General features: G+C 51.7%; 4 protein-coding genes and 2 long non-coding RNA genes across 31 annotated transcripts; 3 read left to right on the top strand and 3 right to left on the bottom strand.

The window, feature by feature from the left end:
• Positions 1-19,701: 19,701 nt before the first annotated feature.
• LOC131820362 (trehalase-like) lies at positions 19,702-20,815 on the bottom strand. Its single transcript, XM_059155932.1, has 4 exons — positions 20,457-20,815; positions 20,215-20,307; positions 19,979-20,095; positions 19,702-19,871 (listed from the first exon to the last, which is right to left on the bottom strand). Exons 1-4 carry the CDS (start codon positions 20,654-20,656, stop codon positions 19,745-19,747), a joined length of 537 nt encoding a protein of 178 aa, XP_059011915.1. The 5' UTR covers positions 20,657-20,815; the 3' UTR covers positions 19,702-19,744.
• A 1,639-nt stretch (positions 20,816-22,454) lies between these two features.
• On the top strand, positions 22,455-23,788 carry LOC131820360 (uncharacterized). The gene is made up of 4 exons (XR_009349605.1): positions 22,455-22,523; positions 22,907-23,019; positions 23,290-23,343; positions 23,587-23,788. It is a non-coding gene; the product is annotated as an uncharacterized LOC131820360 (long non-coding RNA).
• Positions 23,789-32,255: 8,467 nt separating this feature from the next.
• On the top strand, positions 32,256-50,985 carry TREH (trehalase). Of its 4 annotated transcripts, XR_009355779.1 has the most exons (17): positions 32,274-32,415; positions 37,741-37,795; positions 42,867-42,967; positions 43,099-43,243; positions 43,324-43,411; positions 44,183-44,283; positions 44,433-44,525; positions 44,645-44,761; positions 44,852-44,974; positions 45,184-45,233; positions 45,331-45,525; positions 46,078-46,295; positions 46,565-46,676; positions 47,057-47,169; positions 47,441-47,494; positions 47,738-49,473; positions 50,523-50,985. XR_009355779.1 is itself a non-coding variant. In XM_059182604.1 (16 exons), exons 3-16 carry the CDS (start codon positions 42,881-42,883, stop codon positions 47,876-47,878), a joined length of 1,575 nt encoding a protein of 524 aa, XP_059038587.1. In that variant the 5' UTR covers positions 32,274-32,415; positions 37,741-37,795; positions 42,867-42,880; the 3' UTR covers positions 47,879-47,927. The 4 variants fall into 4 exon arrangements, 2 of the variants coding, with proteins under 2 accessions (XP_059038573.1, XP_059038587.1); XR_009355782.1 differs by lacking the exon at positions 50,523-50,985 and having other exon boundaries at positions 32,273-32,415; positions 46,570-46,676; positions 47,738-47,820; XM_059182604.1 differs by lacking the exon at positions 50,523-50,985 and having other exon boundaries at positions 43,161-43,243; positions 47,738-47,927.
• On the bottom strand, positions 48,122-93,633 carry PHLDB1 (pleckstrin homology like domain family B member 1). Of its 23 annotated transcripts, XM_059182419.1 has the most exons (28): positions 92,429-92,559; positions 90,742-91,156; positions 87,422-87,502; positions 86,621-86,744; positions 85,512-85,682; positions 78,308-78,433; positions 75,505-76,853; positions 72,824-73,120; positions 72,261-72,401; positions 72,009-72,146; positions 69,278-69,406; positions 68,762-68,917; positions 65,071-65,181; positions 64,799-64,888; positions 64,081-64,224; positions 62,349-62,519; positions 61,829-61,969; positions 60,165-60,305; positions 59,908-60,010; positions 59,430-59,474; positions 58,560-58,854; positions 58,389-58,479; positions 56,650-56,796; positions 54,691-54,807; positions 54,327-54,429; positions 50,429-50,514; positions 50,207-50,239; positions 48,122-49,493 (listed from the first exon to the last, which is right to left on the bottom strand). In XM_059182419.1, the coding sequence occupies exons 1-28, from the start codon at positions 92,479-92,481 to the stop codon at positions 49,353-49,355; spliced, it is 5,139 nt and encodes a 1,712-aa protein (XP_059038402.1). In that variant the 5' UTR covers positions 92,482-92,559; the 3' UTR covers positions 48,122-49,352. The 23 variants fall into 23 exon arrangements, with proteins under 23 accessions (XP_059038402.1, XP_059038477.1, XP_059038443.1 ...); XM_059182494.1 differs by lacking the exons at positions 90,742-91,156; positions 92,429-92,559 and adding an exon at positions 93,570-93,633; XM_059182460.1 differs by lacking the exons at positions 90,742-91,156; positions 92,429-92,559 and adding an exon at positions 92,982-93,077.
• LOC131836799 (uncharacterized) lies at positions 81,382-89,276 on the top strand. Its single transcript, XR_009355797.1, has 3 exons — positions 81,382-81,485; positions 87,609-87,789; positions 88,547-89,276. It is a non-coding gene; the product is annotated as an uncharacterized LOC131836799 (long non-coding RNA).
• A 3,948-nt stretch (positions 93,634-97,581) lies between the features above and the next one.
• On the bottom strand, positions 97,582-127,792 carry ARCN1 (archain 1). The gene is made up of 10 exons (XM_059182617.1): positions 127,631-127,792; positions 116,371-116,634; positions 115,695-115,874; positions 115,359-115,564; positions 114,341-114,505; positions 109,052-109,217; positions 105,665-105,812; positions 104,827-104,935; positions 102,192-102,396; positions 97,582-99,361 (listed from the first exon to the last, which is right to left on the bottom strand). Exons 1-10 carry the CDS (start codon positions 127,631-127,633, stop codon positions 99,272-99,274), a joined length of 1,536 nt encoding a protein of 511 aa, XP_059038600.1. The 5' UTR covers positions 127,634-127,792; the 3' UTR covers positions 97,582-99,271.
• Between the last annotated feature and the right edge of the window lie 1,378 nt (positions 127,793-129,170).

The following is a 129,170-nucleotide window of genomic DNA, read 5'->3' as shown; positions in this document are numbered from 1 at the left end:
ACATGCAAGTGGGTTATAAGTAATCCCCTCCCAGAACTGTTCAGATGTTTCAGTAAACTGAACATGCCCACAAAGTTTGCTTAGGAATAACTCACAATACGAACAGAATTTGTGCGTGAAGTACAACAAAATACTGATGAAAGAAATTAAAAGACCCAGGTGAGAAATTCAGACACTTGAAACACAGCCCCTTTGTTCTAACCCCAAAAGAAATAGGTGTAACTAACAAGATGTACACAACATTTAAAGCTGCAAAATAACTGATGAAAGAAATTGAGAGGTGCCATGTTCATGGATTGCAATGCCATAACAATTTTGAAAAACTCGAAGGGATTATTAATCTGTTTTCAAGACTAGGCTACAGCAAAGTCGTAAACTGCTTTTACTACAGTACATTGTGTATGAAAAACGTAGGTGGACATGACCTCAACCTTTCCATCTAAAGAGCAGAGAAGAGATTGCAGAGATTGGTGCCACTGACAGACTTGAAAGATGAAACATTGGTTGTTCTTGCCTTCATTCAACACACACATGTTTGGTTTGTGCAGAAAACAAGTGGATTATAGAGAATGATAGTGGATTATCATAAATTTACCAGGTGATGACTTCCACTGCAACTGCTGTTCCGGGTATGTGTGTCTTCGCTGGGAAAAAGTCCTCTGTCACGTCTACTGATGTACTGATGCTTCCCCCACCAACCTCATAGTAATGACAAATCATTTGCTATTATCGGGACCAACAATATGTCATTTTATATCAAGGCTTTATTACTCTTCCAGCTGGTCCGGAGAGACTTTGATCACCTCTGAATTCTGCAGGATGTCCTGCTGGCCCACAATATTATAGACATGGTGAGCAGAATATAGCATCTACCAGGATGCTTCAGTAAAACTCAAGCATGCTAGAGGATAGGAAATTGATTTCACAAAAAATCACGGACCTGCCTCAATGAAATTCTAGGGATCTGAAGGACCAGAGCATGTTGTAATACCCCTTTCTAGGTGAAGGACAAATTGCTAAATCTGGCCACCTAGCATTAAGAAAAAGACAATGCCTAGGAGCCTGTTTGGAATTTGAAGGCAATATATACTTTGGGTGTGTCACTCTAACTCATTTGCTGAGAAATCCGAATTGTTGCCATTTATAAGGGTGGCCCAGAACAAGAGAAGTTTCTGCAACAGGCCCAAGCTCAGTACAGGTTGCTTTGTCACTTAGGCTTATGATCTAGCAGATCCAATGATGAAGTTACCTGTGGCAGGTAGGGATACTTGTATAGAGCCTCTAGCAGGCTTCTTTTGGTAAATGACAACAGAGTCCTTCAGGATTTTGAAGAAAAGCTATGCCATACCCTGAAGAAAAAGTATTTCACCTTTTGAGAAGGTTTCTAGCTTGGTATTGGGCTTAGGAAGGACTGAATGCTTGACCACCAAGCATTACCAAATTACCTGAATTGCCCATCATATATTGGATATTGCCTGGCTCATCAAGTCATAAGGCAGCTTTGGGTTCTGCTAGTCCAGTGGTCTTAATTGCCTGGAAAGGAATGCCTCTTCCAGAGAACTCAGCAGGCTAAGTTCCATTAGACTGGAAATTGAGATTGCCACATTGGGCTTAAGGTAATGAACAACAATGGACTGGTTTCTGGTGTTGATCCAGATTTGAAAGGGGGAATTAGGATGTGATCACAGGGTAAGGGAGAGTATGTCTGGAATGCTGCAGATCTCATGGGGCTGCTCTTAATTTTACAATAAAATGTGATAAAAGCTAGTGGAACACTACAACTTAGTGCAGGCTGGACTAGTAAGAACCCAGACCCTTCAGGAATGAAGGTTTAGGTCCTTCTACCAAGCAAGGAATCAGCATTATCCAAGGCACTTGCACAGGGCAAAGGAAATAGGAAATGGGTAGTGGAAGAAGGAAGAAGTTATAGATACCATTTATGACCACATGGCAAGTTGTAGAAATGAGTATAATAGTATTGAACATTCTTACAAATCTATTAGGTATGTATCAACTGATTCGTTTTCTCTCTTCTTGTTGACAATCTTAAAAAGTATTATTAGAGATCAGAGGGGTCTTGGCCTACTTTAGAAAAGGCTTGAACATCACTTAAAGATAATGCAAACTGAGAATTTTGTATTCTCTTTGGGGGAGAGGGTTACCATGTTCTGAATCTTCTTTTTTTTTTTTTCTCCTTCAAGTAGGCTCTATGCCCAATGTGGGGCTTGAGACCATTACTTCAATATTGAGAGTTGAATGCTTTATTGACTTAGCCAACCAGATGCCCCTGGTTTGATTTTTCGATGAACCATGAAGTATGTTAATCAGAAGCGTGACTTTGCTGTTTATTTGGAGTTAAATATGGTTAAAAGAGATGTGACCAAATGTCAGGTTCACATAGGATAGAACTTTATGGTTTTGTAATCTGTCTACATAGCTAATCTAGACATATATTTCCCAGAATCCCCTTCCCTGTTTGGGCAGGAGTCAGCGTTGGCCCAAAGAGAGGTGGGACTAAAACAACTTGGCATTAACCATCTGAAGGTCATCGTGGTCAGTGGTGACAGTTGCCAGAAACTTCCAGTATCCTCTTGCTGTTTTTCCTCGTTGTGCATCCTTGTTCTTGCTCCATGCCCAGCTCTTTTTCTTTATTGTTGTTCTGCTGAATGACACCAACCCTAAACCTATTGCCAGACCACTTGGCTATGAATTCACAGAGTGTAGTTATGAAGAGAAAACAGCCTTCAGTTATCTACTCTGGTCCATTCTATGATCGTATTCCAGCAGCTGATGTGCCTCACTCCCAGATTTCCCTGAAAGCACTAACTTGTTCACCCAGGGTAATGTTTAAGCGGGCTGATTAGTGATTCTTCCCCTGGTTTTCCAACACCCTCATTTGGACCATTACTTCCCCAGTCTCTCCTCCAATTATGTAAAGCAGTGATTCTCAAACTTCGACATGCATCTGAATCTCCTAGATAGCTTATTAACACCAGTTTGCTGAGTCTCACCTTCAGAGCTTCTGATTCAGTAGGTCTGTGTTGGGCCTAGATATTTACATTTATAACTCTCAGGTAATGCGGATAATTGATGTTGGTTTAGAGACACACTTTGAGAACCCCTGAAGTAAAAGAGAATTTCTATAATAAAATTTTCATAATATCCATTGTAGTTCTCCTTCCTTGATATAATTCTGACCAGTACAGAGTCCTAGAGGACATAGAAAAAATTTAAAACTATAAATGTACAATTAGGAACATACCAATGGTGGTTGAGGAGGAGGACTACTGCCTTCCACTTCCTGCCAAGATGGAGTAACGGTAACCAGATCTACTTTCATTCCTGAAACAACCAAGGATGGACAATATATGAAGCAGTAGTTTTCAAGACACGATATCAGCCAATGAAAGGCAGTGAAACCCGAAGATGAGAAAGATGAAATGAGCCCTATGGTTATGATCACCAAGCTTACTGCCCTGAAAGAGTTTCCCAGACATGATGCATGAGAGGAAACCCAAGTGAAGCCCAACAAACTGAACTGAGGGAAGAGCTGATTCTGAAAGGTTGATGAAGCAGATGGAGTTTGCAGGACAGAGTACCAGAGAGGAGGAGTACTGCACAGAAAAAGAACTCCAGAAATGTGCAGAGGGGCCCCTTGAGTATCTAGCTGAATACAGATCAGCTCAAGCATGCACAGAAACTACTTGAGGCAGAAGAAAGAACCACTCAAAAAAATTAAGGAGAAGAATGCCCAGTACTCACATGGGACTGGAATAGTGGCCTCTTCCCACCCGGAAGACTGGAAAACTTCATGATTCACAGGGCATGGGATAGGGTACTCAGAAAAGTCCTGCCTCAGTAGAAAATAGAATGAGCACAGATGGTTTCATTTAGCAAATCTTAAAAAGCAATACCTGAAAGAAACACTTTCCAAATAATTTATCCAAGAACAAAGTTCAAGAATATTTATGAGTATAAAAACTGCAGCACCCAACAAGGTAAAATTCATAATATCTGACAGCTGGTTTTTTAAAAAGCATGCAAAAAAGCAGGAAAGTATGATTCATTTTTTTTTAAAGATTTTATTTATTTATTTGTCAGAGAGAGAGAGGGAGAGAGAGCCAGCACAGGCAGACAGAATGGCAGGCAGAGGCAGAGGGAGAAGCAGGCTCCCTGCTGAGCAAGGGGCCCGATGTGGGACTCGATCCCAGGATGCTGGGACCATGACCTGAGCCGAAGGCAACTGCTTAACCAACTGAGCCACCCAGGCCTCCCCGGAAAGTATGATTCATAATAGAGAATAATCCATCAGTCAAAACTGACCCAGATATTAGAATTACCAGACAAGGGCATTAAAAAAAATTGTAACTGTTTCAGATAGTCCAAAAGTTAAGTGATAGAAGATGTTAAAACAAAACAACCCTCAAACTTCTAGAGATGAAATCTACACAATGTCTGAGATGAAAAATATACCAGAGCAGACTGACAGCAGATTAGACACTGCAGAAAAAAAGATGAGTAATCCTGAAGACATAGCAGTAGAAACTATCCAAAATGAAAAATAATTTTTTTTTGTTTGTTTAATGAACAGTATCAGTGAGTTACAGAACAATTTCAGTTGTGGCCTAATATCTGTGTCCTCAAAGGAGGGGAAAAAGAAAGGATTGAAAATTTTTTTGAAGAAATAATGGCCTGAATTTTAAAAATTTGATTAAAACTATAAACCCACAGATCCAAGAATCTCAATAAAACCTAAGCACAGGAAATATGAAAATAATAAGATATAATCAAATTGCTCAAAACTAATGATAAAGGAAAATCTTTCAAGCAGCCAAAAAACACACACACCTACATATACAGAGGAGCAAAGATAAAAATGAAAGTAGATTTTTATAAAAAATTCAAGAGAGAAGTCAGTAGAGCAACGTCATTAAATACTGAAAGAAAAAACCATTAATCTTGGATTTTTTTTTAAGATTTTATTTATTTATTTGACAAAGATCACAAGTAGGCAGAGAGGCAGGCAGAGAGAGAGGAGGAAGCAGACTCCCTGCTGAGCAGAGAACCTAATTCGGGGCTTGATCCCAGGACCCTGAGACCATGACCTGAGCCAAAGGCAGAGGCTTTAACCCCCGAGCCACCCAGGCGCCCCTAACCTTGGATTCTTTTTAAGATTTATTTATTTGACAAAGAGAGATCACAAGTAGACAGAGACAGGCAGAGAGAGCAGGGGGAAGCAGGCTCTCTGCCAAGCAGAGAACAGATATGGGACTTGATCCCAGGCCCCTGAGAGCATGACCTGAGCCGAAGGCAAAGGCTTAACCCACTGAGCCACCCAGGCGCCCCCACACAAAGGCTTTTTAATGGCCAGTTGCGATATCTAATTATCTCACAAGCAGGTAGGACTCTCTTCAGGCTTCACCTCTCATTGCCTCTAGGCCCATGATGGCTGACGACCATCAGACCCCAGCATAACTCAACGACAAGGCCTGGTTATACACCAAAGAATTACACAGTCTGCTAATCTGTATCAGCAAGAACCTGGGAGGATACACGTGAGAGGGACTTCTCAGTCTATCAGAGTAGGGGGGGCCGGAATATAAGACCCGATCCAGCCAGTTCCTTGATACGGGTGCAGTCCCCTAGAGGTTTGGCTGGAGCAGCCTGGAGGAGCATTTGCAATTTGCTAAATTGGCTAATGAAAGCCTAGACTTGTGAGTGGCCACAGCAGTGGCTCTTAAGGGCTTTGAAGTGGAGTTCCTGGACTAGCAGTACCAGCAGCACCTCAGAAGTTGTTAGAAACGCAGTTCACCGACCCCAACCCAGACCTCCCAGTCTGAAGCCCTTCAGGTGATTGCGATAGACACTGAGACACGGGCCTACAGTCAGTGAGGTGAAAACGCCAGGTCTTCCCCAGCATAAGTTCCTCAGGAAAGAATTCCTAAGGCTCCAGGTAACGAGGACGTTGGAATGGATCTGTTACAACGTCCCCTGCCTGTACTCTCTGGGAGAACTGAAAGACTCGCCCCTTTTTACGGTTTCAGTCAGTGACCAGCTCCCTGAAGAACTCCATCATAGCCACTGGAGTTGACAGCGAGATCCTAATTTCAGTGGATAATGGAGACTTTGAGTGGCAAAGGCCACGTGCTTAACCAGCAGAGACAGGTTAGTTACCACAGCAAGCCACGGAGCCTACGTGGTGGGATAGAGCCTCAGTCTGACAGAACTGGAGGAGGGCTCAGTTCCAGCGCAAGATGGCGACGTGGGAAGGCCCTGAACGTACCTTCTCCACAGATAACATGGAATCTACACTTGCTTAGAAAGCAAGTCCTCCTGAAGAAGACCTGAGCGGTGACTGAACGGCTTCAGCACAACAAAAGGTAGAGTGACCATACAGAGAAGGAGAAGAGAGCAGAAGGCAAGGTAAGTGTACCCTAGCCGGGAGCTGTGAACTGCGGCGGGGAGGGATAGGGCCGAGGGACCTGCTGTGGGGCATAAGAAAAACCTGCGGTTTAGAAGGACAACTAGATGAGGTGCCTGGGCAGCTCAGTCAGTTTAGTGTCTGCCTTGGGCTCAGTCGTAATCCCAGGGTTTTGGGATGGAGCCCCGCATCGAGCTCCCTGCTCAGCGGGAAGTCTGCTTCTCCCTCTGCCTGCTGTTCCCCCTGGTTGTGCTCACTCTGCCAAATAAATACAATCTTCAAAAAAATAAAAATGAATAAAAGAGCAACTGGAATATAAAAGAACTCGCCCTAGAACCCTGTCGAGAGATGGGGGAGCTGCTAGAACTTCCTTTCCATTGGAGGAGCTAGGCGAGTGCCACTGTCTACCTTGATTGCACAGGTGGAAGCAGGGTCTGGATGCCAAAGCTGGCTTGCCTCCTCAGTGAGCCCAGGGGGGCCCCTAGGCCACACCATCCCACCAAGGCATTCCTAGCTCAGTACACCAGGATACCCCTAGTCAGTAATCACTGTAGCTCCAGCCACCTCCCCAAGGTGACACAAGTGCAAAACATCCCAGAACACTCCAGGCTCACACCTCTTCAGCAACAGACCGCTTGCCATGGCACCCCCAGAGCAGAGCACCCCAGGACTCCCAGCCTATACCCACCTTGCTCCAGCTGCCCTGCCAGGGTACCCCTGCATGGAGAGCCCTGGGGGTCCCCCAGCTTCAACCCACGTTAGCTTCGGCTGTCCCACCAGGGTGTCCTCTGTGTGGAGAGCCCCAGAACTGCCCCAGCCTGCACCCACTTCAGCTCCAGCTATCCCACCAGCATGGCCCCAGGGCCTCCAGACCATGCCAGCCACAGCTCCAGCCAACCAGCCAAAGTCACAAGGCACATGGAGTCTACACAGGAGACAGGTGTACACAAGATTAAAGGTCTTTTTTTTTTTTTAAGATTTTATTTATTTATTTGACAGAGATCACAAGTAGGCAGAGAGGCAGGCAAAGAGAGGAGGAAGCAGGCTCCCTGCAAAGGAGAGAGCCCGACATGGGGCTCGATCCCAGGACCCTGGGATCATGATCTGAGCTGAAGGCAGAGGCTTTAATCCACTGAGCCACCCAGCTGCCCCAAGATTAAAGTCCTTACTTCAAGTTTAGAACTATCTGTACCCACCTAATTCATAGACACAAAGTCAAATGAGGAGTCGAGCCAAATTTGGAAGAATATGCGCTAAAGAAACAAGATGAAACTTCAGAAAAAGAAGTAAATGAAGCAGCTATAGGCAATCTACCTGATAAAGGGTTTAGAGGACCCATCATAAAGATGTGAGCAGACTAGAGAAAAGAGCAGATGAACTCAGTGAGAACTTCAACAACAAGATAGAAAATATGAAAAAGAACCGACCAGAGCTGAAGAACACAATAAATGCAAAATACACAAGAGGGAATCAACAGATGTGAGGGCACAAAAGAACAGATGGGTGATCTGGAAGATAGGGTTAGGGAAAGCACCCAAGCTGAACAGCAAAGAAGAAAAAAAGAATTTTTAAAAATGAGGGTAGGTTAAGGGATGTCTTGGACAGCCTCAAGGAAACATTTACTTTGTAGGGGTCCCAGAAGGAAGAGAGAGAGGAAGAAAGGGGCAGAAAACTTGTTTGAAGAAAAATAGCTGAAAACTTCTCCAACCTGGGGAAGGATACAGATATCCAGGTCCACAAGTATGGAGAGTCCCAAACAAGGTGAAGCCAAGGACGGCCACACCAAGGACGCATGAAATTAAAATGTCGAAGATTCAAGATAAACCGACACGCTGGTTCCTCACCTAGAACTAGGGAATTAAAAGCTCTGAGAGTGGGCATGAAAACCTGCCTCAAGCAACAAGTTCTCTGGGTGACTTCATGCTTACTGAAGTTTTTAAAGAGCTACTTGATATACAGAAGGGCAGATTTAAAATCCTTTCAGGTTGTTTGATGCATGTACCAATTTGTAACAAAGGATGTGTGGGTGGGAGTGGGGAGCAGTGGATGAGGCAGGAAGAGGGTTGAGGTTTGACAGACCCCATAGTCTGGGGAGTGGTTATGAAAATGACAATGTTCTTAAGGGTGGAAGAGTGTGGCGATCGGATGGGGCGACAGAGAGCCCGTGTGAGATCAAGCGTGGTGACGTGAGTGGTGCTCGACAATGGTTTCACTGGGTAAGTCCCTCTGTGAAAGAGACCCTGTAATGGTGGTAGTTTCCAAAAACTATAATGAGCAAAAAACGAGATAGACCGCAACAGAACATGTAAAACTTGTATTTAAATTTGATTGATTCCTAAAAGATAAGAATTGTTATTTTTAGGACTGTATTATCTTTTTAAAGCTCAAGTATGTCGTGACTTGTTATTTTGGATGATTTTTATCACCACCAATCACTCGCAAACCAACCTATAGCTTTAACGTCAGCCTGTAAACACCAGGTTAAACAATTTGAGTATACTAGCAGCTTGTCTTATAACTAAATGAATAGGGGCACCTGGGTGGCTCAGTCTGTTAAGCCTCTGCCTTTGGCTCGGGTCATGATCTTGGGGTCCTGGGATTGAGTCCCGCATGGGGCTCCTTGCTTAGTGGGAGCCTGCTTCCCCCTGCTTGTGCCCGCTCTCTCTCTCTGACAAATAAGTAAAATAAAATCTTCTTTAAAAAGTAAAACTAAATAAATCAAAATACAATAAAATAGAACTGGAGGATATAAAATGGAGAATCTCATGTGCCCTCAGAAAGACAAAACTTAGGGAATAAAGGATTGGTTTTCTATAAATGTCTGATGGGGGGGGGGCGTGGCTTGAACCCATGACCCTGAGGTGAAGACTTGAGCTGAGTTCAAGAGCTGGCTGCCTAACTGACTGAACCATCCAGGTGCCCCAGTAAATGTCTGATTTGAAGAAAATAGTCTTGGAATTTTCTCGGATTAGAGGTTGCAACCACCTCGGGAAGTTTCGCCAGAGGCATGAACAGGAGATGACCCAGGTGGGGTTGGTCTCACAAAGTGGGCTGAATTGAGGTTTGCTTGTGTGACTGCCTGACCGATGCTGTCTGCTCAGGAAAATTTTCAAGGCTGGTCTCCGTTCTTTTTTTATTTGAACTGACTCACACTGAGGTCACCCCTCTTTACATTCCCTGCCCATAAATACAACCTACCCCAAACCCTCAACAGACTCATCAGTAGCTTGCTACGGTTTGCTTGTCCTGAATTCCTCTGCTCGTCCAGAATAAACTTGTTTTTCCCGTGTACCTGTTTACCTCTTTACTGAGGTCAACAGTGGCCATGGAGTGTTTTGAAACATACAGATCAGTGGCAGTGGCTAGATGACTATATACTAAGACATCTGTGACCTCAGGTTATTCCTTGTGACCAGGTAATGGAGGAGACCTAGGATTGGCCCGAGCTGTTTGTTTAGCTAAAGCATCTGCAGGGTACCCCTTCTTGGCCGTGGTGTGAAAAATAATGATTAATAGTGTTGCTTTAAAACCATGGCTCTCATGACTTCCAGGGAGGTTTCTACTGGTGGCTAATATTGTTTATTGATTACAGTGAGATTCATTTTTTCACCCGGTCTCATTGAGACTCTTGGGAGACTCTGGCTTGATGGGGTGGTGGAATTTTCCACTGAGAGACAACATTCTGCAAGACTGGGGTGCTGTCCTACAAGACACAGTATGTGCCTTAAACCAGTGGCCAATATAAGGTCCAAGTGGCCATACGTGGGTCCAAGAACTATGTGATGGGGGTAAGAATGGTCTCTTTCACTACTATTCCTAATAACCCTCTAGAAAAATGTTTGCCTCCTATCTCTCTACTGCCTTGAGATCGCTGAGTTGGATGAGTTGATTGCTGGTGCCCTAAGAAGAAAAGTTGTTACCAGGGAACATGGTCACGATTCTGATGAATCAGAATTTGAAATGGTCCTAGCTCATTTGGGGTTCCGCATGCCACTGAGCCAACAGGCAAAGAGAGGGGTTCACAGTCCTGGGTGGAGGGACTGATCCTGGCCACAAGGGTGAAACTGAATGGCAGCATCGAGGACAGTGTCTGAAATGAGGGGGCATGACTGGAGCAATCCTGCATCTGATAGTCCTAGTAATGGAAAACTGGGGTAACCCTAAAAACAAGGCAACCAAGGACTAAGATCCTGCAAGAAGGAATGTTTGAGTCACACCACTCAGTAACAAAAAAAGTCCCAAAAAGTGCTGGCGGAAGTGAAAGAGACCAGAGAATGGGAGCTATAAGAAGACATTTAGGATTACCTTGACCTTGGGGCCAGCCGTAGGTGGAGACTGTCACAGCCATATTTCTTTCTTTCTTTCTTTTTTTAAGATTTTATTTATTTATTTGACAGAGAGAGAGAGAGATCACAAGTAGTCAGAGAGACAGGCAGACGGGGGGAGGGGGGAGCAGGGAAAGCAGGCCCCCTGCTGAGCAGAGAGCCAGATGCAGGGCTTGATCCCAGGACCCTGACATCATGACCTGAGCCGAAGGCAGAGGCTTAGGCAGGCACCTGAGCCATCCAGGTACCCCACGGCCATATTTCTTTGTCTCCCTTTCACCTTTTACTTTGAGGAACACCAGTGATTTCAGCTGGGAGTGTGTCCAGCTAACATTACCCTATGAGGACATGATAGCTGGTGGGACATTGCATGTCCCCTGTGTTGGAGAGACAAGATTTTCACCTGGAAGAAGGTCTGTGGTGGATGCTGAGGGTCCAAAGGGGTAGACTATGCCGCTGACCTTTTCTTTGCCCTTTAGATCCACCGCAGCCCCTGTCACCTTCTCCACTCCGCCCTCTGTCCCAGGAGGCCAACTGTGGGCCACATCCAATGTCTTCTGTGTCCTGGGAGAGCCCCACAGGAGATGAGAGAGAGAGGGGAGAGGTCCTCCCCATGCACGGGCTGTGTCCCTCAACCAAGGTCACGTCTTCTCTCAGTGGCCTTGTGGTGCCATTCTCTCCCTGTAGAGGCCAGTGGCCATCTCCTCCCTCATCCCTTCCAGCTTCACAGTGGCAGTGCTCGGCTGCTACTGAACTTGGGTGGCTGCCCTATCCGTGTGGTCCCCTGACACCCACATCATTTTTGCAAATAAACCCTCCTCATTATCCTATTTTGAACATGCTGTCTGTTTCCTGTTGGGAGACTGACTGATGCAGTGGGTTTGATGCCAAAATTACTCTGCTAACAGTTTCATATTTAAAGTTCAATTTGTGGTGTCCTGGCATTTCCCCCTGTCCCCTTATATGGGAGCTGTTTGAGGCCCCTAGGAGGGTCTGCCCCATGCCAGGCAAAAGGGTGCACTAAGACAATGCAGTCCCGAGCACAGTGCCTGTGCAGATGGTCTCAGTAAATGCTAGAAGAATCTCCCGCCTCCCACTCTCTCACTGTCCCATCACCATCCTCAGTGGACCAGGCTCCGCACTGCAGACAGGGCTGGGTGTGTGTGTGTGTGTGTGACATCTTTTATGAAAGATGCATGTTAGCAATTTGGGCAGAAAGGGTTAAACTAGAGAAATTTGCCCCCAAATGACTATTTTATCAAATAACTACTTTATTGCTCAATTCTTAAATTTTCATACACTTGCAAAAGGCAAGAAAGGAAAATACATAATTTAATACATTTGGAAACAAACAAAAGTGGGCTCCTAGGCAGGGTAGGCCCAGTCCCAGCAGAGGAACAGGGGCGGCTGTCCCATGAAGTTAGTTACACTTCAGTCCCAGGACCCCTCCTGCACACAGGGCCCCTCAACAGTCCCATACCTAACTGTGCATTCATAATTTGCTGCTTAAAGACAGAACCCCCACCCACACACAGAAACTGTTTAATCTTCAGGCCCCACAAAAGCTGTGGTTCCACCCCACAGGGAAGTAACTACATTTGGTGTCCTCTCCGGGACACAGTGAAATTTTTGCATTGGTGGCCTCTTTGTCTGCCAGCTCACACCACGAGAAGTCATGTGTGTTCTGGAGGAATCCAAACAAACTAGGGGCTTCCGGCAGCTGTGTGCCGTGCTGTACGACAGGCAAGGCCACAGCCAGCACACTAGTGCCCGCAACCTCTCCGCTTCCCCCACGATCAAGAACGTGTGGGATTATGGATGCAGACTCACGTCCAGGGGCAGCACATGGGGCCCCAGGCACACACCTCCCAGAGCACCTGCAGTGACCTGACCTCCCGGTGAGACCTCCCCATTGCCCGTGACCTCTGACCTGCTGCTTTACTTTATGGCTGGAGAGCTGTCCTCAGCCACACAATGCCAGGGCCAAAGGCCTCCGCTCTTTGTTATTCAAAAAGAGTGTCATCTAATTTATATCAAAAGCTTAACATCTGTGAACCCTTTGACCTTGTGATTCCAGGCCTAGGCATCTTAGCCATAAGAGAGCATGAAATCTTGCCGTTTGTGACAACCTGGGTGGACCTAGAGGGTGTTACGCTCAATGAAATAAGCCAGACACAAGAGGATAAATATTGTGTAATTCTGTTTATATAAAGAAGCATAGGGACACGTGGATGGCTCAGTCGGTTAAGCGTCTGACTCTTAGTTTTGGCTCAGGTCATGATCTCAAGGTCGTGAGATCGAGCCTAGTGTCGGGCTTCACGACGTGGAGTCTGCTTGAGATTCTCTTCCTCTCCCGCTGCCTTTCCCACCACTTGCATTCCCTTTCTCTCTAATAAATAAATCATTAAATATATATATATATATATATATATAAATTCCCAGAATCAGACTAGAGTGGTGGTTGCAGGGCTATGGGAGGAGGATTGGAGTTATTGATTAATGGGTACAGAGTTTCAGTTTTGGAAGATGAGAAAGTTCTGTGGATGGACGGTGGTGTGACGGTCACACGGTGCTCTGTTGATACCACTGAACTGTATGCGTACAAATGGGCGAAATGGTAAACTTTGTGTTATGTGTCTTTTACCACAATAAAAATAACATGCAAAGCAATACTATACACAGGTGTATCCAGCCAAAGCATAAAGACAGGCATGAGAATAGTGAACCGCAACATCAGGAGGGCAGTAACACGGAGTGGGGCAGGAATGCTGGTGGCACGAGTAGACAAGATGCTGTAATGGCCCCTGGGTGTTTCCACTCGATAAATTATGAAGAAAATAGGACAAAGCTAGGTGGGAGACATACGTGTTTCTCATCATTAGTTTTTTAATGGTTTTATAACTTTAAAATAAGATTTTATTTATTTGACAGATGGAGATCACAAGTAGGCAGAGAGGCAGGCAGAGAGAGCAGAGGGGAAGCAGGCTCCCCGCGGAGCAGAGAGCCCGATGTGGGGCTCGATCCCAGGACCCTGAGATCATGACCTGAGCCGAAGGCAGAGGCTTAACTTGAGCCACCCAGGTGCCCTGATTTTATAACATTCTTTAAAAGATTTATTTTATTTTTGAGAGGTGGGGGGAGGAGCAGAGGGAGAGGGAGAATCTTCAAGCAGACTCCCCGCTGAGCGCAGAACCCTACCTGGAGCTTAATCCCACCACCCTAAGAGCACAACCTGAGCTGAAACCAAGCGTTGGACACTCATCGGACAAAGCCACCCAGGGGCCCTAATATACTCTAAATTTTTTTAAAGATTTCATTAAAAAAAAAAAAGATTTCATTTATTTGACAGAGAGAGAGAGAGCACAAGCAGGAGGAGCAGCAGGCAGAGGGAGAAGCAGGCTCCCAGCTGAGCAAGGAGCCCGATATCAGATTCGATCCCAGGACCCTGGGATCACGACCTGAGCTGAAGGCAGACCTAACCAACTGAACCACCCCGGTACCCTTACTCTAAAATTTTTAATATGCTTTGAGGTTTTCTTCATCTGAAGGAAAAAGGTAGCACAAACACCTGCTAATTAGGATCACACCGAAGCTCTGCCTACCCTGTGCTCATCAATGGCCTCTTCAGAGACAGGACCCTAAGGATAAGCACCCACACTCCTCACGTCACCTGAGCTGCCTCCTTTATTTGGCGAGTCTGGAGCAGAGCCTGGGAGTTCAAGGCCCACCCTCCCCAGGCTGACCAAACCACATCCTTCTTGCACGAATCCCCAGCAGTGGGAGGACAGAGAAACCACCTGAAGAACCCAAGCTACCGGCCAGGCTTGTGTGTGAGCTCAGGGTGCCAGAGGCTGCCCCTGGTGGGGAAACGGGGAAGTGCAACTGCAGACTATGTGCTGCGTAGACTATGATGAACCCCCACGTTTCTGACAAGGGTCTCCCTGGCTGTGCTGAGCCGAGGCCTCTGTGGCTGGGCCTGCTCTGAGCAGTCTCTCTCGTCCTTCCTCACTGCCATGCAGATGGCAGAGGCAAGAGGCTCACCCGGCCTCCTGCCCAAGCGCAGTCTTATTTTGTGACTGTGAGGCCTGCCTTGACGCTGATCTTGGCTTCTCTGATCCCCCATTATCCTTGGAAGTAATGCTTGGGTGGCTGCCCGCTGTCAATCCTCCGGCCACAGATTCGTGTCACACAGGGTTCAAGCACGAAGGGTGACTGGCTGACGGGCAGCTCCTCCAGCCGAGGCCTGGCCTTAAGGGCACCTTCTTTGGAGCCCTCGGGCATGTTTGTGGGCTCTGCCCCATTGGCCTGCGTGGTGAAGTGAGGGACCGGCCCCTTGCCCGGCCTTGAGCTGCTGGGAGGGAGTGAACCAGACAGGCAGGACCCTGGGCAGGCTACTACCTGCATGCCTGAAACACATCACCGCCAATTCTTCCAACAGCCTCTCCAAGAGCTGCCGTCCCCACTCCACGAATGAAGAAACTGATACTCAAGGAGTTGGCACGAGTCGCCTGCCCTCCTGGACCCCAGATGTGGCAGAACCAGGCTCGGAGGCAGCGTCAGTTGGCGGGACCCAGACGACGGGCCGGGGGCCGGGTCTGGGGGTGGGGGCTCCCCTGCAGCACCAGGCTCTGGGCCGGGGCGCAGGTGCCTGAGGCCCTGGCTGGCAAGCTGCAGCCAGTGAGGCCCGGAGTGGGCGGTGTTCGAGGCGACAGAGTCGTGCACAGCTGGGAAGGGCTGTCCCCTCACAGACCAGCCTGCCCTTTTGTTTTCTTAACTCTTCGCCACAATAGAAACAGTTTATCTACAGGTGGGCCGCTATTCTGAGAGCTCCGAAGCCTCCGTGGCTGGCTGTGCCCCTCCCCTCTCTGGCCCCAGGCTGCGTTGCTGCTGCTATGGTCCCAGCACCCCTGCAGCTGCTGCCACAGGCCCTTGCCCCTCCTGGAGCCAAATGGGCCACACCACACAGGCTGATGGACTCTGGTTTAAGCTTCCAAATGATTTTATTATGAACTAATGCAGAATGGAGGAAACTGAGTAAAATGCATCCAGCAGTGCACAGATCGTTGTAAAGCAAACAGCTGGTCGTTGGGTCATGAAATGGAACCTCACCAGCACCGCAGAAGCTGGGTATTACTTTCCAGCCGGCAGGCACACCCCGTGCTGGCCTCCCGGCTCTCAGAGACTCCAGGAGGAGCCTGCATGCAGGCTGATGAGAAGTCCGGGGTGTGGGGCTGTTTCTGGGGAGAAAAGGCTGGGCAGGAGGTAGTTGATGAGCAAGCTTGCCATCACCTCGTATGTATGGATCCATGGATCCAGGGAGAGAGGGAGACAGACAGACAGAGAGCTGGATGAATCGGTCTGCTCCTCACACCTGGAATTAGGCCAGGCAGGCAGAGCTCCACAACATGGCTGGGACATCAGAACATGGTTGGACGTGTGATGGGAACAAAGGAATATGTCCTGACCAGAAGGCCTCAGCGGAAGGACCCGGCTGAGACTTTCCAGCCAGAAGTGGCAAAACACTGAAAGCCAGTGGCTTAAACAACTAAGGGGTTTGTTTTCCTCATATAACGGGGGCCCCGGGGGTTGTCATAACTCAGGTACTGCGGACACCCCAGTTAGTCCGTCTACAACTTTCCGCTCTGCCGTCTGAAGCATGTGGTACTCAGCTTCAGGTTCATTGCCTCATTGTTGCAAGGTGGTTTCCGCTGTTCCTAGGACTCCGGCTGTGCTCAAGGCGGGTGGGCTGGAAGGGGAAGTACAAAGGGCAAAGCCCGCTGAGACTTTCCCCTTTCAAGGAGCCTCTTCCAGTGACCTCTCATTTGTCAGAACTGCCGTCCTTGGCCATCCCTAACTGCAGGGGAGCCTGGAAAATCAACTTTAAAAAAGAGCTGGTCACACCACTACCCCAAGAATAGATACTGAGAAGGGAAATCGTAGTGTTCTTCCTCAAAGAAAAATTTTGGAGTCTGGGAAGTGAAAACCTACCCCAGACCGCTACCCTGCCCCCTGATGACCAATGCCTCCCAAGTTCGGTGGGTCCAGTAAGAAGTCCCCACGGCTCCTGTTCAGTGGGGCTGCGAGTCTGGGTCCAGAGCTGGATTACAAAGGACTAGGGGAAGGGTAAGCCATCTCTCGGGACCCCTTCTCACACACAGCCTGCAGCCTCACTGCAAAATCAAAGCCGAATAAATGTTTTAAAGTGTTGTCTCCCACCAATGAGGCACCTGTTTGTGAATGTGTTAAGAGAGGCTACGTGGTAAGACTTGAGGGAGGCATGTGATACGGTCAAGGCGCCGACCCCCCGAGATCAGCCAGAAGCTGCATCGTGGGCAGAGGCCCATCCAGATCCAGAAAAAAACAACCGAAGTATTCCGTCTATCCACCATCCATAGCTATTCTATAGCTTTTTTCTAAGTATGACAGTATTATTTTTTACTTTTTGACTTTGTAAAATTTATTTTTATTATTATTTTGATTTTTAAGAGTTCCCTCTATAGAGGGCTTCACCATGTCCAGAGTACCTCAGGATAAAGGGGCACTGATGGTCCAGAGTCAACAATGCAGGCTGAGGTCTGACTGTTGGGAAGCGCCCCGAACACTTTGGGGAGAACAGGGAGGCCCCTATGATGGGGTCAGGCGTCCTCCTCACCACCACTCACTCCCACAAGGAACCACTCCCAGTCAGAACTTGGGACAGTGAGACATTTAAAAATTGGCATATTTTGCATCAAAATATGGGTTTCCACTTTTGGAAAAATCAGATCTAGCAAATAAGGAGCCCGCATTGCCTTAGGTCAACCCTCTTCTGCAGTGGAGACTTTCTTCACTGAGGAAAGAGCAGCCAGCTCATCCTAGTCCCCTTTGCTCCCCAAGATGGTGCTCTCCTACTCTTGTTGCCTTATCCCTGTGTATTTCTGTATGTTTGTGTTACCAGGGTTTAAGTTTGCAACCCCTAATGGAGAACAGAGTCTCCAATTCCTACACCAGCAGCTGAGGGTGATAGAGTGAGTTGCCAGGACACAGAACCCGGAATGGCACAGTGGAGCCCGCAGTCAGGATCTCTTGGGACACAGGCCTGATTTAAAACAGGTCTCATGTCACGCCAGTCAGAATGGCTAAAATTAACAAGTCAGGAAACAACAGATGTTGGCAAAGATGCGGAGAAAGGGGAACCCTCCTACACTGTTGATGGAAATGCAAGCTGGTGCAGCCAATCTGGAAAACAGCATGGAGGTTCCTCAAAAAGTTGAAACTAGAGCTACCCTACGACCCAGCAATGGCACTCCTGGGTATTTACCCTAAAGATACAAACGTAGTGATCCGAAGAGGAAAGTGCACCCCAATGTTTATAGCAGCAATGTCCACAACAGCCAAACTATGGAAAGAACCTAGATGTCCATCAACAGATGAATGGATAAAGAAGATGTGGTATAGATACACAATGGAATACTATGCAGCCATCAAAAGAAATGAAATCTTGCCATTTGCAACGACGTGGATGGAACTAGAGGGTATTATGCTGAGTGAAATAAGTCAATCAGAGAAAGACAATTATCATATGCTCTCCCTGATATGAGGAAGTTGAGAGGCAAAGTGGGGGGCTTGGGGGGTAGGAAAGTAAAAAATGAAACAAGACAAACCATAAGAGACTCGTAATCTCACAAATCAAACTGAAGGTTGTTGGGGGGAGGGGGGTTGGTTTATGGACATTTGGGGAAGGTATGTGCTATGGTGAGTGCTGTGAAGTATGTAAAACTGATGATTCACAGACCTGTACCCCTGGGGCTAATAATACATTATATGTTAAAAAAAAAAAAAAAAGGGAAATGCGTGGCATAAATAAATAAATAGTTCTGGGGATGTAAAAAAAATTTTTTTTAATTTAAAAAATAAAACATGTCTTATGGACATTATAAACATTGCTGAACCCACTGCTCTCAGGGCCATGAGTCCGGGTCACCTGGGAGCATCTGAACGTTGCTGACACTGGGCTGTATCTGTGGAACTCCTGGCCAGGCACAGAGATGCCCAGTAGGCTGGGCGCAGCGGGAGCCGCGACCTGGGGCCCTGTTCCCACGGGGAGCGGAAGTCCCAGTGGTTGAGGTGAGAACGTGAGGCTGCCCTGGGTGGGCAGAGGCAGCCACAGGCAGCTGCAGCAGGCTGGTCCCTGGCCCAGATGCACCCTCTTCACCCTTTCTTGCAAAAATTGCTGCTTTGTGCAGAAATATAGAAACGTGCAAAGTCTGAGAGCCAGCGCTCAGGAGTCAGCCTCCACCCTCCCGTGTATGCAGGCGGCCCTAGTGACTAAGCCCCAGCCCAACCATGCATATCCTTCAGGTAACTCAGGGTTAAAAAAAGAGAGAGAAAGAGAGAGAGATGTTTTTGATCTCCAGATGGCTGTGGTTTGAGCACAAGAGGAGGGGGTGGGGCCTCGAGGCTCTTGCCCTTGCTCCAGGCCTTGGCCAGCCGGTGAGTCTTGCCTTGGGAGGACAGGGGGGCGCTGCAGCCTAGGCTGGTGGCCAAGCAGCAAAGAAGCAAAGCCCCCACGGTGGTCTTCTGGCCTGCCATCCTCCTCTGTGTCCTCTCTCTGCCAACTGCCCCTCTCCTGCCAGGACAGAGCTCTCCAGCAGCTGCTGTCTCTGCTGGCCCCAGCTCCTAGTCCTGGCGGTGCCCCACCTGTTGTCTTTGTCCTCTGGGGCCTCATCTGCTCCAGGGATAGCCCAGGAGAGTAGCGATGGAGCCATTGCCACTGCGACCCCAATACCTTGGGGCAAGTTTCCTCTGCAGTCTTCCTGTGGGTGTTACGTGGCCTAGGGGAGGAGGGAGTGGGGAGACACCTGGACCAGCATGGACCATGGGGCCACACTGCTCCCATGGCTTCCACTGGCCCTTCTATTCTGACAACACAGGCACCCACATCCTCAGTATCAGCGTCCAACCATCAGCCCTCACACTGGAGTGAGGAGCTAGAGACCGAGAGGCTGGCAGCGGCTCCTTACCTGGGGCCCCCGTAAGAGACAGCATAGTGGTTCAGGACGTAGCTCTGGACCCCCGAGCTCACAGAGATGGTCCTGTTCTCCATCCAGAAGTCCAGTTCCAAGGCTAGGGTCCCTATGTTGTCCCTGGGGTAGAGCCAGGCACCGCCTCAGCCCAGGCACACCCCTCAGTCCCGCCCCGGGAGGGCCCAGGTAGGGGGGCCTGCGGGGCAGCAGGGGGACTGGGGACCCACCTGAGGAAGGCGTTGTCGTTGGTGTGGGTCACGTAGCGGTCCATCATGAGAGTCAGGAGGGGAGGCTGGCTCCGCTGCAGGTAGTACACGCGGGCCCCGTTGGGGACGTATCCATAGCTGCCAAGAAGGACACCTGCTAAGGGGCATCTGCCCAGTGGCCAAGGCCAAGGGCAGTCCAGCGCCAAGCCCCAGGCCCGTGCTTCCCCACCCCAGCCTGGAGGGGCCGCCCCGCTTACAGCCGCACCAGGTCCAGGAAGTTCTGCAGCATGCCCTTCACCGTCTGGGGCATCTCAGACAGGAACAGCCCCTCCATCACCCAGTAGGAGTCCCTGGGGAAAGGGACAGCTTGAGCACCAACCCCCTACACCACCCCTTCTCCTGCCCTGCACACTGGGCCAGTCAGGGTGGCCCCCTCAGCTCAGGACAGCCCGCCGGCCCCGGACTCCCCGACTCCTGCCCTGTAGCCCTGGCCGCTCACCAGTAGTAGAATTCGACGAAGCGTCCACCAGGCACGATGAAGGGGTGGGCCGAGTAGATGAGAGAGAACTGCTCTGGGTGGCTGAGGACCTCTGGCTTTACCTGTAGTCGGAAGAGAGAGCACAGGGAGCCCACAGGCCCCTCGGTGTGGATGCCCTGGCAGCAGGTGCATGAGTTCGGGCTCTGCTGCTGGTCAGCCATGTGGCCTTGGTCAAGGCCAGAGCCACTGAGAACCAGGTCTGCTTGGCCTTCACATGCCGGCCTTTGGAGTCCCTGCTAACTCAGCCCGGCCTTGGCAGGGGCTCAGCAAGCAGCGGCCAGTATTAGGACCAGGTAGGGGGACTGTTTCCTCCACTCCCCTTCCCCCTTCCCCCACTGCCACGCCAGCCCCAGAGGCCGAGGAGCCCCCATCCTCAGGCCCAGGTGCAGAGTATGAAAATTAATGGAAAGAGACCTCATTTAGAATGGAGTCGGGAGCCTGGCAGGTGAAGCTCTCCTGCGCTAGCACCCTTTGTCAATTGCAGACCCAAACCTCCAGGTGGTTGTTACCCAACTATCCCCATAAAAGGGAAAGCTTTCTTCTGCCCCAGCAACAGCCCAGCCAATGAGTGGCAGCCACAGCTCAGCCAATGAAAAGCTACTATACTCAGAACTCCCAGTTTATCCCAATGGAGTTTTTGTTTATAATAGGCCTCCTCCCTTTCCGCCATAAAAGAGCAGGGCTCTCCAGTGTCCTGCAGAGTTGCCCCTCATTTTCTTGTAGTTTCTTTGTCCTGGGTTGCAGATCTCTACTAGTCCAAAGTTAACCCATTTTTGATAGCAAAATACTGGCAGGTTTTTTTTTTATTATTATATTATTTTGAACAGAAGGAAACCCCAAACTGTCTCTCCAGTGAGGCAGATGTGCATGACCATGGTTTCAGGAGAGCGATGGTAGGACCTGCCTCTGCCAGGTATTTTCTCTGTCCATTGCCTCCTAGTTCTGTACCAGTGAGTGTGGTTTCAGTGGGAGAGGGGTCAGCTGTCATGGGGAACAGAGGGGAACCGAGCTTGGCTTTGTTCCTGTAGGGCTGGCTGGGTGACGAAGCAGCCCAAGGCAGGAAGAAGCCTAGAGGTGCCAGGTACCAGCAGGGGCCAGGGCCCTGGGGCCTGGCTGGGAGGACAGTCTTGGGCAAACCACTGCCCTCTCTGGGCCTCAGACAAAGGGAGAAAGCCTCTAACAGACTGAGCTGACCACACGCTGCGATCAGCAGTAGCAATTGTTCCCAAGCAGAGGCTGGCTGGGTTAGCTCAGGGAATGGAGAGCCCTGCTGGGGAATGAACCACTGGTGTAAGAGGCAAGTCTCAGTAGTCTGGAGGTGGCAGGACAGGCTAGGTTTGCCTGGGGAGAGGCTGGTGAGGGCTTCAGGGAAGAGGTAAAGAGTTAGAAGTGTTTTCCCTTTCTAAGTCCCCTGTCCCCAAGCCCATGAATTTCTTTCTAGAGAGCTGCAGTAGGATAGTGTTGGGGTCTTCTGTCTAAACCAAAGCCATGAATTACTGAAATTTGCAGAAATAGTGCTGGGCTGCTTTTAAAGGCCACCTATGAAAGGTGCCTGGTTTGACTATGACCTTGAACACAGAAGGACTTGGGACTTTTACCCATTCAGGCACACCTCTTTTAGGGACAACTGCTACTCCTGGGTGTCGTGGACACTGGAGGTGAGGTGGGTAGCAGAGCAGGCTGGTATAGAGGACAAACTGCTCTCTCCTAAGTCTGAGCTAGGGACCTCTGGCAAGTGACTGCCAACACCCTCCGTTACCCCTGGGTCTGAGCCTGCGGGTCCCACCGAAGCCACCAGGGGGCAGCTGTGAGCCAAGAAGAGAAAGCCGGGGAATGGGGACATCTGGCTGGTGGAGGGTCAGATGTCTCATCGATCCCGCCCCCCACAGTCCTAGAAATGTCTGAAACCTCCTAGGACAGCCAGATCTTGACCTACCAATGCAGGATTCTGACCGTCATCTCCAAAGACAGGCCAGCAGTGGGACTTCCCCAGTGCCTGGGTGCCCTTGCAGGACTTGGTCATCAGAGGTAGGGAGTAGGGAGGCAGGGATGGGGCATATCCCAGGACCTTCCCCCCCTTGCATCTGGTCAGCCTGGAGGGTCAGCCTCCTGGTGTGGAGGAGGTGTGAACAAAGCAGGTGGGGTCTTTCTCTGGCTCTTCTGGTTTCTCTGCTCCCCACTCAGCAGACATGTGTGTCCACCCCCACCTGTCAGGGAACCAGCCCTCCTTTCTCCCTCCAAACCCAGGCCCTGGGGAAGGAGCACGTTGGCTTTTCACAAGGCTCATGATGGAGGTCTTAAGGCCCAGGCCTCTTTCCCTCCTTGAGGAGAGTAAGGCTCAGGCCTCTGCTCACCCTTAGGACGGGGACTCAGGAGATTCGGGTCCTGCTGGGGTGGGGGTGGGTATCTAGGTCTGGCCAAGTCTCCTTCACCTCGGGCCCAGGAAGTGGCTTTCCAGCTGGCTCAGAATTGGATCCGAACCAACTTTGAGGTCTACTCCCAAAAGTCAGCCATGTTTGAGAAGGTGAACTGCTCCTGAGGCCAGAGCCTCCTGGGCTCTTCCCCATGGTGGGCTGGAGGGGTGGGGGGGGCGGTGCAGGGATGAGTGCCAGACTTTGCCAAGCGCAGGGACAGTGGTGACGCCCGGTGGCCTTTCTTGGGCACTGCAGGGGGTCAGAGCTGCAGGCCAGAGCAGCCTCTCCCAAAGGGGCCCTCATCTCTTGCTCTCTGGAGAGCTGAAGTAGGGAGCCTGGGGTACTGCCCCCCGACCCAGAGCCTTTGCTTTTGTTCCCAGTATGACATCAGCAACGGTGGGCAGCCAGGTGGAGGAGGGGAGTATGAAGTTCAGGTGAGTGGGCCCACACCCTACTGGGAACGACAAAGCTGTGTTGTCCCCACACCTGGCCATGACCTTCCCTGCCTGGGCCTGTGTTTCCTCCCATGGATGCGGGTCCACGGGAGGCTGACTGGAGCCCCTCGGCAGTCCTGGGGCTAGGCAGTTCTAGAGCCTTTGGGTGGAGATCTCATAGCCCCTAAAAGGCTGTGGGGCCTTCCCCAGAGATCTTAACCCACTGGTCCTATCTCTCTCCAGGAGGGCTTTGGCTGGACCAATGGAGTGGTCCTGATGCTCCTGGACCGCTACGGTGACCGGCTGACCTCGGGGACCCAGACAGCTTTCCTGGAGCCCCACTGCCTCACAGCTGCCCTCCTGCTCAGCCTCCTGCCCAGCCTCCTGCCATGGTGATGGGCCTCCCTGCCCCGTCTGCCTCATTAAACTTCTGTGTGAGTCCCTACCTTCTCTTGCTTCTTCTTCCCCCACCCCCAGCCAGTCCTTGGAGTGGGGTCAGAGTAGGGACCTAGAAGTCATGGGTTGGGCCCTTGTGCCTCCTGGAACATCAATGAGGACGAAATCCTGTTTTGTGGGGACACAGTCCCATACCCCATGTGACCTAGTCTCCCAGAAATGTACTCCAAATGGTTTATTATTCTGTTAAGATGCTTACAAATACTGAAAATCACCCCGTCCTGGTTTCCCAGCTACAGTGGGCTCCCAGTGCTGTGAAGGAGTGCAGGGAGGTGAGATCAAACACTGCCTCCCTGAGCTATGCTTTCAAAAAAGTCGAATGTATTAGTCTAGATCATTTTATGCCCCTGGGCACTTTTGAAAACAATATAGTAATACTGGCACTTACTTTGTGAGCTTTGTGTGCTCAGAGAGGAAGGGAGCCCTGACAAGACCACTGTCATCCCGGGGTAAGAATATAAAATTTGACAGAATTGAAGGGACAGGAATTCTGTGTTAATAGTTGGAGGCTTCGGTGCCACTTTAATGGATAGAACATCTAGACAGAAGATCATAAAGGAAATAGAAGATAACACCATAAAACAATTAGACCTAATATATATAGAACTCCATACCCAACAACAGTAGAATATACATTCTTCAAGTGCACAGGGAACATTCACCGGGATAGATCTTATGTTAGGCCACAAAATAAGTCTCAGTAAATTTTAAAAGATTGAAATTATAGCCGGTATCTTCTCCAACCATAATAGAATGAAGCTAGTAATAAATAACAGAAGGAAAACTGGAAAATGTAGAAATTGACATTTAAACAACCAAAGAGTGAAAGAAGAAATCACAAAGAAGGGAAATTAGAAAATACTTACAGATGATGGGGCACCTGGGTGGCTCAGAGGGTTAAAGCCTCTGCCTTTGGCTTAGGTCATGATCCCAGGGTTCTGGGATCGAGCCCCGCATCAGGCTCTCTCCTTGGTGGGGAGCCTGGTTCCGCCTCTCTCTCTGCCTGCCTCTCTGCCTACTTGTGATCTCTCTCTGTCGAATAAATAAAATCTTTAAAAAAAAGAAAAAAAGAAAATACTTACAGATGAATGAAAACAAGGAAACAACATACCAAAATTTATAGGATGCAGCAAAGGCAGTTCTCAAAGGGAATTTTACAGGAGCAAGTGTCTACGTTACAAAAGATCTTAAATCAATAACTAATTTTATACTTTGAGGAATTAGAAGAAAGCAAGCAAACCCAAAACTAGAAGAGTAAATAAAGATTGAGCATAAGGAAATAATATAGAGGAGAGAAAATCAAGCCAGAAGTTTCTTCAAAAAAAAATCAAGGGGCGCCTGGGTGGCTCAGTGGGTTAAAGCCTCTGCCTTCGGCTCAGGTCATGGTCTCAGAGTCCTGAGATCGAGCCCCGCATCGGGCTCTCTGCTCAGCGGGGAGCCTGCTTCCTCCTCTCTCTCTCTGCCTACTTGTGATCTCTGCCTTTCAAATGAATAAATAAAAAAAAATCTTAAAAAAAAAAAAAAAATCAAGAGGGGCGCCTGGGTGGCTCAGTGGTTTGGGCTGCTGCCTTCAGCTCGGGTCATGATCTCAGGGTCCTGGGATCGAGCCCCGCATCGGGCTCTCTGCTCCGCAGGAAGCCTGTTTCCCTCTCTCTCTCTCTCTCTGCCTGCCTCTCTGCCTATTTGTGATCTCTGTCTGTCAAATAAATAAATTAAATCTTTTTTTTTTTTTTTTTTTAAAGATTTTATTTATTTATTTGTAAGAGAGAGAGAGCGCGAGTACAGGCAGAGTGGAAGGCAGAGTCAGAGGGAGAAGCAGGCTCCCTGCGGAGCAAGGAGCCCGATGTGGGATTCGATCCCAGAACGCTGGGATCATGACCTGAGCCGAAGGCAGCTGCTTAACCAACTGAGCCACCCAGGCGTCCCTAAATTAAATCTTTAAAAAAAAAAAAGAAAATAGATCTTTATTTTTTAAATTTCTTTTTTTTAAATTTAGTTATTTGACAGCATAAGCAGAGGGAGCAGCAGGCAGAGGGAGGGATAGAGGCAGACTCCACACTGAGCAGGGAGCCCAATGCAGGGCTCAATCCCAGGGCCCTGAGATCATGACCTGAGCAGAAGGCACCCAGGCACCCTAGGAAAATAGATCTTTAGCTATGGTGAAAAAAAATGACAAAAGCAAAAAGATACAAACAACTAAAATCAGAAATGAAAATAGAGACACTACCATAGACCTTACAAAAATAGAGAAAACTGTGAATATTATATGCCAACAATTGGATAACCACCATGAAATGGACAAATTCTTAGAAACACACAAATTGCCCAAACTGATGCAAGAAGAAATAGAGAATCTCAACAGGTTTATAACAGGTAAAGAGATTATAGTAAAAAACCACCCAACAATGAAAACTCCATGATGGTTAATTTTATGCATCAGCTTGGCTAGGCCAAGCTACCCCAATATTCAGTCAAAAATTATTCTAGGGACACCTGGGTGGCTCAGCTGTTAAGCATCTGCCGTTGGCTCAGGTCATGAGCCCAGGGTCCTGGGATCAAGCCCCACACTGGGCTCCCTATTTGACAGGAAGCCTGCTTCTCCCTCTCCCACCTCCCCACTTGTGTCCCTTCTCTTGCTGTCTCTCTCTCTCTCTCAAATAATCAAATCTTCAAAAAAATTATTCTAGATGTTTCTAGGAAGGTATTTTTAGATGAAATTAACCTTTAAATCAGGAGACTTTAGAGTAAATTAATCTTGTGAGCCTTAATAAAGAGAGCCAATTAGCTTACAAGAAAATGAGCTTATTTGGAAATAGCAGAGGAATTGCCGTTCAGGGCATGCAAACCATAGACAAGTCCAGACAACAAAGGAGGAGGAGTGTTCTTTTATAGAAGAAAGAAGGAACTTGAGAGGGGCAGTTTGGAATGAGACTCCATTCCAAATAGAGCAAGAATTCATGGTTGTAGGGACTTTTCCATTGGCTGAGCTGTGATGGTTCTCTTTGGCTGGGTTACTGGACAAAGAGAAAAACCTTTCCTCCTGCTGGGATGTGGAAAGTTAGCTTTGAAGAGTGGCACCTCTGTGAGCATGCCCCCTTCAGGACTTCCCAACTGTATTTTGAAATGAGATTTTCCTCTATTCATTTCATACCCTCCATACTATCTATAAGTGGTCTTCGTCTGATCAGTTGAAGGCCTTAATAGAAAAACACTGACCTCCCCAGAAGACGAGGGGATTCTGCCCAACAGACTGCCTTTAGACTTCTCTGGGTCTCCGGCTTGCAGATTATGGACTTGCGAGCCTCCGCAATCATGCAAGCAAAAATTTAAAGATAAACCAAATCCAACAGCGTAACAAAAGGATTATACACCATGTAAGTGAGATTTATCCTAAGAATGCAAGGATGGTTCCGCTTAAGAAAATCAATACAATGCACTGCATTAATAAAACAAAGGAAAAAAACCCTGCATGATTATTGATGTAGAAAAGATATTTGACTAAACCCAGCACCCTTCTATGATAAAAAAGCATTCTAAAAACTAGGAATAAAAAAAGTTTTTCAGGGGCACCTGGGTGTCTCAGTGGGTTAAGGCCTCTGCCTTCAGCTCAGGTCATGGTCCCAGGGTCCTGGGATCAAGCCCCGCATTGGGCTCTCTGCTCAGTGGGGAGCCTGCTTCTCCCTCTCTCTCTCTGCCTGCCTCTCTGCCTACTTGTGATCTCTGTCAAATAAATAAATAAAATCTTTTTTTTAAAAGATTTTATTTATTTGTCAGAGAGAGAAAGGGAGAGCGAGCGAGCACAGGCAGACAGAATGGCAGGCAGAGGCAGAGGGAGAAGCAGGCTCCATGCCGAGCAAGGAGCCCAATGTGGGACTCGATCCCAGGACGCTGGGATCATGACCTGAGCCGAAGGCAGCTGCTTAACCAACTGAGCCACCCAGGCGTCCCAATAAATAAAATCTTAAAAAATGTTTTTCAGAGCAATTTAAGGAATTTATGAAAAAACTTACATGTAGTATCACACTTGATGGTAAAAGATTGAAAGTTTTCTCCTTAAAATCAGGAATGAGACGAGGATGTCTACTTTCACCTCTGCTCTTCCACACTGTACCAGAAGTTCTAGCCAAAGTAACAGGACAAGAAAAAGAAAAGGCATTCAAATTGGAAAGGAAGAATTTATCTATTCACAGATGACATGATTTTATACATAGAAAATCCCAAAAGATCCACAACAAAGCTGCTGGGTCTGGTAAACAGGTTGAGCAAAGCTGCAGGCCGAAGATTAATACTCAGAAATCAGTTGCACTTGTTGCACCTGCTGAGAACAATCTGAAAATGAAACTGAAGAAGCCATCACATGCGCAGACATCTGAGAAATCAAATTCCTAGGAATAAACTTATCCAAGGAGATGAAAGACTTCTACACTGAATGCTGCAAAAGTCACAGGAAGACACGAATTGTAGGATTCCGCTTATGTGAAGTATCTAGACTAGGTGAATTCATAGACACAGAGGAGTGGTTTCCAGGGGCCATGGGGAGAGACGACTGAGGACTTACTGCTTGATGTTATAGAATGTATCTTTGGAATGATAAAAGTTGTGATGGGGTGCCTGGGTGCTGCAGTTCGTTAAGCATCAGTCTGACTCTTGGTTTTGGCTCAGGTAGTGATCTTACTTAAGGTAATGAGATTACCTTAAAATTACCTGCCCCTCATCAGGTTCTGTACCAGCAGAGCCTTCTTAGGATTCTTTCTGTCTTCTCACTTGTGTGCATGTGCTCTCTACCCCCCACCCCATCCCTCTCTCCAAAATAAAAATTTTTTTAGAACATTTTATTTATTTATTTGACAGAGATCACAAGTAGGCAGAGAGTCAGGCAGAGAGAGAGGGGGAAGCTGGCTCCCCGCTGAGCAGAGAGCCTGATGCAGGGCTCGATCCCAGGACCCCGGAATCATGACCTCAGCCAAAGGCAGAGGCTTTAACCCACTGAGCCATCTAGGTGCCCCTAAAATAAATAAATCTTTAAAAAAAAATTTTGAAAATAGATAGTGGTGATAGTTGGGAAATATTGTGAATATAATGTAAATTGAATTGTGTTCTTTAAAATGGCTGAAATGGCAGATTTTATGTGATCTCTATTTAACCACAAGAAAAATATTTTTACGGGGCGCCTGGGTAGCTCAGTTGTTAAGTCCTGGAATCGAGCTCCATGTCGGGCTGCCTGCTCAGCGGAAAGCCTGTTTCTCCCTCTCTCACGCCCTCTGGTTGTGTTCCTTCTCTCGCTGTGTCTCTGTCAAATAAGTAAAATCTTTAAAAAAGAAAATATTTTAAAAAGGAAGGAAGAATGCTCATGGATTAGAAGAACAAATATTGTTAAAATATTTGTTCTTCTAATCCATGAGCATTGTTAAAATATTTGTTACCCAGAGCAATCTACACATTCAGTGCAATCCCTATCAAAATACTACCAACATTTTTCACAGAGCTGGAACAAATAATCCTAAAATTTACATGGAACCAGAAAAGACTCTGAATATCCAAGGGAGTGTTGAAAAAGAAAACCAAAGCTGGCGGCATCACAATTCCAAATTTCCAGCTGTATTACAAAGCTATAATCTTCAAGACAGTATGGTCCTGGCACAAAAATGGACACATAGATCAATGGAACAGAACAGAGAGCCCAGAAATGGACCCTCAACTCTATGGTCAGCTCATCTTTGACAAAGCAGGAAAGAATGTCCAATGGAAAAAAGTCTCTTCAACAAATGGTGTTGGGAAAATTGGACAGCCTTGTGCAGAAGAATGAAACTGGACCACTTACACCACACACAAAAATAAACTCAAAATGGATAAGCTGGGAATCCATCAAAATCCTAGAGGAGGGGCGCCTGGGTGGCTCAGTGGGTTAAGCCGCTGCCTTCGGCTTGGGTCATGATCTCAGGGTCCTAGGATCAAGTCCGGCGTCAGGCTCTCTGCTTGGCAGGGAGCCTGCTTCCTCCTCTCTCTCTGCCTGCCTCTCTGCCTACCTGTGATCTCTCTCTGTCAAATAAATAAATTTTAAAATCTTTTTAAAAAATCCTAGAGGAGAACACAGGCAGCAACCTCTGTGACCTTGGCAGCAGCAACTTCTTGCTAGACACGTCTCCAAAGGCAAGGGAAACAAAAGCAAAAATGAAATATTGGGTCTTCATCAAGATAAAAAGCTTTTGCACAGCAAAGGAAATAGTCAACAAAACAGATTTTGTTTTGGAATGGGAAATGGAATGGGAAAAGGTATTTGCAAATGTCTTATCAGATAAAGGTCTAGTACCCAAGATCTGTAAAGAGCTTATCAAACTCAAAATCCAAAAAACAAATAATCCAATCAAGAAATGGGCAGAGGACATGAACAGACAATTCTGCAAAGAAGACATCCAGATGGCCAACAGACACATGAAAAAGTGCTCCATATCACTCAGCATTAGGGAAATACAAATCAAAACCACAATGAGATACCACTCCACCAGTCAGAATGGCTAAAATTAACCAGTCAGGAAACAACAGATGCTGGCGAGGATGCGGAGAAAGGGGAACCCTCCTACACTGTTGGTGGGAACACAAACTGGTGCACCCACTCTGGAAAACAGCATGGAAATTCCTCAAAAAGTTGAAACTAGAGCTACCCTATGACCCAGCAATCGCACTACTGAGTATTTACTGTAAAGATACAAATGTAGTGATCTGAAGGAGCACGTGCAACTGAATGTTTATAGCAGCAGTGTCCACAATAGCCAAACTGTGGAAAGAGCCCAGATGCCCATCAACAGATGAATGGATAAAGAAGATGTATGTGTGTGTATATACATGCGTGCACATATGTGCACACACAGACATTAAATGGAATATTACTCAGCCATCAAAAATGAAATCTTCCCATTTGCAACAATGTAGATGGAACTAGAGGTTATTATGCTAAGCAAAATAAGTCAGAGAAAGAGAATTCTATGACTTCGTTCATATGTAGAATATAAGAAACAAAACGGGATCATAGGGGAAGAAAATGACAAAATAAGATGAAAATAGGCAATAAGAGCTTTTTAACTCTAGCAAAAAACGGTTGCTGGAGGGGAGTGGGGTGAGGGACGGAGTCACTGGGTGATGATGGGCATGCGGGGGGGCACGTGATGGAGTGAGCGCTGGGAGTTACACGCAACTGGTGACTCACCGAACTCTACCTCTGAAGCTAATAACACACTATGTGTCAAGTAATTGAATTTAGATTTTAAAAATACACCAACAAAGGAAGGAATTGTGTAGCATCTGGAGGCAGGGGTGGCTGGCAGGAGTGGGGAAAACTAACAGAGCAGAGGTGACCTGCTGGGGACAGACAGGGCCATCTTGTCCTGTGGCAGACCCCACAGGACAAGAGTCAGGACAACAAGCCTGAGTCCTAAAGGAAAGGCCCCACAGTCACTAATCTCAGGGGGTGGCCAGTGCACAGCACACCCTTTACCGTGCACACTCCCCACCCCCATCCCCGTGTCATTTCAGGCCTGAGTCATCAGTCCACCACCATGCGGCCACACCTGGGCCAGAATCGTGAGCCATTCTGTCGCTTCCTGATGGCGCACGGGAGAAGAATGAGGCACAAACAAGTCAGCTGCAAGAGAAAGGGAGCAGGGGACAACAGTAGAGAAGACTGTGGCCCAGAACAACTCCTCAGTCCCGCTTTTATTAGACAGAAACAGTAACCAACAGAAGAGCCGAAGAAGGCCAAACGTTGGTCATATGCCTTGTAGATAGACAAGAAGGAAGGCAAAATACGTCTGTCAAGCAGTATAAAGTTTATAGTTGAGCAAGCACATTCAAAGGACTTACCTAATTAGCCACAGGCACTCTCGTGGGGGGTGGGGGTAGATAATAGAAAAATGCAGGAAAAATGCAGCAGGCGGCATTCAGCCCTGAGCAGGCCGGGCCTTCCCAGCCTGGCCGCTCAAGGCTTCAAGGCCATGTATCGGCCTCTCCCCCAGAGGCCTGTGGCCAGTATGTGTTTTTCTTGACGTGCTTGGTAAACTAGTAAAATGTCCCATGGGTTATATATTTTTTTCCCCCATGGGTTATATTTTAAGTAATACATTGTTCTGAGGGACAGTTACACCATTCTGTTTGAAATGTTAAAGGAAAAGGTAACACTCCGCAGTGGTGATCCTGGGGTCCTCTGGGTCATAGATGTGTGACCTAATTGTGTCCCTGACACTCCTGTGACCGCGGCCCCCGCTGCCACCCCACCACATCACTCTGAGGAAAGGGCCTGTGCTGGTGGCCCCTGCGGAGACTAAAAGAGGAGAACAAGGACAAGGTAGAGGGCAGGGGTTGGCCTCTGTGAGCTGAGCGCAGAAGCAGGGAGCTTCAGTGCACAGACCTGGCATCCAGCCCCTCGGGCCACCACACCCCACATGTGGACTTTGGCTGCCCCTGATAAGTGGGTGAGTCAGGCTGCGCCTCAGCGCAGAAGAGGTACCAGAGCTACTCCTGGGCCACGGTCACAGCCACCATGCAGGGGAGGACCCAGGAGCTGTGTCTGCTGCTTCTGTTGGGGTTGGGGTCCCAGGGCACCCTGCCCCCACCCTGTGACAGGTAGGAGTGGGGAAGGCGGCTGGAGCTGGGGCAGGAAGGCCAGGTTCCGGAGGTTGGGTCAGATCTCAGGTGCTGGGGTATCATCCCTGGGGAGGGAAGTGGAGGGAAGAAATTAGCTTTCGGGGTGGGGGGGCGGGCAGGCTCTGTGCCAGACACCGCTGGATCTCCAGTGCTGGAGAAGGGGGACTGCCTCCTGAAGCAGCCCTCAGGCTCTCTGCTCACCAGGGCTTTCCTCAGGTGGTTCTGGGAAACTTTCTGCCAGTTCTCCGGTTTTCCAGTTTCCCCAGCCAGGAGGTGAGAAGCAGTGTCCGGGCCCGAAAGCCCTCCTTAGTTTAACCTCTGACCTCGGTGACCAAGAGCCAAGTCAGACCTCTTTCCAGAGCCATCATTCCCATCCCCAAATAAGACAGATGCGTGAGCCTGTCCTGCTTCCCAGGCTCACAGGACGTCATCCATTTCTCATCTAAATGGGTTTCTACAGCGCTCACTGTGTCTCTTGGCCTGCAGCAACAAGCAAGACAAACAAGGTCCCTGTCTTTGGGGACCTTATGTGATTAGCAAGGACAGTACTGACGGAAGCACAGCCAGAAGTCAGAAGCAGTGGGGGAGCCGCTTGGGGTGAGCAGAGGGGGTGTCCGAGGGGATGGAGAGGGACAGTGTCTGAGGAGAAGACGTTTGAGCAGAACCGTGGAAGGAACCATCATCTCTGTGTGGATCTGGAAGACTGTCCAGCAAGGAGTCAGGGAAATGGCTGTGCAAAGGCTCTGAGGTCATGATTCAAGGAAGAAGGCCTCTGTGGCTGGGACAGAGGTAGGAACAGGCCACAGGAGAGAGGAGGCAGGGCTCGGGTGCCAGTGGTAGGACCAGACAGGTAACAAGTCATTCAGGATGGGGTATATTTTGCAAAGGGAGTTGATAGGACTCGCTGATGAAGGAGTATAAAGGGAAAGGGATTACTCGGGATGATTCATAGATTTTTTTTTTTTTAAGATTTTATTTATTTATTTGACAGGCAGAGAGGAAGGGAAGCAGGCTCCCTGGTGAGCAGAGAGCCCGATGCGGGACTCAATCCCAGAACCCTGAGATCATGACCCGAGCTGAAGGTAGCGGCTTAACCCGCTGAGCCACCCAGGCGCCCTGATTCATAGATTTTATTCTGAGAAATTGTATTAAGGATTTCAGAGAGGCTGTGTGATCAAGAGTTTTGTCAAGCATGAGGTCAGTTGCCGACAGTAAGGAAAGGCTGCTGTGTCAGAGGTAAGACCACCTGTGGGGCTGGTGATTTGCTACTCACCAAATAGTTATTCCAGTGAAGGGTTACAGATTAAAATCAGGAAAGGTAGAATGTACATAGGGCAGAGTCCAAGAGAGAAGAAACAAAAACTCTAGCTGTCCTCTTCCAGTGGATTTGCATGAATAGCACCTAACTTTCCCAGCAACCCGTGTGACATCATGCACAAGGGGTCACCCAGGCCTCACGTTCAGGGTTGTCACCTGGGGCCTGTGACTGGGGCGGGGAGTATCTGCACGTCCAATCTTACTAAGTCTCCAGGTTTCTAAGTCTGAGTGATACTGGGTAGCCCTCGGTCCTTCTGTGAGTCGGCACATTACTGAACCTGACGGGTTTGGGGGAACCTCCCAGTCTGTAGCCAGTTGGCCCAAAGTGGGTGTAGCTTGGAGCCCCCCAAACCGGCCCCTGCTAGCTGGACCGAGGGCCATCTTGCGGGGGACTGGGCCGTGGCCTGAGCTCATCGGTTAGTACCGAGTTTGGATTGTAGTACTGCGGCAGATGTCAGAAAATGTGTGATTTGCTGGGAAGACCTTGCCTGGTTGGGACATGTGGCTCGGGGAAAGCGAGATGGAAGGACGGATGAGCACCCTTTGGTGCCTGCTTGGCTGAAGGGTCACCCTTGTTTTGGAGTGGCAGCTGTGTTGTGGTCGGTTCCTGGAGGTGAAAGTTATCGATGGAATTTGGAGATGATGGGTCCATTTCCCAGAGTGTTGGCTCCCTGGATGCCTAAGAAAATGCAGAATAATAAGAAAAAAATCTAAAAATGCAACCCCTGGGTTATTATTATCCTATAATAGCAAACATGGAAGTGAGAGATGGGCCATGCCTACGTTTTAGCCAGTCCAAACCTCAGCCTCTCTTCTCGGGGCCCCTGCCTAAGGAACCCATTTCAAGCTGGCCTGAGGTATGTCCATTAACCTTAGAGCCATTTCCAAAAGAAATAAAAAATTATTCTAAAACAACAAATAATGAAGCAGGCTAGACCAATTTCCAAGAGAATAGGATAGGCGGAGAGAGCCAATGGACTCATCCCAGCAGGGTAGAATCTTTAAACCCTATTGAGAAATAGGGTCAAAATATGTGAATGCAGCCCTTCTTAGAAATTGAATGGACCACTGGGAGCTCCTGTAGGCCCCCCCAAATGCAAGGGACCAAAATCTGTTTTATTCACCCTACTTTGGAGGAATTAGGGAAAAACTTTGCAAGGCAAAGATGGTAGTGAGAAACCTGACCTCCCATGACTTGAGGCAGAGGTCCCACAATTTAATCAAGATAAAAGATTGGCAGGGCACGGGCACCTGGGTGGCTCATGGGTTAAGCCGCTGCCTTCGGCTCAGGTTATGATCTCAGGGCCCTGGGATGGAGTCCCACATCGGGCTCTCTGCTCAGCGGGGAGCCTGCTTCCTCCTCTTTCTCTCTGCCTGCCTCTCTACCTACTTGTGATCTCCGTCTGTCAAATAAATAAATAGAATCTTTAAAAAAAGGGGGGGGGGAGGGGATTGGTGAAAAGCTTAGAGTCCCTTAGCTCCGTCCCTGCCAGGGGCTCAAAACGTTACGCATATGAGTGGCAAAATGGTCAGAGGATGGAGAAGATTCTTGACTCCGTGCTGTGGGGTCCCGTGCACCGTGGTAGCGGATGTGTGGTTAAAGCCCTGAAACGGGTAACCGTTGGGTTGGGAGGACAGAGAGTGCAAGAGCTGGTGGGTTTTAGGTGCATGTTTGGATGGAGATTGGAATATTTAGACTTGATATCAAGGGGTTTCTCCTTCTCCTGAATGCCTCTCAGACGTGGCTGTCATATCTGGCCAGGGAACACTTACCCTTCCTAGTGTTGTAAAACCCAAACCTGTCTGCAAAGCCATGGTTAGGAATGCCAGGGTCAAAGGGGCTGAGATGAAAGCTGCTTTGGTGTTTGAACACTTTTCTTGTGAAGTGATTGCTTTTACTTTGCCTGAGTGTGTTACAGGGGTGGTTGTATCCAAGCGAGGAGTGTTTCCAGTCTCTAGTGATATACCTCAAAAGGCCTGTGAATTTGCCCATCATACCCTCGCTTCTTGTGTTAATTGGACTTTCCAAATGGGCACCAGTAAAATTGCTTGAGGTCACACAGATCACACCCTTCCGTGGAGCGTAGAGGGCGGCTTACAGCAGAGGCCTCGGGGCCCCTCCCAGCACTCCTGCCAGACTTTGGACTAGAAAAATGTCCATTTGAGAGGCAATTACTAGCTTTTTATCAGACATTGAGACTGCCCCTCTCTGAAGGACATAAGAATATCTCTTTTTTTTTTTTTAAGTTTTTATTTATTTATTGGCACGAGCCCCTGTGGTGGGTGGTGCACAGGGAAAAGGAGAAGCGGGCTCCGTGCTGAGCAGGGAGTCGGACTCTGGGCTCAGTCCCAGGACCCTGAGATCAGTTTAACCGACTGAGCCACCCAGGTGCCCCAAGACCTAAGATAATCTTAAAACCTGAAGCACCTGTATCTTGGGTGATGTTGGAGAAATGAGCTAAGAGGGAGGGCAGGGCCCGGAAGAGTTCCGTAATGCAATGGAAAGGGTTTATCCAGTAGCATGTTGCTGGGAGAATGTAGAGTTAATTCCATGACCTGGATGTGAGAGCAGGAGGCTCTGTTCCCTAGAAAAGGTGCTTGGTTCATGGATAGCCGTTCCAAGGTGAACAGATAGCACTGGAGGGTTGCCTCTATGGCCGGGAGTGAGAATACCAGGGCACCTGGGGTGGCTCAGTCAGTTAAGCATCTGACTCTTGATTTCAGCCCAGGTCATGATCTCAGGGTTGTGAGATGGAGCTCACATCAGACTGAGCATGGAATCTGCAGGTTCCTCTGTTCCTCCCTCTACTCCTCCCTCTGCTCATGCTCTCTCGCTCTCAAATAAATAAATAAAATCTAAAAAACCAAAAAACAAATCAGCTCAGTGGGCTGAACTGCATAGTATTTGCCACTGTGTTTGGGTTTAATCTACTCTTAGTGGCCACCATCCTGGCCATACTGTTAGGCAGAAGGGCAATGGGAAAGTGGTCTATAGAAACATCGCCCATGTGTGATACAGTCCTGTGGAAGTCACTGGGAATCGGAGAAGTTCATTAAAGGAGAAGACTTTTTCATTTTTTGTTTGTTTTTAAAGATTTTATTTATTTATTTGACAGGGAGAGAGAGCACAAGTAGAGTGGCAGGTAAAGGGGGAAGCAGGCTCCCCACTGAGCAGGGAGCCCAGGATCCTGGGATCATGACCCAAGCCGAAGGCAGCTCTCAACTGAGCCATGCAGGCACCCCAGGTAGAACACGTTTGATACCCATCAGAGGAACCCCTGTCCTTGATTGAAAAGTGATTAGAGCCAGCAAGTGGGTATCCCAGTGTGTTCATGCGAGGCGGCCACATGGGGTCATGAACCGATGGGATGTTGGGAGGTCGCAGCTGTGCAGAGGTGGGCCAGATCTAGATGCACCAGCTGAGGCACAAAATGCCAGTAAGAGCTGTTGTGTCAACAAAAGAGATGGGCTACAGGGCAGGTTGCCTGGGGGAGAGGACACGCGTGGAGTTGGCCGGTGAGACCCCGGCGGGAGCAAGTAGTCTGACCTCGGTGTCGCCATGAATGCTCAGTATACTGTCAGAAGACCAGACCAGGAGATGTTGCACCTGTCTGGACCCCTGGGCTGTATCTTGTCACACCAGGGAGCACACTCCCCCTCCGAGCCGTAGTTCAGAGGGAGCTGGAACTGGACCATAACAACAGTGGCTGCCTGAAAGGGCAGGTGCGAACATGAAGGGCCGGCTGACACAGCTTCCCAAGTGTGTGCTCACACTCAGGTGTGAGGGGCTCCAGGCATAGATGGCTCCGCCTCTATGGGGGCGGGGCGATGGAGGCAGGGGAGGGGATGGAGGGGAGGTTGGTAGGACCTGTGGCTCTTCCCATGTGGGAGGAAGACCACGGTAGACCGCACTGTTTTCTTTCTCCCCCTGCACTGTTTTCTTTCTCCCCCAAATTGCTTCAGCCTTCTTTTCTCTACCCGATGCAGAGATGCTGGGCCCGAGGCAGCAGCCACACGTGGCCGAAGCAGGGATGGTTCCTAGGTAAGAAAGCGGAGCTCTACCCTTAACCTGTTAGGTCTAAAGCCCTAGGAGCCTGATGCGGCGCATCGTGCCCTTGCTCCATCTGGCCAGATGCAGGGGGTCACTGAAAAGGGCTGTCTTCAGGCCTCAGGCAGGCCCAGGGGTAGGACGGCCCGCTCGAAGTGAACCCACGTGGCCCCAGTCCCCGTGAGCTGGAGGGGACCACGGGGAGGCACTCGCTAGACTAGCGTCGCTGCTGCAGTCTGGCCCAAGCTGGAACAGCTCGGATAAAAATGGGGAGAAGGAGAAACAGCAGCTGAAGGTAAAGTACTGAACGCACGGCTGACGGTCATGTGGCGCTCTGAAGGAGGCCCAGAGCTGGAAGGGAGGCCGCCTCTCCGTTTTGTGTACCCGAAGGGGTGACTGTGTGTGTTGCCGAGACCTCTCCGGCTCTGGAGCCTGACAAGCAGATGGAAGCCAACAAGCCTGAGTGGCCTCGTCTGGAGAGGTTCTGGCCAGATGAGGCTGGACTGGACTCATCGGGACTGTGTGAGACTCTAGGAATTCTGACTCTCCTGTTCCACCTTATGTCTGCCGTAGTGTGAGATGGGGATACACCGCATTGTCGGTTAGAGAATGATTTTTTAAAAGATTTTATTTATCTGTCAGAGTGCGCACGCGCAAAGGCGGGGCGGGGAGGACAGCCAGAGGGAGAAGCAGGCTCCCCGCTGAGCAAGGAGTCCACGCAGGACTCGATCCCAGGACCCGGACGCCATGACCTGAGTCAAAATCCAGAGTCAGACACTCAACAGACTGAGCCACTGAGGTGCCCCCGGTTTGTGTCTCTCTGAGAGGCTTACAGAGCTGCCTAGCGCAGAAGTTAGCTAAACCCAGCCCTTCCTCGGGCCAGTCATTTCCCGTTGGTCTGACATTCTGAGGAGGTTTTCGCTCTGTCTCCGAACCTATGCAGGCATCAGTTTCCGTTCACCACATGCCTTCTTTACACAGGCTGGTGGAATCATACCTGTAACAGCAGGGTTAGACCGTATGGTGGTGCGGTCATAGTGCAGTGGGGTCCATTACAGAACGGACTGGAAGAGTTCCAGAGCTTCCTCTGCGCCTTCTTCGGGGATTCGGTCTTTGCCCTTAGGCCAAATATTGTTAGAGACGGGCATCAGTACAGGTGGCTATGACTTTATTACTTATTACAACCACCTCCTCCCTAGCAGAGGACTCGGTGGTCTTCAGAATAGTTCTGGTGCCTGCGAATTGTACAACAGGGCATATCTTCTTCTGATCTGTTCCCGGAGCAAGGGAAGTCGTAGCACATTAGGCTCAAGTACACGTGTCCACAGAACTCGGTGGGCAGGTCTAGAAGATTCCCACAGGCTTGGCTCTTGAGTCTCAGTCGCTAGTGTGGCCTTCCATACTAGCGACTGTGGCTACTTCAGCTTCAGTCCGTATTAGAATAGTCAGGAGGCTCTGTTGGCTGATGGTGCAGGCCCCTCCCAGTGCTGGACCCTGGCATTGCTCAGCCTTACCTGTTGCCTTGGTCTGACCCGTTTCACTAAAGCCTCGTCATCCATCAGCCTGACTCCCAGCCTTTGCCTCTTCTTGGAAGAAAACTCCTTCTAGTCTGCTGATTCTAGCTAGTCTTTTTTTTCTCTGAATGCCTCTCCTCATTAAAATCAAATTTGGTTTGTTCCACAATGGGGGACCCATCTCCCGCAAAGTCCCCCCCCCTTTGTTTGAGGGAGAATGCGAGCACGTGGGAGAGAGGCAGAGGCAGAGGGAGACAGACTTTTAAGCAGGCTCCATGCTCAGTGCTGAGCCCAACATGGGGCTCGATCCCACGACCCTGAGATCGTGACTTGAGCTGAAACCGAGTCGGATACTTACCTGCCTGTGCCACCACGCAGCCCTTGTGTGGCTCATGGTCCAGTGCTGTTTAATCTACCATGTATGTTGTTGCCATTAGGTGCTAAAAGCCCGAGTGCCTCTGGGAGACAGGTTTGGTATCCAGAAATGGCGGGTGCCCCCTACTAGGCTGAGATAAATGGTAGTCATGCCTGGATCCCGTTTACTGTGAGAACGCCATGAGGCCTCCCACGGCCTTCCTCATCTTATGGTGGGGTTATTCCCCACGGGGATCTGAACGGACTATATGTTGCCTACTGCTTTCATCCCACGAGAACCCCATTGCTTCTGTGCTGTGGACTAGCCTTCTGTTCTCAGCACTGCACATGCTGCTCTGTTCTGTCCACTAAAATCAGGGGATGTTGTTGTTTTTTGTTTTTGTTTTTAAGATTTTATTTATTTATTTGACAGAGAGAAATCACAAGTAGATGGAGAGGCAGGCAGAGAGAGAGAGAGAGGGAAGCAGGCTCCCTGCTGAGCAGAGAGCCCGATGCGGGACTCGATCCCAGGACCCTGAGATCATGACCTGAGCCGAAGGCAGCGGCTTAACCCACTGAGCCACCCAGGCGCCCAGGGGATGTTGTTTTTAAACCAGGCTCCACATCCCCAGTGTGGAGCCCAACTTGGGGCTTGAACTCACGACCCTGAGATCAAGACCTGAGCTGAGATCAAGAGTGAGATGCTTGGGGCGCCTGGGTGGCTCGGTTGTGCGGTCATGACATCGAGCCCCGCCTCAGGCTCCACACTCAGCATGGAGTCTGCTTGAGATCCTCTCTCTCTCCCTCTGCCCCCCCTCCCTGTGCTTGCACTCATGCTCTCTCTCCAAAAAAAAAAAAAAAAAAAGTCAGGTGCTCACCTGGCCGAGCCCTCCAGGCACCCCAAAATCAGGGGCCTTTCTAAGTATTTGATTTTCAAGGTTTATAGTTCCAGGGCAATGAATCTGCCAAGAGTTGTAGACCACCCAGTCCAAAGAGCCAGTGGGGAGTAGTTCCAGGAAATTCCTTCCCAAATGACATCTAAAAACTGGAAGTCGAAAGACACCGGCCCATCACTAGGGTTGGCTGCAGGCATCAGCCGGTAGTCCAGCTCAGCGTCCTGTCCCGAGACCACAGCATCTCCCAGAGCCGCTCCAGCTCTGTCTGCAGGCTTCCACTCCGCGCTGGCAGGTTCCGGAGGCAGGCTGGGAGCGGCAGGCACAGGGCCCCACCGTTTCAGGCAACCGGTACAACTGTGCCGAGGCCCGAGGACGGCAGTAACCTCTCGCTCTGTCCGGGCGCTCGTGGTGCGCCAGATCTCCCATTTTCCTTAAATACTCTCCTATTCCTCTCTCTGCCCTCAGCTGCCATTTCTGTCTCCATGTAGCACTGCTCTTCACTCCCCACCCCCGCTGTGGGAGGGACGTCAGGTTCGGGCACTGTTATCGTCCAGGTGGCTGCCAGCATGTCCAGTTCTGCGAGGGCCGTAGAGGATAGGATTACACGGCTCGGAATGAGGGAGGTATTCCTGCCACTGGGCAGCATAGCCGCACTTACTGGAAGCCCCCACTTAGCCACGTGGGCCGTGGGCACACCCTGCCCCATCAGGCCCTTGGCGACTGTGGCATCAGGATTGGAAAAGAGAGCTACAGTCTCTCACTAAAGGAGCATTCATGCTTCTGACGCCACAGCGGCAGGTCCAGTCCTCGTAGGACGATGTGGGAAAAAATTGAGCCTCTCCTCATGTCCCCCAGAAAAGCAGATGAATCTAGCCAGCAGGTATTTATATATAAATACCCACCCCGTATTGAGTGTGTGCATACACTTGTGACACTGTGTAAGCATGCCCCTCATGCTTTTCTCTCTGCCCGTTTTACACCACAGAAGTGTCAGGTGCTTGTTGCGGGTCTGTATCGAGCCAGCGCTCAGAGGGTGACACAGAGCATGTTGTGTCCATTTGACACGTCTCTTGGCCCATTTTGGGAACCACGGGCTGACCCAGTTGGCACAGGTTCTTCTGTTCCAATATAGTATTTTAAGCGTATTCGTCTACAGTCAGGAATGCAAAGCTGCCTTATGGACCCCTTGAGTTTCCGGAGTGACTTCCTGAGGTTCGTGCCCCATGCGAGCACCCCCTTTCCTAGCCCAGATTTTCCCTGCCCCTGAGTCCATAAACACCCCAACTTGGGCACCTGGGTGTCTCAGTCAGTTAAGTGTCCAACTCTTGATTTCAGCTCTGGTCATGATCTCAGGGTTGTGAGTTCAAGCCCCATGTTGGGCTCTGTGCTGGGCACAGAGCCTACTTAAAACCAGTGTGGGAGCTTCTCACATTCAGTGTCCATCACTGCAAGGGAAAGAGCACGCAGTTTAGCCCACTGAGCTGGTCTTTTCTTCTATTGTTCAAAGATTCCCGTTGAGGTACAGTCTGTGTGCCTTGGCACTGCTGTCAGTGGCCAAGCAGCTCTGTCATTCGTGGAGAGCCGCCGTAGGGCTCTCTTGTGGCTCCAGGGGTGCTTCCCTCCACCCTGTGGGAAGAGACCCCCTGCCCGTGTGATCCCGTAGCTGTTCCCGGGTAAACCCTTTCTGTGTATGAAGGAACTCTTCGGGGGGCACCGCCTTCTTCATCAGGGACAGCACCCAGGACCCGGTAGGGACTCTGGTTGCAGGAATATTTGCTGTGCTCCAGGCACAGAGGTGTTTCCTATAAACACCCAGTAGCAAGCTAGTCACTGCCTTCTGAATGATGTGCATCACGCAGGGCGCAGGGCGCGGCATCTGTGGATTTCCCGCCGGAGGTCTCAGCAGCTGCCACTGGGTGTAACCTGTAACCTACAGGCTTTTGCCTTAAGCCCTAGGGTCAGTTTCCCCCAAGGCCGCTGTGCAGAGTTGGTCCCACCCCTTCTGGCGTGTCTCTGATTCAAGTGGTCCTTTCCTTTTGTTCACTGGGTATCCACTGTGCCAAATTACCAACCAGGGTGGCCTTGGGCCCTTGTTTAGGTTGTCTACTGCAGAGGGCCCTCCTCATTCTCTCAGCGGGGTGTGTCCCCACCCCCCACACGCTCCTGCCACGCATGGGCGTGCACACATTCCCTGGACACACTCACATGTAGCCCCAGGCCAGGGAATGTGCCCAGACTTGAGCCTTTCTTCCCCCCTAATGATGGTGACCTGACCTGCCCGCCTCCCAACACTGTCCACAGCCAGATTTACTGCCATGGGGAGCTCTTGCACCAAGTGCAGATGGCCAGACTCTACCGGGATGACAAGCAGTTTGTGGACATGCCACTGTCCTCAGCTCCAGGTAAGGCACTAGGGGACCCCACCCCCTGAAGCTTTTGCACCAAAGATGACAGCAAGACAAGGCAGAGAAGAGCTTCTATCAGGGCGGGGCTCCTCGGGTCCACCTAACCCCTTCTTGCCGGTGGACCCCAGACCAGGTTCTGCAGGACTTCTGTGAGCTGGCGGCCGCCCACAAGCACCACATTCCCCCACAGCAGCTGCAGGCATTCATCCAAAAGCACTTCCAGGCCGCGGGGCAGGAGCTGCTGTCCTGGACTCCTGAGGACTGGAAGGACAGGTACTACCTGGACGGGAAACAGGAGGCGGCCTTCGGGCAGGCCTGCCTCCCTGAACCCCGCGGGGTCCATGTTCTTCCAGCCCCCGGTTGCTGCAGAAGATCTCGGACCCCAAGCTGAGAGCCTGGGCAGGGCAGCTCCACCAGCTCTGGAAGAAACTGGGAAAGAAGGTATCCACGTCCTGGATCTCAGCCACGGGGATAGAGCTGGGAGAAGGGGCCCTTAGATCGCAGACTGGGATGCATTTCCTGAGAAGACAGACCCCCACCCACTGGGTCCATGAATGCTGCTCTCTAGAAAGAATTTCTGGAGGGAGAGAAGGGAACATCTACTTCTACCTTCTTACCTCCCCCTTGAAGCCCTCACCATCCTACCCACCCCCCCACCCCCCCACCCCTCACCCCCCTGCCACCCCAACTGCTGCTGATGCAAAACTAACCTCACCTGCCACCTCCAGGCCACCCACCTAGGCTCTCTCTTCCAGAGCTAGTCAGGTCAGGATTCTGCTCAGGAAGAGTTGCCACTGCTGCTAGTGGGCTGTGGTCAGTACAATCTGTTAGACACTTTCTCTCCTCTGAGGCTCAGAGAGGGCAGTGCTTTGCTCAAGGCTGCACAGCACCTGTCCTCCCAGAGGATGGGAGCCCTGGGCCTCTGGGGCTGGCGTGCAGCGGGGGATGGGGGAAGGGGAGTGGAGGAAACAGTCCCCCTACCTGGTCCTAATACTGGCCACTGCTTGCTGAGCCCCTGCCAAGGCCGGGCTGAGTTAGCAGGGACTCCAGAGGCCGGCATGTGGGGGCCAAACAGACCTGGCTCCCAGTGGCTCTGGCCTTGACCAAGGCCACATGGCTGACCAGCAGCAGAGCCCGAACTCATGCACCTGCTGCCAGGGCATCCACACCGAGGGGCCTGTGGGCTCCCTGTGCTCTCTCTTCCGACTACAGGTGAAGCCAGAGGTCCTCAGCCACCCAGAGCAGTTCTCTCTCATCTACTCGGCCCACCCCTTCATCGTGCCTGGTGGACGCTTCGTCGAATTCTACTACTGGTGAGCGGCCAGGGCTACAGGGCAGGAGTCGGGGAGCCCGGGGCCGGCGGGCTGTCCTGAGCTGAGGGGGCCACCCTGACTGGCCCAGTGTGCAGGGCAGGAGAAGGGGTGGTGTAGGGGGTTGGTGCTCAAGCTGTCCCTTTCCCCAGGGACTCCTACTGGGTGATGGAGGGGCTGTTCCTGTCTGAGATGCCCCAGACGGTGAAGGGCATGCTGCAGAACTTCCTGGACCTGGTGCGGCTGTAAGCGGGGCGGCCCCTCCAGGCTGGGATGGGGAAGTACGGGCCTGGGGCTTGGCGCTGGACTGGCCTTGGCCTTGGCCACTGGGCAGATGCCCCTTAGCAGGTGTCCTTCTTGGCAGCTATGGACATGTCCCCAACGGGGCCCGCGTGTACTACCTGCAGCGGAGCCAGCCTCCCCTCCTGACTCTCATGATGGACCGCTACGTGACCTACACCAACGACACCGCCTTCCTCAGGTGGGTCCCCAGTCCCCCTGCTGCCCCGCAGACCCTCCTACCTGGGCCCTCCTGGGGCGGGACTGAGGGGTGTGCCTGGCTCCACCCCAGGGACAACATAGAGACCCTAGCCTTGGAACTGGACTTCTGGATGGAGAACAGGACCATCTCTGTGAGCTCGGGGGGCCAGAGCTACGTCCTGAACCACTATGCTGTGCCTTACGGGGGCCCCAGGTAAGGAGCCGCTGCCAGCCTCTCGGTCTCTAGCTCCTCACTCCGGTCTGAGGGCCATGACAGCCCCGCAGCTTGGATGCTGAGACTGAAATCCCTGAGCAATCCAGGGCCCCCCAAGGGGAATTGAGGGGCAGCTGAAGCAGCATGGCTCAGCCTCCAGCTTGGCCTTGGAGCCTCCCAGTGCCAGGATGCCCACTTTCCTCTTCCAGGCCAGAGGCCTACAGCAAGGATTTTGAGCTGGCCGACACGTTGCCAGAAGGTAAGCCGCGACAAGCGCAGGAACCGGGGTGGGGCAGGGAGTCTGGTGTTGGGTTTCAGGTCTTGGTCTCTCATTCCCTGCCACATCGTCCTCACAGAGGACCGGGTGGCTCTGTGGGCTGAGCTCAAGGCCGGGGCTGAGTCTGGCTGGGACTTCTCTTCACGGTGGCTCGTCGGAGGCCCAAACTCTACATCGCTCAGCAGCATCCGGACCAGCAAATTCGTGCCTGTTGACCTCAATGCCTTCCTGTGCCAGGCAGAGGCGCTAATGAGCAACTTCTACAGCAGGCTGGGTGAGCAGCCCTGTTGGGGGGGGTGGGGGTGGAGCTCACCCAGCTGGGGTCCTACCTCAGCCTTGGCTGTGGAGCTGGAAGTAGGACCCTGACTGAAGGGCCTCCTGGCTGGCTCCGGACCTCACCTTTAGGGCAAGAGTACAAATGGGACCCCTTCTCCACACCCCCTCCCTTTCTTACTGGGAGGGACTACGAGGGTCTGTGAGAGGACACCTGAGTCCACGCTTTCAAACTCCCTCCATTCTCTTTCCCCAAAAAACTGTCCTCGGACCTCTCGGAGCTAGGGAAATGCACATGGCCGGTGCCCTCCTAGGATGGCCCCAAGAGCAGGCAGGTGTGGGTCTAGAAAGTCCTACAGGGCCATAGCTCAGGAAATCTTAGCTCCTAGAGGCCTGAAATGTGGGCTCCAGGTCTGCACGTCCCCTTGGTGTCAGGACTTCTAGCCCTCAGGGAGGACAAAAGGGGGAGGCCAAATTTGGCCTCTTTCTTGAAAGCATGGGACCCAAGGTCAGGGCCTCCCAGTAGCTCAGCCTAAAGAGAGTTTCACCCCAGGGAATGACATCCAAGCCACAAAGTACAGAAATCTGAAGCAACAGCGCTTGGCTGCCATGAGAGCCATCCTGTGGGATGAAGAGAAAGGGGCCTGGTTTGACTATGACCTTGAGAATGGAAAGAAGAACCTAGAGTTTTACCCATCCAACCTCACTCCTCTCTGGTCTGGCTGTTTTTCTGACCCGGACGCCGTGGACAAGGCTCTGAAGTATCTGGAGGTGAGGGGGCAGCAGGGCGGGCGGGTTACTGGGGGCAGCACTGCCTGCTCTCTCCCTGCTTCTGTGCCAGGGACCTCTGGCAAGTGGCAGCCAACCCCCTCCTCCACTCCAGAGTCTGAGCCTGCGGGTCCTGTTGATGCCACCAGGGGGCAGCGCTGAGCAAGAAGAGAAAACCCAGGGAGGGGGACACCTGTCTCGAGGAGGGCCCAGCCTCTTGGCTCCTCATCAAGCCCCCACCCACAGTCCTGAAAATGTCTGAAACCTCCTAGGACAGCCAGATCTTGACCTACCAGTACGGGATCCCGACCTCTCTCCAGAAGACAGGCCAGCAGTGGGACTTCCCCAATGCCTGGGCACCCTTGCAGGACCTGGTCATCAGAGGTAGGGAGTAGGGAGGCAGGGATGGGGCGTATCCCAGGACCTTCCCCCCCTTGCATCTGGTCAGCCTGGAGGGTCAGCCTCCTGGTGTGGAGGAGGTGTGAACAAAGCAGGTGGGGTCTTTCTCTGGCTCTTCTGGTTTCTCTGCTCCCCACTCAGCAGACATGTGTGTCCACCCCCACCTGTCAGGGAACCAGCCCTCCTTTCTCCCTCCAAACCCAGGCCCTGGGGAAGGAGCACGTTGGCTTTTCACAAGGCTCATGATGGAGGTCTTAAGGCCCAGGCCTCTTTCCCTCCTTGAGGAGAATAAGGCTCAGGCCTCTGCTCCCCCTGAGATGGGGACTCAGGAGATTCAGGGTCCCGCCTGGGCGGGGGGCATCTAGGTCTGGCCAAGTCTCCTTCACCTCGGGCCCAGGAAGTGGCTTTCCAGCTGGCTCAGAATTGGATCCGAACCAACTTTGAGGTCTACTCCCAAAAATCAGCCATGTTTGAGAAGGTGAGCTGCTCCTGAGGCCAGAGCCTCCTGGGCTCTTCCCCATGGTGGGCTGGAGGGGTGGGGGGGGGCGGTGCAGGGATGAGTGCCAGACTTTGCCAAGCGCAGGGACAGTGGTGACGCCCGGTGGCCTTTCTTGGGCACTGCAGGGGGTCAGAGCTGCAGGCCAGAGCAGCCTCTCCCAAAGGGGCCCTCATCTCTTGCTCTCTGGAGAGCTGAAGTAGGGAGCCTGGGGTACTGCCCCCCGACCCAGAGCCTTTGCTTTTGTTCCCAGTATGACATCAGCAACGGTGGGCAGCCAGGTGGAGGAGGGGAGTATGAAGTTCAGGTGAGTGGGCCCACACCCTACTGGGAACGACAAAGCTGTGTTGTCCCCACACCTGGCCATGACCTTCCCTGCCTGGGCCTGTGTTTCCTCCCATGGATGCGGGTCCACGGGAGGCTGACTGGAGCCCCTCGGCAGTCCTGGGGCTAGGCAGTTCTAGAGCCTTTGGGTGGAGATCTCATAGCCCCTAAAAGGCTGTGGGGCCTTCCCCAGAGATCTTGGCCCACTGGTCCTGTCTCTCTCCAGGAGGGCTTTGGCTGGACCAATGGAGTGGTCCTGATGCTCCTGGACCGCTACGGTGACCGGCTGACCTCGGGGACCCAGACAGCTTTCCTGGAGCCCCACTGCCTCACAGCTGCCCTCCTGCTCAGCCTCCTGCCACGGTGATGGGCCTCCCTGCCCCGTCTGCCTCATTAAACTTCTGTGTGAGTCCCTACCTTCTCTTGCTTCTTCTTCCCCCACCCCCAGCCAGTCCTTGGAGTGGGGTCAGAGTAGGGACCTAGAAGTCATGTGTTGGGCCCTTGTGCCTCCTGGAACATCAATGAGGACGAAATCCTGTTTTGTGGGGACACTTGGTCCTCCTCCCCTTGTATCCCACCCCCATCCCCCACACAGCCTGGCTCCCAAACACATAGTCCAAATGGTTTATTATTCTGTTGAGATGCTTACAAATACTGATCATCACCCAGCCCGGGGCCCAGCAGCGATGGCCCAGTGGTGGGCAGGGAGGTGGGCTTAGTGTTAAGGCGTGAAGGGCCAAGGCCAGATAGCTGGTGGCCTGGTCCTCTGCTCTCCATCTGTCACCCTTCCGAGGCTGAAGGGAGGGCAGCCAGACCGCAGGGTCCTCTCACTCTGCCGCCTCCTCTCTTGCTCAGGTTCCCCTTGGGGATGTCTGAGCAGCCCTTCAGCCCTATTAGGAACTCAGCCTGTGCAACCCATCTAGCCGCCTCTCCCATCTGCTTCCCTCCTCCTCCAGTCTCTGGATGTCCGAGCTTCGTCCCTTCTGGCTCTAAGCAAGGCACGAGTGGAAGGGAGAGGGCTGAACTGGGGGGCCGGCAGGCTGCGCACCGGGGCCCGGAGCCACAGGCAGGGGACAGCCGGGGCGGGGGTTGGTCCCTCCCCCCGCCCCAGCATGAGATGCACAAGGTCCTGGGCTGGAGAGATGGCAGTACGTACCCTCAACCATGGGCCCACGGTTGAAGCATGGGCAGAGCCACAGAGCCGGGGCCATGAGTATGTATAGAACCATGGCGACGAAGCAGTCACTATGGAGATCAGGGTTTGGGGTCTGCAAAAAGGGGCTGGGGTTGGGACCTCAAGGATGACACTTAAGGTCTCTGGCCCTTGAACAAATTAATAACAAAAATGCAGGAGAGCAGGGTAGAGCGGGGTTTGAGAAGTACACCGCCTGAGCTGTTACCCCACTCCAGATGTGGCTGTCCTCAGCCCCCAAGGCCCCTGCAAAGGGCAGGGGGGCGCGGAGGCAAGGAGGGATTCTTTGGCAGATTCTGGTACCATAATTTGTCCTTTGCGAAAGAGAACTTAGGTTAGGGGAGCGCAGGTGCCAGGTCAAAGCTAGGCCCACTCTGCCAGCTGCTCAGCCCTGGCAGCCCTGGGGCCGGACCATGAAGGGTTCTTGCCAGTTCTGAGTCCCCAGTAGCCTCCCCACTTATCTGCTGGCTTGTTCTTCAGGGGCCCTGAGCGCGGACATTCACAGGACCAGCTCCTTACAGAAAGGTACAAAGTCTTGTACAAGAGCCCTCCCAGGGCCTCTGGGAGCACTGCTGCGTGGCCTGGGGCCCAGAGTGTGACTCTGTTCCCCCCGGGGCAGTGCAGCAGGCCCACGCCGGGACCAGTATGGTCAGTTCATGAACTGTGTGTAGCCCTCGGCTCCGGTGACGATGACATCCATCCAGATGCGCATGGCCTCCGCTGACGGTGCCACCATGTAGTAGAGCCGGTCATGGGTCTTCACACAGAAGGTGAGGGCCGGGTTCGGGCTCTGCCCAGGGAGAGAGGAAGGTCTAAGACAGGGCTCACCTCTGCCCTTCCATCTGCCCTTTGCCCCCCACCCCCAGCTCCAGGATGCCCTGGAGCTCGAGTCCCCATCAGTCACGGGGGCCCCAGGCCGAAATGTTCCCCTCCTCACACCCGGGCTGTCCTTGGACCTGGGCAGGGCCATACCCTGCCATGTAGGGGCCCTGTTTCTGGGCAGCCCTGGGCACAAAAGTGAGTAGCAACAGAATCGGACACAGAGGGCCCTGCCCGTGAGGACCAGAGCCTCCTCTCGGCGTCAGAGGGGCAGGTGGAGACAGCTGTGAGTGGGATACTGGGCCCAGGAGCCCAGATGAGTAGAGGTCAGAGCTGAGGCGGCACCAGAGGCTTGGGGGAGGCTGATCTGTGTGACGGCAGAGGGCCCAGGCCTCAAATATGTGCCCTGTACTGATCCCTCAGCCCCACCCCATCCCTGAGAACTCCTTCCTCCCCTCCGAGCCATCCTTTGGTCTGCTCACCTCCCCACAGGGGCCCAGCCTGCTGTCCTCTCAGGAGGGGCCAGCAAGCCCCTTGGGCCCCCAGGGGCTCCCTGCAGCCCCTGCTGCTCCTCCCTCGGGCCCAGGGGAGGGGGCTGGAGGGAAGAGTGAAGGGTCAGGGACCAGTAAGGGGCAGGAGGCATTAATGTGCAGTAGTTCTGGTTAGAGGTCAGGGGAGGGGTACCTCAGTCACCACACTGAAGCTGAAAAACCTCTTCTGGGAAGGGGAGAGGGAGAGAGGGAAAGAGAGTTTACACAGAGATCAAGGAAAGGGTCCAGGACTCAAGAAGACGGGCTAGAGGTGGCTGTTCCCAGAAGCCCACGGGACCCCGCCCGCCCGCCCGCCCCCCCGCCCCCGGTCCCCACGGCCCGCCCTCGGTCCCCACGGCCCACCGACCGCCCTCACCTTGGCTGCACTGCGCAGGTGGTCATAGTACACTTCCTCAATGGCCTGGAAGTAGATGACCCCCTTCAGCTTCGTCTCGTGCTTGTCTACAAAGAAAACAGGGCCGGGCTGAGGAGGGCTGAGGAGGCCTGCCGTCCCTCAGGAGAGGCGCCCGCACTGGAAACGGGCAGGTTCCCAGGACTCCAAAACGGAGCCCAGCGTGCAGCCCGAAGTGATGGTCGGCGCCCAGCCTTGCTCGGAATTAGAGAACGCAATTACAGCTGCACACCCATCAGAAGGGCAAAAATAGGTGGAAAAGCGACAGCACGCTTTGGGCAAGGCTGGAGAAACAGCTGGTCTGACCGACGACAGGCGTGCACAGCGTCAGCCCTTCAGGAGGATGGGCCGGGTCTACTGGAATGAGGAAAGTGTTTGCCCCCTGAGCCAACGATCCCACTTACAATTACCGCAACCAACAGACTTACGGGACTGTTCGCCACAGCCGTGTTCGCAGTTTGGAAACAAACCAAGGGTTCATCAAGTAGAGATTGGTTAATAAATCAGAGTTTAGCACGTGATGGGATGCTAGACCTCTGTTAAATGATACAGAAATGGGCACCTGGGTGGCTCAGTGGGTTAAGCCTCTCCTCTGGCTTCGGCTCAGGTCATGATCTCAGGTCCTGGGATCAAGTCCTGCATCAGGCTCTCTGCTCAGCCGGGAGCCTGCTTCCCCCCTCTCTGTCTGCCTGCCTCTTTGCCTACTTGTGATCTTTCTCTGTGTGTCAAATAAACAAAATCTTAAAAAAAAAAAAAAAAAAGATACAGAAATATCTCCCAGGGGTGGATGAGGGGAATAAAAGACGCAGATTCAGTAACACACCTTTCAGATGTATCAGATACCTTTCCTCTAGAAAGATCTGCTCTGTCAGCAGTAAAACAAGGAACGTATCAGATGCCACCTTTTGTGTAAGGAAAGGAGTAAAAGCTCTGCGTTTACATTCTAAAGAAGCTCCCAGGACACAAGAAAGTAATAAAAGGGTGAGCTGTTGTGGAGCAGAGGCACAATTCTCAACCTAAACCCTTTCATGTGCTTTGATTTTGGAGCCTGTAGGAGTGCACTTACCTATTCAAGCCCAAGAGTAAAAACCAGAAGGAAGGATGTAGCATCTGGAAGCGGGGGGGGGGGGGGGGGGGGGGGGGGGGGAGAACACCACCACAAGGAGCAGGGCCAATGGCAGAGGTGACCGTGCCGCGTGGGAAGGGACTGTGCACTGCCAAGGGGAAGCCCAGGGCCTGGGCCGTCTCATCTCATGGCAAACCCTGCTCTCACCGAAAGGTCACACCATCACTAGGCTCAGGACAACAGCTGACAGCCTGCCCCCTGGGATGCACATTCACTGCGCCCCCCACCTATGTCGTTCCAGGCCTGAGTCCCCAAGCCAGGAGCTGGGGCCTCACCCTCTGCCCCTTCAACTCCCCTTCCCTGAAGACAAGGGGTGGGGAGCTTCCTCAAGCAATTCGAAATCTGCTCCCACTGGGACCCTGCTGCCATCTTGGCGTGGTAAAGGCTGTTCACAGGCCGCTGCCCACACCACCCCCTGGACCATCTCACAACCTTCTCCTGCACCAAGTTCTCTCCTGCCAGGCGCAGCTTCTCCTGGGCCCTGCACTGGGGGCTCTATGTACACTAGAATGGTCTCTGGCCCATTCCCTTGGCAAACTCCCTAAGTGGTCTTCAAGACCCGCGGCAAATGTGACCACGGCGGTGCCCGTTCACGTGCTCTCGCGGTCCCACAGCACGGACGTTCCTCCACAGAACTTACCCTGCTGAGTCTCAGCCCTCCCGTGCCCATCACAAATCTGCCTCCTCCAACAGCAACAACCATGTGCCTAGCACACAGAGCAGGGGCTCAGTGTTAAATCCTAGTGTTGAGTCCTAGGCACTGGCACCACCAGAAATCAGAGATCCTTCTCTTAAGAACTCTAGTGGGGTGGAAAGCACAGACAGACGGCCTTGTATTAGCTATGTGACCTTGAGCATGGCTAGGAACAGCAAGAACACACCTACCCGTCAGAGGCAGTCACAAGCAGGAGGTGGCTGGTTCAGCATCAGGCACCTGCCGTGGCCTCTGATCACAGGGCAGGCAGAGCCTGCATGAGGCAAGGGTCCTACAGAGCAGAGGGCAGGACCCCATTCCCGGTAAGGCGGGGCGAGGGAAGCCTCCACAGAGGTTGTATCTGATCTGGACCCCGTGGCAGAGACGGGTTCCACCAAGTTAGTGGGAGGAGGAGCCAGGCCAGGGCGGGAAGAACCACAAGCTCAAGGCAGGAGCAGCCAAGTCACACTCAGGGCCCTGATGAGGCCCCAGGCCTGTCTCTATCAGACACTTCTGCTTAAGACAAGGACGCAGCCCCACCCCCGCCCCAGGCCTGGCCATCCCTCCAGCGGCTCCTTCCACCTCTTCCTTCACGGGAAGTCTCAGCTCTGCAGCCCCCGCTTCCTGACCACCCACCGCTCCTCATCTTGTGCAGTCTGGCTCCCTCCCTGGACGCAGCTCCAGTCCCTGAATGGAGGGGCCTCTGGGTCCATGCTGTCCTTGGCCTTTCTGCAGTGTCCCTCATCGCTGCGGACACTCCCTGCCTGCAGATGTCTGCTCCTTCGGCTGGCTTCCCTCCCCATTTCCGCCCCTCATCAGGACGGAATCTTCCTTCATTTCAAAAACATTCAGGAAGGTCATGACTGCCCAGCACCAGCCCAGCACCTGGCCTGTGCCTTCCCACTTCCTGCCCAACCCCTTTGCCAGTCCCTCCTCCTCCCCCTTCCCCAGGGCACAGCCCTTTCCCTCTTCTCTGTGAGGAAGTCCAACTGCCCCGGTTCAGTTTTAGCTCTGGCGCCTCAGCAGCTGTGAGACCTTGGGCAATTTACTTAACCTCTCTGAACCTATGTTCTGTATCTGTAAATGGGCATAAAATAGTGCTTCCTGCACAAGACAGTAATGAAAAGTCAATGAGATGATGCAGGCAGAGGGCTTACAGTTCGCCAGCACTCAGCAGGTATGATCTGCTACAACTATTACTCCAGCACAGTCAACTTTAACCCTGACCTTTCTCCTAAACGGAGATGGCCCAGGGGCACTTCAACTTCAATATGCCTAAAATGGAGCTCTCCCTCCACCCCTACTGTCTCCCTCAACAAAGGAAACAATGACGCAGAGGGGAGCAGGGCCCCACCGGCCCACAAGGTACACGGACACATATTGGGCAAGAAAGGAAACTGGTTTTTGAGCCCCTGGGATGTGAGGACTTGTTGCCCCACAGTGCGGCCTGGCCTCTCCAGGCCAGTGTGCCACACGGCATCCTGCACCCATCACTCAACATGGGAACCGTCCAGACGGGAACCCCAAGGACCAGCAGCGACGCTGGAGGCAGTGTGGAGGGAGCAGAGAGAGCAGGAAGCTCCAAGGGGCCTGTCTGCAGGGCTGTCCCGATCGCTTCTGGCACCGCTCAGCTGCTCATCAGAGTCTCTGAGGGAACGTGCCCAGGGCAGAATCCACAGGATTCCACACGCCCACGGAGCCTGTGCGGCCCATACAGCACGCCCATCCTGCCCAGCCTTCCCAGTCTGGCCACTACCTGCCTCCCTGACAGCAGCTCCAGGGACAGCCACAGCCACCCCGCTCGTCATCAACGCCTCCAGCAGGGCCCAGAACTTACTCCGTGCTCGGTGATGTCGCCAAATACATGAACGACCAAGACTGAAGGGGGACCAAGTACAGCCTGTGTGCTGTCAGCAGGGGGAGATCAGGCCCCCGCTCAGACCCCCCAAGCCCCTACTGGGAAGCCTGGTGAACACCAGCTGCCCTGGGGGCCAGCCCAAGGCCCAAGGGTCTGGGCTCCGAGACATCTGACGGGAACTCACCCACGTAATAGGAAAGGGTGCGCTTGAGCCGGTCGAAGACAAACCAGCGCTTCTTCCACGATTTAATCTTGCCGCCCATCTTGACCAAGTAGCCGCGGCAGACCTGCCAAGGAGCAGGGGAGTGAAGAAGGACCCAGAGCGGAGCCCCTGGACCCTCTCCTCCCAGAACGGCACCATAAAAGCCATCGCCTGTGCCTGGATTCTGGGGGGCTGCGGCCCCCACTGCTTCAGGCCAGCAAGCACGCCCCGGGACAGAGACCTCCAATGTTAGTGCAGGAACTGGGGCCACTATTCCAAGGGCCCAGGAGGTGCCCAGGCTACGGGGTCCCCTGCCCAGCACCCCGGGGCCCCACAGGCCACACACCTTGCTGCTGAGCACCACGTGCAGACAGGTGTCGACGCCGTGGCCCGAGGACTCGATGTGGGTCTTCAGGTCAAAGTCCTCCTTCCGGATCGGCAGGTAGCGGGTCAGGGGTCGTGCCTGGAAGCAGAGGGCAGCGTCAGCAGTCTTCTCTCTTCCCCGTGTCACTGCCCAGTCCAGGTCCCTTGGCTTCAGTCCCAAACCCTCACTGCTGCCATCACGCCTCCCACCCCCGGGGCTACCTCTCGGGTTTCACAGTGTTTATGACAAAAGCAGAGACCTAGCAGGCCTGCATCGAGGTAGCCCCGGCCTGGGCAAACTACTAAGTGACTCCATGCCTCAGTTTCCCCACCTAGGAGGAAGACACAGCCGTCTCTGCCTTCTCCCTGCCCCTCGTCTCCCTCCTGGGCTGAGCAGAATAAAGCAAGAGGCCTGAGGTGGGCACACTCTGGGAAAGAAAGCCCAACGAACCATCTGGCCTCGGACTTCTCATGGGACCTTGTTTGGATCACATGGCCTCTCTGGGCCTCCCTTTTCCTTAAAAGTTATACATATATATTACTTAAAAGTAATACAAGGGCTTTGAACTAGATAATCATTAAGGTCCATTCCATCTCGAAAATTCTGATAGCAGGGGCGTCTGGGTGGCTCAGTGGGTTAAGCCTCTGCCTTCGGCCCAGGTCATGATCTCAGGGTCCTGGGATCGAGCCCCACATCGGGCTCTCTGCTCAGCAGGGAGCCTGCTTCCCCCTCTCTCTCTGCCTGCCTCTCTGCCTACTTGTGATCTCTCTCTCAAATAAGTAAATAAAATAAAATAAAAAATTCTGATACCAGCTAGACCCCTCAGTCCACTGGAATTTTTTTCTTACTCTTCCTCTACATTAGAAAGGCCAGAAAAGGAAACACCATAAATTATTTAGAGAAAAAACAAAATGCACAGCTTCCAGGAGGTGCTCCCGAAGACGGGCTGTCTGCACCCACTCCCACAGCAGACATGGCTGTCCCTGGAGCAATGTCTAAGCCCCACGGCAGGGGGCGAGGGGACACAGACATGAAGTGGCCACTGATTGAGGCCGGAAAGGGGAACTGGATGCCTGACAGAGATCCCAAGCATCGAGGGAGAACTGAAGAGTTTCTGATTATTTCATCTGTATTTTTTTGAGAGAGAGAGAGGGAGTGTGAGGGGGCGGGAGCAGAAGGAGAGCCCCAAGCCAGCTCCAAACCCAGCGCAGAGCCCGACATGGGGCTTGATCTCATGACCCCGAGATCATGACCTGAGCTGAAACTGAGAGACGCTTAACTGACGGAGCCACCCAGGCACCCCCTGGTTATTTCTTAATTCCCAAACCCAATCCAGGTGGCTACCCCCTTAGAATTCATGTTGTTGCCTCACAGGACGTCAGGGAGCTGTGGTCGCTGGTCACTGTTGGGGAAGATCCCACCGGACCCCTCACACTGGAGCGGAGCTTGTAAGACCCAGCAGGAAGGACTAGCCTGAGTCCCACAGGCTCTCACAGTTGGGGTCCAGGATCTGAGACCAGAGACATCGCAGATCTCCCTACACAACCTAACTTCTCCTTCCGCCTTCAACCGTCCTACTCAAACCTTCTGCGTAAAGAAAAAGCTCAGGGATTCCTGTCCCAGAGCGAATACAGCTCTCTCCCAGAGAGGCAAGCCGGAAGTCAGAGTGACACCATCTGCTGGGAGCGGGGACGCCTGGAGCTGCCAAGTTTGGGGCAGCGAGGGCCAGGACAGCCACGAAATACAGACGCACACACACACGCAGGTCTCTGCTCCTGCGGGCTGAATGAGTCTCAAACAGAATTCTGCTCGTACGGAGCCAACAGCAATCTTTTCCAGAGGACAAGCTGCGTGACCCCATAGGACCAGCCTGGGGCATCCTCAGCCCTCCACAGCCCCGCCCTCAAGCCAACCACCCAGTGCACCCCTTTGCCCACGCACCTGGGAAAACTGTTTCTCCCGCATCTTGACCTCCTTCTCCACCAGCTGCTGCCTCCTGGCGCTCTCGCTCTGCAGCCTCCGTTCCACCTGCTCACGCCGCCTCCGCTCCTCCTCGAGGGCCTGCCTCCGGAGCTCCATCTCCCGCTCCTGCCCCCAAAGCCAGGGGTCAGCGCCCACGGCTGCCCTCTCCCGCCCCTTCCGCCGCCGCCCCTCCTCAGGCTGGGGCAGAGGCTCAGGCAGCACCCACCTCAGGGGGCAGCCTGGCACCAGAGAGCATCACCCCCAAAACCCACCCTCTGCAGGCACCTTGCCAGTCAGGTTAAATGCTTTGACGTGAAACCTCCTGGCTTTGGGGGGTGCCTGGGTGGCTCAGTGGGTTAAAGCCTCCGCCTTCGGCTCAGGCCATGATTTCAGGGTCCTCTGCTTGGCGGGGAGCCTGCTTCCCCCCAACTCTGCCTGCCTGTCTGCCTACTTGTGATCTTTCTCTGTGTCAAATAAGTAAATAAACAAAATCTTTACCAAAAAAAGAAAGAAAGCAAGCAAGCAAGCAAGCTCCTGGCTTCAGATTCAGATCTGCTGCCAGGATGAGCTCTGCAAGCCTGACAAAACCACTTAAACCCCCTCATCCTCTGCCGTCTCATCTGTAAAATGGGGCCGAGCACACCTCCCAGAACATCTCCCAGGTATTAGAGTAACACTTAAATGAGATCATGTAGCTAAATGCCCATCACAGATGCCAGCAGCACGGAAGCGCCGGATAAACGGGGTTCATCACGCTTTACCTGAGCTCCTAGCACACACGCCGCCTGACTTTCCCTAATACTAGGTAGATTCCAAAGTCCCTCCCGAACCACTAAGGCCCTTTGAAAGCAAAATACAAACATTCCTAGTTGAACTTTGAACTTTCTGGGGAAAAAAGACACGAACTTACGGAAGCCATTCTTAAAAAGGTTTAAAAGTCATTATAACAAATCCTCAAACACAGAGCCTGTCCGTGGCGAGTTGTGCCCTCAACAGTGACGACCTTAGCACCATCCGCTCCTGGCTGCCATTTCTCCCCAGCCCCAAACTGACCAGAGTCTCCTTTCTCTCTGTGGGCCAAGCTGCTTCCATATGTGCCCTCCTTCAATGGGAGCACCACTGAGAGGCCTTTTTTTCTAGCTGGCCTAGCGGAGGCCTCCTGCCCCCAGCCCCACTCACCCCTCCAGAGACGCAGAGCGCCCAGCGGGTGAAGACAGAACAGCCTCTGCAGAGACCCCCACAACCCCCTTCCGCAGGCCTGGGCCCCTCAGCCTGGCTGTGCCTGGGACACCGCTCTGGTCCCACCTGTAGGCCTATGGGCAGAAGCCACGGCCTCGCTCTGCCCCACCCCCACCCCCCTGACTTCCCCCAGACCCTCCACCAACACCCCTGCTCTGGCCTGGACACCTGCCTGCTCTTCTAGTCCGACCCCTCAGGCCCCCATTCCCACCTTTCCTGCCCCTGGGGAGACCAGAATCAGTTCCCGTGGTGGCCAAAACACCCCCAAGCCAAACACACAGGGACCAGAAGCCACTGTCCGGGACATGCCTGGCAGTGACCACGCTGCCACCCCTTGTCCTGAGAGCTGGGACACCTGCCATGTGGCCAGGCCTCCTCCACTTGAGGAACATGAACTTTTAAACCCTTTCTCCCTCAAAGGAAGGTCTCGAGGCGCTGGGGGCAGAGAAGCTGGGCTTGCCCGAGCGGGTCCTCCTCACCCTGGACTCCATGAGCCGGTTCTTCTCGGCGTGCGCCTCCTTCAGCATCTTCTCCATCTCCTCAATCTTGGCCACGTCCAGGCCGCTGGCGCTGTGGGGAGAGGGAGAGTGGAGGCATCAGGAGGCCGGAGGTGGCTGGCAGAAGCGGGGCCAGCCCCCCGGGGCAGGTACCTGGACATGTTGTCGGGCGAGCAGGCCGAGTTGCCACCCGTGGAGATGCTGGTCTCCATGCTGTCTGAGCTCTCCAGGCTCAGCGTGTCATAGGCGTGCTCGCCGTCCTCCCCGCGCTCCCGGCCGGCCGGCAGGTGGTGCAGGATGGAGTGGTGCATGAGGGGGGGGAAGCCGGAGGGGCCCGGCGGGAAGGGGGCCGCCCCGTGCAAGGCATCCCACTGGCACTGGGCCTCGGCTGCCGCCTTCTGCTTCAGCTCCGCCAGGCGCCGCCGCTGCTCCTCAATCACCTGCTGTCCTGCGGAGGGTGTGTGGGGGGGGTCACAGCGGGCCCTCTGGGGGACACGGGCAGCATCACAGAGGGACGAGATGAGCCCAGCCCTCGGTCCCCACCAGCTTCCCTAAAGCCCTGCCAGCACTGCGGTCGCCTGCACAACTGGACATGGCCACGTCATGTGGCTTCAGCGCTCCTTCTGCAACCTGGGCCCAGCGGGGCACAGACCCTGCCCGGGCGGTGCCTCCAGCTCACCATCATCACCTGGAGAGCAGGGCAGGACGCATGCACCACCCGCCTGCCAGGGAGGGGAGGGGGAGGGGGCGAGGTCCGTGAGCAGGGTGTCTGTGCAGCGCCCGCAGTGACGCACAAGCAAGAGCGACACCAGCAGCGAAGAAGAGGAGGCGAGGCAGAGCACAGCTGAGGCGGGGGCCAGTCTGGCTCAAGGGGTGCGGCCAGCCAGACACCCCATCACGGCTCAGCCGGGGAGGCCACAGGGGGCCGGGACGGGGCAGCAAGGACCTGCGCGGAACACGTCATGCAGATGCCCAGGTGGGGCCGCCTGACCAAAGCAATGCCCCCAGTGACCACCGCTCTACCTGCTGGGCTGTCGGCTGGGGGGGGCTCGGCAGGAAGCGACTCGCCTGGTGTGGGGGCCCCGGGCAAAGGGTAGGGTAGAGAGACACAGAGGGGATGAGACGAGGGAGAGGCACAGACATGGGCTTTCAGAACAACCAAGATGCACACAGGCAACCAGGCCTCCTGGGTCCCCAGAGCTGGTATCTCAGAGAACCAGCTCTGGAGGCCATCAGGTACCCCACCCCCATCTCCAGACAGGGCGACGTCCACCCCAGCTCAGGCCGACAAGCATCTCCCTTCTTTGCTGAGCTCTCTGGAAGGACTGTACGGCCCCCAGCCCTCAGTCTCTTGATAAATGTCCAGGAAGCTCTTCAGATACTCAATCTAAACGTTTCCTGCACTTGGCTACAACTCCATTAAAGCAAAGAAACACCGTGGCAAGTGTGGTGTAGGGGGCGCGGGGCAGATATCCAGGGCCCCAGGAAAGCAGCCACTCACCCTTCTGCTGCAGGGCAAGCTGGCGCTTGGTCTCGATGTCCTGCAGCGTGGCCGCCAGGTTGCGAGGAAGGCTGCCTGTCCCGTTCTGGGCGAGTAGAGCACTCTGAGGGTGAAGGAATGGAGCACTGGGACCTGGCTCTGGGAAGACCCCGCCTCCCAAAGCTTTCCTGGGTGGCCTTGACCTCTCCCCCGTAGCACACCCTCCCTGTCCCTACCCCTGCCATGCCACACAAGGAGCCCACCCAATGTCCTCAGACCTTTGGAGAGGGGCTCCGGCCCAGGGTAGCCACGCTGAGCTGGGAGGAAGAGGAAGAAGAGCCAGAGGAAGAGGGGAGGGGGCCACTGCGGGTCCGGGGCAAGGGGCTGGTGGCCTCACCATCCATCTTAGAGCGGTAAACCTGGAGGGAAGAGATCCTGCCTGGTCAGCTCTGGCTTCCCCACCGGCTGCCAACCCCAGATCACCTAGGCCAGCTGTGATCCAGGTCCTGCCCTGGCACCAGGACCCCCAGGCCATTTCCAGCAGACAACGGCATTGAACTTCTTGGGCCAGCCCAACCGACAGGTGGGACAGGGGGGACAGGGGTTATAGGCAGCCACCAATCCTTTTCCAGGCAGTTCCTCTCTGGGCCAATTCCCAGCCCCACCCCAGGTCTGAGAGAAGATCCTTGGGAGAAGGCATTCACATCTGTTGGGCAGGGCTATGCTGGAGACCAACAGCAGGTCAGGCTTCCTTCAGGTCCCGCCTGACTGCTAGTAGGCTCTGTGACCTTGGGCTGTGTACCTCCCAGCTCTGGGCCCCAGCTTCCTTATCTGCAAAAGGAGGGAGCGGCACTAGCCAAAGGAACTGTCCAGCTCCCTCCCGCTGAATATGGGGCCTGGAGGCACGAACCCCGAGTCCCAGCACCAGCTCTGCCACTTCCTAGTCGTGGGGATGACTGACTTCTCTGAGCCCCAGTGTTGGCTCTGTAAAAGCAGAGAGTGAACTGCTGATGGTCACATGAATCAAAACACATACAAATCTCGGGGTTCCTGGGGGGCTCAGTCGGTTGAGCATCTGCCTTGGGCTCAGGTCATGATCCTGGGGTCCTGGGATCAAGTCCGCATTGGGCTCCCTGCTCAGTGGGGCGTCTGCTTCCCCCTCTGGCTGCTTCTCCCTCCGCTCATGCTCTCTCTCTCAAATAAATAAAATCTTTAAAAAAACAAACTTCTAACCAGCTGGACATGAAGTACAGCTGCCCCACACACTAGAAGAATCCAACTCCTCCTAAAGGGACATGAAACTCGAGATGAGGCCACAAAGACAGGAGGGAATCTTGAGCGCTGGGGTCCTGGGCACAACCACAGGTCAGCACCCTGACCCCTTTCCCCACCCACTGTCAGCAGCTGGCCACAGGCAGGCCCACGCCCTGCACAGAGACGCTGAGGAGGCCCGGGCACGTCCTCGGGGCTGTCACTTCAGTCTCTGCCCCACCAGTACTGCCCCTGTCTGTCACCCATGGGTAGACCCAGAGAGCAAAATGCTGGCCACACTAGTTCCAGCTGCAAGAGGCCCAAAAGGGCGTCAGGCCCCCCAGACCGAGTGAGAGACTCCAGGCCTGAGGGCGGCCAGGGACAGAGCAAAGCCACGGTCCATCCTAGCATGAGGCACCAGAGCCACCCCAACCTGACCGCTGCTCCTGAAGGTCCTTCTGCTGGACTGGCAATCCTGCATCTCATCCATGCACTCAGAGGCTGACCCTCCAGCTGCCCAAAGTGCCAGGACGGCTGCCCGTGAAGCGATGTCAGAGCCCAGAGGCCCCTTGCTGCCCTGACTTGACTGACCACCACCTCCCCACCCCATCTGAGATGGCGCTGTGTGGCCGCTGGACCGGCAGGAGGTACCCAGAGCAGAGAGAAGCAGGGCTCGGAGAGAGGGGGTTACCTGCAGCTGCCGGGAAGCTTTGGCGGGCAGAGGCGGGGGAGAGGAGCGCAGGGAGGCTGCAGCGGGGCCGGTCCCCAGCCCGGCCATCAGCTCCTGGTACCACTGCTCTAAATCTACAGCAGGGGGCAGCAGCTCCTCCATCTGGAGTGGGGCGCGGGGAGGGGAAGGGAGGGGAAGGTTGGAGAAGAGTAAGGCAGGCCACAATGGGAGGGGGGACAGGAAGTTGAGGGAGAAGGGAAGGGAAGAAGGACAGCGTAAAGAGAAGGAGGAGAAAAACAGTGAGAGAACAGTTGCTGTGAACTCGCCGAGGGCAAAGAGGAACAGTCAGGACACAACTCCCAGACCAGAGACTCGTGCTATGCCAGCCACGATGCCAGCCGGCCAGCGCCAACCGGCATGGAGCGCTCCCGGGGGATGGCCTGGAGCTCAAAGCTGGGAAGCAGGGGTGGGACACAGACACACTCACACACAGCCACACCAGCAGCGCGCCGGGCATGGCAGGAACACACAGACCACCAACCTTGGGTGAAGGCGTGAGAGGAGCGGAGGAGGAAGAGGGCAGCACGGGAGGAAGGCAGGTGGCGGGAACCAGGTCCCGGGAGGCAGAGGCCCAGAAAGGCAGGCCTGGCGCAGGGGCTATGGGCACGGGTGAGGAGCCCCACATCGCCTTTAGCTGCTCAAGCGTCACGTACTTGGGGGCAGGCCAGGATGCGGGAGGGAATACGAGAGGTTAATGGAACTGCGACCCGAGCGCCAGCCCTGCCCATGGGCAAGGGAAGGTAATCACAGGAAGCACACAGCAGCAGAGGAGCTCCGAGCCCCGCAAGGCGAGTCCTCTCAGTTGGCCTGCCCCGCTTTGAGCCACCAGGAGCTGATGCTCCCAAGGCCCCCAGGAAGGGAGGGAACCACTCCCAACCCCCTTATGCCAGCGGCCCTTCTCCCTCACTGTTGAAGAGACCCTGTTGTCCCCCCAAGCCCCACCCAGGCCGGAGGCACCATCTGGGCACCCACGAGGAAGCACCGGTGGGCTCCCTCCGTGGCTGGTACCTCACTGTCAGGCAGGGGCTGGGTGAGCGCACCGGGGGAGGCGGCAGAAGCATGGGGGTCCAAGCGGAAGCACAGCTGGAGAACCTCTGCCAGGCTCACATACTCCTAGGGGGCCCGGTGGGCGGGGGAGGGATGGGCAGAGAAGAGGTTAAAGGGTACAACCAGGTACCCGACACCCAAACTCCATGCCTTGGGGCCATCACTCCAGTCAATGCAAGATCCAGAGCAGGGGCAGGGAGCTCAGTGGCCCACTGTGCCTAGAGACAGCTGTGGCCGGGCGGGGGACCAGAAAAGGGCAGGGAGAATGGTCTGAAAGCTCTTCTTGACTTCTGCCTTTTGAAGCTGCCTGGGCATCCAGGCCCTGCCCCAGGCAGACCCTGAAGGCCCACCCCTGGGTTTGGTCTGGGCTGGGGACAGGAGAAGCCAAGAAGCCTTCCAAGAGTCCACTGAGGATCAGGACCCAGCCCCCAGAGAAGCCTTCTGTCTCTGACACCCTGGGCATCCCCCGTGGGGCACGCACACACACACAGCATGGGCACAGCCACCACTCCCGAGCATCTCCTCGCACATCTGCTGGCACAGGAGCTGGAAGGGGAGGGATGGAGACACCACTAGGGGTGAGCTACATGGGCTCTGAGAGAGAGAGACCTTAGCAGGGAACAGCTCAAAGCCCGAGAAGAAACATGGGCTCAGTGCCCATGGGTTAGTACTTGGAGAGATACTAGCACGTGAGCTTGTGGGGCGGGAGGTCAGGGGCTGGCACAGCCCCCGAGCAGGTCCTCAGCTCCCAGGGCTCCTCTAGGTGCTGCAGGAGTGGCAGGCATCCAGAACGTACGCGGAGTGCACAGGAGCCTGAGCCTGCCCTACCCAGAGGGAGCTCCAGCCTGGTCTCGCTCCTGAGGGCAACTGTCCTCCAAGGGTCAGGGAAAAGGAAAATGAGCTGGGGGGGTCCAGTGGGTTGTGAGAACTGCATGCAGAAGGCATGCAAATTAATATGCAAATCGGTGCTCTGGTTTTGCATGGGCTTCCCAGGCCCCCGCCACAAGAGTGGGATGGCACACTCGCTCAGACTCTCACAAGCTCTGGCCAGAGGGTAACGGCCACACGCCCTGCGGCCAGGCCCTTGGGAGAAGCTGTAGGCAGGAGCTCGGCAAGCAGGCAGGCAGGCAGTGGGCACAGCAGAGCAGGCAGTCAGCTGTGATTACCTCTTGTGCTCTGGGGCAGAGCTGAATGGAAGCAGGTGGGGTTAGGGGAACAGAGGAGGCCGCAGGCTCTGAAGACCCTGGGAAAGGGACCAGAGTCGCAGGCCCAGGCCCCATCTCTGGGGCCTTGGAGATGAGCAGTTCAGCCTACAGAGAGGGTACATGGTGAGGGGCCTCTCCCCTCACACAGCCCAGCCACCCCGCCCCGGGCCTCGGTGGCTCGTGCAGGGAGGCGGGGAAAAGAGCTTGGGAACTGGGGCACGTCCTCATTGGGCCTTACACCCCAAGTGTGCAAGGCCTCAGGAAAGAGCGGCTTAAGGGACGTCAGTGCCCACTTCTCGGCCAAGAGCCCAGCTCTAGACTGAAGCCCAAGGAGCGCCCAGTTCAGGCCCCCTAGAGTCCTGTGCTCCCCATCAAGGGGAGTCTGCCCAGCCCCCACCCTTACCAAACCTGCGGGCTGCCCAGCCTCCCCAGTCAGGCAGCCTGACTCCTCCAGGTGAATTTAATCCCCCAAACGGTAGTATCAGGAAGGTATCTGAAAAGCAGCAGCTGGTAGCCACAGAGGGTCAAATCCCAGACGTCAGGGCCACTCCCACTCAACCTCTCCAGTCTTCGAAAATGTCCCCATACTCAACCCCGGGGCGAAGGTGCCTCCCTGTGGCTCCAGAGCCTCCCAAGAGACCCACTGGGCCTGAAGCTAGGGCTGAGCCCAGCTCGTTACCTCTTTGAGAGTGGACGTGGTCTTCGGGAAGGGCCTGCCTCCTGTGAGCGAGTGGTATCTCCCCTCCAACACAGTCAGTCTTTCCTTCTCCTGCAAACCCCAATGGGCAGAGTCAGCATGGGGTGGGGGGGCACGGCGAGGAGGGAGGGGGAAGGCCAAGGAAGGGGATCCCGCGTGGCTTGCAAAGTGCCCCCCCGCGGCCCCTCCACACCTGTCCCCCACCATCCACCCCAGCCCTGACCCCCCCCACCCCGCCACCCTGACCGGGATACCTTCTGCAGCAGCTGCAGGGAGGCGTTCTTTTCCCGCGCCAGGCGCTCGGACTCCTGCACGGCCTGGGCCCGGATCTGGCCCGCCTGGTTGTCCAGGACTGCCAGACGCTCCTGGAGGACAGGGGAGTGGTCGGTCGGGCCTGGGCGACAACAGGGTTGAGCCCACGGGGAGACCCATGGCTTGGGTGGAGGGCACCAACCAGTTAGTTCTTCCCCTCGGCTTCAACTCACCCCGGGAAAAACTGGCAACTACAGTCAACTCCTCCCCTCAGCCCTGCCTCAACTAGCACCACCTGTGCCATCAGGCTCGCCCGCTAGAAGCCGAGTCCCCTGATGCCCCTGCCCCGCCGTCAACAAGTCCAGAACCCAGGGCATACTGGAGTTCTCCACCTGCCCCCACGCCCACCGCCACCCCCCAAGTCAGCTGCCTTCCCAGCTGGGACCTCTTCACCAGCCTCCTGCTCCCACTCTCTTGACTGTCTGGTGCACCCCCCTACCCCCCTCCCACAGCCACAAACACCTTCTTAAAATGGCTTTGGAGCTTTGTTTTTGTTTGCTTCTCTAAATTTTCTAATGCTTCTAAAAATATATACGTATTACTTGAATTTTTTTTTCTTAAACCCACACATAAGGTTAGGTCACTCCTCTCCCCAAAATCTTTGGAGTGACTCCTCATTACTCACAGGCCAGAGCAGTGACTCCAAAGCCGGCATTTGGGGGCTCCCAGAACGGGGCCTACACTCTTCAGCCCCCGAGTCCCCCCAGCCTGGCTGTGGGGTACAGTAAGCTGTGCAGCCCCATGCTCTCAGGCCTTCCTAACACCGCCCCCCTCAGTGCAGCAGAGCAACCCCGACTTTCCACCGCTCAGAGCTCGCTTAGCTTCGAAGGCCAGCTGAACGCTACCTTCTCTCCCAACACCTTCCTCAAACACCACTCAATTTCTCGGCTCCTCCCGCTGTGCTCAGATGACTCTATAGCGCCCTCTGCCTCATACTACTGGTACTTGTCAACACGTGTCTCCATCACCACCCCGCCCCCTGCTGTCGCAAGGGCAGGGTCACTGTTCCCATATCCCCAGCAGGGCTTAGGCCAGTGCCTGACTCAACAACCAGGTGCTAAAAGGAAACAAAAAGAATAACATGAGAGAGAAGGATGGGGGTGGGAAAAAACGGGCTGGGTTAATCCCAGGAGGGCTTCCTGAAAGAAGTGGCCTTAAACCAACACCATTAAGAATTAAAACCTCAGGGCGCCTGGGTGGCTCAGTGAGTTAAGGCCTCTGCCTTGGGCTCAGGTCATGATCCCAGAGTCCTAGGATCGAGCCCCGCGTCTCGCTCTCTGCTCAGCGGGGAGCCTGATTCCTCCTCTATCTCTCTGCCTGCCTCTCTGCCTACTTGTGATTTCTCTGTCAAATAAATAAATAAAATCTTTAAAAAAATTTTTTTAATTAAAAAAATAAAAAGTTAAAACCTGAAAAACCTGAACGAGGAGGGAGGGTAGAAGGGAGCTGCCCCAGAACTGAGATCAGCCCAGGGGGTAATCTCCACAGCAAGATCTGTTGTTTACTGAGAAACTGTTAGTACCTAAGAACTCTGCATTGTTACCTCATCTAATCCTCTTTTGAGGCAGGTTCCTTTACACCCATCTTACAATTAAGAACACTGACATAGGGGTGCTGCCTGGGTGGCTCAGTGGGTTAAGCCTCTGCCTTCAGCTCAGGTCATGATCTCGGGGTCCTGGGATCAAGTCCCGCATTGGGCTCCCTGCTAGGCAGGGAGCCTGCTTCCTCCTCCCTCTCCCTCTCTCTCTCTCTCTCTCCCTCTCTGCCTACTTGTGATCTCTCTCTGTCAAATAAAATCTTTAAAAAAAAAAAAAAAAAAAAGAACACTGACATAGGGGCACCTGAGTGGCTCAGATGGTTAAGCATCTGACTTCGGGTCAGGTCATGATCTCAGGGTCCTGGGATCGAGCCCTGCCTCGGGCTCTCTGTTCAGTGGGGAGCCTGCTTCCTCCCTCTCGCTCTACCCCTCCCCCCACTTGTGCACACACGTGCCCACACTCTCTCAAATGAATAAATAAAATATCTAAAAAAAAAAAAAAAAGAACACTGGTATATTTAGGAGCTAAAGAGTGCTAGAGCTGGGATGAGACAGAATCTGTCGGGACTCCAAAACCAGTTCTCTGAACTACCACTCTGCCTCACAGCGGAGATGACAGGGGAGCACTGGACGCCAGGACAGACGGAGTCTGGCATGGGTGGGACACTGGGAGCTGAGGAAGGAGGGAGGCTGAGCAGGTCAAGAGAAGGCAAAGGGAAGAATGTGACCCCCCAAGTCTCAGTGGCTGAGCTTGGTTCCCAGAAGCCAACATGAGCACGGGGAGGAGAGAACAGGGGTCCAGTTCCACTGACCCCTCCCAAAGTCCCTGGAGCTTACACCCACCAGGACCTCAAAGGGATGGGATGAGCTGATGTAGGGCTCTCTGCTGCATCCTCTCCGAAGGGAAAAGGAAGAGGCTGGGGGAGGGCCAGCCCCTGACCCCAGGGCAGTACAGCGTAAGGAAGAGAGATTTCCAGGCCAGGCAGGTCTGGGGTCCGATGCTGACTCTGAAGCTTATAAGCTGAGGTGTGGGGCAGACATGGGGCTTCTTGGAGCCCTTGTTTCCTTGTCTATGAAACGAGGATAAGAGCCCTGGCCTGTGAGACCATCGTGAGGTTGGCATAAGCTAACCCAAGAAAGCCTCCTGGCACACACCCTCATGTCAGGAAATGCTCGCTTCCTTCCTTCCTTCCATCTGTCTTGCATCCAGAAGCAGTTGCATTTGGAAGGCAGAGAAACTCAGGGAGAGGGGCAAGGGATCTGGGCGCAGGGGGAGGTCCAGAAGCTCCCCACATACCACCAGGCTCAGGCTAGCCCTCAAGACGCCAGCCTCCCCTGATCTCCCTGCCCTCACCTCCCGCCCACTCACTTCAGCTGTCTCAGCCGCAGGCATGTGAGCTGCCAACCATCCTCCCTATTCTCCTCCCTGATTTAACAGCTTCCTCCTCCCAAATGTATTACACACACACACACACACACACACACACACACACACACACCCCTGCCCCATCGCCCTGTTCTGGTCTGGCTGAGAGCAGGAGCAGAGGATCACTGCCTCTGGAGCTCCAGAACCCGTGAGGACACCATCCACAATCCCCTTGCTTTCTGGCTCAGCAGAGCTAAGGCTGAGCCATAGCTGGAACCTAGAGGATAGGCTTCCTAAAACCCCTGGCTGGGTCAGTGTCCAGATCCCAGATCCTTGTATGTTTCCCAGCACGCCCACCAGACAGAGAGACCTGCAAGGGCAGCGGCAAGCCTCCCCCAGCCTCCTCCTCCCCCGTCTGAACCTCTCATTTCTCTGCCCAACCAGGGCCAGCTCTGAGTGGGAGCCCCGTCCAGTCTCCACTGGGAGCCACGGTCGCTGACAGCCGCTGCTGCCCACCCTGCCCGCCACCCTCAGAGCCCATGCTGTCCCCACATACTGTCCTGCTGCATTCTCTCCACAGCCTGTTGTTTTGCAGAGAGGGAAACTGAGGCTCAGAAAGGTAAAGTTAGCTTTTATAGGGGATCATCAGCTGGGATCCAGTTCGTTGGCCTCCAACCCCCCAACCTGGCCCTAAGGTGTCCCTCCCCCCAGAGGATGGAGCGGGACACACCTTCCTCTTGGTGATGCTGCGGAGGAGCTCGGCCTGGCTCCTGAGCAGCCCCTGGCCCGCCAGCTCCCGCTCCTCCTCCACTCGGCTCTCCCGCTCCAGCTGCTGAAACTCCAAGTCCTCGAACAGCTTTGTCTCCGTCTCCAGGGCCTCGGCCTCCTTGAACAACAGTGACAGAGGGGGTCAGGTGGTGCGCAGGATACGGCTCCGGGCCTGGAAGTCCAGGCCACAGAGGTGGGAGCTCTGAGGGCTGGCCCCAGGGAAATCGGGGAAGGGACCTGACCCCCCCCAACCCCCTTTCCTCTGCTTGGCTCTGCCCCTTGCTGGGAGCCTCAGCGCCTGGAGTAGCAGAAAGGAGAGAAGCACTCCCCCCCATCCTGCCCTGTCCCCTCCAGGCCACAGCACCGACCCTGGTGTCCGGCAGGTACTGCAGGGCCCAGGTGGTCCCGTCCCACTGCTCTCCTCTCTTCTGGGTGGGTGGCCCTCGGGGGCCAGGGAAGGGGGGCTGGTGAAACTGACCCTTCTCAGCTGCTCCTGTAACTGTTCCCGCACTGACTCGGGGCAGTTATCGACCTGCGTCTGGAGCTCGGCGTAGAGCGCCTGGCGGGCCTCCAGGTGCCTCCGTCCCGCGGCCAGCTCCGCCCTCTCCTGGTCGGCGGGAGGGGAGGGGAGGGCGGGCACAGGGGAGAAACAGAACACACACTCCTCAACTCCGGCCCGCGGGCTGTGCGGCCGTGGGGGGTGGGGGGTGCGGCCGGGGCAGGAGAGAGAGAGCCAGCAGGGAGGGGGTGGGGGAGCAGGAAGAAGCCAAGGAGGAGCTGAGGAGGGTAAGCCAGAGGAGAGAGGAAGAGAGGGGGGGAAGGCGCGTGGAAGAGGTGATGAGCGGGAGAGGCCAGGAGCTGCCGTGGGAGACGGGACACTCGCAGGTGCACGGGCCGCGTGAGACAGCCAGAGGAGCGGGTCTCAGGCAGAAATTTTGGTCTCTTGGAGTCCCCTGGACTAGAAACTGTTTGGGGGGGGGGGGTCCGAAGGAAAGCCCTCTGTTTTCTCTCCAAACCCGTCACAAACACCCAGCCTCGAGCTGCTGTTTCTCCCCCTGCCGCCGCCACCTGGAGACCAAAATTTCACCCTGGGGCAAAGGGTAGAGCCGGTGAGGGTTAAATCGTGACTCGCAGCGGGAGATGTTAAAGCTTGGGGCAGTGCAGGGCAGCGGGGACCCCAGCCCAACTCCCTGGGCCTCCCTCCCTCCCTCCTGCCCAAGGTGGATGTGGGGGGCTGGGGCACTGCATGCTGAACTCCAGCGGGATGAGGGTTGCAATTAGTTCGGCCGTCGCCATGGCAACAGGAGCCCCAGGAGTGGGTACAGAGAGGAGGTACATAGCTCTGTCTGGGGCGAGATGACACCTCTGAGGGCGAAGGGGGACGAGGGGTGGATCTGGTGAGTCACCCCTCCGAAGGACAGGCAGAGGAGAAACTATGATTACTGATTCCAAAACCAGAGTGGGGCCATGGGCTGGGGAGGAAAGCCGAGTGAACCCTCCCCACGGCCACTACCTCCTCCCCCTGCCCCCCCCAACCACCTCAAATAACTGGGTCCAGGAAGAAGGCAAAGTCCTAGACTCCAGTCGATGCCAGATCAGTGAGACATAAAGTTAGGCAGCTTCCCCCAGAAATGCTGAGCTTACATGAAGTAAGTCCCTCTGTGGGATCCTGCCCCGCCCTCCCAACCCACCCACCCTCCCACCCCCCATCTAGGGAGAGGAGGACCCAATCAGCCCAGTTCCTGGGGTCCAAGCAATTCCCCTTCCTTGGACTCAGCCTTTACAACACCCTATGTTCCAGATGGATCAGGGGTGGGAGAAGGGGAGAGGCCTACCCGTTCCTACCCTCTGGCTGGCGTATTTCAATTTGGGAAACCCCAGAGGGGGAAGCTAGGAAGGGCAGCCATGGTGTGGCACAGGGAACCTGTCCAAGCCCTCCACGGGCCACGTCACCCCAGCTGCACCTCCAGACCCTCGGCTGCTCCGGAAGGAAGAGAGGGAAGGGAGGCGGATGGCTGGCGGATAGCCAGCTTTTTCCCTGTTGTGTAGGAAACCACCCACAGTCTATGGAGGCAGTGCCCAGGGGCTCTTCCAAAGGGGGGCGCTCTTCAGGCTGAGGAGCTCTCAGCCAGGCATTTCCCCCAAGCTCTACCCCTCCTCCCAATGCACCACCAAGTCAAGTTGAGCTGTGCCCCTGTCCATTCCTTTCTGATCAAAACCCTGGAGTCCCACACCAAGAAAGGAAGGAGGCAGAATTAGGTGGGGAGAGGTCAAGGGCACAGCGGTGCCCCTGGAGTTAGTACAAAAGCAGGCGTGGCTCAGCCCTGCCTGGGTGGCACCGGCAGTTAGGGGCATGCGGAGAACCCAGGACAGTGATTAGAGGGGGCGTTAGTGCAGGCCCGATTGGTAAGCATGGAGTTAATTTTGGCACAGAATTTGGGAGTGTGGTTTTGGGGGCCAGAACCAAAGCTCCAAAAAAAAGGGGGGGGGGAGCGGTGTCAAAGAATTTTTAAGACTCTCAAAACTGGGATAGGAGGAAGATGCTCTCAAAAAATTCAAAAGGAAAATTAATTCTTGGAAAAAATACTGTCCAGTCCAGAAAGAGGTGGCCCCTCTCCACACTCGAGCTTCTGGCATGTGGTTGAGCATCTGGGGCCTGGGGGCAGGGCCGCTGTGGGACGGAGCGCCCCCTGCAGGCTGGCGCGGACTCTGACGGGGCAGGGGCGGGAGCCGGGACCACCTGGGACGGGAGGCTGCCGTTCCTGAAGGCTCTGGGGAAGCAGAGACGTGAGGGCCATCTCCCAGAGATCACATCCTGAGCACCCAAAGCATGCCCGGAGGGAAACGTTCTTTTGATGGAGGGACCCCATCCCGAACCACTTCCCAGCACCAGCCCCTCAGGCTGTGCTCACTGCCCCAGAAGTGGCTTTGACACTGCCTAGAAGGGCCACGAAGAACCGCGAATGGCAGGCGCCCAGAGGTAGCACAGAGACCCAGACAGAGGAGATCCCAGACCCCAGCCCAGCCCCTGACAGTGCCCTTCAAGCTGGTACCTTCCACAGAAGACAAGGTCCCCTGCCCCAGGCGACACAGGCACCACCAGGTCTGCAGGATGGCTGATGAGGGAAGGGGTAGGAGGCCTAGAGGAGGCACTGCCCCGCTCCCAGGCCGCCGGGAGCCAGCACCAGGCCAGGCCAGCTGTGCATTACCTTGTCCCTCTCCTTCTGGATGCCAGTCTCCAACGTCACCAACTTCTCCTGCAACTGGTCCATTGCTTTCTGCTCCTTCTGCAGCAGTGCTCGCTCAGCCTCCCTCTCCCCCTGCAGCAGTGCTCGCTCCATTTCGGCCTGGGGGCGACACCGAGGTCCCCAGCAAGGCCCGTCAGGGCGGGTGATCTCAGGCCACTCCGGAGGCCTTCATGTTGTGCAGGGAGGAGCGAGGCCCGGGCCCTCCTGGCTCACCTCTCGGGCCGACTCCTGCAGCTGCTGCTCCAGCTCCTTCACGCGGACCTTGAGCTCCTCCACACGCCCCAGCACCTGGGCCCGCTCCTCTTCCAGGGCCAGCACCTCTCCTTGGAGCTTCGTGCCAGGGGCATCTTCATGCTGGCGGGGAAGGAGGCCATCAGCTGTGGAAGCGTAGAGCTTCCCCCATCAGACTCCGGGAATGGAGCCCCATTCCTCAGGGCTCTTGGAAGGGGTATCTAGACTGAGAAAGGAAGCCAATTCCCCTCCCTGCAAGGGAAGCCACACCCGCTCAGGTAAAGGCAGCGGAGGTTCACCACTGAGGGCCAGGCCTGGAGGACGCCCCAAGGAAAGGCGGGTCAGAAAGCATCTCTGTAGCCTGGGAAATGCACCAGGACGGCCTCACTTCTACACCTCTCCTACCTAGTCTCTTCCCAAACCTGCCCCTTCGGTTACCTCCCACACACTGAGCCTTGGCCTCCACCATGGAGGCCTCCTCTGCCCCCCACTGCCCCCCAGTGGGTCGGACCCAGCCCCTCTCACCAGGTGCCCCTCGGCCCCACCTCCTGCTGGGTGCTCTCCCCCACCTCCTGCTGGGTGCTCTCCGTGCTGCTACACTCCTCCTTGAGGTTCTCCTCATCTGAGCGCTCCACACACTCCCACAGGCGCTGGGTGGCCCCTCCAGGCTCCTCGGTGTTCCTCCCAGTGGCCCCTGAAAGGCCTCGGGAGGGCCTCCGGCCTGCCAGCGCCAACGCTGCAGTGGCTTCCCCAATGCTGGGCAGCTCCCCAGCCTCAGGCCCCCCGTCGGCCCGGCTGTACTCAGCACACAGGTTCAGGATGGTCTCCAGGCGCTGGCGTTCCTGGGGACGGTGCACAGAGCAGGGCATGAGAGGGAGGGAAGGAGGAAGGTCGGGTCCTCGTGGAGCTGCAGCCAGGCTCAGCGAGCCATCAGAAGAGAGAACTAGGACCTAGGTTCTAGGGGCTCAGAAGGAAGTCAAGAGAGCCCCAAACCCAAGGCTGGAAGAAGCAAAGGTAAGGAGGGTGTCCCAGGAGCAGGGAGGAGGAACCAGGCTACTGTGCCACCTGCCCACGTGGCTGGCCCCTCCCATCTTCCTGTTTCCTTTCCCTCTTCGTTCTGTTCCGAGGGGGCTTCCTTGGGTACACGCAGCAACCCAAGCCAGGGAGCAGGCTAAGGACCACAAGGAGATGCTGACAGACACGCAGGTGCTTGGGCTGACTTGGATCCACAGCCATCTACACACACAAAGGTACACAGACACCCCCCCCACACACACACACCAGTCCTGACCCACAAGGACACAACACGTGCGTGCTCTGTGCATACACTCAGGCAGGCCCACACAGACACCAGCCCTGGCATGCACGGACACACGCCGGCACACACTCACGCCGATAAACACAGTCTAGCGTGCAGACAGGTGGGCACGGACCTAGACAGGGTGGGAAAACGGGCCCACAGGCAGCTGGGGAGCTCAGGTTCCCGCAACGCTGCGCTCAGCCTTTGTACAGCAGGCCGAACAGACCTGGGACACGGTCCTCCTCCTGCCCACCCCAGCCATAAGGCACTCAGGCAGCCCCCCACGTCTCACCAGCCAGGTGAGTTGCTGCCCGCCCTTGAGCACCCAGGCCCAGCCATGAGCGCTCCGAGTGCCTGGACCATCCACCCCCACCCCACAAACAGCCCCAGCCAGATACCTCTCCGGGGCCCATGGGGTCAAGGAGGGACCGTGCAATCACGCTCACGATCTGTGGCTCCCTCTCTCATCCACAGCACCAGAGTCGTGAAGCTCCACCCCCTCCAGGTGCCCACGGTCCTGCAGGGGACCTCAACCTCAGGGGTCCCCAGTGTGGCCGGGACCCCAGACACGTACCCAGCTTCTCTCCTGCTGCCTCCTCAGGTCCATGTCAAAAACAAAACCAGGAACAGAGGCTCAGCACCCGGGGAAGCTGGGCCAGTGCCCCGCCCCTGCCCCAGGACCCAGATAAGCAGCTGGCTGGAGGTGGGAAGGGCCAGGCGGGCGGCCTCCAAGATTTAAAGTGGCAGGTGGGACAGGTCAGGGCTAGCGATGAGGTGTGCCCTGCTGCCTGGGCGTGGGGAGGCTGGGGCCCTCACTCTGCTTTCCCAGATTCACTGCTCCCATTCCAGGCTGAGCCCCCAGGGCGGTCCAAGCACGCTCCTCCTGGCCAAGGCAACAACAGTGAAGACGAGATAGAGTGCCAGAAAACACTGGGATCCGGCCTCATTGCTCTGCTCTCTCCCCAGACAGGACACAAACACACTGGCCGGTGCCCTCACCTCACCCAAAGCGGTCCCAACCTCTTCTGAAAAGCCCTCCAGACAAACCTCATTTCTGGTTCTCCTCCTCAAACCAATCTCACAGTCGCTGGGCCCCCCAGCAACCCCGTGCTGCTCACAATCCATTCTCCTGTCCGTGTGTAGAGCCCCCATGAGCTCCCTGCGCTACCCACTATCCGGAGAATCCTGGCCCCCACCCAGCTCAGATGCGGCCTCCAGGACAGCTGCCCAGAGCCACACCCGGCCCCCAAATACAGCCACTTGCGCGCACGCCAATGCACACAATCACAGTCGCACAGGCCTGGGGTCGCCCTTCCCTGCCACCCACCCACCTTCCCAGATGATCCTGCCTGGGCCACGGTGAGCAGCTCCCACCCATTTGAAAAAAAAAAAAGAAGAAAGAAAGAAGGAAATTTTCTCAAGAAAAAGGGGCTTTTCTAAAAAAAAAAAATAAATAAAACAAAAAAACAAGCCTTGGAAAGACAGGAGATTGCAATTCCTGCTCTGCCAGAACTTGCTGTGTGACCTTGGACACACCTATTCCCCTCTCTGGGCCTCAGCCTTGTCATCACTAAGACCGGCTTCTCAGACTGAGAGGTGCAAGGCCTCACCAGAAATATGGTGCGTTTTCCTACAGCTTTGTCATAGGTCAATAACACAAAATTCAATTTATACATTAAAACAAATGCTATGTTATCAAAAAAGCAAAATTAACAAGAACTTAAAATAAAGACTTTGAGACTGCAAGCAAAGTTCATCATGGCACCAGACCCTGGAGCTACAGGTCACTAAGGTGCCCCCTGGAAGCAGAAAAGCGGGAGAAGCCCAGGCCCTTCCAAGCACCCCCCCCAACCCGGCCAGCTGGCCTGCCCGCGCCCTGGCAGAGACTCCGCTGTGGACAGTGGTGCCTCCGCGGCATCCGCTCACCAGCCTCTCCATCTCCTGCTCCCAGAGCCGTTCTTGGCGCTGGCGCCGGTGGTACTCCAGGAGGTCGTCCTCATTGTCACTGATCTCTGTGATGCTATTTTTCCGCTCCCGAGTGACAGGCACCCGCAAGTCCCCACTGGACAGCTTCCTCTGGGCACGGGGGCTCTGGCGGGGCGAAGCCCCTGTCAGAGAGCCCAGACTGTAGGCTGGGCTCAGCCTGCCACTGAAGCTGCCCTTACGGGGTGCCAGGGACTCCCCAAGCGTGGGTGAGGGGCTCCGTGTCCTCCGGCCCCGAGCCCCCAGGGTCAGTGAGAAGTCCTCTGGTGAGGCCCCGTGGGCGGCCCAGCGCCGGGGCCGGGGGCTGTCTGCTACTTCTCGGGGGAGCTTGGGATCTGGAGCCGTCCTGGTGGGCATGGGGGAGAGTACCCGTCGGGACAGAGAGGGGCTCAGCGGAGGGAGCTCTCGCATACTGTCTAGGCCGCGCCGGCCCAGGCGGGGACTCTCGGGAGGCTGCAGGGTGCGGGTGGCTGACCCGTCGGAAAAGGTTCGGCCCACCAGCTGGCGCGAGGGGCTCGTCGTCAACACCCGCTCGGTGCCCGGCAGCTCACGGAAAGGGCTGGGAGGGCGGTCCTGGAGTGTGCCAATCTTGTTTCGGGGAGCAGGGACTGGAGGCTGGAACTTGGGGCTGCCAGGAATGCTGGTGGGTTGGCTTCGGGCACCGGAAGCTGGGTACTCACTCAGGCTGATGGCCACCACGGGCAGCTGTCCTCCCAGCCGGGGGCTCTCGGTGGCTCTGCGGGCCTCCGCCAAGACAGTGGCTGCAGGGCTGTCTGTCAGCAGACCTCGGAGGCCAGGACTCGGAGGCCTCTCATGACCCCCCTTCCTGCCCAACCGGGGGCTCTCAGAGGCGCGGGCACCACTCGGCCGGGACTGTGGGGGCTGCAGGGCCAGATGGTAGCTGGAGGAACGGGCGGGAACCAGTGGGGGCATGGAAGGTGCAGGCTCCTGCCCGCTGGGTGAGTGGCTGGCGCAGCTTCCACTGCTGGCCGGTGAGGAGAGTGGAGAGAAGGCTGGAGAGGTGTTCTCATAGCTGGAGCCCACAGACATGGCACCAGGGCTGGTTGGGGGGGACAGCAAGTAGCGCCCACCATTAGCCATGGGCGACAGCGGGGAAGTCGCGGCAGGCTTCTTGCCAGCAGCTCCAGGCTCCTCTAGCACCAGTGAATCCATGATCTCCTGCAGGTCCTTCTCAATAGAGCTCACCAGCGAACTGTGGCTGGCACAGGCGGAGGGTCCCCGGGTTGCAGGCTGTGCGGCGTGGTTCCCATTCACCAGGCTTTCGGACTCTGCTGTGAGAAATGCAAAGATGCCTCAGACCCTCGTCTTCAACTCTGGGGAGCTACAGGTGCACAAGAATGCGGGCGCTCTCCGACCTTCTCCTAGCAGGGGCCAGAGGAGCCAGGTGATCTGGGTGCTTCTCTGCCCCTGACCTGCTGGGCAGCCTTAGATCACCTGCCCTAAGTTCCCCTCTCTATAGAGGAAGGGGATGGGGGCTGTTCTGCCGGCTCCGACGTTTCCTGACTCACAGCAGGGTTGCTAACAATGCTGGGCACTCCTAGGGCTGCTGGTGGTGGGCTCACCCCGAGAGGAGGGTCCTCCCTGCCTTGGCTTCCCCAGCCTCCCAACCCTCTCCTTCAGGAAGGGCAGGCGGACATTCTGTAAAGGGGCTGGGGGCATGCTGTGGAGCTGGCCAGAAGTCTGGGGTGGGGGGATCCAGTCTAATAGGACAGGAGGGCCTCCCAGCTCAGCAGCGGAACCCAGGGAAAAACACAAACCCAACCTTCGGCGCAGGGCTGGAGGCGTGCCCCACACCCCTCTGTGCAGTCGGAGGGGAAGCCAGGCTGGCCTGCAGATCAGTGCCTCCAATTATCAGCCCATTAAGCCACGCCAGCAGGAGCCTGCCTTTGCCCCGCCCCAGGCCTCGCCAACCAACCAGAAGCCCCTAGAACCGCTGCCCGGAAAGTGGGAGTGGCAGGACAAGGCGAGGGTGAGAGCCCGGTAAAGCCAGCCACGGTGTGGGCTGGGAACCCAGGCTCCCAAGGGGCTCACCGGACAGCCACAGGTGACACAGGTGGACACCCGTCCCATTACCACACTGACACTTGCCATCCCACAGCCCTCTGAATGCCCGTGCAGAGTTTGGGGGCTGGGCTCACTGCTGGCCTCCTGGTCTCCACCCAGCCCCACCCCCCAGGCAGCTGGGTTCAGGGGCGCTGGTCCCCTGCAACAGGCACCAAGTCTCCTCTGAGCTTTGGCAATTCACACACCATCTGCAGCCGGTCAGCTGGGCAATCAGCTGGCTTGGTCTGGGGGAGGGGTAGGGCCCACAGACCTAATCACCAGCAGGTGGGACCCACCAGCACCTGCACCGGTTCTACCTAAGGCTTCCCTCCTCCCCCTAAGGCCACCGTCAAGGGTGAGGTTCCCAGTGGTGACACAAAAGACGCCTAGTGGTTAGGGTCCCAGACACTGAGGTGGCATCTTCCGGGGCAGTGGGGCTGGCAGAGCCCTCTGTCCCTTTGGGCACATGATTCCCCAATCCCAGCCAAGCAGCACTTCTTGGATCTCTCCCAGTAGCCAGACAGCCTGGCATCCTCCTCCCGCGGCCCAATGGCAGGTGGCAGCAAGCCTAGATCGTGGGTATTGTCCTGCCCTGACACCACAAGCACGGCTGGAAGGGGCAGGGAGGAGGACAGTCCAGGAGTACCGCCAACCCAACCCCCGGCCCCAACTGGGCGTCTACCTGAGCCAGGACTGTAGGGGGGCCCTGGGGCCCGGCCCCCTGCCGGAATCATGCTCTTCATCCACTTGGCTTCGGCTGGGTGGTTAAAGCGGAGGAAGGTGGACTGGCCCAGGCACAACATACAGCCTACAGAGAGAGCAAATGCTGAGAAGGGCAGACAGGGCTGAGGCAGCGTCACCCCGAAGCACTAGCGGGCTCCGGAGAGCCCCGCCCCCCCGCACTGTGCGTGCCACAGTGGCAGTGTGGAAAGAGCACTGGTGTGTGAGTCCCACGTCCTAACTCTCGTTGCTAGTGGTGAGATCTTCGGGCGAAGTCACTTCCCCTTGGAGTCCGGTTCTCTCGGTAGAGAAACGAGGACAGAACCACGGACCTTGCAGAGTTAGTAAGACAATGTCTGAGATGGCGTCCTGGGATCGGAGGTTCTTCAGAGAACACAGTCGCCCATGTCCCCCCTAAGCTGTACCAATGATCCATCCATCTGCCCCTTGGGCGGAAAAGTCAGTCTGAGAGGCAGCAATTTCCAGGATCAAAAAAAGCTCTGAGACAGGGGACAGGGAAAACCCATGAATCAGTTAGATGCCCCCCAGAGAAACCAGAATTTGCTTCCTGGCTCCCACTCCTTATCACCCTCCTTATCATTGCGTGGCCTAGGGAGAGCCATCACCCTCTTTCTCTCGGACAAAGCACGCTCTGGCCTGACGTCTTCCCGCTCCTTGGTCTTCTCTGGAATCCAGCCAAGCCGAGGGCCAATGGGCCCTGCCTCAGCCAAGCACATTCCCAGGCAGCAGACACAAGCCCAGTCCTGCCCAGTAAGTGTGACTCCATGGAGAGGGGAGGGTGTGTGGGCGCCAAAAATGTAGCCAGGGGCACCAAGAGTGTGCACAGCAGCAGGTGTGCCCACGGGCACCTGAGCCTGGCTCACGGCACTCCTTCTCCTGGACAAGCCACAGGATTCCTGCAAAAGATGCTGTGTTGGGAGACACCAGTGGCCAGGGCCCTCTACAACCACCCTCTCAGCTTGTCCACACCCATGCCCCCAGCCTATTGACCCAATCTGGAGCCACTTGGCACCCCCGAAGCTTCATGCCAGTCCGAGCTAAGACTGGCAGGGAAGTCTACATTCCTGGACGCTGAGACAGTTCAGCTCAGGCAAGCCACAAGGGCAAGGGGCATCCAGGCCACATGGATACCGTGGCAGGCCCCCCACTGAGAAGCTCAGAAGCCCGCCCACGCTGGTGGGGAAGGGGCTAGCCAGCTGAGCAGTCCCTAGCACATAACCGGAGTGGGCAAAGCCACCCACTGCTCCGGCACGCCCAGAGGCTCTCCCAAGCGGTGGGCACCAACAATTCTAGAGACTGATGGGTGGTCAGGCGAGAGGGGAGCCTACCCCACCAAGCCACCAATCAGAGGAGCTGATTCCAGAGTAATCATAACCGGAATAAATAATAGCCAACCCCACTTACACCTAATTACAACCACAGCTGTTTCAGAACAAGTCCTGCTGGCCCCTCCCCCTCCTTTCAGCCCTTTAACAAGCTAATTAATAACGAGTTCGCAGGGTCTAGACAGACCCACTCAATTCTAGATTGATGGTGAGAAGGGGTGGGAAGGGGTGGGGTGGGGTAGGGTGGGGGAGGATATGGGAGCCTCATCACACAGCCCAGTCTGGACAGAGGTGTGGAGCCTGAGTGGATTCCAGCCCATCCTGCCAGGCCCACCCAAGGAGGCAGTGGGCACCCAGGGACCCTCAGCCCTGGCTTCTACAGCTGAGAGCTCCCTGCCCCCTCTTCTGCCCCTCAGCCTCCTGCACTGAGGGGGTGTGGCCTGGCTGCCTCTAGGCTATAAATAGGTGATGCCAGGCAGCAGAGCTGGATCTGTATTAATAGAGTGGGCAGGAGGGCAACAGGCCTCAGAGCAGCTCCCTCCTGCCCAAATTAACTTTCTATTTGAACTCAGGGGCCCCAGGCATGGCCCCAACTCTGGTCCATCCTGCCCCAAGGGCCTGCCTAGCCTGTTTCTGGGAGGAAACCTCCTTGGGTCCACTCCTGCCCGGCACCTCCAAGGGTCAGCCACTCAGGGAACCCCAAGAACCTCTCCTCCCCGTTAAAGTTGTGGTCCGAGCCCCCATCCCCAAAGGGCCCAGCTGTGTGTGTGCAGGTGGGTGGGTGAGAAGCTGCACATCTGGTGGGGGGGGGGGGTGGAAACCAGGGCAAAGGGGAGGGCGGATCCTATCTCTGAGAGACACGGAGGGGAAACACCACACACGAACACACTCTCCTACAAGCTCGCACATATACCCGCTGCCAGAAACACCCAGAGAGGCATACAGGCTCCCGCACTCGCGGGCTGACAGGCACAGCTCAGCTGCCACACAAACGGAACGGACCGGCCAAAGGGAGGCTGGGGTGCGGGGAGATGCGAGGAAGGGCCCCCGCCCTTCCATCAGAGACCCCTCTGGGCCCAGCACCGGCTTTCCCCGTCCCCATCAGGACCCCTCTGCCCCTTCCGGAGGCGGGTCCATGGAGGGGACTTCCGAGCGCGGAGGGAAGGCGAGGTCTGGCCGGCCGAGGGGTGGCCCCGAGCCCAGACCTCCCACTCACATGTGCAGGGCACACATGCCATCGAGTCTCACAGCCCCCCCCCGGCTCCCCAAGGTGAGCCAGACCCCCCCACACACCCGCGGTCGAGTCCCCCCACCGCAGCCCGCAGACGCCCCTCACAGGCCCCCGCCCCAGCCCCTCGGCGCCCGCTTCCCGGGAGCGGCGGCCGGGCGGGCGGAGCACTCACCGGCGAGCCCGGACCTCCGCAGCGCCGGCCCCCGCTAGCTCGGGCCCTCGGGGCTCCCCGCCCGCCCCGGGCCTGCGAGGGGGCGGGCCGACCTCCCGCGCCGCGGGCCCCGGGCTCGGAGCAGCCAGCCGCCAGGCAGCCAGCAGCCGCCAGGGCCCGGGGAGGGGCGGGCCGGCCACCGGCGGGGGAAGGGAGCCAGGGAGGGAGGGACAAAGGAGAGGAGGAGGGGAAGAGGAAGTGATGGAGGAGAGGAGAGGGGAGCGGGATGGAGAGGGCGGGGCGGGAGGGTGCGGGTGGCCAGCGGCCCGGGGACTCCGAGGCGGTGGGTGCGGGAGCAGAAGTGAGACCGGGAGGACAGGTGCGGGGGAGGTGACGGAAGGAAAGGTAAGAGGTAAGTGGAGGCCGGAGGGCGAAGCGTCGTCGGGAGGCAGGAGTGAGGAGAAGCAGGGTCTCCCTGAGAGCCCTCTGTGGCTGGCCTCCCAAAAGACCTGGGAAGGGGCCAGCTCCGCTGGCTGGTCACCTGGGGCCAATCACACCCTCTGGCCTCAGATCCCTTACCTACCCATGAGGAGGTTGTCCTCATTGACAGCAAAGGTTAAGCTCTGACATTCCATGGCTCCCGGGGCTCCAGCTAGGTCACTAGGATCAGCTCCTGCCCTCCCTGTGCCACTGTGACAAGGTCACTCCTGGGCTGGGAGTTCAGGCCCAGGCTGGGCAGCACTGAGCCTCCCTCCCGTTTCCATCCTAAACACCTCCTCTTCTGCCCCTGCTCCCACATTCCCAGCAGCTCAGCTCACCTCCAGGCTGGACCAAGGTGCTATCCCTTCCCAGCCAGCCTGCTCCCCTGGGGCTCCAGAATCAAACCTCACCTCCTCCCAACCCCTACCACCAGTCGTGCTAGTCTGCTGGAAGAGCTCTCCCACCCCAGTGAGGCACCCTCCCACCTGGAAAACACAGTGCCATCTGCTTCTGGACACCTCTGGACAGCTCATTGTCTTCCAGAGACCTACCCTCTGGACACCAGAACCTTAAGGGACACACTTTCTCAGACGTACTCTATATGCTCAGAGCTCCCACGCCTCACACACACCAACACACGGACACCACATCTTGGCTGTGCACACTGACACACACAAACACACTGTCTCTGACACGTGCTTATTCTCACCCCCATAATACCCCTCTTGGTTACACACTCATTCAGGCACAGACATCCTTCCACTCAGTCCCTGGAGAGACTCTGGAATCAAAAGCCAACCTCCTTAGAGAAAAAAATCATTTCTCCACCCTTGCTAAACACCTACCCACATTGCCATACTCCACACACGCTCACGTACACATGTATCTCACTCTCCTGAAGGAAAATGGGAGAACCATGTAGGGTTAAATGCAAAATAGGGGGAGGCTTTAACCAAAAAAAAAAAAAAAAAAAAAAAAATCTGCTCAGGAAGAATGATTCATCGGTCTGGAAACTGTGACAGCCAGCTGGACAGACCCAGACAGACACGGAGGATACCCGCCAGTGAGAAATAGGGCAGGAGGCAGGCACAAAGAAGGGAGCAGCTAGGAGTCTTTTTGCTTTTTCTCTCCTTCTTTTGATCCTTATCTTTTAGCAGAGCACAGTTGGAAGCTTCACTCCCATTTCACAGAAGGAATAACTGAGAATTGGGTAGGAGAGGAAGAGGCTCAGTGTCCTGGATCCCAGAGGGAGCCGGCTGGATTACTCAGGAAACCCAGCTCCCCGACCACATTCCAGGGAGCTCCCCCGCTTCTGGCCTTCACACAAGACCCTACCCACCAATGAAGGGCTTAGGGAGTGAAGGAGACGTGGAGACTAGGCTGGCAGGGAATGCTGGGAGTGGACAGGGACCTACTGTCTAGACAGCCTGGGCCCTGAGCCGTGTGGCTTTCTGGGTCCTCCCCTGATCCGTCCCCTCCCAGAGCTTTCATGTGGTCTGGCGCTGTGGTCCCAGGGTGGGGCAACCTCAGCCCGGTTGAGATTCCTTCTTGGTTGAGATTCCTTCTTATTTTCTCGCTCACATTCCCATTTCCAGCTCTTGCTCCATAAAGAAGAGGGCAGCACGAGGTATGCCAGAAAACCGGGGTAGGGAGGTGGAATCGGGCTTGTCCTTGCTTCCCTCCCGTCATGCTGCAGTGTCCATGGCTTTAGTGAGAGCCAAAGGCCAGCTTCTGCTTTCTGCCTGCCCCCCCCACCCCCAGGCCCAGGCAAGGTCCTGCTGGAAGAGCCTGTCACCGCCATCTCTACTCCTCCTGACATGTGCCTATCCAAGTTGCCTCTGGCTGGCACAATGCCCAGAATGACGCACCTATGGACGGCCTGGCCCAGCTGGAATGGGCTCCTTGTTCTTTGTAGGGTAGCCCTCTGTTTTCAAAGAGGAGGGTCCTCCTATGCGCCTGGGTTGGGGAACGAGACAGGGAACCCGATCCTGCTGTACATATGCCCACAGACAGGCACGGGGCCAGCAAGTTCTCAGATCCACCTGGAACTACGTACATGGACACTCTGGTACCCTCCGTCCCGAGTTCACCCCCGTCCCCCACTGATCCATAAACACAAGGAGAGGCACAAACAGCGATACACAAGCCCTGAATCACAAACACATCCGGAGATATATAAACACACTCCAGTTACACAGACACACAGAGATAGCACACGTACACACCCCCCACCACCCAGTTTCCAGGGAAACGCACTCCCAAGAATGTCCGGAGTGGGGCCAGGCAGGGCTGGGCTTGGTGCCTTGCTCCAGAGATGAGACAAGGAAAGCCTCAGCTCCCGGGAGCCCAGGGGAGGGGGAGTGCTAGGGAGAAGAACACCCGTTCCTTTGTGCCTCTGCCTACCCCTCCCGGGGCTGCCAAGCTCCTGAGACAGGCAAGCCCAGACAAGGAGGCTGTGGGAGTGGGAGGGAGCAAAAGGGAAGGGGGTTTAGGGTCAGAAGAGAGTGGGAGGGTACATACTTGACAGGGTGGAACCTTGGCTGGGGAAGAGTTAGGGGTCACCGGGGCCACAGGAAATGCCTAAGAATTCCATCTTGACCCAGGAGCTCCCTCTTCTCAGGGAGCTAGAGGATGCTCTGGGCAGACTGCCCAAGAGGGCCCTTCAGAGCATCCGTTCCTGCACCCTGCTCACAACACACATGTGCGTGCCCACGAATGCCAGGGATCTGGGGCTGGGGGAGTGAGCTCCGGGCTCTCTCTCCAGCCTCCTTTGAACTCTGTCCCTCCCTCTCCCTGTTGCTGGACCAGCTCACTTCCACACACCCAATCTCCAGGAAGATGTTCTCTGGGAGGCTGAAAGGGACTGTCAGGAGCCAGATGGCATCACAGCCAAAGCCCCAGTTTGTGGGGATCCCTCCCCTCAGCTGGAGGTGGAGAACTCGAGGCCCTAGAAGAGGCAAGGGCCTGCCACTGCTGCTGGGGGACCTGGGTCCCTGAAGCCACGTGGCCCCCTCACACTCCCAAGGGCAGGAAGAAAGGAGTAGGGCAAGTTTGGGTTTCCTGGGTGAGCTGTGAAGGGAGCAGCGTCTAAAGAGAGCTTAAGGGCTATGAACAGAAGGACAGAGGGAAACAAAGGAAGGAGGGGGATTTCCACTGCCGAGGAGATTTCAGCCAGTAAGACAACGGGCGGGACATTAGTCCTCCCGCACAGAGTCAGGCTTGGCCCACAGCTCCCATCCTCACGTCAACGCCACCTCTGCCCCCCACCCCAGGCCTGCTTTTCCCACTCCTTTAATGTGACAATTCGTTGTATAAATGGATGCCCAGGGCAGACACACCCGGTCTGTCAAAGCACCACCTGGGCTGACCCCTGAACTGCCCAGTCACAAGAACAAGGAGCCCGGTTTTCAGAGCTACCTGACACAACAGAGTGGCCTGTGGCTTTGGGGAACAGGGTGCTAACCGTATTCATGACCCCAGAGCTACTGCGGATGCTGTTTTAACGGAGCGGCCATGTCCTCGGATCTCACCTTTGCTCCATCCCCATCCGGAGGGAGCGGCCTCCTTCCCCACCTCCCCGCCTCTTTTCAGAGTGACCCCCTCTTGGCATCATGAAACAACCCCATGGTTGTCCTGTCGTTCCAACTGCCCTCCCTTAACCATCTCACTAATGACCTGACAGAGCACCACTCTGCCTGCCCTTTGAATGAGGTCACCAGGACGTCTCCCCTCCCCGCCAAGAAGTGACCGGAGAAGAAAAGCAGGCTGAAGACAAATCGGGATCCTAGAGGAGTTGGGGGTGTTCTTGAGGCACATGGAGAGGCCCCTGAGCCTCCCACTGGCTCTGTGTTACCATGGCAACCGCCACAGCAGGCTCGCACCCCCCCAACGCCCCTAGCCCAGGCTTTTCAACAGAGACCATTGCCTCCGCCTCCCGCTTGGGGGCAGCACACCTTACCCTGAGTGAGCCGGGTGGGCTGCCGGACAGGGAGCCCATCGATACTGCAGACGTTGCCACAAGGGTGGAGGGTGAGGGTGCCCCGCACGTTCTCGATGTAGCAGTGCTCTGGGGCCAGCCCGGGACCCTGCAGGGAGATGTCCCTGGCTGCGGAGCCAATCACCGTCTTCCCTGAAGACAGAGGGCAAACTGAGTCCCAGGCTGGGCCAGGAGGGTGGCCAAGGAGACAGAAGCCCACCTCCTCCTGCACAAAGGATTGCTGCCTGCCACCGGCCACCCTTTTGGGGACCCTTTGGTGGTGTCCCCCTTTGGTGGAGAAGGTCAGTGGGAGAAGCTCTGGGCAGGCAGAGAAAACTGGCTCACAGATGGGGGGACCCAGAGGACACAGAGCAGCCAGGCTCTACCGACAGAGAAGGGGAACTTCTTTCCTGCAGACCTTCCGTTAGTCCCTCCACCTCCTCATCCCCAAGTCCTCTTCCTCCTTCATCCTGCTCTCCTGCTCCCCATCTCTTCCCCCCCACTTCTGCACCTGCACCCCTTGCTCTCCCTGGCTTCCCTCCGTGCTAAGGCTCTCCCCCTGGCAGAGCCCCTGGGACTGGTATTTGGAGAATGTGGGGAATGTAGAATCACCCAGGCAACAAGTGCAGCCAGGGGAGAAGCGAGGAGGCCAAGGAGGCCAGGCAGAAGCCAGCAGGGGAAGGGGGCCGAGCCAGGGCCTTATCTCAGGAGGTCGTTCCCCCCACCTCCCAGCCCTCCATGCTCCACAGGTAGCTGCTCCCACGCCAGGCATAGGCCTGGTATGGGGCCCCTTCCTTCTTGGCCACACTGGTTGCTAAGAGCAATGGGCTCTCCTGTTTCAGCACTCTCCTCCTTGTTTCTAAACTAATCTTTAATCCCAGTCATGGAGCCAGATGATCTACCAAGGGGGCCAGGCAGTCCAGGGAGGCCAGGACAAGGGGGGCAAGCTGTTGGCGCGGCCTCGCATCTGGGGGAGGCGATCGAGGCTGACAAAGGGCAGAAGGGCCCCCGCGCGCGCCTGGGATCCAGGGCAGAAATGTCTTTAAGGACCAAGGGGTGGCGGAGTGGAGGGGCTGCACCCCCAGACTTACCTTCCTCCAGAGGCAGAAGGGTGATGGCTGTGCTGAGCCGCCCACTGCCCAGGCTCACCAGATGTGGTTTGTCCGTCTGCACTTTCAGCCCCTTGCCTGTCTCAATCAAGTCCAAGGGCCCCTTCTGCAGGGGGTGGGGGTGAGGGATGAGCAGCATGAGACCCTTCAGGCCAGAACCCGAGCCCCCGAACCCCATTACACCAGCACTCCCTCCGGCACCTGCCCTCTCCGAAGGGCTCTGAGGGTGTCGAAAGGCTCAGCCCCAAATCGTGCATGGAGCATTATTACACTAAATTGAAATGAGATCTGAATCTAGGCCACTAACTTGTCCCACTGGATTTCTCAAGCGTTGGCTTAACTGCCCCCTTTGTCTATTAAGACACAAAAAAGGAGAAAGTGAGAGGAGCAGGTGGGTGCTGGAGAGGAGAAGGGGCTGCTGCAGAGGAGGGCCAATGCAGACTTGTCCCTGTAGACTTGTCCGTGGCCATCCCCTTGGCCACTGCTTGCCTCCGGGAAACTGAATCACAGTGGAGGACAGAGCCTGGGATCCAGGAGAGAGACACAGCCCAGGGTCAGTCTGTAAACCGGCTCCTGACTTCTAAAGGGTATATTCTGGGTGAACCAATTAACCTGATTCAGATAAAGCCTCAGCTGTTAATAGGCTTGGGACCTGGGGAAGGGTGGAGAGGAGCTGCTGCTCTCATCCCTGGGCTGTGGCCACGGCTGGGGCCACGGCTGGGGAGAGGAGCCAAACCCACCCTCTCCAACAGCCCTCTTGCCCCTTGGCCTTGACCTGCTCACCTTTACCATTGCTTGGGTCTTGCATCCAGGGCCTCCCTGGTTCCTGTTAAGAGCGTCCATGGTCCTGGGGCTCCACGGCTCCTGGGGACACAGCAGAAGGCAGGTGTTGGCAGGGAGGCCAGGTGGGGGGGGGGGAATAGGGTCTGCGGCCAGCGGTGGTGGTACCTGTCACCCTCATTCCCTGCAGGCTCATGCAGAAGAAAAAGTGGAGGGAGCTCAGAGGCAGACACCCAGCACACCAGTCCTCACCCTTGCCACCATAAGCCAAGACCCCTAGAGGCCCTGCCTGTATGTCTATGCTTTCTTGCCTCAGAAATCCAGGAGCTAGGCTTCCGCGGCAGAGGACGCTCAGACATCTGGAGCCAGAGGTAAGGTGGGGAAAATCTACCTCAGTAAGGGAATCCAGGGTCCAAGAACTCCCCGGGGGACACGGGTAGCCAGAGACACCCCCCCTAGGTGGGTGATATTGCTGAGGCACTCCCTTCCCCAAACCCTCTCCTGCCTTTCCCTTTGTCTCTTTTCCCCCAGGGGTCCCCACAGGGTGTCTGCTTAAAGGAGACACCACAGGAAGAACTCAGCCATTCCTGCCTTCTGTATGTCTCAACTCCTACACCTTCTCTTCCCCAAAAAGCAGTCTCGCCCCCAGACAATCAGCGAAAAACCCCTCAGTGGTGACTAATAACAGGAGTACAGTTTTCTAGGTTCTTCATCTGATCTGGTGTGGTAGGAAGCTTAGGTCTTTAGAACCGAGGGTAAAGTAGATTCGGGTAAAGTAGATTCGAGAGCCAGAACTGAAGCTCTTTCCACGCATCCCTTTCTCTCTTCCTCACGGTTTTGGTACCTTTGGGTACGAACGTGGGCCCGTCCCTTGATCATCTTGTTAAGGTGACAAGTTTCCCATTCGATGTGGACATGGGGTTGGGGATGACTGAGAGAGAGTGGCTCCAGGTGGGAGGGAGACCCAGGAAGGCAGGGTTTCCCTCCACTTTCTCTTCCAACCCTCGACCATGGCCTAGTGACTTAGGAAGTGGGGGCAGGAGCCAGCATTCCAAGGAGTGCCTGACCCCCCTGGCCCTGGGGCCCAAGGACCTCAGCCTTAGAGAGTTACTAATTTTACCCTCCCAGCTTCCACCCTTCCGGACCTGGACGACATCATGTCCGTCACCATGTCCACCCAAGCTGGCGGAAGAAAAACCGGAATTGGGCCTGGGGCCCACCCCAGCTCCGCCGGGGAAGAGGGAAGGCAAAGGCGGTTAACCTACACCGAGTTCCAAGCCGGCCTGGCGCCTACCCAGGAGATCTGGCTGTGGGGAAGAATTTCCAGGGTTAGAGCCTGCCTGCTGTCCTGTTTCCTTACACTCAGGGGAAGCCCTCAGCATTCTCCGAGGAAAGGGACGTGAGAGAGTGGGTTGGGAATAGGGAGTTTACTAAAAGAGGAGTAAGAAAAGAAAACAAAACAAAACAAAAATAATGGGGGAAGAAACAGCATCACCATTTAGTGGAAAGAGATTTAGGCTGGGATGCAATAGCCTTAAATTCTCACCCTGACTTTATTATTTATTAGCTGCGGAATCTTGGACAAGTTACTTAAATTCTCTGAGTGTCAAGTCATTCTTTATAAAAGTGGAATAGTGACTTTTTCACAAAAGATTGTCTGGATTAGTGCTTGCCTGTGGCTAAGGGTAGATGGAGAGTGACTATAAATGGGCACAAGATTTCTTTTTGGGGTGAGGGAATTGTTCTCAAACAAAACTGTAAATATACTCTAAAAAATCACTGAATGTGCACTTTAATTAAGTGAATTTTATGATATATATGTTATACCTCAATAAAACTGTTTTTAAATTTTTTTAAAGATTTTATTTGTTTATTTGACAGACAGAGATTACAAGTAGGCAGAAAGGCAGGCAGAGAGAGAGAGAAACCAGCTCCCCGCTGAGCAGAGAGCCCCATGCAGGACTCAATCCCAGGACCCTGAGATCATGACCTAAGCCAAAGGCAGAGGCTTAACCCACAGAGAAACCCAGGCGCCCTATTTTTTTTAAAGATTTTATTTACTTGAGAGAGAGAGCAAGTGAAAGCACAAGTGGGGTGTGGAGGAGGGAAAGGGAGAAGCAGACTCTCCACCAAGCCGGGAGCCCAAGGCAGGGCTTGATCCCGGAATGGGAGGATCACAACCCCAGCAGAAGGCAGACACCTAACTAACGGAGCCACCCAGGTGCCCCAATAAAACTGTTTCTTTTCTTTTCTTTAAGATTGGAGAGTCAGCTCTTATATTAAATGACACTGTGTGAAGCACAAAGCTCCGTAAACATGCCGGTTATGAGTATGGGTTTCAAGATCTAGAACAAGTCCCTTCACCCTTTTCTATCAAGTTCGTCACCATTACCCTGTTCATTTATTTACGCCAAAGAATTTCAAGCGGAGATAAAGATTGTAAAAAAAAATAAGGTTGATGGGGAACAAGACTGATGCGAGGAGAGGAGGAAATAATAATGTGAAGGAGAGGGGGAGACCAGGAGGGAGGTGTGAGGAGAGACGGAGAAGATCCGGAAAGATGTAGAAATCAGCATGTTGGAGGCCGTGGCCCCAGCTCAGAAACCTACCCCAGGTGAAGCGCAAAGCTACACCAGACCGACGCGTCCGGGTCGCACAAAGGGGCTGTCCCGCGGCCACCTGGGGGCGCGCTCTCGTCGGACCCCACCCGGGGCCGGGATGGCGAAGCGGCGCTGCGCCCGGGCGCCCTCAGCGGCCAACCCGCTTCCGTGGACAGGGCTACCCACCACCCCCGGCAGTAATTACCCACTCGGAGCGCCCCGCCCCGCCCCGCTGCCAAAAAAAGGCCCCTGCGGCGCAAGGCTGGCTCCCGGGAAGGAGGGATGCGAGGGAGGCGCCGCGGTCAGCCCCGGCTCTCTGGAGCCCTCCCGCACCTCCTGGGGACAGGGCGGCAGAGGCCTGGGAGCCGGGAGCCGCCGTGCAACAAGGGGGGACCCCGTGGCGGGCGAGGCCGGGGCTCCCGCGGGTGACCCCGCCAAGGCCCGGGCCCTCCGGCCTCCTCGCCCGGCGGGGACGCGTGGGCACCGAGGACACGCGGGATCTGCCCGTCCCCAGACCTCTCGGCCTAGTAGGTGTCCAGAGTCACCGCTTGAGGTCTTGGCACCCTAACTAGGGTGAAGGTAGGCCCGAGCAAGGGCCAAAAAGGTCTGTAACCAACAGGCGCTGGAGGAAGTCCAGGCTCCAAATCGGGCCCCAGGCGAGTCCCCGAGCGGTGCCTTGCTCCTGCGCACCCCGGAGTCCCCCGGGGCCGCTCCAGGCCTCACCTGTGGCCGGTGGGGCCAGCCAGACCCTCGCCCCAGGCGTCGCATGGCGGTGGCCGGAGGCCTGCGTGGCCGAGCTGGGACCCTCTCCGCCCGCCGCCGCCTTCGCTTTCCCGACGCACATCCGCCCTCAAGGAAGGGCGGCTGGCAGGGAAGGAGTCGGGACAGGAAGGAAACTGAGGCTGGGAGCCCGGAGGGCGGGGGCCGGGGAAGGGCGTGGAAGGGGGGATATGAGGGCTCAGCGGCGGGACCAGGTGGGTAAGGGGAAACGCAGGGATGGAGGGGCGGGATGGAAGACGGAGACTGAGGGATTGAGAGAAAATGAGAGCTGGGGAGATTGTCAGGAGGGGAAGAAGGTGGGGAAACTCTCCGCGGGACTCCGAGCTGGTGGAGACGGAGGGACAGCGAGGCGGAGGGCCTGGGGGACAGAGAAGGGGATGGAGAGACTGAGAACACGGAGGTCGTCGAGTAAAGGGGACGATGGCCAGGGGCAGCCCTAGAAGGTACAGAGGGCAGTGGAGGTGGAAATGGAGGGACGGGGAGCCAGGGGAAGGGAGGAGCAAGGGGGCTGAGGGCAGCCGCGGCCCTGAAGTTGGGGCGGGACCGCAGGTGAGCGGCAGAGGCTCCAGGGGGCAGAGCCAGGGAGAGGCGGGAGTGTAGAGTGGGGCTCCGGTTCTCCTGGGGGAGAGGAGGGGGTGCTGGCGAGAGCCCCTCTCCGAGGTTGCGGGCGGGGTGGGACTGCCGCCGGGGCGCGGCTCCTCGCTGGCCGGGAGCCTGTGCTGCCCAGGGCCGCCAGGTGGGACAAGGCCGCAGTGTTGGGTCGCCCCGCCCGCCGCGCACGCGGGACAAGCGGCCTTTCTTTGGCCGGGCGGGGAGAAGGAGCCGCTTGTTTACGCGGCCGGGGAAGGGGGCGGCCGCTCAGACACCGCCCGCTCCCCGCGGGGCAGCTGCGGGAAGGGGGGCCCGAGGGTGCACAGGAGGTGCGAGTGTGAGCGGCAGGGTGTGCGGACGGGAACTGCGTGAGCGCGGCGGGCCTCGGGTGTGAGCGCCGGCTTCGCGGTGCCGAAAGCGCAGCGCGTGCGGACTGCGGGCGGAGGTCCCGGCGTGCGGGAGGCTGCCCCACGCGCGACGGCGGCTGAGACCAGGGCTGCGCGCGCGGCCGGCGGGCGCGCGCGTGGGTGACACGGAGTGGGGCGCGCGGTGCATGTCGGCTGCGTGGGATGCCTGACGTGGTGGGGAGCTTGTATTTGTGTGCGAGCGGTCCGATGAGTCAGCCCGGGAGACTCCGGGACGGTTGAGCTAACGGGACCAGAATGCAGCCCCGCCCCGGCTCCCTGGGTACCCCGCCGGGCCAGGCCCCCGCTCATCCCAGCACCCGCGGAAGCGTCTGCTGGAGCCTCGGCAACCCCGCGCCGGGCAGCCCCTCCCCGGCCCCGACACCCCCAGCCCCTAGTCCCCCGCCGCCGGCCCGCCGGTACTTCCCCATCCCAGAGGAACCCGGATGGCTGGCTCAGCCCCCGCCTCGGGGAACTCCGTTAGGGATACGAATCCGGACCCTACGGGCGTGGCAAGAGCCTGGGGCTTCCCTCTCCTAAGCGTGCCCCGTCCGGCCTCCCGGACCCCTAAAGATGCGGATCCTCGGAGGAGAGCTGGGGAGATCCGGGACGTGCCTCCCGTCTCCTAAACACACCCAGGATTTGTCTCCCGGATTCCCACCGCCTCCGGGCTGGACTCCACACACATTCCTCGTCCATAGAGGCGGCCTGGCTGGGGCAGGAGGGGACCTGGCCCAGGAGGGTCCCCTCGCCCGGTGCAAGGCTCTCTGCCTGCGGTCGGCCGGAGAGTGGGAGGAGTGCGGCGCGGGCGGACGAGACTCCACGAGTGTCCGCCCGGCCGGCCATCTGGGTGCCTGCAGGAGAGACTGGCTGGGGCAAGGACCAGCGTCCCTCCCGGGGAGGAGCGCGAGGGCCCCCTCTGGCGGCTGCGTGGACAGAGGCTCCGGAGGGCAAAAGCAAGCAGCTGGCAGAAAAGCCGCGGAGCCGGCTCCCCACAAAGCCCCTTTCTATCGCCCCCCACCCCACTGCACTCACCTGGGGCGCCCCCTCCTCCCACACGGTTTCTTCTGGGCCTCCCAGCCCAGAGCTGATCTGAGGGCTCCCGCCAGGCCCTGGGACTTCCCCTTATCCAGTCCCAGCAGCGCAGCCAGCGAGACCCACGGGTCTAGTGGGAGAGAGCGTCCTTACCTCGCGCGGGGAGAGGGGGACACGGGTTCCCTCGCCTTGCTCGGCCGCCGCGGCCTCAGGCTCTGGAGGACACTGTTGCTTTTCCCTGGGAGCCCGCTGAGTGGGAGGAGAGCGAGAAGGTCCCGCCCCCCCAGTCCCCGCCCCCGTCCCCCGTCCCGTCCTGCCAGGCCAGCCAAAGACGCCCTTGTGGAACTGGAGCCCGAGGTCCCCCCACCCACCCTTTCCCATAGCAGCACCTCCCCCAAGCCCCCCCCCCCCCCCCCCGCCTGCACAGCGCCCGCTTTGTTCCTCTCTGCAGCTGGGCTCTCCACTACCATCAACACACGCACACCCCTCCTCCCTCCTGCCCTCCCCTTCCGACTCCCCTAGACCACCCTCCACCCCTAGGCCTTAAGGCTCTTCTGAAAGGGTGTTTCTGACAATTTCTCACTCTCTCCCCCCTGCACGCCCCCTTTTTTTTAAAACCTTAGGTGCCTGAGTCCTCCGTAGCTCCCAGTGAACCTCATGGTCGTATAGCCCTCCAGCATGGTCTCAGTATCTCCAGAAAATATCTGCTGAAGGTACCCAGGTACACCCTCTCGTGCTCACCTCCAAGCCCTGCCATGAAGAGCTGTAAATGGGGCTGATCACCCTCCACATCCGGCTTCACAGACTTTTCTGTGAGGTGGAAGACATGTTAAAGTGCCATGCAAAGTGTAAAGCACAGAAGCCTGAACTGAATCAGCATCTCGCCTCCATCCATGTAGGTCCATCTTACTACCACCTGCTGACTTAGAACTGGGGTGAGGCAAGCTATAGGCAGACAACTGGGCACACCATCCTAGAGCAATCTGGGTCTCTGTAGGAGTGGGGGTTAATATGGAAGAAAAGGAGGGACTCGGGCACCTGGGTGGCTCAGTCATTAATTGTCTGCCTTTGGCTCAGATCATGATCTCAGGGTCCTGGGATGGGGAAACCTGCTTCTCCCTCTCCCACTGCCTCTGCTTGTGTTCCCTCTCTTGCTGTGTCTCTGTCAAATAAATAAATAAAATCTTTAAAAATAAAGAAAGAGAGAGAGAGAAGAAAGAAGGAAAGAGAGAGAGAAGGGACCAGAAACCTAAGAGGAATCTAGAAACTGAGCTCGATTGAGGTCATTCTTCATCTCAACCCCCACCCCGAAATCCAGCTTGGACAGTGGATTCTTACCTTGCAAAGCCAGCTCTTGCCCCAGGAGACTGACTGAGGAGACCCTAGGGAGCTGACCTCAGCTAGGCTAGACCTCTTCAACCTGCCCTCAAGGGAAGCCTGAGACTCCTTCTCACTGAATGAGGGAGGAGAAAACCCCCACAGCTTCTAGCTGGGGAAGATAGCAGAAAATAATTTGCCCTCTTTGGGATGAACATATCTTGCTCTGATTCAGTGGCTTCAGTTTGTGCCCTCTTTCCCTAACCCTGGAACAGCAGGAGGCTGAACTGCAGCGGTCTTTGGTCACTCATTGACAGGGCCAGCATTAGCAGGGGGGCCCCCCACTGCTGGAGGCTGGGACTGACTGGAGCCAGGCAGTGGACAGGAGGGGGGAGGGGAAAGACACTTTGCACTTACCAGCTGTGGCTAACAGAGGTCAAACAAGCAAGGTTCCAGCAGGCATGGTGGGTACCAGGAAGCCTCAGAATTTGGGGGATGGGGAGGAAGCCTCTTATTCTTCCTCTCTTCATACTGTTTGAAGCTCATGAAAAGTGTTTTGACTCTGGCCACCTTTCATGAGACAGATCACAACAGTAAGTTTCAGACTATTCTGGTAAAAGAAAAAGAAACAAAACCCAAACTATTGTATCCTCGATGCCAAGACCCAGCATCTGAGGGAAGGGGCTCTGATTGGGGTACCTCAGAGTCTTTTCACATATCTGTTTCACAACTCCCCGATCTTCTTTACCATCCCGGTCGGGAGGAATTTCAGGGAAGGATGGAGCCTGCCACAAAGCAGCTGATCTGAGGAAGCGGGTGAAACAGCACCCACCTTCTCTGTCCTCCCACTCAGGGACCAGCTAACCCCAACGCTCTGTGCAATGTGTCCTCCTGCTGGGTTGAGGCCCTATGTTCCCACAGTTAGAGCACTCAGGGGACCGGGGACCTACCACCCCACCCTCCACCCCCACCCACTGCACATCTGGAGCCCATCAAAAAACTCAGTGCTCTCTCGCAATTACGCAAGAGGTCGAGCAGCTGGGAGCTCAGGAAAGGGGGAGGAAGAGAGAAGAAAGCAGAAAACAGCTTTCCAAGCATGCTTCAGACTTTCCGAAGTGGAAGCAGCGGGGAGAGGGCAAAGGCTGGGTGTGGAAGGAAGAGTGGGTTTGCAAAGGCTCTGCACTTGGCTATGAATGTCAGGAGTCTATTTCCACATCCCTCCTGCCTTCGCCTAGGCCCTCTTCCCACCTCTGTCCCTCCTCTCGCACCGTGCTCCCTCCAGCCCCAGGAGGAGGCAGCTGTTGCTGATTACAGCACGCCAGCCCTGTAGAGTCACATCTTCTCAAGTTCTCCTTTCTGGCCTCTCTGGACCCTGAAGTCAGGCACCATTGGTGTTGATGCGGTGACAGCAATGACGCCAAGTGACTCCTCCCTGCATCAGACTTGGGGAAAAGTTCAAACCTTTCTTCAGCAGGAGTTCTCTCCTAAAAATTGCACAATCCATGCTTAGACCCAAAGCTGAGAGACATGGGAGCTGAGTGGGCAGTTTGGGTCATGGGGGAAGACTGTCTCATCTACATCCGTGTAGGCTCAGGACCTTCCTATGAGCTGAATAGAATAAGCACTGATTTGGGCAAAAGAATGGGAAACAAGACCCATTTCCACTTCCCTCATTGCCTTGACATTGTAATGCCTCTTTTTCAACTAGCAACCTGATCACACGGAGTTCGATTATGGGAGATTTTGAGAATTGGACTAAGCCCTAAATAACCATTTAGCCCCTGCCCTATGAGCAGCAAGGCAAAAAAAATCTGTCTGTGGGGGGTGGGGGGGTGAGAAGTGACCCGAGCTCCTGAAAACTGGTTTTCTGAGTGTCTTGTGTCTGAGTGGGCAGCTTAGTTTGGAAAGGTAGTCTTCCTAAGGTCTAGTGCCACGTAAACCCCTAACTCCCAAGGGTAAGACGGGAGACCGACACCTGGGGGAGGCTTTCTAACCTTGGGTAAGGGCAACGTACAGCACGCAATTGCTGTGGAGCTTCTAGAACTTTCAAAGCTCTGTAGCCACAAACAGATTTACCAAAGGGAGCGTGGGGGGAGGGAGTGGAGGGAGAGGATGGTTGCAATGAGATGTGCATAGTAAAGGGGAGTTAAATCGGAGTTTTTACTTTCGAGAGATTCCTCTGAAGCCTACAAGGCAGACCCCTCCCTATTCCTCACCCTCACTGAGACCAGCTGTGGTTAACACTGGTCTACCTGAGGCGAAAAGGTTTTATAAGCAGATTCAGCCATTGCTTCTAGTTAGACTTTCATCTTCTTGAGGATAGGGGCTTTTTCTATTTTTCTGTCTTCCTCCAATGAGCCTGACCAGATGTGAACATTTTAAAAAAGCTACTCTGTATCAACCCTGGAAATCTCTCAGGCGCTACTCAGTGTGAACAACTTCCCATTAATTGGAGGGCAAAGCTTCCCGAGTCCCGAGTCCCAGATGCACGGGCTGATAGATCCAGGGTTAGAAACTGTGGGTAGATGAATTACAGATCTTTTTAAAAAGGAATTCCTGACCACGAGGTGTGTTCCCTACCTCCTCTGTGTGGAATTAATTAATTCAAAGCAGGAAGCACAAACCTCCTACATTAAACAGAATGCTCAGTCAGATCTAATTATTTTGTTAGTCTCCCTCACAGGAGGCCAACAAGAAGTCCACTGGACACAGTGGTGGGACTTAGCTGCCAGTCAGGGCTGTCGCTCCGCCCTGGTAAGCTTCCCTGGGCTAAGGTTACATTGTCGGAGAGCCACGCCACACTGCAGCGACAGGGACCGGAGACTTCGTTATTTCTCTTAAGGAAAAAAAAAATTCACTCTTGGTTTTCACCATGAAGATAAAAACTTCATCATTCCCATTCATTATTCACTACAGAGAGCAATTTGTCTTCCAAAAAATCTGTTCACAGTCAATAGTTCTCTTAAGTTAAATAAAAACAAAGTTAGGATGAAATCTTCCCTGAGGGAATTAGCAAAACTCCCCAAGCATCTATGCCCCCCCCCCACAGGATCACTTACTTCTTATCACCATTGCTCTAATGGGGAAGAGAATGCTCTGAGAGATCACCGATCATAGTTATTCTTTAACAGATGAAGCCTCATGTTTCTGACTCTACAACTATCCCCGACAAAATTAAAACCAGAAGTCCCTAAGTAGCATCAACTTCAGAAGCTCCACAGACCGGAGCACACGTGTGTACGTATGTGCGCGCTCACACAGAGAGAACACACGCGGAGGCATCGTATCTGTAATGTAGGGGAAGGCAGCGAGTACTCTTAGAGATTGTTTTCTTTAAAAAAAAAATATCATTAATTTTTAAACTTAGATCCCATTACATTATCTCGAATTAGCAAGGAGACACCAGAGGATGAGACAGTCAAGAATTTAATAAACATTCATTTTATAATACTCTTTATTTGATTAAAGAATTTTCCTTCTTTGTGTACACTGGAATGTTATATTCCCTATGTATTTTACAGGGTTACAAAACATCTCTCATTTTAAATATTACCCCAAAAGTAATTTCAGAAAAAAAAAAATTGTGAAACTAAACAACTTTAAAAAAATCATATGGACAAGCAACTTTCAAACAAAACTGGATTAATAAGATCTCTTGCCTATTTAACTACATGACAAATTTCTTGTCCCAGTCCCCTTCCTCAAAAAAAACCTCATGTGGAAACCAAGCCAGAGATAAGGATTCTTCCCTGATGCAGTTAAGGGAAAGGGAAAGGCCAGAAATTTCTTTGGCAAACAATTCCACCCATGGCCATCTGTGTGTGACTGCTTTGCTTGGAGGACAGTACACTCTTTGCAGGGAGGCCCGATGTCATCCCAAGTGGGAGTGGTCCTCTCCAGCCAGCTGGAAGTGCAGCAGGTCATCTCGTCATCTGCCTCTCCCCCCGCCTGGGGCCGCAGCCTAGCAGTAGCCCCAGCAACCCTACCAAGTGCAATACTGAGCTAGAAAGCCAACGCTGGGCTGCCTGATGTAGCCTTCTCCATTGCACAAGTAATGGATGAGAGGGGACATGAGGACACTCATCAAAGAGGGCTCAAGGGACAAAAATGAAGGCCTTCAGAGACAGGAAAAGAGAGGAAAGGACTGAGAACACAGAGAAGAGCCAGGAAAAAGGAGGCGGCGAATTCAAGGACATGTGAATGGATTACAAAGACCATGAGATTTTATGTTTTAGCTGAAGTACCCAGAGTGCAGAGAACCAGAAGCTTGGGTAGCACCAGCAGCAGACAGGATTACCTGCAGATGTGAAAGCCCTCACTGGACATAACCATTCACCTCTCAGGCATCTTGCAAGTGGGGGCTGTGCCATCCAAAAGCTGCTTCTCAGTGGTCTTTACTACTGGCACAAGTGGGATTCACAGTACTATTCTAAACTAGAGGGACACAACTGGAAGGAAAACAACAAGCAAAGGAATGGAGGGACGAGTAGACATAGGAAAAGGACAAAGTACACCCTTATCTGTTAACTTCTACACCTCAGACCCCTTAAGCAGTTCACCTATCCAGTCCAAAGATCGAGGATGGATTAGTTCAACCAGTTCCCAGGAGTGCCAAACAAATACAATGCCTATATACGATGATCCTAGCACTTGACTGAAGTACAGAAAGAGAAAAACTCAAGGTAAAGGAAAGGAGTAGGAAAGATTAAAATTTGCAGAGAAAAAGAGAAAAAAAATATTTGCAGAGAAAACTTTTTAAAAATGAAGTATGAAATGTAACCATATTTAGGGGATTAAAACAAAGGAACAACAATGAGGCAAAGGAAGAGAAGCTGTTTAACTGGGGGGCTTTCTCTGGAGAGCTTGCTTTCCTGCTGGCCAGTAAAATCTGCCAAAGAAATCAGCAGCCTTTCCCTTTATGTTTGTGTCTTTCTTTGCCAAAGAACATCTCTGTGACACTTGAACACTGAGGGTGAGTTGAGGGTCCTTGCGCACAGAGAATCGTGCATTGTACCAGAAAAAAAGGGTCTCCAATGGCTTGTAGATTTGGAAAAAACTCTTCAGCCACGGTTGGCTTCTTCTTTATTAATTTGAAAATTTTCTTTTCTGGTTCCCTCTTCTTGGTATTACAGGATTTCATACTTATCCACTAGGAAAGTGGTCTCTGTGGAAAACCTTACGGGACTGTTTCCATCTACCTGGGTCACTTTGGTAACCTAGGGAAACAAACAAAAAGTGAGGTAAAACATCAGGAGAGCGAGTCTCCACGGTGCTGACTATATTCTCAGGACAGAACAAACTCCCCTACAGCAATATTAAAAATAACGCAAAAACACTAAAAAGTTCAATTCACAATTGTGGCTTACAGCATCACTCTTCCTACCAACAGGATTAACTTACTTTCTAGGCAGAAAAGACAACTGTTTGCATGAGATGTACAGTGCTATCAAGTAAAAGATCTAGAATGAGTGGCCACTACTCAGGACCTGCCCCAAAGGAAAGTTCACAGACATTTAATTAGGCTGATCGATTAATATTTTGACCCAAAATGCAATATTCTGACTCTTCCAACTTCATTTGCCTGATTTGCTCTCCAAGTCTCACTAAGCTGCCCTATCAGACTTATTTCTAGACATGGCTGGATCCTTCTATGAGATCTTGTTTTCTCTTTTTCATTGTATATGTCTAGTTTAATGAATTACCTGTAACACTAGTGCCTGTAATGGCATCAATACAAGCTTGAACCACTGATTATATTTTCTAATGAGGTTTTCAGAGAGCCCCACTCTTCGAATTGTCCCAAACAGGAATATGTACCCATTTCTATCTCATGTCTTGGTTTCAAGCCTGTACTCCCAATAATCATGGGCTTATGCCAATAACTGAGAGTGGAGAGAGAAGTGCTTTTCAGAATTATCCAACACAGGAAGGAAACTGTAATCTCCTAAGCACTTATAGGAGAGATAAAGACCATCTGGGAAGACAAGATAGTGCCACAACCAGCATATCAACAAGTCAGAGGGGAAAATGAAAATATAAATTGGGTCCTTGTAATGCAACTTCAAAAAAATAGAGGAGCAATGAGTTAAAAATAATGATCTAAAGAAACAGTTCACAAATATCCATCACTTTGCTTATCTAAAGGACAAGGTCTGCAACAGAACTGGCCCATGATTTTCTGTATTAACAAAGGGAAACTGCAACATAAATAATTCAAATATATATATATATTTTTAAATCTTTATTTATTTATCTGACAGGCAGAGATCAGAAGTAGGCAGAGAGTCAGGCAGAGAGAGAGAGGGACGCAGGCTCCCCGCTGAGCTGGGAGCCCGATGCGGGGCTCGATCCCAGGACCCTGGGATCATGACCTGAGCTGAAGGCAGAGACTTTAACCCACTGAGCCACCCAGGCGCCCCTATTGTGGGTTTTTATTTCTTTTATTTTTTATTTTTATTTTATTTTTTTTAAGATCTTTATTTATTTATTTGACAGACAGATCACAGTAGGCAGAGAAAGAGAGGAGGAGGAAGCAGGCTCCTTGCTGAGCAGAGAGCCGGACCCTGAGATCATGACCTGAGCTGAAGGCAGAGGCTTTAACCCACTGAGTCACCCAGGCGCCCCTATTGTGGGTTTTTAAAAAAGATTTTCTTTATTTATTTCAGAGAGCGCGCGCCCGTGAGCGAGGAGGGGAGCAGGGGGAGGGGGAAAAGCAGACTTCATGCTGATCATGGAGACTTGATCCCAGGACCGAAACCATGACTGGAGCTGAAACCAGAAGCTGGATGCTTAACTGGCTGAGCCACCCAGGTGTCCTGAATAGTCCAAATATTGTATTCATTTGTATTAGAATCATTTTCGCAGGGAAGTAATTTTACCTTCCAAATAAAAAACTTTCTTGGGGATGCCTGGTGGCTCAGTTTGTTGAGTATCTGCCTTCAGCTCAAGTTGTAATCTCAGGGTCCTGGAATCAAGGCCCAGATCAGGCTCCCTGCTCAGTGGGGAGTCTGCTTCTCCCTCTCCCTCTGGCCCTCACCCCCACTTGTGCTCTTTCTCTCCCACTCTCTCTCAAATAAACAAACAAATCTTTAAAATAAATAAATGAAAAAACAAATAACAAAATGAAACAAAACTTTCTTTCCATCCTTGGGTTCAAACCAAGCAACATAAACAAGATATTACAAAACAAAGTGCAAACAAAAATTTAAAAATTAAAAAATAGGGGTGCCTGGATGGCTCAGGTCATGATACCAGGTTCCCGGGATCGAGCCCCACACTGGGCTCCTCACTCCACGGGGAGCCTGCTTCTCCTTGTGCCTGCTATTCCCCTTACTTGTGCACTCTCTGTCAAATAAATAAATAAAATCATAAATAAATAAATAAAATTTAAAAATAAGAGGCATTATAAAACCATGGGTTGGCTGTTTGGGTAAATAGCTTTTAAAATGCATGAGATTAGAGCGCCTGGGTGGCTCAGTGGGTTAAGCCGCTGCCTTTGGCTCAGGTCATGATCTCAGGGTCCTGGGGTCGAGTCCCGCATCAGGCTTTCTGCTTGGCAGGGAGTCTGCTTCCTCCTCTCTCTCTGCCTGCCTTTCTGCCTGCTTGGTCTCTCTCTGTCAAATAAATAAATAAAATCTTAAAAATAAATAAAATAAAATAAAATGCATGAGATTATTTTTTAAAAATAGGCAACTAAGATATACAAATCTTGCATAATCCATAAATACTTTTATATATATTCATATTCAATTTCTTTACCATGTCCAATCTAGAGAAGAAAACTGAGTTAAAGCAGGAGAGGAATTTGACTAAGATCACAAAATGAAATTCAATAATGGAATCCACAGGGAATACCGGCTTTTCTGATTTTTTTTCTTTTTAAAGTAAGCTCTCAGCCCAACACAGGACTTGAACACATGACCTGAGGGTCAAGAGTCACATGCTCTATGGAATGAGCCAAGCAAGCGCCCAGCTTTTCTAACTTTTGATGCCATTCTATTTATCTGGTATCCGTCCTACCATGTGCTCTTGATTAAAAGAGAATACCTGTATGTTACAGTAGTTTCTTTTAGAGATGAAGGAGACTTGAACAGGGAAGAAGTCGTTGGGCTGCCCAGCAATGCTGAACTCGAGACTGCCACTCTTATTTTTGGCATCAATCACTGGCAGGCACCACTCCAAGGTATTTCGTCGGCTGTCGTGTCGATACTCGCCATCAATCTCCCCAATCACTGGGGCACCCACCCCAGATCTGTCATGAGAAACACTTGTGTCACCTTAGCTGTTCAAAGCTGGAAGAACTCTGCCAAGGAAAATCAGCCCTGAATTTGATTATGTTCCTCAAATTCTGCCTATTTTTTTTATGGTTCTAGAAAAAAACATGAGGTTCCCTAATAACTTCCCTAATAAAACAAAGCCCTAGCACCTTGGCCAAGGATCTCACTCACTGCCTCTACAGATAAAGACACATGCAACCACAGGTAACTGGCAGAGATATCCATGGGTGGCTCCAGCTTGTGGATTAGATCCAGACCTAGCAGGGGATTAAAACTGACAAATGTGTGAAGTGGGATATATTTTCAAAAATTCTGCACCAAAGGTTTGTTGCCTTGTCAAGAAGGAATTTTACCATACTGCAGCTCTCTTTATTGGTGACCATGGTGGGAAACAGGTTGGTAGTAGCAGGGCAAAAAAAATACATCATTATATGGTTAATTAAAATGGGGATGAATTTGGGCCTGTGGGATGATGTCTTCAAAAGATTTTAGAATGTTTCAAAACCTGTAGATGACGCCAGTGGGTCTGATTTACAATCCAGTAAGTGGACTTTCACATGATAAGTGAAAACACAATCAGCCCTACCCAGTATGTGAACATGATGGGAAAAAGAGACACACAACTGTACTTAATCTGCCAGAGAACCAGGGCTAGTTAGGACGTACTCTGCACCCTCACATGTGGCTGACAGGCAGTGTCACCCACTCCTACACATTGCAAATTTACCACCTTTTCATTCACCAGTGCCATTCAGTGCTTGTATTAGGGGCAGAGTAAATAAGGAAGACAAAGAGAAAAATTTAACATAATCAGCTCTTCCCTTTCAAGTCTACGGTCACAATTGTACATATGTTTCTTCTGCTGTTCTTCCGATTCCGATCTCTCAAATTTGATCAGTTCTAGACAACAGTTCCAGACAATAGGGTAAAATGTTGTGTAGGAAGGGTCTCTTCTGGAGACTATTGCAAAAGTAGACTACGACACAGGAAACCACCATAACCACAATTATACGGTAGTTGGAGAGGCCTAAAAATTGTGGCATCCTAAAAATAGCCCAGTAAAATAAATCTTGACAAAACAAAAACCACACCTGTTAGCAATGCCCAAGCCCTACAATGGTTCAAGGCAGCCATCTATTGTTCTGAAAGAATAACCAAGCTGTCAAGAATAAGACAGTTACTCCAATCAAGGACAGACTGATAACAGAGCATATTTTTTAAAATGGAAAATTATGATGAAAAAACCAGACCTGGCCGTGTAAATGGCTGAATTATCAACAGTGAAACAAAATGACAAATTAATATCATTTTCTCTGCAATAATAATTAAGCAATATAACAGTAAAGATACACTAAGAATACATTTATTGGGTGTTCATAATTACACCTTGTACTTAATCATGGGAGGGGCAGGTGCTGAGAGGTGGAAGAAAGGAGCTGGATTCACTGGTGACATAATAACAGAGCCCACTCGCTGGAAGTGCTAGTGAGATAAACTTTAGGGAAAGACTATTTCAGGATGATCCTAGAAAGTAGGCCATTTAAGCACACATTAAAAACTTAACTGGAACTAAAAAAAAAATGATAAAAAATAAAAACTTATTAGAACTAATCTTCTGGGGATGTTGGACATTTTCATTATCTTAACAGTGGTAACAGTTTCACATGTGTATACATGTCAAAACTTATCAAACTGTACAACTTACATATGTGTAGTTTACTGTATGTCAGTTACACCAATAAAAGTGTTAAAAATTGATGAAAACTAATGTAAATATGTGCTCTAGCAGGAATCAATTGTTCCCTTGAAAACATATTCTCATCTTTAGCTGAAAGTTTAGTGAGCCAAGTGAAAGAGAAAAAATTCAGTCTGACAGATTCAATTTCTCAGTTGCAAAACAAAACCAAGACTTTTTTTTTGGACTGAGAAGTGGCTCCTCCTTCTGGAAGTCTTCATTACTACAAGAACAAACACAGGTCCAAGATGTGGAAACACAGCTCTACTACAATGGGCTTTGAGTTAGTTTTAAAACCAGTAGACTCCATTCCTTTTAGCGTGTACAGCTCAACACACCTTGACAGATGTATGTAACCTTGTAAACACCATCACGGTCAAATCACAGAACATTTCCCTGTCCTCGAAAGTTCTCTTGTGCCCTGTTGCAGTCAACTGCCTTCCCCTCCACCTCCTGATTTTTGTTCCAAGAGAAAAACGTTGTCCCAATGTCATATGAGCATATGGTACTGTGGACTTTTGTAACTGGTTTCTTCTACAACAGGACGTTTTAAGAAGCAGATATCTTAGAATGGAAGGCCAACTAAGTGCTGCCTCCAAAACAAGTTCCAAAAGACTATTTCTATGCAGTCAGTACAGAAAAAAATGATTATGTGGGGGATACCACTTACGGGAGCGGGATGGTGATAATCACATCATTCAGTTCTAAATTATCTTCTTGTAACTCATATTCTATGTTGACATCACAGCCATTTCCACTCTCGGAGGGCCAGCAATTAACTGAGAAGAAAAGCAAAGCAGGAATACTCGAATATTAGAAAAAAAGTGGAGAGTGAGGCACCTGGGTGGCTCAATCGTTAGGCAGCTGCCTTCGGCTCAGGGTATGATCCAGGGTCCTGGGATTGAGCCCCACATCGGGTTCCCTGCTCAGCAGGAAGCCTGCTTCTCCCTCTCCTACAGCCCCTGCTTGTGTTCCCTCTTCCCTGTGTCTCTCTCTGTCAAATACATACATACAATCTTTAAAAAAAAAAAAAGTGGGGGCGCCTGGGTGGCTCAGTGGGTTAAGCTGCTGCCTTCGGCTCAGGTCATGATCTCGGTGTGCTGGGATCGAGTCCCGCATCGGGCTCTCTGCTCGGCGGGAAGCCTGCTTCCCTCTGTCTCTCTCTGTCTGCCTCTCCATCTACTTGTGATTTCTCTCTGTCAAATAAATAAATAAATAAAATCTTTAAAAAAAAAAAAAAAGTGGAGAAAAGTTAAGATGGCAAGTGAAAGCTGACAGCTAACTACAGGCCTAAACTATTATAAAAAACTTTCAAAATTAAAGCTATTAAAGAATGAAAACTTGTGATTAAAATACAGCAAACAAAATGCAGCACTGAGCCCATTTTGAAAGAAAGCCATTTCGTCAACAAGAATTTTGCTATAGCAATGAAGATAAGCATGCACAAGGCCGGGCTATTTCTGTTCTCAGTGCAGACCAGCTTAGTGGGACCGACCAGAAGCACTTACTTGTCAGTGGAATAAAGGATTCTTCTGTGGTTTGTAGCCTCCATTTTAGCACTCCTACGTCATTGTTGACTGGAAATGACTTCTCTGGATTCTTCAAGCCAATCAGAGATTCTGCAGTGAAAAGTTTTTTATCTACATTTGGATGGGTCTGAAATAAAAAGTAAAAGAAAAACTTCTGAGTTCAGACATGACAAGATAGGAAACAAACTCCCTCTGGTCCTACATGGTCCATGATCTAAACATCTAAAATAGAGGACCATGGGGTGCCTGGCTGGCTCTGTTGGTGGCAGAGCACACAGCTGCTGATTTCAGGGTTCTGAATTCAAGGTCTGTACTGGGTGTAGAGATGACTTAAAAATAAAATCCTGGGGGCTCCTGGGTGGCTCAGTAGGTTAAAGCCCCTGCCTTCGGCTTGGGTCGTGATCTCGGGGTCCTGGGATTGAGCCCCACATCAGACTCTCTGCTCTGCAGAAAGCCTGCTTCCTCCTCTCTCTCTCTGCCTACCTCTCTGCCTACTTGTGATTTCAGTCAAGTAAGTAAATAAAATCTTTTAAAAATAAATATAAATAAAATCCTGGGGCACCTGGGTGGCTCAGTGGGTTAAAGCCTCTGTCTTCAGCTCAGGTCATGATCCCAGGGTCCTGGGATTGAGCCCCACACTGGGCTCTCTGCTCAGCAGGGAGCCTGTTTCCCCACACCCCCCTCTGCCTACCTCCCTGCCTACTTGTGATCTCTCTCTGTCAAATAAATAAATTTAAAAATCTCAAAAAAAAAAAAACCCTTAAAAAAAAAATAAAAGTACCTAAAAGAATGTCAATTTCTTTTGATTTAAAGAGAGATGTCCCTTCTTTAAAGACTTTTAAAGATTTAAGACATTTTGAAAATAGGAACTGGGGGCACCAGAGTGGCTCAGTTCTTTGAGTGGTTGACTCTTGATTTCAGCTCTGTTTATGATCTTGGGGTCACAGGATCAGGCCCTGCATCGGGCTCTGTGTTTGACAGGAGTCTGCTTGAGATTCTCTCTCTCCCTGTCCCTTGTCCCCACCCCCACCCTGAACTCTCACAAGTACACTCTCTCTATATAAAACAAATAAATAAAATAAATCTTTTAGGGGCACCTGGATGGCTCAGTTGGTTAAGCATCCGCCTTCAGCTCAGGTTATGATCCCAGGGACCTGGGACAAAGCCCCACACTGGACTCCCTGCTCAGTCGGGAGCCTGTTTCTCCCTCTCCTACCCACTAATTTGTGCTATATCAAATACATAAAATCTTTAAAAAATAAATTAAATAAAATAAATATTCTTAAAAAAATAGTAATTAAAAAAAAGTAACCTCAACCTAAGGCATTTTGTTTGTAACTGAACAAATTAATAATTTTGTAATTTAAAAAGCTGAAGACCTGTAACCAAGTCCTTTCTAAAAATACTTCATAGGAAGCAACATCCTGGTAGGGCCAAGCACGCCAAGTAGAAGACAACTGATCAGATGCCTAGGTCACATAGCAGTCCTGGCCTTACAGTCAGAAGGCAGGAGAGGGAAAAACTCTGTGGAAAGTTAGTTGCAATTCTGCGCACAGCAATAAATTGTTCAACGCAGGTAAACCAGATGGACTAATCTTTTAAAAAGAAGTCAGATTAAGAGAGAAAAGGGAGGGGCACCCAGGTGGCTCAGTCACTTAAACATCTGCTCAGGTCATGATCCTAGGGTCCTAGGATCAAGCCTAGTGATGGATCCCTGCTCAGTGGGGAGTCTGCTTCTCCTTCTGTCCCCTACCCCACTTGTACCCTCTCTTTCTCTCTGATAAATAAAACCTTTAAAAAAAAAAGAGAGAGATAGAGAGAGAGAGAGACAGACAGACAGAAAAGGGAAAAGAAATAACTCCTGGACAGTAGCCTACATATACTTTAAGAGCCAGCAAAGCTGTTATCAGAACTATAAAGCAGTAGTTCCAAAAGGCAACTTTGTGCTGCTTATGGGGGAAAAGCAGACAAAAAGATATTCTTCCCTGAAAATAATTTGTTTTTGTGACAAGAAATACAAGATCAACCATTTAAATAAAATGTGACAAAACAACTGCAATAATACAAAGAAGCTTCATACATATCCAGGTAGAAGAACATACATATTTATTTTGTAAGAATTTTTATTAACTTTTCAAAAACACCACTAGATACTGCCCTTCAGGGGCGCCTGGGTGGCTCATTTGGTTAAGCTTCTGACATCAGCTCAGGTCATGATCTTGGGGTCCTGGGACTGAGCCCCAAAGCATGCTCAGCACTCAACAGGGAGTTTGCTTCTCTCCGTCTTCCTCTGCCCCTCCCCCTGCTCTCAAACACGCTCTCAGACGGGGCGCCTGGGTGGCTCAGTGGGTTAAGCCTCTGCCTTCGGCTCAGGTCATGATCCCAGAACCCTAGAATCAAGCCCCACATCGGGCTCTCTGCTCAGCAGGGAGCCTGCTTCCCTTCTTCTCTCTCTGCCTGCCTCTCTGCCTACTTGTGATCTCTGTCTGACAAATAAATAAATAAAATCTTTAAAAAAAAATAAAAAACACGCTCTCAGTGAATAAATAAATCTAAAAAACTTTGCCATTTTTAAAAAACTGTATTTCAAGCAATATCCTGAACTATTTTACTCTTTGCATAACAGTAACAAAAAAGCATCTATCTGTATCTTTCTTAAAGAGTATGAAGTCATTAGTTCAATTTCAAAATGACCTTTCATTTAATTCTACTATTAAAAGTGTATTATAATACAACTGTCAGTTGCTCTCAACCCACCTGGTAACAGATATACTGCCTCAAGGTATCCGATGTATATAATAAATTAACTTCTTTCCTAGGCTTCTAGAATGGCACTAGCTACCTAAATTAATTTTCTGTGTTCTGTGGTTCACATGAGAAACTCCAGTTGAAAAAGACTATGCTAGGCAAATAAACTGAAGTCGCTGTTTTTTGTTTTTGTTTTTAAATTTTATTTAGGGGCACCCAGGTAGCTCAGTGGTTAAGCCTCTCCCTTTGCCTCAGGTCATGATCTCAGGGTCCTGGGATCGAGCTTGCATTGGGCTCTCTGCTCAGCGGGGAGCCTGCTTCCCCTCTCTGCCTGCCTCTCCTCTTGTGATCTGTCAAATAAATAAATAAAATCTTAAAAAAAAAAAAAAGATTTTATTTACTTATTTGAGAGACAGAGAGACAGCAAGAAAGAGCACAGGTTGGGGGAAGGGCAGAAAGGGAAGCAGACTCCCGGCTGAGCAGGGAATCTGACACAGGGCTGGATCCCAGGGCTCTGAGATCATGACCTGGGCTGAAGGCAGACACTTAGCCCGAGCAACCCAGGCATCCCAGACAAACCGAAGTCTTAATACTCCCTTATCCAAAGCCTCTACACACCTGTAGCTGCACCCCTTTCTTATCTTCATTTTCCACATGAAGACGAATTCGGCCAAATTTATCATCTGAGATTCTAAGCATGATCATGCCATGCAATTCCATATTCTGCAACCCTCCATCCCGTCCACAAGTCAGTGTGATCTTTTCCTCAATCTTCATGTGCACACTGTAGAGAAAAAGTAATAAATTTGTTCATAAAGGCAGAAATCAGAATTCCCTTTCTCTAGGGTTTAACAGTGATTAGCCATCAACAACTTATTTTAAGGTGCTGTTGCTGTATATCCAGAATTTAAAGCATTAAACCTTTTATCCCACGGAAAAGTTCCCACCTATGCAAACAATAGTAGTTATTCACTGAAGAACTGTTTACAATAGAAGTTTGAAAACAGATGTCCATTAATAGGGAGTTGCTTAGATATATAAAGGTATATCCACAAAAATGAATCCTAAGCAGTTGTGAAAAGAGGCTAAAAACTAAAAATGCTTTTCATTTGAAAATAATTTCAAAAACTAAATAAATTAAAATTAAACTAGGAATACATTTATACCTTTTTAAAATGCTATTAACATTTTATCCCACTATTTGTTTTATCATTTGCATATTCTCTGCAACTACTATTTTCTTCCTGATACAGTCACAGGCAGATTATACACTTCTTGGCCCTTTACCCCTGAATACTTCAGAGTACATCGTGTGAGAATAGGGATATTCTCTTACATAACCACAGCACTGTTACTAACTTCGCAAACTGACATCGATACTTTCTCTACTCTACCATCTCTATGCCAGTTCTGTCAGTTGACCTAGTAATGTCCTTTAAAGTAGTACAAGATCCCAGGGCGCCTGTACAGCTCAGTCGGTCGAGCGTCCGACTTTTTTTTTTTTTAAGATTTTATTTATTTATTTGACAGGCAGAGATCACAAGTAGGCAGAGAGGCAGGCAGAGAGAGAGGAGGAAGCAGGCTCCCTGCTGAGCAGAGAGCCCGATGTGGGGCTCGATCCCAGGGTCCTGGGATCATGACCTGAGCTGAAGGCAGAGGCTTAACCCACTGAGCCACCCAGGTGCCCCTGAGCGTCCGACTCTTGATTTCGCCTCAGGTCCTGATCTCAGGGTCCTGGAATCGAGCCCTGCATTGGGTTCCACGCTCAGTGCAGTCTGCTTGGGATTTTCTCTCTCTCTCTCTCTCTCTCCCTCTGTACCTCCCCCAACTCAAGCATGTTCAGTGTCTCTATGAGATAAATAAATGGGTAAAAGCTGTAAAAGGAGAAAAAAATAAAGTAGTACAAGATCCAATCTAGGATCAAGTATTATTAGATGTCATGTCTTTACAGCTTCAAATAAGGATACTCTCATCTCCAAAATAAGTAAGTGAATAAAGTAATTGGAAAATGCGTCTAGTATGCTACCACTTAGGTATAAAAAAAAAAAGAAGAAGAAGATAACATGTTTTTATTTACCTACATATAGTCTATACTCTCCAAAGAATATACCAAAAATCTAGTTAATTCTAGTTGCCTCCAAAAAGAGAAACTTGCCGGGATGGGTGGGAGAAAGACTTTTTGTTGTAATACTTTTTCTCCCTTTAGATTTAATTTAATTATATTACTTAAACAGGGAGGGGGAGGAGCAGAGGCAGAGGGACCCTCAGACTCCATGCTGAGCGTAAGCCTGACACGGCACTCAGTCTCACGAGCCTGAGATCACAACCTGAGCCGAAATCAAGAGTTGGACAATTAATGGACTAAGCCACCCAGGGGCCCCTGTAATACTTTTTGAACCTTTTAAATTTTGAACTATATGAATGTATAACCTAATAAAGAATCAGTAAAATGAAAAGTGTTACTGCTCTGGGCAATTACTAAGTACAATCTATCCCTATTTTTTTTTCTTCCTAAAGCTATTTTTAACTGGGTGAACTGCAGACACTAAAAAGAATACTCTAGCATCCTACTTTGTCCCAACATATAAAAGTCTTCCCAGAAACAAAGGCATGATACATAAGACCACAAAGCAGTGTATCTTTTTGTTTTGTTTTTTTTTAGTAAGTAAAGCCACAGAAGTTTATTAAGTAGAGATACAGAAAAAGCTCTCAAAAGTGAGAGTTGTCCCAACAAGATTGCCCCAAAGGAGTGTATCTTAAAACATGCAGGGTTAGGGCATCTGGGTGGTTCAGTCAGTTGAGCTTCCAACTCTTGGGTTTCAGCTCAGGTCATGATCTCAAGGTCGTGAGATCGAGCCCCATACTGGGCTCCACAGGGAGCAGCAAGTCTGCTTACAATTCTGCCCCTCTGTCTCCGCCCCCTCCCCTACTCACGCACACACAGGATCCCATTTACTTTCACAAGAGTTTGCGCCATGCTCAAGAAACATTTCATCATTTAAAAAGAGTCTCAAGGGGCGCCTGGGTGGCTCAGTGGGTTGAGCCTCTGCCTTCGGCTCAGGTCATGATCTCAGGGTCCTGGGATCAAGTCCCGCATCGGGCTCTCTGCTTGGCAGGGAGCCTGCTTCCTCCTCTCTCTCTCTGCCTGCCTCTCTGCCTACTTGTGATCTCGCTCTGTCAAATAAATAAATAAAATCTTTAAATAAATAAATAAATAAATAAATGATAAAAAGAGTCTCAAGCCCTCTCTGATACATGATGGTTTCCAACATTTTTTTTTTTAATATTTTATTTATTTATTTGACAGACAGAGATCACAAATAGGCAGAGAGAGAGAGAGAGAGAGGAGGAAGCAGGCTCTCTGCTGAGCAGAGAGCCCAACGCAGGGCTCAATCCCAGGACCCTGAGATCATGACCCGAGCTGAAGGCAGAGGCTTTAACCCACTGAACCACCCAGGAGCCCCTCCAACATCTTTTTTAAAGTGTCAAGCTTCTGTCTCACTCAAAGCCTCTAGGAGCAGCACAGAGGCTGTAGTGACTTCAGATTTGTATCCATGCAACCCTGTTCATCTCATACAGAACAGGACATACGAGATAACCTTGCGCACACCTGATAAAAGTACCCTCTCAGACTCATCTTTTTTTTTTTTTTAAAGATTTTATTTATTTATTTCAGAGATAGAGAGAGACAGCACAAATAGAGCAGCAGGCCAAGGGAGAAGGAGAGAGAGAAGCAGGCTCCCCGCTGAGCAGGGAGTCCGACCCCCGGACTTAGGATCACAACCTAAGCTGAAGGCAGCCGCTTAACTGACTGAGCCACCCAGGCACCCCTCAGACTCATCTTTCACTCGACCCCAAAACTATCAGCAACAGAGAAGCCTGGGCTTCAAGTGAAGAAATCTGAGTCATGAATATGTGAACTTGGTAACTTAATATGTTATGAACCAGTCCTGACATAAGAGACAAATCAAAATATTCTAAATTCAGGATACCTGAGTAGCTGTCAGTTAAGCATCTGCCTTCTGCTCAAGTCATGATTCCAAGGTCCGGGGATTGAGTCCTGCATCAGGCTCCTTGTTCAGCAAGGAGCCTGCTTCTCCCTCTGCCTGCCAATCCCCCTGCTTGTCCACTTGCTCTCTCTCTGACAAAAAAATCTTTAAAAAATTCTCAGGGGCACCTGGGTGGCTCAGTGGAAGCCTCTGCCTTCAGCTCAGGTCATGCATGATCTCAGGGTCCTGAGACTGAGCCCCACATCGGGCTCTCTGCTCAGTGAGGAGCCTGCTTCCCCCACACCTCCCTACTTGTGATCTCTCTGTCCAATAAATAAATCTTTTTTAAAAAAATATTTTATTTGGGGCGCCTGGGTGGCTCAGTGGGTTAAGCCGCTGCCTTTGGCTCAGGTCATCATCTCTGGGTCCTGGGATCAAGTCCCGCATCGGGCTCTCTGCTCGGCAGGGAGCCTGCTTCCCTCTCTCTCTCTATCTCTGCCTGCCTATCCATCTACTTGTGATTTCTCTCTGTCAAATAAATAAATAAAATCTTTAAAAAATATATATATTTTATTTATTTATTTGACAGACAGAGATCACAAATAGGGAGAGAGGCAGGCAGAGAGAGAGGAGGAAGCAGGCTCCCCACCAAGCAGAAAGCCTGACGCAGGGCTCGTTCCCAGGACCCTGGGATCATGACCTAAGCCGAAGGCAGAGGCTTCAACCCACTGAGCCACCCAGGTGCCCCCCAATAAATAAATCTTTAAAAAAAAAAAAAAAATTCTTTACTGCGTTTAAGTACTGAAAAGGCAAAAGATAATGTTAATTTGCTGTTAGAGATATTTATAAATTTTGTATTAAAGACTGGGTCCCCTTAAAGTTTAATTAAAAGAAGACTTGGCGGGCGCCTGGGTGGCTCAGTGGGTTGAAGCCTCTGCCTTCGGCTCGGGTCATGATCCCGGGGTCCTGGGATCGAGCCCCGCATCGGGCTCTCTGCTCAGCGGGGAGCCTGCTTCCTCCTCTCTCTCTCTCTGCCTGCCTCTCTGCCTACTGGTGATCTCTGTCTGTCAGATAAATAAATAAAATCTTAAAAAAAAAAAAAAAAAAAAAAAAAGAAGACTTGGCAAAATACAGCACAGAGGACACCACAGCTCTAGCGCTCTAATTCAAGTACACTTTAAGAGAACAGGCATACACCTGGCATAAAGACAAATTACTTTTTTTTTTTTAAGTTTTATTTTATTTTTTTTTAACTCAAGTTTTTATTTAAATAAAGTTTTATTTATTTAAGTAATGTCTACACCTAACACGGGGCTCAAACTTACAACCCTGAGATTAAGAGTTGCATGCTCCACCAACTAAGCTAGCCAGGCACCCCACAACAAGTTACTATTAAATTTACCCAGCACACTTGGGGGCCTGGGGTGCTCAGTTGGCTAAGGGTCTGACTCATGATGTCAGCTCAGGTCATGATATTAGGGTCCTGAGATCGAGCCCCCCGTAGCCCCCCATGGGGCTCTGCACTAAGCGCTAAGCCTGCCTGAGAGTCTCTCCTTCTTCCTCTGCCCTTCCCCATGCTTGTGCCCATGAACTCTCTCACCCATAAAATCTTAAAAAACAATTTCCCTTTCCCTTTGCATTCCTCCATACACATGCCAAAAAAACAAAAACAAAAACTTAGCCAGCAGAGACTTAATGAAAGGTAAATTCTAAATTCCACAGAAAATAAATAGCTGAGAGCCCCCCAGTCATGGTAATGGGAGTAAAAAAAAAAACGACGCCATGTCAAATCTACGATATATTCTAAGTCTTTTAAAACAGTAAAAACTAAAAGATACACAAAAAATTTGTAATGCACTGAAATAAAATATTTTTATACATTATGTGATATGTTCTTATTGAAAAAGTTCCTGCTTACCTTTCCATATTAATGGGTGGAGCATGCACTTTGGTGGCTTCAGAAGTACGCTTGCCCATATTGGAGGACATGATAGTTTCACCTTCAGATTTCAATTTGTCCACAAAATTATCTACTTCCTTCCCTTTGGCTCCAAGTTTCAAAGCCTTGCTGGGGCCTGAAGGCCTGGGTGAAATAAGAAGAAATAACAAAATAAGAAAAACATCACAACTAACAAACATTAATAACCCCATAGCATTCAAGGTTTCCCTGACACTGTTCTTTAAGACAAAAGTGAAGATATCAAAGGAAAAACTCAAGCATCCTAGAGTTTAGTGGAACTTTAGACTATTCCCTGCCCAAACTGGCAGCTGAGTCACTATTAATACGTGATTAATTCAGGTGCCTCGGTGGCTCAGTCAGTTAAGCGTCTGCTTTCAGCTCAGGTCATGATCCCAGGGGCCTGGAACTGAGTCCCACACTGGGCTCCCTGCTCAGTGGGAAGACTGCATCTCTCTCTCCCCTCTGCTCATTCTCCCTCTTTTTCTCTCTCTCCTTCTCTAATAAATAAAATAATACATAAGCTTCAAAGACCTAAAGAACAAAGGTACATTTATAAAAAGCATGCATGATTGGATGAAAACTTTGTACCTTCCATCCTGATAAATATACCCGTGCATTAAAAAACTCTTGCATATACTTCCAGGTAGTTGACAGATTCTCCCAGAAATCTATTCATATTCACACCAAGATCAAAAAATCCATTTTCTATAAACAGTTAAATATCCCCTCTTCTCCCAAAATATATAAGCCAACTCTCATGGTATAATCTATAAAAGAAACCTCTTTTACACAAAAAATCCACCACCACATTCAGATTTCTCCCTTATCCCGTTATTATGTAGCCAAATTTAATATTACATCTTACAATAAGTCACTCATTATTTTCAACTTGCCCAGAAATCAGATATCACTCCAAAATAGACACATACAGCCTTCATCTGCCTGTCTAGGTTGTCAGTGATACACTGAATTCTACCTGGCTGGTGCAGGTGCCACTTTTGGTTTATCGGTTTCAATGATGGTCTCTGTGATCATGGCAGCTGTGCTGCCTCCAGATACTGCAGAGCTTCCAAATCCTCCAAATCCTGGTGCTTTTTTGCCCTGTCTCTCTGCATCTCTTCGGGCCTGTTGTAATTCTTTTGCTTTACGCCGCATCTCAGCCTTGGCTTCACGTTCTTGGGTCTACAAAAAGAGACATCCGTGGATGTGGCTTTGAGTACAGTCTAGACCAGCAAATGAGAACAGGAAAACAGTAAAGCCTAAAAGAAAGACACACAAGCAAGAAGTCCCAAAGAAGACTCTATGTATTTACCTCTCTAACCGCTCTGAACACCTTTTCCTCATGAGAATCCATTTCCGTGAAGGTTCTGATCTGTGCCAGGTTAACATTCTCCCGGTATCCCAGGGCAACAATTTCATCAAAAGCAAAAATTAAATCAAAACAGTGCTCTGATATCTCATTCTCCTCTAAGGCTCGGCAGTACTCCGGGATCTAATCGTGGGCAGTGATGGAAAAGAAACATTTAAGACTTAGTAGTCTTTATGTTTCCTAAGTCTTATCCTTTAAAATTCAGAAATTTCGAATAAAATAAAATACACAAATTTCAAAGAATCCAAATAGCAAGTTAGCATGACTTTGGCATAGAGAGAGAGAGAGAGTGTGTGTGTGTGTTGTGTCTGTATCAATAAGGCTTACCTAATGAATATTATCTAAAAATACAGACAAACAGGTGTCAGAACCACAAAAACAGACTGAAGCAACAGCTTAAGAAATGAAAGGTCAGTTCACACATTCTCTTTTGGGGTACCCTAGCCTAGGAGAACACACAGTGTCTGCTGAATGAATAAACAGCTGTAATAATAAACTGCTGGGATGGGAAGCATATAGCACGCAAACTGGTAAGCATCAGCTGCTTGGGGAAAAAAGAGTTTCACAGTGAAAATTTAAAGCAGAAAACTAAGACCCACAATTACAGAAAGACTCTTACCACTCTTGAGAAAAGCCTTAGGGTCTCCAGATCTTCCAAGATGTTACTGTTTTTGGTAGTGATCAGCACCATGTACAGCTTCTCCATAGGCTGGTAGACGTATCTTACACTCTCTGTTTCAACAAATGTATGTTGTTTTCCAGTGTTCATGAGCTTTGGAAAAGCTGCTAACAAGCCCTCAATCCGAGTTCGGGTCATCTCCACAAACTGTCGAGAAACAATAGCCTTTCCTGCTTTCGTGCAGACCGCAGCTGCCAACAGCACCTGCCAGGAACATACGTCTAAGTAAGTACTAATTATTTCTTCACATCTGTTCTCTTTTAGCACCCTCAGATCTTCCAAAGAATGACACACGCAGTTACTTAGTGATATGACTATTAGAATGCTGATTTTCAAACTCTCCTTCATTGCTCTTTTAATTCTAGTACATAATTCAAAAAATAAAACTACAGTGAAGCAAAATGGAACTATCAGTCCTATTTTTCAATAACTTACTTTAAGGAAAACTTAGTTTAAAAAAAAAAAACTTTTGCCAAGTCTACAAATACATTTGTTAACAGATTTCCTATGACTCAGAAATGGGTTGCTTTCTGCTTTGGCAGACCCATGAAGAATAGTTCAAACTTTTTCTTAGAACAGAAATGTCCACAGCAAAAAAAGATGTCTGACCAGACAGATTAAAAGTTCATATATAAGCCTCTGATCTTTCCTTTTTTTTCCCCCTAGAACATGGAACTAATCTAGCATGTCCAAATTTATCTTTTGTTCTTTAATAAACCCCATCCCACTATCTTACTTCTACATATGTAAACAATCTATAAAATGAAAAACTAAGTGATTCAATGTTTCACACAGGTTTTGACACTGGTCAAGGATAAAGACGAACTGCCTTTTTTCTGGCATTCATTAAACAAAACCAAGCACCAGGGGAGCCTGGGCAGCTCAGTCAGTTAAGTGTCTGTCATTGGCTCAGATCATGATCCCAGGGTTCTGCAACTGAGCCCTGCATCAGGATCCCTGCTCGACAGGAAGCCTGCCTCTCCCTCTGCCACTCACTCCCCCTGCTTGTGGGCTCCTGCTCTATCCTCTCAAATAAAGAAATAAAATCTTTTTCAAAAAGAAAAAAAAAAGAAGCACCAAAGGAAGAACAAGAGACCTCAAATGTCATTAGCAAGAGAGTAAGGAAATTAAGTACAGTGTTATCGTCTCTGCAGTATAGGATCCCAAGAATTCACAAATATAAGTAATATTTTGGAAGTCTCAATGCTACAATACAACCTCTGACATATCAATATCCCACTGGTCAGGCTTCTCAGCTATACAGAAACCTGTCCTCTACAGGTAAACTGGAAGAAAAAACAAGTTAGTTAATTCAAATATTCTTATAGTCTAAGTACATCAAAATAGTTCTGTAATAATAATAGGAGAACACAATGTCCTTATCCATCAAGAATAGGTAACTAGGGGGACGCCTGGGTGGCTCAGTTGGTTAGACGACTGCTCAGGTCATGATCCTGGAGTCCCGGGATCGAGTCCCGCATCGGACTCCCAGCTCCATGGGGAGTCTGCTTCTCTCTCTGACCTTCTCCTCGTTCATGCTCTCTCTCACTATCTCTCTCTCAAGTAAATAAATAAAATCTTTAAAAAAAAAAAAAAAAAGAATAGGTAACTAGGTATTTGGGAGATAACTACCATCATGTTTCTTTCCAAGCAGCTATGTAAAAACAATTTATACCAGGGCGCCTGGGTGGCTCAATGGGTTAAGCCTCTACCTTCAGCTCAGGTTATGACCCCCAGGGTCCTGGGATGGAGCTCCACATCTGGCTCTCTGCTCAGCAGGGAGTCTGCTCCCCCTCTACCGCCCCACCTCTCTCTCTGCCTGCCTCTCTGCCTACTTGTGATCTCTGTCAAATAAATCTTTTTTTTTTTTTAAGATTTTATTTATTTATTTGACAGACAGAGATCACAAGTAGGCAGAGAGGCAGGCAGAGGAGGAAGCAGGCTCCCCGCTGAGCAGAGAGCCCGATGCAGGGCTCGATCCCAGGACCCTGGGACCACGACCTGAGCTGAAGGCAGAGGCTTTAACCCACTGAGCCACACAGGCGCCCCTGTCAAATAAATCTTTAAAAAAAAAAAATTTATACTGGAAAAGTGATCTGTATCTTGTACAAATAATTTCCCTCTATCAAATGGATTTTTATTGTTGCTACTATCAACTCTACACAGAAATTTAATTATCCCAGCTTAAAGTTACTTCTATGCTGCATAGAATTAAAAAGTTTTTAGCTATTCCCATAAGCAGCCTGAGGTGATCTCCGAAAATGGTTCACTACTCACTTGACCCAGACAACCCTACAAAATCATGGAAATCAAGAGGTTCATATCTTTGTGTTCACTTTAAGAACACATGTGAAACCTTCCAAGCCATCAAGGGTATGTGTATCTGAAAGCCACCAAGTACCTGAAGGAAGTCACTTTACAGAAGCAATGTGTGCCATCCCGTCACTATATTGGAGGAATTGGTAGATGTGCCCAAGCCAAACAGTGGGGCTGAACACAAGGTTGGTGGCCCAAAGAGTTCTGAATTTTTAGTGCAAATGCTAAAAATTGCAGAGTAATACTGAACTTAAGGGTTTAGACACAGATTTTCTGGTCACTGAGCACATCCAATGGAACAAAGCCTCCAAGATACTGCAAGAACTTAGAGCCCATGGTCGGATTTACCCAGACATGAACTCACTCTGCCCCACTGAGATGATCCTTACTGAAAAACAGGAGGCTGGGGCGCCTGGATGGCTCAGTGGGTTAAAGCCTCTGCCTTTGGCTCGGGTCATGATCCTGGGATCCTGGGATGGAGCCCCGTATCGGGCTCCCAGCTCAGAGGGGAACCTGCTTCCCCCTCTCTCTCTGCCTGCTGCTCTGCCTACTTGTGCTCTCTCTGTCAAATTTTAACTAAAATTAAAATAAAATAAATTAAAAGAGCAGAAAATGTTTTAGACCTTTAGAGAGGTACAGAGTATAAAAATTACCAGTTGATTACTTTAAGAATGGCAAATAAGCTAGTTTAAAAGTCCAAAACCAATCACTTTCCCCCAGATATTTATATTTATTTAAAATAAATAGTTTTGTACTCAAGAAATGTAGTTTCCCCATCACTAACCAGTTGGGAGGTTTTTGCCATCACCTTTTTTTTTTTTTTTTAAAGATTTTATTTATTTATTTGACAGAGAGAAATCACAAGTAGATGGAGAGGCAGGCAGAGAGAGAGGGAAGCAGGCTCCCTGCTGAGCAGAGAGCCCGATATGGGACTCGATCCCAGGACCCTGAGATCACGACCCGAGCCGAAGGCAGTGGCCTAACCCACTGAACCACCCAGGCGCCCCTTGCCATCGCCTTTGTATGAGGAAAGAGGATATACTGAGTATAGTAAAGGATACCAGAGAAAGAATAAAAATGCAAAATGGTTATAACACATATTTCTCAAAAGAAACCCTCCATTCTATGTCTTTAACTTTATTTTTATTTTGGGTATAGATTTTTATTTTTTAATTTGGTTTTATTAAGATATAAATGACATATGAAATCATAAGATATCTAAAGTTTACATTGTGGCAATTCCCTGTCTTTAACTTTATATATACATATTTTTTAGAAGATTTTATTTATTTATTTGACAGACAGAGGTCACAAGTAGGCAGAGAGGCAGGCAGAGAGAGAGAGGGGGGAAGCAGGCTCCCAGCCAAGCGGAGAGCCCGACACGGGGCTCGATCCCAGGACCCTGGGATCATGACCTGAGCCAAAGGCAGAGGCTTTAACCCACTGAGCCACCCAGGCGCCCCAAACTTTGTATTTTTTTTTTTTAAGATTTTATTTATTTGTTTGACAGACACAACAAGAGAGGGAAAGCAAGCAGAGGGAGTGGGAAAGGGAGAAGCAGGCTTCCCGATGACCAGGGACCCCAACCCCCCCGAAATGTGGGGCTTGATCCCACGACCCTGGGATCATAATCTGAGCCAAAGGCAGACGCTCAATTGAATCAACCAGGCACCCCGTCTTTAACTTTAAATTAACAATACAAAATAAATATTTCTTCAGATAAGGGGAGGGGTAATTTTTGGTACACAAATAATGGTAATATTTTAATCACTAAGGAGACGAAACTGACCTAAAATTATTACCAAGCCAAGTTATTTGTTCAGAAGGCTAAAACCAAATGTACTCAAGAAATTCAATTTCACATTAATTTTTATAGGAGGTTCATGTTTCAACCATCTACATATTTCTGGCAAAAAAAAAAATTCTTTTAAATAAAAAACTGTTTCAGCTTACACATGACAAGCAGGTAAGTCTCTGTGCTGGTCAATGAAGGCTTACATGCCACATATGTCCAAAGAAGGAGGACTTTTGCTCCAAAATTATCCCTGAGAAAACAGCTGTACTGCATAAAGAGTTGTTCATAGCAGCATTATTCATAATAATGAAAATAAGCTAAAAATAAGCTAAAAAGTGAAAACCCAAGTCTACCGAACGATGAATGAATAAGCAAAATGTGGTTTATCCATACAATGGCATATTATTCAATCATAAAAATAAATGAACATGGATGAACTTTGAAAATACTGTGCTAAATGAAAGAAAGTAGACCACATCTTACATGGTTCCATTTATATGAAATATCCAGAATAGCAAATCCGGAGAAGAAAGGAGATTGATTAGTGGTTGCCAGAGGCTGGGAAAGGGAAATGAGTGGCTGCTAATAAGTATGGAGTTTCTCTTTGGGGTTATGAAAATGTTCTAAGCTTAGATAGTGGTGATGGTCGTACAACTTTGTGAATATACTAACACATCTATTGAATCATAGAATTTAAAAGGCTAAATTTTATGGTATGTAAATTATAGCCAATTAAAAACAAAAAGGAGGGCAGGGGCACCCAGCTGGCTCAGTCAGTACAGCTTGTGACTCCTGGTCACAAGACTGGGGCGCGCAGGTGGCTCAGGTAGTAAAGTGTCGGTCTTTGGCTCAGGTAATGATCTCAGGGATCCGGGGATCCAGTCCCATGTTGGGCTTCCTGCCCAGTGGGGAGTCTACTTCTCCCTTTCCCTCTGCCCCTCCCATAATAAAAGAATTATACTTGATTAACTGGGGGATCTGAGTGTGTAAAGATGAAGAAACACCGGGGTTTTAGTAGGACCTAAGCTGGAAAACTCTGAGACTTTGAGTCATTCCATTACACAGGTACAAGCAAAATAAGGCTCCCAAAGTAGGATCAAAGTGCCCACTTTAAGTATGACTCTAAGCCTCCAAATACCCAAGATACCACAATCAGAGAGACCACAAAGCTGATACAGGTTTCTATTCACTATGTTATTCATGTCACCTCTGGAACATAAGGTCACCTCTAAACAAGATAAATTTAACCTATTCTAAGTTAATATTCATTTCCTTAAATGCCTTGAAATAATAAAGCTTCCCTTCATATCAGGGTTTACCAATGTTTAACAATTATTAAAATCCAGTATACACTAAAAGGTAAGTTAATTTTTCCAACTCTAATTTGATCTGATTTTCTCTGGGGAAGAGTGAGTAAGTATGATTCTCTATAAAATTGTTTTAATTTATTTTCATTTTTGGAAAAGAACATTTAGACCTAACAGGACCCTTCAAGAGCCCTTGATTGTTTTTTTTTTTTTTTTTTTTAAAGATTTTATTTATTTATTTGACAGAGAGAGAGATCACAGCAGGTAGAGAGGCAGGCAGAGAGAGAGAGAGAGGGAAGCAGGCTCCCTGCTGAGCAGAGAGCCCGATGCGGGACTCGATCCCAGGACCCTGAGATCATGACCTGAGCCGAAGGCAGAGGCTTAACCCACTGAGCCACCCAGGCGCCCCTAGAGAGAGAGGAGGAAGCAGGCTCCCTGCTGAGCAGAGAGCCTGATACGGGCTCGATCCCAGGACCCTGGGATCATGACCTGAGCCAAAGGCAGAGGCTTAACCCACTGAGCCACCCAGGCGCCCCTGATTGTTTTTATAGATCTAAATACTGAAGGCCCAAAAGTTAGATGATCTCTCCAGGATTGTTTAATTTAAAACACACACACACACACACATTAAGTTGAGCTTTGTCAGACAAATTTTCTTTTAATAATACTTAAACAGCTTGAATATATCATAATTTATGTTTGGATTAAATAACAACTCTCTTCTACCCAGATTTAACTACACAAATCATAAAGTTCTTTGAGTAAAGAAACCTAAGGGGCGACTGGGTGGCTCAGTGGGTTAAAGCCTCTGCGTTCCACTCAAGTCATGATCCCAGGGTTCTGGGATCAAGCCCCATGTCAGGCTCTATGCTCCGCTAGGAGCCTGCTTCCCCCTCTCTCTCTCTCTCTGCCTGCCTCTCTGCCTACTTGTGATCTCTGTCTGTCAAATAAATAAATATAAAAGCTTTAAAGAAAGAAAAGAAAAGAAACCTAAAGCATTAGGTTTCTGTTCTGCCTCTATCACTGTGTATTGCATAAGTCACTTAACTGCTTCCCCAAAATAGAGATTAGTTCATATGAAATCTAAAGTGATTTCCCATCTTTATGATTTTACAAGTTAAGCATCTGATAACTTTACAGCAACTAAAAATGTACAATACCTCCACTTTACACCCACTGCTCCAGTGGCAACTACTTCGGAACAGTATTTTACATGAACACTAAGCTGCTAAAAGGCAAGTACCTCATCCAAACAAATCATGAGTGTGCACAGTAGGTATGTGAGACAAGCTGCTGTACCATTCCTTCATCCTCACTAGTGACAGATATCCGAAAATAAAAGGTAGTAATTCAGCATAAACATGCATAATTCTCTGAAGAAAAAAAGCCAAAGAGTTCCTCAAAGCTCTAAATACTTTCATATTTCTCACTTTCAGATTTAAGCACTTCCTCCTTTGTAATTCACTGTAATGAGGATATATATATATAAATATTGTCATATATATGTATATTCATATATATATGATTCATAATCATATTAAGGGTAGTTTCTACAAGTGTCATAAAGGACCATTTTGTCTTTCCTGTTTGCATGAGAGAAGCAGAGGGAAAATTACAATAAAATCTAGATCACATACAAAATCTAAAACTTGGAAAGTTACTCAGTGAGAGTTTTAAGCTCATCACAAGTTTCTTGTAAAGAATAAAAATAAAAGGACACTGTTCTCGGTTTTTGCAGTAAACTTTCTATTTGGAGAATAAGTAGATGGCAAATCAACGGAAACTCAAGAAAATCATTTTCATTCTTTTCCTGTTCTCAGAAACAACAATCAAAAAGATACACAAAGGGCGCCTGGGTGGCTCAGTGGGTTAAGCCGCTGCCTTCGGCTCAGGTCATGATCTCAGGGTCCTGGGATCGAGTCCCGCATCGGGCTCTCTGCTCAGCAGGGAGCCTGCTTCCCTCTCTCTCTCTCTGCCTGCCTCTCCATCTACTTGTGATTTCTCTCTGTCAAGTAAATAAATAAAATCTTAAAAAAAAAAAAAAAGATACACAAAGAAGGGCGCCTGGGTGGCTCAGTGGATTAAGGCGCTGCCTTCGGCTCAGGTCATGATCTCAGGGTCCTGGGATCGAGTCCCACATCGGGCTCTCTGCTCAGCAGGGAGCCTGCTTCCCTCTCTCTCTCTGCCCGCCTCTCCGTCTACTTTTTTAAAGATAAAATCTTTAAAAAAAAAAAAAAAAGATACATAAAGAAAACAAAAAGCTGTGCAGCTGCTGTATTATATAAAAAGAAAATAAAAGCATAATAACCCCCAATTGGGGACTGATATTACCATGTAGGATTTCAGTTTCTCCCTCAGTATGTACAGATCACCCACACAAACCCAAATCTAGCTTTCTAATAACTAATGACTTTTGGGACTGAATACTATTATTTATATTGAATGTGTCCACTCTAGTTCATTCACTGCTCTACTGAGTGAATAAGAACAGCATTCTGTAGGTAAGCAAAGATCTTACAGACTGTTGCTACCATGAGACTTCATGTCATTTATTCAAATTTAAATTTATTGGGGCGCCTGGGTGGCTCAGTCGGGTAAGCATCCAACTCTTAATTTCAGCTAAGGTAAGATCTTAGGCTAAAGCCAAAGGTAATTTATTTTTCAAAAATCAACATTTATTACATCTGGCTAAATTTTTTTTTTAAAGATTTATGTATTTGAGGGACACCTGGGTGGCTCTGTGGGTTAAAGCCTCCACCTTAAGCTCAGGTCGTGATCCCAGGGTCGTGATCCCAGGGTCCTAGGATCGAGCCCTACATCCGGCTCTCTGCTCCATGGGGAGCCTGCTTCCTCCTCTCTCTCTGCCTACCTGTGATCTCTGTCTGTCAAATAAATAAATAAAATCTTAAAAAAAAAAAAAAAGATTTATGTATTTGCGAGAGAGAGGGCACACGCAGTAGGGAGCAAGAGGAAGAGGGAGAGAGAGTCCCAAGCTGACTCCACAATGAGCACAGAGCCTGAACAGGGCTCAGTCTCAGGACACCAAGATCATGACCCAAGCAGAAACCAAGGGCTGGACACAACCAACCGCACCACCTAGGCTCCTCCACTTAAAACTTATGCTACCACTGTGTATCAACTTTACAAATCTGAAATAAGGACATGATATAGCTACAAAACAAAAACCCACACACAACATTTATGTACTGATATGTGCAATTTACTCTGAAATGCATTTTAAAAAAAAAAGAGAGAGAGGCTTGGCTGGCTAGATGATTAAATGAGTGATGGAACAATCATAGTGAAATGTTACAGAATCTAACTACTCCTCATACAGGTGTTCACTGTGAAGTTGTTTCAGCTTTTCTGGATGTTTGAAAAATTTGGGGTGCCTGGGTAGCTCAGTTCTGCCTTCAGTTCAGATCATGATCCTAGGGTCCTGGGATCAAGCCCCACATCTGGCTCCCTGCTCAGCAGGAAGCCCGCTTTTCTCTCTCCCACTCCCCCAGCTTGTGTTCCTGCTCTTGCTATCTCTCTGTCAAATAAATTTTAAAAATATATTTTTTTAAATTAAAATTTATAATACAATGTTGAGGAAAAATCAACTTTCAGAAGTTTTATTTTATTATTATTTTTCTTTTTCTAGGTAGGTTCCACATCCCAATGTGGGGCTTGAATTCACCACGCAAGACTGAGTCGTATACTCTACCGACTGAGTCAGCCAGGTATCCCAACTTTCAGAAGTTTTCACGCAACTTTCAGATCCAAGAAATCTTACAAAATGTCACCCTATTTGGACAATTCCACTGTCCAGGGATCTCTCTGTAAAGGAATAAGACCCAAAAACATTACACAGAAATAATACTTAGTAACTTTTAAGACTCAACAGAGCAGAATGTACCTAGTTTTTCTCCAGAATACACCAATCTGGGTATCTGGGTCAAGTCCCATATAATCTTTTAAAAATGCATATTTATACATGACACAACTGTATGTATATGCACAGATATCCAAATGACATGCAAAACATATTTTATGCTTATCACTTAACACCTAGGGCTTTACCATCTCTCAGTTATCAATGAACTAAAAATATTAAGTTTAAGAACTTTTCAACAAACAAGATTTTTGTAAAGATTATATCCACTTTATATAATACAAGGGTTTAATTTTGCTATTAAAATTATAATATCCTCCAAAATTTACTACAAATACAACCAGGATGTAAACAGAAAAGGAATTTAAAAATCACCATCCAAATACTGAGACTCCTAGTGGAAATGAACAAAGGAGTTTTTGGAAAGTTTATGTCCAACAGTAAAGTTTTATGAGGCAAACAGTCTAGATGCAATTTGCCTGAAGCTGAAAACAAAAACCTTTCAGTGGTTGAAAGACCACCATTCCATCTAGAAAGGTTGTCAGCTGGGGCGTTTGGGTGGCTCAGTGGGTTAAAGCCTCTGCCTTCGGCTCAGGTCATGATCTCAGGGTCCTAGGATTGAGCCCTGCACCCGGCTCTCTGCTCGGTGGGGAGCCTGCTTCCACCTCTCTCTGCCTGCCTCTTTGCCTACTTGTGATCTCTGTCTGTCAAATAAGTAAAATCTTTAAAAAGTAAAAAAAAGGAGGGGGGTGTCAGCAGAACTTAGTAAGACCGGCACCAAATTACACGTCATCTCAAGTATGTAGGAAGATGCTTTAAATCAACTATTAATCTATTAACTAGAAAATAAGAAAATCCTTCAAAAGATTGAAAGGCATAAAGTACACTAAAAAAATAAATTACTGGCTCATTTGAAACCAAAGGATTTCTCCTACTTCATAGATACCCGCAAATTGTGATGAAGCAAGATTTCGTGGAGTCACCACTGTGTTTTGTCGGTCCCATCCTCACACACATTAATTTTTCCCCCTCTACCACAGATGAGAACACAAAGATCCCGAATGTGAAGGCAAGTAACAGGTCCCCCGGTATAATCCCTTCTTACTCCTCCTCCTCCTCTCTGAGACTTCTGAGAACGATATGCCAACAACACATCTGACTTCACCAGAACCCTAAGTTCCCTGAAAACAGAAAGCCCATGTTCTCTAGGACTCGCTCACCTTTTCCCAACGCTCCATACACCGCAGATACTAACACTGACAAACGGACACACCCAAATTCTGTAGTAGTGGAAGGTTTCAGGGACACCTGGGTCCTACAGATTCGTGTCAGAAGTTACTCCTTCCTGTTCTACGCCTCCTTTCGAACTTTCCTCTATTTCCCCCTTCCGAGCAAACAAAAGAAGCCCCGAACACCAATGGATCTGGATTTCGAGTATCCCGGGCCTACCAAACACCGGGGATGAGCGGAGAGCTGATTCCCTAAGACAGGGAGTCCCCCCACCCCCACAAGAGAAGCCCAATCGGCCGAGCCCGGCGCCCATAAAACCCGCTGGACACTAGCGCCGAGGTGCGAGGTCTGCAGCGCGAGGGTCCAAGCCACACCACCAAGAGGTTCTCGAATAGCAAACACCCCGGGCCCAGCAGAGGAGGGTGCCCAGTTGGGTAGGGGGGGGTGGGGAAGGGGTGTGGGAGCAACGGGAGAGGGACTACAGACAGGTCCCTCGGATCTCCCGGGAGGTCGGACACAGGGCGGGGAAGGCCACACTGCTTGCCGATCCCTGAGGGAAGCGCCCGGCTCCAGGCCCTCGGGGCGGGACTCCTCGTCTCCAGCACCAGGCCGTCCGGCAGGCAGAGCGGACGACCGAAGCCAGATCCTCGGAATTCGGCCTGGCTCGGGTCTTACCATGGTGAGGACGGTGGGGGGTTCACCCGCGCTTCCCGCTCCACTGGGGCTGGAGTCAGGGGAAGGGGAGCACCGGCCGCTCCAGACCTGCTGCCCCCCTGTCAAGAGCCGCTACCGCTTTGCCTTCTGCCAAGATGGCGGCCTCGAGCCACGTCTCCAACCGGAAATGGCGCGGGTCAAAGGGCGGAAGGCGGGACTCCGTGGGGTGGGGAATGTGTCGGTACCCGGCTGCTGGGCAGGTTTTGCCGACGAGGTACGGGGGCTCGCCCTATAGCGGTGGGACCTCATGTTGCTGTCCTTTCACCGTCTGTAATCACCTTCGTTTAATTAGTGACGGTTTACAGTTTATAAAGCTCTCATAGCCACTATATCACTTAATCTACAAACAAACTGCTGTGCCTAAGGGACTAGTATCCAGAATATATAAAGAACTCTTAGAACTCAACAATAAAAAGGTAATTTTAGGATGACTGGGTGGCTCAGTGGGTTAAGCGGTTAAGCCTCTGACGCTGGCTAAGGCCATAATGAAAGCCCACTGTGGGGCTTCCCACTGAGCAGGGTGTCTGCTTGTCTCTCTCTGCCCTTTCCCTACTCTTTCTCTCTCTCAAATTAAAAAAAAAAAAAAAAAAAAGCTAATTTGAAATTGGGCAAAATAGGAATGTCTGGCTGGCTGGCTGAGTCTGTAGAGTATGTGACTCTTGATTTTATGGTCCTAAGTACAAGCCCCATGCTGGTTGTAGACATTGCATACATACATACACACATATTAAATAAATAAATGAATAAATGGGTAAAATAACGTGTCTCCAAAGAAAGTATACAAATAACCAAAAAGCACATGAAAAGATAGATGCTCAACATCCTTAGTTCTTTGGGAAATGCAAATCAAAACCACAATGAGATACCACTTCAAACCCAATAGGATGGCTATAATAATAAGTGTTGGTGAGAATTTGGAGAAATTAAAACCCTCTCACAATGCTGGTGGAAATGTAAAATAGTGCAGATGTTTGGAAAAACAGTGGGCAGTTTTTCAAAAATTAAACATAGTTTCCATATGACCTATCAATTTCACTCCTTGGTATATATCCAAGAGAATTAAAAACATATGTTTATACAGGGGCACCTGGCTGACTCAGTCAGAAGAGTATGTGACTCAGGTGGTGAGTTTGAGCCCATGCTGCATGTAGAGATGACTTATAAATAATCTTTTAAAAAACATATGTTCATACAAAATTTTTACAATGATGTTCCTAGAAACATTATTCATAATAGCCAAAAAAGTGAAAACAATGCAAATGTCCATCAATAGATGAATGGAAGACAAAATGTGGTATATCTGTACAGTAGAGTATCAGTCATAAAAAGATACTGATACATGATAAACATGGATTGTCCTTGAAAATATTATGTTAAGTGAAGGAAGGCAGTCATGAAAGACCATATCTTATATGGGAGGACTTGCTCTGAAACTGTTCATTTCATTTATGTGAACTGTCCACAGTAGGCAAATCCATAAAATAGGAAATAAAGCTTCAAG

Source organism: Mustela lutreola, chromosome 1 (assembly GCF_030435805.1).
Source record: "Mustela lutreola isolate mMusLut2 chromosome 1, mMusLut2.pri, whole genome shotgun sequence".
NCBI classification, from domain to species: Eukaryota; Metazoa; Chordata; class Mammalia; order Carnivora; family Mustelidae; genus Mustela; species Mustela lutreola.
This window is presented reverse-complemented; position numbering and strand designations above follow the sequence as displayed.

Bases quoted from the DNA above. Each gene is read 5' to 3' on its own strand.
- LOC131820362 (XM_059155932.1), bottom strand. From the start codon at position 20,656: ATGGCTGACCAGCAGCAGAGCCCGAACTCATGCACCTGCTGCCAGGGC. The intron at 20,308-20,456 runs GTGAGCGGCCAG...CCCTTTCCCCAG, and splicing joins TTCGTCGAATTCTACTACTG to GGACTCCTACTGGGTGATGG. The intron at 19,872-19,978 runs GTGGGTCCCCAG...GCTCTACCCCAG, and splicing joins AACGACAACGCCTTCCTCAG to GGACAACATAGGGACCCTAG.
- TREH (XM_059182590.1), top strand. From the start codon at position 32,333: ATGCAGGGGAGGACCCAGGAGCTGTGTCTGCTGCTTCTGTTGGGGTTG. The intron at 32,416-42,866 runs GTAGGAGTGGGG...CACTGTCCACAG, and splicing joins CTGCCCCCACCCTGTGACAG to CCAGATTTACTGCCATGGGG. The intron at 46,296-46,564 runs GTGAGGGGGCAG...GAAACCTCCTAG, and splicing joins AGGCTCTGAAGTATCTGGAG to GACAGCCAGATCTTGACCTA.
- PHLDB1 (XM_059182419.1), bottom strand. From the start codon at position 92,481: ATGTGTGTGGAGTCCAGCCCGGAGGCGGTGGGAATCCGGGAGACAAAT. The intron at 72,147-72,260 runs GTGAGCCAGGAG...TGTCGCCCCCAG, and splicing joins TGCAGGAGTCGGCCCGAGAG to GCCGAAATGGAGCGAGCACT. The intron at 61,970-62,348 runs GTTGGTGGTCTG...GCCCCACTCCAG, and splicing joins CTCTCACGCCTTCACCCAAG to ATGGAGGAGCTGCTGCCCCC.
- ARCN1 (XM_059182617.1), bottom strand. The intron at 104,936-105,664 runs GTAAGTGCTTCT...TTTTCTTCTCAG, and splicing joins ATCCTTTATTCCACTGACAA to TTAATTGCTGGCCCTCCGAG. The intron at 102,397-104,826 runs GTAAGTGGTATC...TTCTCATGACAG, and splicing joins ATTATCACCATCCCGCTCCC to ATCTGGGGTGGGTGCCCCAG.